The sequence below is a fragment of the Durio zibethinus genome, chromosome 4, assembly GCF_047325235.1.
Source record: "Durio zibethinus cultivar Kanyao isolate XHJ-2024 chromosome 4, ASM4732523v1, whole genome shotgun sequence".
In the NCBI taxonomy this organism is placed as follows: domain Eukaryota; kingdom Viridiplantae; phylum Streptophyta; class Magnoliopsida; order Malvales; family Malvaceae; genus Durio; species Durio zibethinus.
Window position 1 is genome coordinate 32675957 of NC_143165.1, and position 142906 is coordinate 32818862.

General features: G+C 30.9%; 6 protein-coding genes, 1 long non-coding RNA gene and 4 pseudogenes across 17 annotated transcripts; 7 read left to right on the forward strand and 4 right to left on the reverse strand.

The window, feature by feature from the left end:
- Positions 1–19539: 19539 nt before the first annotated feature.
- Positions 19540–20571, reverse strand: LOC149519340 (uncharacterized). The gene is made up of 2 exons (XR_016341716.1): positions 19860–20571; positions 19540–19725 (listed from the first exon to the last, which is right to left on the reverse strand). It is a non-coding gene; the product is annotated as an uncharacterized LOC149519340 (long non-coding RNA).
- Positions 20572–21235: 664 nt separating this feature from the next.
- LOC111288144 (large ribosomal subunit protein uL15x pseudogene) lies at positions 21236–21865 on the reverse strand (annotated as a pseudogene). Its single transcript, XR_016341715.1, has one exon. The product of XR_016341715.1 is annotated as a large ribosomal subunit protein uL15x pseudogene (transcript).
- A 1397-nt stretch (positions 21866–23262) lies between these two features.
- On the reverse strand, positions 23263–25757 carry LOC111287025 (uncharacterized). 2 transcript variants are annotated; one of them, XM_022877181.2, is made up of 4 exons: positions 25205–25754; positions 24951–25103; positions 24612–24817; positions 23263–23627 (listed from the first exon to the last, which is right to left on the reverse strand). In XM_022877181.2, the coding sequence occupies exons 1-4, from the start codon at positions 25697–25699 to the stop codon at positions 23426–23428; spliced, it is 1056 nt and encodes a 351-aa protein (XP_022732916.2). In that variant the 5' UTR covers positions 25700–25754; the 3' UTR covers positions 23263–23425. The 2 variants fall into 2 exon arrangements, with proteins under 2 accessions (XP_022732916.2, XP_089616050.1); XM_089759924.1 differs by having other exon boundaries at positions 23279–23653; positions 25205–25757.
- Positions 25758–26060: 303 nt separating this feature from the next.
- LOC111287024 (ABC transporter B family member 26, chloroplastic-like) lies at positions 26061–34679 on the forward strand. 4 transcript variants are annotated; one of them, XM_022877176.2, is made up of 18 exons: positions 26061–26739; positions 26934–27061; positions 29084–29126; positions 29644–29688; positions 29811–29933; positions 30015–30118; positions 30530–30584; positions 30678–30748; positions 30850–30952; positions 31067–31277; positions 31949–32022; positions 32787–32843; positions 32929–33003; positions 33243–33317; positions 33395–33676; positions 33808–33872; positions 33992–34052; positions 34190–34679. In XM_022877176.2, exons 1-18 carry the CDS (start codon positions 26290–26292, stop codon positions 34268–34270), a joined length of 2103 nt encoding a protein of 700 aa, XP_022732911.2. In that variant the 5' UTR covers positions 26061–26289; the 3' UTR covers positions 34271–34679. The 4 variants fall into 4 exon arrangements, with proteins under 4 accessions (XP_022732911.2, XP_022732912.2, XP_022732913.2 ...); XM_022877177.2 differs by having other exon boundaries at positions 26092–26739; positions 34128–34679; XM_022877179.2 differs by having other exon boundaries at positions 26129–26739; positions 26934–27072.
- Positions 34680–35274: 595 nt separating this feature from the next.
- LOC111289006 (uncharacterized) lies at positions 35275–44115 on the forward strand (annotated as a pseudogene). Its single transcript, XR_016341717.1, has 11 exons — positions 35275–35839; positions 35942–35975; positions 36695–37131; positions 39336–39732; positions 39809–40003; positions 40084–40280; positions 40392–40467; positions 40547–40610; positions 40761–41874; positions 41961–42017; positions 43473–44115. The product of XR_016341717.1 is annotated as an uncharacterized LOC111289006 (transcript).
- Positions 44116–44257: 142 nt separating this feature from the next.
- On the forward strand, positions 44258–49305 carry LOC111287298 (beta-arabinofuranosyltransferase RAY1-like). Of its 3 annotated transcripts, none has more exons than XM_089759926.1 (6): positions 44258–44732; positions 44847–45100; positions 45356–45608; positions 45690–46463; positions 46989–47235; positions 47620–49305. In XM_089759926.1, exons 3-6 carry the CDS (start codon positions 45384–45386, stop codon positions 48066–48068), a joined length of 1695 nt encoding a protein of 564 aa, XP_089616052.1. In that variant the 5' UTR covers positions 44258–44732; positions 44847–45100; positions 45356–45383; the 3' UTR covers positions 48069–49305. The 3 variants fall into 3 exon arrangements, with proteins under 3 accessions (XP_089616052.1, XP_089616053.1, XP_089616051.1); XM_089759927.1 differs by having other exon boundaries at positions 44258–44672; positions 44772–45100; positions 45330–45608; XM_089759925.1 differs by having other exon boundaries at positions 44258–44672; positions 44772–45100.
- On the forward strand, positions 48342–48980 carry LOC149519341 (uncharacterized). The gene has a single exon (XM_089759928.1). It carries the CDS (start codon positions 48342–48344, stop codon positions 48978–48980), a length of 639 nt encoding a protein of 212 aa, XP_089616054.1.
- Positions 49306–49515: 210 nt separating the features above from the next.
- On the reverse strand, positions 49516–76874 carry LOC111289007 (inorganic phosphate transporter 2-1, chloroplastic-like; annotated as a pseudogene).
- A 28300-nt stretch (positions 76875–105174) lies between these two features.
- Positions 105175–106929, forward strand: LOC111287486 (RAF-like serine/threonine-protein kinase PRAF). 2 transcript variants are annotated; one of them, XM_089759929.1, is made up of 4 exons: positions 105175–105447; positions 105582–106246; positions 106706–106767; positions 106875–106929. In XM_089759929.1, the coding sequence occupies exons 1-2, from the start codon at positions 105309–105311 to the stop codon at positions 106001–106003; spliced, it is 561 nt and encodes a 186-aa protein (XP_089616055.1). In that variant the 5' UTR covers positions 105175–105308; the 3' UTR covers positions 106004–106246; positions 106706–106767; positions 106875–106929. The 2 variants fall into 2 exon arrangements, with proteins under 2 accessions (XP_089616055.1, XP_022733818.1); XM_022878083.2 differs by having other exon boundaries at positions 106706–106929.
- A 1430-nt stretch (positions 106930–108359) lies between these two features.
- Positions 108360–111218, forward strand: LOC111289008 (protein DMR6-LIKE OXYGENASE 2-like; annotated as a pseudogene). Its single transcript, XR_016341890.1, has 4 exons — positions 108360–108440; positions 109479–109813; positions 109911–110165; positions 110928–111218. The product of XR_016341890.1 is annotated as a protein DMR6-LIKE OXYGENASE 2-like (transcript).
- A 13377-nt stretch (positions 111219–124595) lies between these two features.
- Positions 124596–126089, forward strand: LOC111289009 (ethylene-responsive transcription factor ESR2-like). Its single transcript, XM_022879896.2, has one exon. The coding sequence runs from the start codon at positions 124624–124626 to the stop codon at positions 125908–125910; it is 1287 nt and encodes a 428-aa protein (XP_022735631.2). The 5' UTR covers positions 124596–124623; the 3' UTR covers positions 125911–126089.
- The last annotated feature ends 16817 nt before the right edge of the window (positions 126090–142906 follow it).

The window sequence follows — 142906 nt, forward strand, 5'->3', positions numbered from 1 at the left end:
TAAAAAAAATTTTAAAATTGAGAAAAATGGGAAGAGTCACCACCAATCTTTTTTAGAGTGTGGTTGACCACCCAAAAGTTTATCTTTTTAATAAAACTATAAAAGTGAGTTTAAAGTTTATTAAAAAAGATAAATATCAGTCTACAAAAACTAGGTTGGGTTTAAGGGTTGGTTATGCATGAGGAAAGGTTAACACCCGCACAGTGCTCATAAATTGATATTAATTAATCATGCGTTATTTTTTGTGTTTGATGAAATAGTTTTGATTTAAAATTTAATAATAATTCTTTTTTATTATTTAAAAAAAATTTATCAAAATTCTTTATTTAGGAGTATTGAGAAAATCTTTAAGTTAAATAATTATTTTAAAATTCTCCAACATCTAGGTAGAACTTTAAAGATAATGCTTTTAGCTGATATTTACTATGACATCCCTTGAAAATGAAAACAACATTCTTTGCGAAAGATAATTGTTGATAATTCTTTAACATTTAGGCAGAGCACCAAGAATTATTCCCTTTGGGATGTTATCTTTATTTTATTTCATATTTTTAAATTATGTTTTTTTTAACATTTTGTGTGAAAAAGTAAATGATGGAACTATCATGTAGCAAACAAAAATTAAAGGCACAAATATGTGAAACGAGTACAAACAATAACAAATAAATGCATGTAAGCCAATAGGTGTTGTGTATGATGATGAGATGCAAATTTGAAATTGTGTTTTTAAATATAATGAGACCACCTTCAGTCTTTAATATTTAAGCAGAGTTTAGGTACGACTATTTATATTTAAGATCTCATTTTATACATTTTTTTATTAGTTTTAATCCCATTGTTAAAGTGAATTAAGAACTCGTATGAAAAACTTAATGAAATAAAATTTCTTAAATATCCCATCGTCTAGGCAGCATTCGAGAATAAATTATTTGAAGTGAGATTTTCACACATATCCTTAAGATTTTGGAATGATCTTGGGTAAAGCTTAGGTCAAGGTTTTAAAGTTTGAATGAATTTTGGATAATGATTCGAGGTTGCGTGCCAAATTTGGGGCTTAGGTTAAATTTAAGATTTTGATGAATTTTTGATTTACGATTTTGGCTTTGAGGGTTTTAAGATGTTTAAATTTTGGATTTTTAAGGTTTTGGGTTTTAGGATTTTGAAGTTTTTGGTTTAGGTTTTAAAGGTTTTGGGGTTTGGATTTTAAAGTTTTGGATTTGAAGGTTTGGAAGTTTAGAGTTTTGATTTTAGGGTTTTGGATTTTTTTGGGTTTAAAAAAAACATGAACATCTCTAAAAATCTCTAACATTTAGGCGAACTTTCGAAACAAGTTCGATTTTTATAATTTTTGAAAATTAATTAAAAATTTTCAAATATATTTTTAATGAAATTTTATTATTAATAATATCTGTTTATTGTTATTATTATTTTATTATTTATTATTTTTTTTATATTTTTTATAATTTTTCAACATCTAGGTAAAAATATTTTTAAAAGAATTCCCTTCATCATTTAGGCAGAAATTTTTTTTTTATCATTTTGTTCTTACTATCACTTTTTTAAAGTTTTTTTAGCATTTTTTATTATTATTCTCTTTTATTTTTTTAATTTTTTAATATTATTTTATTATTTTTTTAAAAAATTGAAATAATTTTTCATTCTTATTATTGTTATTGTCACTTAATTATTATTATTTTATAATTTTATAAGATTTATTTTAGTTTTTTTTAATGAAATTTAAAACGATCAAGATTTACATTTTATTTATTATTATTATTGTTATTTACTATTATTATTAATGTTAAAAAAATTAAACATTTATTCTAACAAAAAATGCTTAACTAAAAATCATATATATAAAAAAACAAATAAATAAATCAAAAACGAAAAATAAAAATTTTTTTTACTTGAATCGAATTGGTCAACAGTCCGGACAATGGTTTTGACCGATTAACCTTATCCAGGCAAGTTTTATGGCTGTTTGGGATGGTTTACAGGGTTTTGGTTGATTCAGACTAGTTCAAAATTGATATACTGATGGTTCGTCTGGAGTAGAGGTGGTCCAAACTAGTTTAGTTGGATCGATTAGTAAGGTGCAAGTCATAGGTTGGACGTACTGACCTCAGGTTGAATCAGAGTCCATGTGCGGATATTCTCTGGCATGAAATGACATCATTTTGATTTTGATTTAAAAAAAAAAACATTATAAATACCCTAAAATTTTTTTGTTCATTTTTTTTCTAGGCTCTTTCTCATTAAAAGAGAGAGCTAAAACAAAAATCCTTGGTTGACCGCCTCCATCACTGTCGTCTGCCTTGTTGTCAACCGTCGTTTTTGGTGGTCGAAAAAAAAAAATTCCCTTTGCCCTCTGATCTTATCTCTATTTGACAAAAGGATATTAATTTTCACATGCTTTCTCTTTCGTCTCTAACAAATAGTAATGGCTTTGATACTTTGTTCCTACACTTTTTTGCAACTTAAGTTAGTTGTTCATCATTAAGGTTGTTAGAATTAAGGCTTTAGAGAACAACTTGGAAACATCTTGAAACCTTTTATTATATAGACAATACTATAGAAAGAGAATTAATTACAAATTACACATTAATGCTCTCATTAAATCCCTCCCAAATCGTCTTTCATAGAATATTCCTATAATATTTCAACTCACACATGCATACATTAATACTCCCCCTCAAGCTGGAGCATATATATTAGTCATGTTTAGCTTGTTACATATATAATCAACTCGAACTCTTGAAACTGATTTCGTAAGAATATTGATTAATTGTTCCCCTGTGTGCACATGCTTCAATAATATTTTCCACTCTGTAACTCTTCCCTGATGAAATGACAATAAACTTCTATATGCTTGGTTTTTTTTCGTGAAATACTGGATTGGAAGCAATATGAATTGTCACTTGATTATCACACCATAACTTTGTAGGAGTTCGAACTGAAAGCCCAATTTCATTTAAAAATTGAACCATCCATAATACCTTTACAGCCAAAGCCATGGCTCTATACTTTGCTTTTATGCTAGACTTAACAATAACTTGCTACTTTTTGCTCTGTCAGGACACCAGATTACTCTTAAAAGAGATAGAATAACCAGATGTAGACTTTTTATCTATGGGAAAGCCTACCCAATTTGCATATGCATAGGCTCAAATACTTTTATCACTAGTAAAACTGTAAAGTATTCCATTTTAAGAAATTTTCAATAAATATCGAAAGATACACATCATTGCTCTTTAGTGAGTATTTTTGAGAGCTGCCATGAATTGACTAACCACACTCATTAGAAAAGATATATCAGGTCTCGTCATAGTTAGGTAATTCAGTTTTCCAACTAGACTCTTATAAAGTGTGAGATCATCAAGTAAAGTGCCATTTTCTAGAGAAAGCTTGATACCTAGATCTATCAATGTGTCACTTAGTTTGGCATGGAACAAGCCTGCATCTTTCAAAATATCCAGTATATACTTCCTATGAGATACAAAGATTCTCTTTTTACACCTTGCCACTTCAATACCTAGAAAATATTTCAATTGACCAAGATCTTTGGTCTTAAAGTGAGACTTAAAATACATTATCATTGCTAATGGTGATGATATCATCTACATACACTTTCAACAATATAAAGCTAGAACTTTTAGATATATAAAATACTGAATTATCATTCTCACTCTGCCAGATGTCATACTAAACAAGAGTTGCACTAAATTTGTTGAACCATGTGCGTAAAAATTGTTTCAGGCCATACAGAAACCTACGTAAATGGCACACCTTCCTAGGCTCCCATTGAGCAATAAACCCTAATGGTTGCTCCATATATACCTCATTAGCTAAGTCACCATGTAGGAAAGCATTCTTTAAATTCAATTGATGTAATACCCATTTATGTGTAGCAACAAAATTGAAAAATAGACGAATAGATATTATATTTGCCACTAGTGAAAAGGTATCAAAATAATCTACTTTGTACATTTGTGCGTATCTTTTTGTTGCTAGCCTTGCCTTCAATCTAGCCAATGAACCATTAGGATTCAATTTTGTGGTGTAAACCCACTTGCACCCAATAGCTTGCTTCATTTATGGTAAGAAAACCAAGTTTTATGTATGGTTGGCCTCTAGGGCCATCATTTTATCCTCTATAGCATTATGCCATTTTGAATCTGCAAAGGTATCACAGAGAGTACATGACATAATAATAGCATAAATTATGACAATACAAGTCTGAAATTGAGCAAAAAGTCATTTGCACAAGGGCATGTATAAAGGAAAATTTCTATAAGTTCGCATACTTTTCTATAGAGCAATTGATACATACTCAACCATAATGTCTTTAGTTGGATCCATCTATGGAAAGACTATCTCAATAGAGAAAGTTTTCACAAGTGAATTTATGTAGGTTTTTCTAATGTACATACGATCAAATTGAGTATCAAGGAATGCTTCAAAAATAGATACATTGACTTGTGTACTATGTATCTAATAGATGAGAAAATTTTATTCTTTTAATATGATAGGTGATGGATAAGATTGTAGTATTGAAGGAAAATAAATCGACTCATGAAACACGATATCTACCAAAATAATAAAGTGACCTAGGTCTAGAGAGTAACATTGATACCTTTTTTGGACATGTGAATAACTTAAGAAGATATACTTAAAAGAATGTAGGTCAAATTTGGTGCAACCTTAAAGAGTGTCACAAATAAAACATGTGTATCCAAATACCTTGAGGGAGATTAAAAATAAAGAACGATTATGAGGCAATACTTGAAAAGGAGCTTTTCCTTCAAGGATCAAATACGACAAAAAATTTATAAAATAGCATGCTATGAGAACAACATCACTCCAAAAAACCTTAAGGACCTTCATTTGAAACAAAATAGCTCTTGCCGTTTTCAATAAATGACAATTTTTCTTTTCAAAAATCCCATTTTGCTACGAGGTATCTGTACATGAGGACTAATGAACAATACCTTTTGCATTTAAGAATTGAACAAACTTTGTAGAAAAATATTCTCCCCCATTATCACTCCATTAAATTTTGATTGACTTATCGAATTAATTCTTTATTTCTACATGAAAGATAGTGAAGATAGAGAATAATTTAGAGTGGTTTTGCTACAAATACAACCAACAAATTTATAAATAATCATAAACAAATGTCACAAATTATCTATAACCAAATTTCAAAATAATATGGCAAGGTCCCCATACTTTAGAATGAATCGTAGAAAAAAGGAAACTTTTTTCTTTTATTAAATTGAGGTAGATAGGGTACTCCATGTAGTTTGACAAACTTGCACAATTCACAATCAAAACTAAAATATGATAAAATGGGGACACATCGTTCATAAAATTGACATGGATGGATAACGAAATGATAATGAAACTTATAAGCTAATGAAAATTCTCTTGAGTATGTCATTAATCTAGATTTTATCTTTTGTATGTCATCAAGCACATAAAGACCTTATTCGATCCTTCCCCTACCAATAATTTGCTTCGTCAATAGTTATTGAAAAACATAATAAGTAGGAAAAAATGAGGCATTGCAATTCAAATTCCTTATAATTTGACTAACTGAAAGTAAATTAAGAGGAGAAAAAGGGACATGTAGTATAGAATGTAAAGATAACGTGGATATAGGTTGAGTTTTGGCACTTCCCATAATATTTATAAAGAGCTAAAACGAAAATCCTTGGCCGGTCGCTTCCATCATGGTCGTTTACCTTGTTGTCAATCGTCGTTTTCAGTGGTCAAAAAATAAAAAAAATAAAAAAACTTCCTTTTGCCCTCTAAGCTTAGATCTAGGCTCATTTTGTGAAAATCAACTTCAACTGGCATAGATCAGGTGTTGAAACTTCGGTAAAAGCTTTTTTTATTTTTTTTCTGAGATTAATTTTTTTTTAAGTAGCTCTTGGCGTTAGACTTTTCCCCAAAAAGGAAGGATTATGGATTTTTTTATTGTGTTTAGGCTTTTTTAGATTTTTTAGCTTTTTAATGGGTATTGTGGGGGGTTAATGGTTAAGGCTTGTTAGGTGCTGGTGTGGTGGTTTTGAGCACAGGTTTGTAGGTATTTAAGGGTTATGAAAGTGGGTGCTAGGCATGGGTAAGGGAATAGAGGCTCTAAAGGCCAAGCCGGGTGGTATTATTGGAGTACGAAGATGTAGTCGAGGGAGGAGATGGGCGTGTTTAGAGGCATAAGGGGGTCAAGTGCTTTGGGTTAAGGATCTTTTTTTTTTAATTGGCCCCTCATTGCTGAAGCTCTATTAGTATTGATAAAGGGAAGATTAGTGCATAGAGGAATGGGTTGGAGTAATTAGGATGTAGTGTTAGGTGCACAGGGTAGGGAAGCAGGTGGTGCAGGGTATGGGTGACCAATGGGGTGGGTGGCCAGGCACCACTGCACGGCACCACTGGCACCCCTATCTTCTTTTTTTTTTTGTTGATTAATTAATTAATATTATCATCAATATTAATACTATCTAATTAATATTAAAATAAAAGTAAAAAATGAAACAAAAACAATGGGATTAGGCCCAGACAGAAAATAGAGCTTCAGCCTACGAACTTGTTAGAATCAAAAAATTTAAATCGAAATCCAAACAAATTTAGTGTCTATATAGTGGAAGTTGATTCAAGGTGGAATCGATGATGCTTTGGTGCATGTTATAGGATAGTGAAAATTGTAGTAGTATAGAGGTCATCATGCTGGGAAAGTATATTGTCAAAATGGCACGAGATAGTAAAAGTTTAGAGTGGTGCTAAATGTCGGTGGCGATAATGTGTGATGTTGCCCTTAGGTTGGCTTGATTGGTAGCAATGTTAATGCTTGAATTTTTTGTATTTTAATATATTAAGTTTCTAATTTCTTTAAATATATTTTTCTCTTTATTTAATAGTAAAATATTGAAAAAGATTGACACCAATACTATTTGCAAAGTTAAAGCATTTCTTATGTCGCTCATAATGCTTGGAATCTTTAATTTAATTGCATCTTAGTTCGAAATTTGTGTGTTAGTTATTTTGTTAAATTGTTGAAATTGAGATATTCATTTAATTATGTAATTTGCAAACCCATTTTGAAAGTTTTAAAATTTGATTATACAAATTTTTCAAAAAAAAAAAAGTCTTGACATATAAATCCACTTTAATTTTCATTGCTTTTCATTTGTTTTTGTTTTCTCTTTAATTCAAATGGGAGTTTGAAAATGAATGTTCATCAAAGATTGTTTGGGACAACAAATTATATTTTAAAAGTAACAATTAACTATTGTTTAAAAGTTGTAATATAATTAAAAATGTAAAAAAACTACTATTCATGATTACGTCTCTTTAATCTATTTGACAAAAATGTTTGTTAACAATTGATATTTAGTATGTTTCATACCCTTTGAAATTGTTAGAACTTTTGCATATTTATATAAAGCAAAGCAACAATCGGTTTTTATAAAAAAATCGACAAAAAACCAACCCATAAGTTAAACTGGTTTTAGTTTTTTCGGTTAAATAGATTAAATCGATTGATGGTTTGGTTTATTTGGTATATGCAGCCAGTTTTTCTATGTTAATATTTAAGAATCGAACTAAACAAAATACTTGAAAATTATTATTATTATTGTATATTTTAATTAATTTTATTTTTTAATTATATATTTTCATTTTTATACAAAACCTAATTTCCTTTTTGATTCTTTCTCTTTACCCTCGACTATTTGCATTCTTTATCTCCCTCAGACCCTCGTCCTTGCCATTGTGCCATTAAATCTTGATGTCGCACTCCTCAACTAATGACCACCAATAACCATCCATACTAGATCTTATCTCTATTTGTCCTTTATCCTTTCACCTCTCACCATCGACAAAAGGATATTAATTTTCACCTACTTTTTTTTTCGTCTCTAACAAATAGTAATGGCTTTGATGTTTTGTTCATACTCTTTTTTTCTACTTAAGTTAGCTGTTCATCATTAAGGTTGTTAGAATTAAGGCTTTAGAGAATAACTTGCTAATCTTTTGAAACTTTTCATTATATAGACAATACTATAGAAAGAAAATGAATTGCAAATTACACATTAATGCTCATACTAAATCCCTCCCAAACTGTCTTTTATAGAATATTCCTATAATATTCCAACTCACACATACATATATTAACATTCCTTCCAAGTTAGAGCATATATATTAGTCATGTTAAGCTTGTTACATATATTGTCAACTCAAACTCTTGAAACTGATTTCATAAGAACATCGTCTAATTGCTCCCCTGTGTACTCATGCTTTAATAATATTTTCCACTTTGCAACTTTTCCTTGGTGAAATGACAATAAGCTTCTGTATGCTTGGTTTTTTTTCATGAAATACTAGATTGGAAGCAATATGAATTGTCGCTTGATTATCACATTATAACTCTGTAGAGGTTCGAACTGAAAGCCTAATTTCATTTAAGAATTGAACTATCCAAAATACCTCTGTAGCTAAAGCCATGGCTCTATACTTTACTTCTGCACTAAAGCTAGCAATAACTTATTACTTCTTGCTCTTTTAGGACATCAAATTACTCCTAAAGGAGATAGTATAACTAGATGTAGACTTCCTATTTATGGGAGAGCCAACCCAATTTGCATATGCATAGGTTCGAATACCTTTATCACTAGTAAAACTGTAAAGTATTCCTTTTCTAGAATTTCTCAACAAATCAAAGGACGCATATCATTGCTCTTTAGTGACTATTTTGGGGAGCTACCATGAATTGACTAACCACACTCATTGAAAAAGATATATCAGGTCTTGTCATAGTCAGGTAATTTAATTTTCCAACTAATCTCCTATAAAGTGTGAGATCATCAATTAAAGTGCCATCTTTTGAAGAAAGCTTGATACTTGGATCTATCAATGTGTCACTTGGCTTGGCATAAAACAAGCCTGTATCTTTCAAAATATCCAGCATATACTTCCTCTAAGATACAAAGATTCCTTTTTTACACCTTGCCACTTCAACACCTAGAAAATATTTCAATTGACCAAGATCTTTGGTCTAAAAGTGAGACTTAAAATACATCTTAAGTCTATCAATCCCTACACTATCATTGCCAGTGATGATGATATCATCTACATACACTCTCAATAATATAAGGCTAGAGCTCTTAGATATATAAAATACTGAATAATCCTCTCACTTTGTCGTATGTTATACTGAACAAAAGTTGCACTAAATTTGTCGAACCACACATGTAAAGATTGCTTCAGGCCATATAGAGACCTACGTAAATGACACACCTTCCCAAGTCCTCTTAAGAAACAAACCCTAATGATTGCTCAATCTATACCTAATCAACTAAGTCATCATGTAGGAAAGCATTCTTCAAATCTAACCGATGTAATGCCCATTTATGTATAATGACAAAATTGAAAAATAGATGAATAGATATCATCTTTTCCATTGGTGAAAATGTATTAAAATAATCTACTCCATATGTTTATGTATATCTCTTCGTTACTAGCTTTGCCTTCAATCTAGCCAATAAACCATCAGGGTTCAATTTTTTGGTGTAAACCCACTTGCACCCAATAGCTTGCTTCTTTTTGGCAAGGAAACCAAGTTTCATGTATGGTTGGCCTCTAGGGCCATCATCTTATCCTCTAAAGCGTTACGCCATTTTAAATCTGCAAAAGCATCATGAAGAGTACACAGCACAATAATGGCATCAGTTGTGGCAATATAACTCTGAAGTTTAGGAAAAAGTCTACGAGGGTGTGTATAAAAGAAAATTTCTACAAGTTCGCACACCTTTCTATAGAGCAATTAATACATCCTTAGCCATAGTGTCTCTTGATGGATCCATCGATGGAGAGATTATCTCGATAGAGGAAGTTTTCATAGGTGAATTTATGTAGGTCTTTTTAGTGTGCATATGATCAAATCAATTATCGAGGAATGCTTAAGAAGGAGATACATTGACTGGTGTACTATGTATCTGATATATGAAAAAAATCTTATTGTTATAATATGATAGGTGATGGATGAGATTGTAGTATTTAAGGAAAATAAATCGACTCATGAAACACGACATCTACTAAAATAATAGAGTGACCTAGGTCTGGAAAGTAGCCTTGATACCTTTTTTGGACATGTGAATAACTTAGGAAGATACACTTAAGGGAACATGGGTCTAATTTAGTGCAACCTTAACGAGTGTCATGAATAAAACACATGCACCCAAACACCTTGAGAGATATTGAAAATAAAGGATGATCAGGATACAATACTTAAAAAGGAGATTTTTCTTCAAGGACTGAATATGACAAACGATTTATAAAATAGCATGCTACGAGAATAACAACAATCTAAAAAATCTTAGGGACCTTTATTTGAAACAAAATAGCTTTTACCACTACCAATAAATGATGATTCTTCCTTTTAGCAACACCATTTTGCTATGGGGTATCTGTACAAGAGGACTAATGAACAATACCTTTTGCATTTAGGAATTGAACAAACTTTGTAGAAAAACATTCTCCCCCATTATCACTCAATTAAATTTTGATAGACTTACTGAATTAATTCTTTACATGAAAGATAGTGAAGATAGAGAATAATTCAGAGTAGCTCCGTAACAAATACAATTAACAAATTTGTAAATAATAATCAACAAATGTCATAAAGTATTTATAACCAGATTTTAAAATAATATGGCAAGGCCCTCATACATCAGAATGAATCATAGCAAAAGGAAACTTTTCTCTTTTATTAAATCAAGGTCGATAGAATACTCTATGTAGTTTGACAGACTTGCACAATTCATAAGCAAAACTAAAAGATGATAAATTGGGACACATAGCTCGTAAAAGTTGACATGGATGGATGGTCGAAATGACAATGAGACTAATAAGCTGATGATAATTCTTTTGAGTATGTCATTAGTCTAAATTGTATCTTCTATATGTCATTAAGCACATAAAGACCTTATTTGATCCTTTCCTTACTAGTAGTCTGCTTCATTAACAGCTCTTAAAAAACACAATAAGTAGGAAAGAAGGAGACACTACAATTCAAATTGCTTATAATTTGACTAACTGAAAGTAAGTTAAGAGGAGAAGAAGGAACATGCTGCATAGAATGTAAAGATAACGAGGACATAAGTCGAGCCTTACCACTTCTCACAATATCTATAGAATTTCCATTAGCAACCAAAATAGGTTGTTTCCCTATCATAGGAATATATGAATAAAGAGTACCTTAGTACCTGTCATGTAATTTGAAACTTTTGAATTAATCACCCAAGTCTTAGAGCAGGTAATCAAGCATGTAGTAGATTTAAATTGTATAAAAGTTATTGTTAGAAAGGAGATCGAAGTTTGATTTTGAAACATTTGAATAAACCTGTCATACTCATCTTGGGATCCTAACAAATAGCAGTCTATAAATGCATGTGCCATGTTTGATAGATCATGGTAGTATTACTCTAACTAAACAATTTTACAATCCTTTGCTTGCCATAAATAATTTTGCGCACTTTTAATTTTATTTCTATTGCAAAAATAATCGTAATATGCAAATAAAGAAAAAAAATTATAAATGTTAAAATTTAAAATTTAAATTATTACATGTTTTTATTTTAAAAATAATTATATAAATTTTAAACTAATTGAACTAAATTTTAGATTTACACTTAATTTTATTTTATTTATTTTGGAACATTATAAGCTCTTCATACAATCTCCACCCTGAGCCTTTTTCCTCTCCGAACAAATAGGCAATAGCTTGGCTTGGTTAGCTGCCTGTTGCCTTCATTAATTGGTTTGTATCCTTGTCCTTTGTCTTCCATGGGGGAAGTTAACCATCCGCTTCTTTCCCCTCGGCAAGTCGACGAGGACAGCAACCTCCAAGAGCAGTTGCTGATTTATAAAACCTCAAACACCTCCTTCTCCTCCACCACTTTCACCGCCGGTGCCGATGACATCCCTCCGATCAACCACGTACGCGATTTCTTTAGAGAATACTTGATTGAGTCCAAGAAGCTCTGGTTCCTTGCTGGTCACGCCATCTTCACTTCCATCTGTCAATACTCCCTTGGCGCCATCACTCAAGTCTTTTCCGGCCAGGTTGGCACTCTGGCTCTTGCCGCTGTCTCCGTCGAGAACTCTGTCATCGCCGGTTTATGCTTCGGTGCCATGGTAATATTAAACACCAAAACTGTAGATTTCCATTGTTTAACAGTTCCTAATAACACTAAGTAGTAATGCTTTGATTAAATCTCAACTAGCTTAGACCGGCTTGTGGGCGAACTTGGACCGGCTTCTCTTGGAAGGCTTTTCAAAATTTGTGGGGATTTGTTAGATTGTCATTAGCTTCAGCTGTGATGCTTTGGTAAGAAACACACTAACACTATTAAATTAACGGATACTTAGTTTACTAAGAGTACATTTGGGAGTTCGATCGGTGGAAAGGCTTCCATTGCATTTGATAATGCATTTTAACGGTATCTTTCAATAAGCTTTCAAATAAAATTTAAATGTACAAAATTTGAAGGTTTAATTATTAACATAGGTTCATGATGGATTAACATAAATATTCAGCATTAATCACATCACTGCACTATATCTGAAGCTTAATGAAAATTTTTTATTACTAACTAATTAAGTATTGTTTCTATAAATAATGGCATTGAATACCTGAAGAACGCTAAATTATAAGTGGATGCATTGTCAATATGATGAGTATTAGTATTTAATTAGTAATTAAATTTTTAATTAACCACTAATTACTACTACAATTTTTGCTTAAAATTTTAAAGTCCAGATCGTTTGACAAATCTTAAAATTTGTTCGATTATTTACTAATTATAAAATCTTAATTAGTTTGATAGATATATAGCCATATGAATTTAAAGTAGGTTGTAGATCATTGATGATTATTTAAACAAAAATTTTAAATTGAATTTTGATAAGATATTTTACTTGAATTATCCTTATTTTGGAAAAAGAGAAAAAAGTTTGTAGCTATAATTAAGGATAATAAAAAATAATAATTTTTTTTTTTTTACTTTTCAAAGGAACATTATTTTGGATAACTAAAATATGCAAAGAGGACAATATTTACGAGAGTAACAAGAGGAAATTGATTATAAGCAATATATATATTTGCTTCGAAAATAAATTAGGTTCCAACATCGATCAAATTCTTTTGTTAAAAAGGAAATCTTTTGTTTTACAAAGGATTAAATATTAATTTAGTTTTTATATCATTTATGTTAGTTCGCTATTAAAAAATTAAAATTTATAATTAAATATTTAAATTTACATTCCATCAAATAGTTTATGTCAAAGGCTAATTCTGTTATACTCTGTCTTGCTTAGCCGATGATAAAAGACTAGCTGTCAGACAATTACCTAATTATCGTCATGTCATTGATGGGTCTATTGTTGCATCACTATGAAAAGAAAAAATATATAAAAATATTTTTTAATTAAAAATAAAGATTTTTTTTTATAAATTATTCAAAAAAATTTAAAATTTTAAAAAATTGAAAATTAAAAACTAAACAAAAAAATAAAATTAAAAATTTTTAAAAATATGATTTTTTTTTCTAAAAAATTTAAAATCTAGATTTTGTTAAAAAATTTTAAATGTGGAAAAATTTTCAAACATTAAAAATTCAAAAAAGTAAAAGAAAAAATTAAAAAAAAAAAAGAAGAGAAAGAGAGAAGGTAAATGGAGAGAAAAAGGAAAGTAATGATGTTAATTTTATCCAAATATGATGGGAAATTTAATTTATCTGAATAAGAATACAAATAAGTATTAAATTTTAAAAATAAAGATAGAGATAATTTTAAAATTTTTATTGCGTGCGAAATGTAGATGTAATTGTACTTTATATATATACTTATATATATTTAATAAATATATTTTTATTTAATAATATAACATTTTGTTTTAGATTAATTAGATTTAATATTTTTATTTAAAAACATATATTTATAAAAAATTATAAAAATGTGCAAAATAAAAATAAAAAAACTAAAAATTAAAATTTTATCTTTTAAAAAATTAAGGATATGAAAATTTTTGGTACCCATTAAATTTTCAAAAAATCATAAATGAAGATAAATTTAAAATATTTATTTAAATAAAAAATAAAAATATGTATAATATAAAAAATGAAGAATGAAAATAAAAAATCTTTTCCTATCTCGTATCTTATCTATTTATATTCTCAAGGGAAGGAGAAAGAGAGGCCATTGTCGATGTCGATCAGTCAATATTGGACAAATCAGGATCGATCTGTCTTGGACCAGCCTTAGGCCGGCTGATCGCTACTGGCATTGCCCCTTTCCTTCCCCTCCATTCGCTTCTCTATCTTCTTCTTTCCTCCATTCTGTAGTTTTCTTATTTTTAATATATATATTTTTAATTTTAAAATAAAATGATGTGAGATTTTTATAACGTATAATTATTTTACTAAATTTTCTTGTGGCTTTAATCATTTGACTAATGATGTTAGTTAAAAGGATATAAGTTGTGATAGAAATAAATTGTGAGTATTTATTTAATTATAAATTTTTATTTTTAAGTATCAATACAATAAAAGTGATATATTACAAAGATCAAATATATATTCATTCCTTTTCAAGCTATCTAAAAGAATTAATTAACTGTAATAAAACCACGTGATTACAGTATTTTTTTAAAAAGGTTTAAAGTATAATTTTAACACCATTTAATGTATAATTGATTATTTTTTAAATCAATTGACATATTATTAGAGTTAGTATTTTAAAATTACAAATTTAAAAAACTTTAAACATGTAATATCTTCTTCAACTATAAACGTAATAAAATTAAAAAATTTAAGGATGAATTTAAATTTTAAAATTTTTAAAAAAATCATCTAGTATACAATTCCACACCTTGTTAAGTAAAATAACTAAGTTTACCTTACAACAACTCGGCCGCTGAATTTTGCAGCATGAGCATATTGGGATGGACAATCATGGTGGCTTTCGGATGAACGAAGCTATACGGTAAAGTTACTTACAGGGGCAATAGTACTATGGAAACTAAGTACCTTAACAATAAAATACAGAATGAATTAAGGAAGATGATTATGCCCCACATTTTTATAATCTGAAAAAAAATGTGCAGTGTGAGAGTTTCCAATGAATCGGAAGCAGGGCATCCAAGAACAGTCAAATTTTCACTGGTGGTGGCTGTCATCTCTTTACGTCTGAGTGGTGTCATCATCCCGCTTGTTCTCATCATCTTTAGGAACGAATATCCATACCTACTTTCAAATGATTCTCGAGTTCAAGATCTGGTCAAGGAGCTTAGCCCACTGGCATGTGCATCGTCATCAACAATGTTCAACCTGTCCTATCAAGTAAGCAATGTAACGAAGTAGTTGTAGATATAATAATTCATATATTTTTATTATATTTATTTCATATGAAATACATAAAAAATATAAAAATTTGGTTTGTCAAATTTATATCTATATGGTAAACATAATATATATATTTTGTTTTTATCAATTTACATAAATTTTTACTAAATTTTTAAATTGATTGTTTTTGTGTTTTTTTTTTATATTATTTAAATGTCACAGTATAAGACACGAGTGAAAGCATAAATCCAAGATTATTGAATGAAAATTAAAACTCTATATATGTATAAAAAAGATTAGACATATCTATTTGGATAGTTATTGTGAAATTGCAAAATGAAATGATCTTGAAGTAACTATGATCTTTTTTTTTGCTCTTCTCTTTTTTGTAATAATTTTTCAATGGGTAATTATTGAATATAAGAAATGAAGAGAGGATCTGAACTTATAATTCAAATAATCTTAATAACTTTCCTGTTAAAAGTTTATGAGTCAAAGATTTACACAATCGTTAAATCACACAAATTCAATAAGATGTGTAAAAATTCACACTCAAATAATCACATAAAATTAATTAGACTCTCATACTTATTTTATATTATGATTAAATTCATCAATTGATTTTATTAATTTAAAATCACCGACTAATAAAACTTAGAAAAAATTTTAACAATAAGTAGTTGTGTTCTTTATCTTTTGTTCCTAAGAAACCTTTTTCCCTCAAGTATTAATTAATTATTTTCTTTTTGTTGTAGAAAAAATCGAAAACATAAGCAAATTTGAGTGCAATATCTTGAAATTTTGTTTTGTTTGTTTTTGTTTAGGGACGGAAAGCTGCTGTTGCCTATGTAAACATTAGATGTTACTATTTATTTTGGAGTTACATTGGGTCTCACATAAGGCTATGCGCTTGACATGGGTGTCGCGGTATGTATTTCCTTTTCCTCTCTTATTATGAAAAAATATTCTTGGGAAAATCTTTCTCCAATGCCATTCACTCCAATACTATTAGTTTGCTTGCTACACGAAATTATGAATGGGTTTCCTTTTTTTTTTTTAAAAAAAAAAAGCATAGATGGATTTTATTAATAAAAATAAAAGGGTATAATTACCATCTCATGTATGATACTCTGTTAGAAGCATGGCATTCGATGAAACGCAAGTTCAACTAACAGTTCAAATGCTAATTTCTTTTTCCTTTTTCTCAGGGCATTTGGTGTGGGATGCTGTGCACTATTTGCAATGATTTGCAAAACCAACTGGAACAAAGAGGTGATTTGTTTTTTAAAAGAAAGAATCGTTTTCTGGTTGAGCTCTAACATAACAAAAAGAATTGCAGGTTTCGATTGCTAACGAGAGGATAAAGAAATGGGGAGCAAACATTGACTCCCAAGAAAACAATGTGGAAAAATAATGCAGAAAACATGATATTAGAAAAGAATAAATGATCAAGTGAAGTTTTGGCCCATTGAGTGATGAGGAATTAGTTGAAGTTCATTTTAACGTATGATGAGTTACCTATGATTGGAGAAAAATATGCACGATGGCAATTACATCCATCATTTCTCTCTAAGAATATTCAAGTCAACAGAAACAATATCTATTACCTACATTTTTTTCTTCTGAGAAAGATATATTTCATAATAGTATTAGATTAAAGGATTTGAAAGATTTTAAATGAATAATCATTAACTATGTTGATGTATCCTCCATTCAACGAAATTGGCGCATTCTTTCTCTTGTTTAAAAAATTGGATTTGAATCTCTTATAGTTTATTTATTTTATACTTATATGTTATAATTAACACAAGTAACATGCATATATATAATTATATATATTGAGAAAAACTTTTGAGAATATAAGCAGCAACAGTCGCAATACCAATGATCTCTCTTTGGACTAACTTCCGTACGGTGGAATTTGGTCTCTTTATGGAGGCTATTTGCATCGTGACATGTACTTGCACAGCATCCCACAATACATTTGTCCTAGTTACCCTGTGGAGGAAGGGTCCACAACTGGATTTTAGGGCAGTTTATTTACTTTAATATAAAAATAAAAAATTTTATGGCTACTGATATGTTTAAATTGAAATATATATTTTTATAATTAATTTAATTTCATTATTATAATATTTAATATTATCTAATCTTATCGTTACAATTATTTTCAATTTCATTTTCCATCCAAATTTACTCTTAATTGTTAAAGTTCTGGTTATTAGCAACAAACTTCCTCTCCGTCCTTTATGGGTGATAAAAAAGAGCCGCTACTCTCCCCAACCAACAAGACCAGATACAGTCACACCCAAAGCAGCTTACACCTTCTCCTCCTCCTCCTCCTCCTCCTCCACCACCTTCACCGCCTTCTCCGAAGACATTCCTCTGATCACAGGCATCCGTCACTTTTCCAGAAAATGCTTTGCCGAAACCAATAAACTATGGTACCTAGCTAGCCCTGCCATTTTCACCTCCATCTGCAACTACTTCCTTGGTGCCATCACTCAAGTCTTCGCCGGCCACGTTGGCACTCTTGACCTCGCTGGCGTTTCCATTGAAAACTCCGTCATCACCGGCTTCTCCTTAAGTGTCAGGGTATACGTACCATATACTGACATCCATAACAAAAATCCCATATTTATTTGTATGGCCTTTCTTGCTTGGTTTCTGGTTACAGATATGTGCGGCTAAGGAATCATTCGGACAATCTGACATATGGAGGAAATTGGTCACTGCAACTCCCTTAAAAAATGGTGATCTTCCTGTGGAAAATTTGCAACAACTGCATCCCGGCACGCAATGAACTGCTGAAACGTAACATTTAACATTTCAGGCCTTTGTCCCTTATGCCAACAAGAAGCTGAAACCTTGGAACACCTTTTTATTCACTGTTCTTTGGGAAGAGCAGTCTGGTTTGTGTCGGAACTGACCCTAAGGATGGACTGCTTCAGGCATGATAATCTCATTGGTTGGATTAAAAAGTAGCTAAAAATTAAGGACATTCACTCAGATGAAGCATGTGGTTTTTACAGCCAAGTTGTGAGCATTCTTTGGTCCATCTGGATCCACAGAAATGAATGTATCTTCAAGAAAGTAACTCCTAATTCAATGAGGGTCCTTCAAGAACTTGGGAAACATTCAAGGATGATGACTCTAATAATAGGCAAACAAATATTCCCAGGAGTCCTACTATCTCCAAAGATAACGGTCCATATACTAGAAACACTAGCACCTGGTGTTTGTATCTAGGCATGCATAAAGATCCCAATAACAATTGGTACGGATCTAGTGCAATGTTGAAAGACTCAAATGGACTAACTTTTGTATTTTGCAGGAGCCTTGAACCTACTTCAAGTACCATGCAAAGGTTCTCCTCATGAGACAGACCGTTGGCAGAGCGAAAGAATTTAAGGCAAGAAACATTTGGTACAGGGAGGACAAAAACAAAAGGAAGAACACCTAGGACGCACAAAGGCACATTGGAGCATAGTTCCAGCTCTTGATGACATCCACAAAATGAAGGCCAATGGTTTATAACTCATGTTTACCACGGAATGGCATCCTTTAGCAAGAGAGGTGAACGAATTAAAAGGGAAGACATCTTCAGTTTGTCTTCATCCTCAGTCTCTGACTAATGAACTATGTTGCTAAACTTCTTTTCTTGTCTCTTTACCAAAAAAAGCAAAAAAAAAACCAACAACAACAAAAGTGGATGATATTACTTTAACACAATAAGCTTGGCATGGGAAGCGCGCTTGAAACCTAATGCGGTCAAGCGTTTGGAGCAGGGCAGATTGACAAGCTGGGAGTTTACATGCAAAGATCATGGATCATTCTCAACTGCATTAATCCTTCTCTTTTTATACATATTCGCGGAACAAATTTTGATGCTGATAGGCCAAACCGAGGAAATATCAACGCAGCTGGAGCTTTTGCAATGCTGATGATACCAGAGTTATTCGCTCATACCATGAATTTCCCAATGGCCAAGTTTTTGCAGTCGCAGAGCAAGATCATGGCCAATGATTTATATTTACCTTCGTGAGCATTAATTCTCATGTCAATGAGTCAATTATGGCCACCGGTTAATGAAACCTTTTGTCTATCACAATTTTATGTAATTTCTAATCTAAGTTCCTACTTGATCAGAAGCAAGCAAAATCAGTTTCAATATTCCAACTACGTACATTATCTTTTAATCGTTTATTTCTGCCTTTCTTCTAACAAAGTTACAAAAATTTGCAGCTGTAGCATTCTTGGATGGGCGACCATGGTAGCTTTTAGTGATGAACGTGGCCGTGAGTTACGTCAACAGCTCCTAATGAAACTAGCCAGAACAAAAACCATTAGAAACATTTCGGATTTAATGCCTTTCTTGTTTTATAGTGTGAGAATGTCAAATGAATTGGGGGCTGGACATCCCACAAAAGCAAAACTTGCATTGGTAGTGGCCATTGTTACCTCGGTTTATGATCAGTACATCTTGCATTTAACATTTCACCAACAAATTTTAGTAGCCATTGTGACGGAATACTCTCAAATTTCTACTCCGAACAATAATAGAACAGTGAACGGTGATGTACGGTCATTTCACCATCAAATTAAAAACCCATTGAGATGAGATTCTCTCACTCTCTATCTCCTAAAGTTCATGAATCATGATGGTGAAGAGGAAGTACCGGCGGCATCCCCTCCCCTTTCTACCCAATACACACAAAAAAAAAATATGGATTACTATGCTAAAACTAGAAATAAAATTATTAACAAGTAATATAACCAACATCAAATTTCTCTGGCTCAATACGTAAAGACAAGGCCCATCCATTTTGGGCCTATCAGAAATAAGAAAACATAGGAAAGACCACATGAGATCATAACTAACCAATTATCATAGAACAAATACTCGGTAACAAGTCAATTAATCTATTATTCACCCAAAAAAAAAAAGCCAATTAGTCTATTGATCTTTCAAAACAAACGTCATGCAAGCCTAGTAAAAGCGTTACATGCATCTTTAATGCAAAGTGCTGTAAGGGGCAGGGCAGCCTAAGTTCCTTTAAAATTGGCCATTGCCTCATGTTAGGGTTAAACCTGAATCAGGTAAATCCCCAGTCACTTTTGTGACAAAGAAAGCTTATCTGCGATATGCAGAACAGGGCACAACTATTCTCCCCCCCCCCCCCCCCAAAAAAAAAAAAAAGGTTTAATCACCACCAAATCCCAAAGTGACACTCTCTACACCAAGCGAGAAATTATCCTAATGCCTTAATGCTTTTACCATATACTGAAGGACAGCAATGTTGCTAAAAAATAAAGTGAATTCAATAAAAAAAAATCATTTCAAAAGAATTTTAATCTACCAAGCTTACATGCTTAAAATACCAACTACATAGTCGCCAAACAATTGCCCTCTTGAGATCATCCCTTACTAGATCCATTACAGATTGTCTATTCTTCAACTTTCACATCTCTGATAATCTCTTTACCATAACATCTTGAATCCACAAAGCACGTCAAATGTGCATTAGCACAAGAGATAACATACCATTCTCAGATAGTAATCCACTAATGAGTAATGACAATAAAGTAGGGCGCAAACCTTTACTCCAACTGGACATATGAATCTGATACTAATTAAATTTAATGACAGATGACTAAAGAGGCGACTTCATTTTGATCCATAACAGTAACTCGTAAGATTGGGTTTTGCAAGGAAAAATGGCTCAAGAGAACGCATCTTTTATCTCATCATTCTCCAACACAGAAGAAAGCCATGACCAGCCCCACATAAGATTCATTAAATTTTCATAGACCAAACAAATACCAATGTTAAAAAATTAGACAAAATTCAGGATATTAATATAAAATCTCATTTCAAAAATAACTCCAAACAACGGAAAGATAATAATATAGCAGAAATGTCTTTCAGATCCAAAAGAAACAAAAACACTAACCTAGGCGGTGAGCACAACAGCACCACCGGCCTCCTTAATTTTCTTCTCAGCAGTCTTCGAAACCAACTTAGCCTTAACCACGATCGGTTGATTCTCGGGCAACACACCCTTCCCCAGGACCTTAAAATACCCGAACTGCGTCACGTCGATCATCGGAGCGGCATCCTTGTTGGCCTTTGCCTTCACGTCTTGGGGGACGAGAGACCAAAGCTTGTCGATGTTGACGATGGGGCTGTAGAACTTGTTGCGGAGCTTGTGGAAGTACCTCATTCCGACTTTTCCAAAGTACCCAGGGTGGTACTTGTCGAAGAGGATCCTGTGGTGGTGCATGCCTCCGGCGTTTCCGCGACCTCCCGGGTGCTTGCGATGCTTGCCGATGCGGCCGTGACCAGCGCTCACGTGGCCGCGTTTCTTGCGGTTCTTCTTGAAGCGGGTTGTCATTTCTGATTGTTGCGGAGCGGGGGGAGGGGCTAAGGGCGGCTGAGAGACGAAGAAAATGAGAATAGGGTTCGTGGGGATTTTATTTTGGGGGAGGAAAATAGTGGGGTATGGGAAAGTTTTTTGTTTCCAGGTTTGCCCTCTAGGGTTTTGCAATTTTACGAATGTGGTGCGCATAAAGAGGAGGGTTCGACTTCGACGGCTCTTCTGGCTTTGTGCTTTTGGGTTAATGTGAGGACTGATGGGCTTCAAGGAGGTAGACTGGATTGGGCCTTAGGATTGTGAGATTGATCAGAGTTATTGAGGATCCGTCATACAGATAAGGGGCTTTTATTATTATTATTATTATTATTATTGAAAAAAAAAATTTTAATTCACGTTAAGATAAATATTTATATTAAAAAAACCTTATGCATTTTAATAAGAGGAGTAAACGAATTGAATATGAATAAAATTTATTATATTTATGATTTATTCATTTAATTAATGAATTTTGACATATTATTTATGATTATTGATTAAATTTAATAAATGAATAAAAATTAAACTTATTTAATTTGAATATTATTTTTGGTACACTTTTCGTTTAATAAATGAATAAAATAGGAATAATGTTGTTATGTTTATAATTTATTAGTTTAATTAACGAACTCCAATATATTATTTTGTGATCATATGCAAAATTTAATAAACAAATAAAAATTAAACATACTTACAAACTTTTAGTGCTTCTGTACCTTATATTTAATCATAAATCAAACATCAATCGTTCAGCCAATACTCCCATCCAAAAGTAAAGTTAACCATTGTGAAAACATTGAAGTGGCTAACATGCGTTTTAATCCGAGGTTAATTCCAATTCAAATAGTGGGAATGGAAATTGAGTCTTCTTTTGCATTGGTTAGCATGAGGCAAGAGTGACTCCTCTCTATATTGGTGCATTACTCTTATCTTATTCATCATCAGAACATCTTGGCATCATCTATACTGATGCTACCTCCAACAAACACATTTTTCAGTGTGCTAGATTTTATTTTCCCCCAAATATCAGATCAACATCCTTCTCTTGAATTAGATCTTCAACTCATATAAATTGTTTTCCATGACAACACAACATGCAATGTTGCTTGTTTAGCATTGAATTCTCCTCATGAAAAATATCAAGCCCAGGAACAAAATATCTCACCAGAGAGATCACAAGGGCTTTAAAAACAAAATGCAGTAAATGACGTTGTATTGAAAATAATTAATTCTCCGCATAATACAATCTATTTGCATTAGGGTTTTCGTTCCTCTAGGAGGTTTGTAGTCTGCCATTGCCTGGACTGAGAAAACCTCCGCTCGCAGACTACAAGCAAAGGGGTAAGAAGGTTTGTTACTTATTTACTCACAGACAACTGTCACGCCAATCCTCGGTGCATGTTCGTGGGGTAAACCATGTCTCTTCATGTTTTCGTAGTAAGCAATTAATGTTCAAACAAACAACCATACCCAACATCCTCAAATATGCTTGTAAATCATGAAGGAACAAATATCTTTGATTCATACAGACATCATTAACAAGAAACAATAAATAATTAAATGAACATATCATGGTCCAACAATCACAATTATGGAGAGCCTGTTCCGTATGATTCATTTTTGTAGAAAAATGGCAGCTCCCACCAACCCAAACCATAAAGTCAAAGCTACCCAAAACGCTCGATTCTTCTCCAGTCCAACAGGAGGTCGCCACATCAGAAAATCACCCAGAAAGCCTCTGGAGGAGGGAAGCTGATTGGTTGTCGACCCGCTTCTCTTCCGATCCTTGAACATATCACTCCATGTTGATGCATAGCTGGAAATTTTGAAATAATGCATGTTCTAGTCAAAATTTTGTCCAAATTAGCTCCAGCTTACTACCCACCGAAGTTGAAAATGGTGAACAAATATATGCAAATATTCAGAGATGGAAAATAATACTTGATTAGGCAAAAGCTGAAACTAGAACCAAGCTGGCATAAGATGTGGACACCACAAGGTGATCAAGAAGGGCTTATTCAGACATACAATCCAAATAAGAAGTAAGCTGGTCATAAGGCATGGGAAGAGCTTACTAAGAAAGTACTAATGACTTTTTAGAACTCTCTAAGAACCCGTAGCAGTCCACAAAATCATAAAATGGTTAAGAACATTCTTGCTTCCAACTTTCGTTATGTTCATGAAGCATGTAAACTATGAAGTATGGACATGGACACCATAAGTCGTGGCAAGAATCAACTACGCAAATTTCCAGACAGGAAGCTAAAAGGTACAAGATCTGGCAGCGAATAACATGAGTTTGACTTTGTATGAGAGACGATCTTTGAGGAGTGAAAGAGGGATAACATGTAGTATTTAGTATTTGGAAGAGCTGGTTGAGGCAGGAAGTAAAAAAAATAACTCCGTCTCAATTAAAAGAAAGGCTTTAAGAGATCAAAGTTAGAATACTAAAGATCAAATCACAACACCTGCAGTCCCTTTCTCTATCCTAAAAGCCTCGTTTGTACCCACAAAAAAAAATTTAGAACGCTAGAGTTGACTAGAATCCACATAATATTCTCATAATTCACGGTATCAGATGCCATTGCCCGCTAGACAGATGAGACTGGGTGTGGAATAAAAGAATATGTGCAGTTGCTAAGTCGTTAAAACAACAGAGTAACAGGCTCAGTTTAGATGCAAAAAGAGAACAACTGACAAGGACTGTTGGTCAATCAACGTAAAAGTAAGTGTCGATAATGTCTATTGCTGCGTTATTTTATGCCATATCCTTCCTTACAAAAGGCCAAAGCAAATATACCTGTCGTAACTAGAACCAATCAGCGGCATAGTAACCATCTCTTCCTCGGATATCTTGAGTTTAGGCGCTTGCAAGATGTAGCGGAGCTCAGCAGCTTGCCGTCGAATACTCACACTAGGATGCTTCTTCTCTAATTGTTGGTACAGAGCAATGCAGTCCGCATGGCGGTTATTCGCCTCATAAGCCAAAGCCAGCCATATTTGAATCTGAAATCCGCCAATAAAAAGAAAAAAAAAAACCCTCATTAGTCTTTGCCACCTTTGCCAAACATTGATTTAGATACAGAGCCTTGAAAATTCCTCGAAACAAGCGACCTTATCTTATAGGGAATCAACCAACCTCACCGCCAAATAATGTTGGCCTAGGAACGATCGTCAGAGCACCTTCAAGAAACTCAATGGCGCGTCGATACATGCCTTTTCCATAAGCCTTTTGGCCCAATTCGAACATCAATTGTGCCGTTGCTCTCCTTTCTGCCTGCTCCTTAGCCACCTGTTCTCCCATACAAAATTAAATAGAATTTCTTAGAAGGAAAACGAGGTTGAAGATTAGTTTATTTGCGCAGTAAGAACAGAAGAGAACGAAGGCAAAACCTTTTCGAGCTCTATTCGCACTCCCATCCTCTTTTCCTCTTCGGTTTCTTCATTACCTTCTACTTCACTTTCGTCTGCTTCCGCTTTACTCAGCAACTCCTCCGCTTTCTTCTCCAACTCCCTCATCTCCTCAACTTCCTTAACTCTCTTCCTCATTTCCTTCTCCCAATCGTACTCATCCTCTTCCTCCTCCAATCCGTTGCCGTTCCCGTACCCTTCGTCGTCGCTCGATCCCGCGTCGAAATCAACCGCCTTTACTTTCGAATTCGCTTTGCCACGAGCCACCGCTCGGTAAGGCCTATTCTCCCCGTCCGAGAACTCGAGTTGGCTCCTGTTGGAAAAAGAAGCGTGGAAGAAATGAGGGTCGCTCTTAGGTAAGTTCAAAACGACGTCGATGGCCAAGGGACGGGATTTTCGGTCCATTGTAACGGTCCTCGCAGACGTCACGTCTAGTAACAATGCTAAATTTCCAAAAACCACAGCCATGGCTGTCATCCCAGAGAAAGAGAGAGAGAAAAAGAGAAGGAAGGAAAGAGTGAGATTTGAAGTTTCGAGTTCACAAACCGCCGTGAGGATATTTTGAAGGCTGTTTACTAAATGACAAAATTATCCTTTATTTGGCGTTGAAAATGTCAGATACTTGAAGATAATTCGTGCAATCTACAAGGGCGATACCGTCAAGATGAATGTTAACGTGGCGCTATATTGATGAGTGTCGTGTGTGGAGACTGTTGCAGCCTACAATTTGTCTCACGGAAGCGGAAATGCTTGGTCGGTTCAAACAAGTAATCGTAATAATTGAACACTCCACGCAACGCCGTCGTTTTGTTTGGACGGATCTCACGGTGTGGAATTCAACGCAAGAAACCATCAGCTTCGCAGAAAATGTTCAAAACAAAACAAGAAAAAACTCTCTTCCAACGCCCCCGCATCCCACGTGCATTCACGCGCAGGGATTTGTGTCAATTCCCGGTGCGTTTTTAAGGACTAAATCGATGGCCCTTCTCTTCAGCACATGGGCCAGAAGCTAAAGATTTTGAACTTTTAGCTTTATCCCCAAACAATTCCCTCCATTAGTCCGTCCAATGGCTCTTCCGCTTTGCTGCAGCGCAAAGTTACGGCCTCGCTTTTGTTCTTCTTCTCATTACGAACAACAGTTTCGTTACATTAACCGCCGGAATCTCCGATTTTCCAGGAGCAGTGAAGTCTCGATTTCTTCCAAGAGGATAAGCCATCGCTTAGCTCCTTTAAAATCGTCTTCGATCAACGGTTTCTCGGTACAGAAGAATCTAGAACATTTTGAGGAAGGGAATAGCGTAGAGAATGTCCAATTGCCTGAGAGAATCCGGAAATGGGTTGATTTTCTTCGAACGGTGTTACCCGGAGGGAGTTGGTGGAGCTTCTCCGATGACGTGGAGCTTAAATTGATGGCGAAACCGGTGACTATTTGGCGGGCGCTTAGTCGAATGTGGCAGTTGATTGCTAAAGATCGTTTGGTTATTTTGGCTGCTTTCTCCTCCCTGTTTGTGGCTGCTGTAAGTCCTTTTTTCACTCCAGTTCTGTTTCTTGCTTTGTATAGTTGGATAATTTCTGCTAATTTCTCAGTTCCTAAGTTGTTTGATGAAATTAATGAATTATTATGGACCCTTTCATTAACTGTGGTTGCTGGGAAACTTTTTGTCTATTGTTTTGTAATCATATTAACTGACTGGTGAATGTATTGGCTCAGCTGTCGGAGATATCTATACCACATTACTTGACAGCATCAATATTTTCGGCACAGAGTCGTGAAATAGCAGTGTTCCACCAGAATGTACGGCTTCTGATTATGATATGCGTTACCGCAGGAATATGCAGGTCAAAATCTAGTATGGTCAAATCTCACTTGCAACTCCAAGCATGGCATTCACATCTTCTTGCATTCGTTACTAAAATAAATCTGAAATCATATTTCTTTTGGACCCTTAACTGTCTTTGGTAGCAGGAGAGAAAGAGGAAGGAAGGAAAGACAACAAAAGGAAAAACTACTTTTTTTTCCCTGACTTTTCCTTATAGGAAAGGAAAATGAATGGATTTATATCCTTCCCTTCTCTCCCAAACCAATTATTTCAAACATAAATGAAAAATACTCATTCAATTTAAATTAATAATTTTATTTATAATTTTACCTTAAGAAAGTATTTGGTATAAGGTGATATGTTAAAAACTATGATAATCTATACTCAGTAATTATATCATCTTATTTGGTAACAATTTAAAAATCTTATATGACAGTAATCTTAAATCACTAGGGTGATAAGATCATTGTTTTGAGAGATGACCTGATTCTTAAATTAAAGAAGGTGAAAGTTTTATCATTATAGGAAAATAATTTTTTATGTTATTTTCTGACTAATTTAACTTTTAAAAAATATAATTAACATTACCCTAAGCTAGCTTTTGATATTATTTTTCAAGATCTTTGCAATGATCTAATTACCGTAATAATAAGATCATCAAGGTGATTTGATTACCAATGATCTTAATTATCATATTTGATACAATATTATAAATCATTACTTCATTAGTGCTTTTAAATTACTGTGTTTGATATTATATGAAAAATAAATTATATAATATAAACTATCTGAAATAACCTTGTAAAAAAAGTGAAATATTTAATATTTATTGAATCAATAGTTTATAAAATAGTTTAAAAAAAATTATAAAGTATAAATTAATTTTGATAAAAATTATTAAATAAATTCATTATCTTTTTTCTTGTCAATATAAATTTATAACATAAAGCATTTTTAAAATAAGTGATTAAAAAATTGGGTTTTTAAAATTTTTAGTAGCCAACTTTTTTGGTAATAAGAACTATATTTTTTATGAGGATAAATTAGTTAGAAAATAATATTAAAAATTATTTTCTTATGATGATAAAATTTTTCCATCAAGTTAGGAATCAAATCACTTCCCAAGGTCATTTTATCACCCAAATAATTTAAGATTGTTATTATTTAAGATTTTTAAATTGTTATCAAATAATATAATATAATTATTAAGTGCAAATTATCATAGTTTTTAAACAGATCACCTCATATCAAACACTTTAAAATGCTGATCATTGAAAATTAAAAAAAATAATTTTTTTTAATCACTTATTTTTAAAAAGTTTTATGATATAATTTTATATTTATTAAAAAATAATGAATTTATTTAAATTTATTTTTATCAAAATTGATTTATACTTTATACTTATAATTTTCTATATAGTAATATTTAACTATTTTTTAAATTATTGATTCAATGAATATTAAATATATATTTTTTCAAGATTATTTTGAATATTTTATATTACATGATTTATTTTTTCATATAATACCAAATAAAGTGATTTAAAACCACTAATAATTTATAATATTATATAGAACATAATAATTTAAGATCATTAATAATAAAAAAATTTTAATAATCTTACTGCTATAATAATTGAATTACCATAATAATATTGAAAATAACACCAAATGCTACTTAACTTCTTTCTTTCCCACAATTTCCATCCTTTATACCAAAATACAACTAAAGAAAAGGTAACTTTACTTCCACTAGTTTTTTTCTCTTTCCTTACCTTTTTTTTATTCCCTTCATTTTCTTCCAAACATAATGTTAATGAATTGTTCCATATCCTTAAAATGATTCATCATTGCGTATGACCAAATCAATGTGGCAGCCTGTGGTTTATCTCGCTAAAACGATGGAAAAATGCAATAAATCGAGCATTTGCATGCTGCTTTCAGGAGCATGGAACTTAGTATTTTAGTGGGAGTTGAGCCTTTTTGAAGGAAAGGGTGCAGCTGCTATCTGCTGATGCTTTACTCTATTCTTGAATTTCAGTGGTCTGCGAGGATGCTGCTTTGGCATTGCAAATATGATCCTTGTGAGTTTTCTCATCATGATTTTACAATTTTATATCCTATGCCTTGTCTGATTTTAACTTTGGGGTTTTTTTAATGAGTTTGGAGGAAACATTACTCAAATTTTCTTTTCCATTTTTGAGTGTGAATTTAACGATGATGGCAAAAATAATAAAAAAAACCTTAAATTTTATAATTTTATTGAGATAAGTCTTATATTTTTATTACATTTAAATAAGGCTTTAATCTTTAATTTACACTCAAGTAAGTCTTTAATTTTTAATTTGTATTTAAATAAATTTTAAAATTTTAAAATTGTATTTAAAAAAGACCTTAATATAAATATTTTTATATTTAAAATAAAAATTTATTTGGATAAAAATCAAAATATAAGAATTTATTTACATACAACAAAACTATAAAAATTTATTTTAAAAAAGTGAAATAGTTCATAGACTTTTTTGATATTTTAGCCAACGATTATCATAAAATTGTCTTCTCAATGGAGCATTACTTTAGGACCAACTTTAATATTTGCAGGTTAAGCGAATGAGGGAAACACTGTATTCTGCTCTTCTTCTTCAGGTTCGGAATATATAAAACCTGAACTTCCTAAGATTTTTTCTACATATTAGGCATGCAGGTTATATTTCTTTAGTTTCTCTGTTGTATAAGGTAACTTATTTTTGCATCACATTTTTCTGCAGGACATATCCTTTTTTGATGGTGAAACTGTTGGTGATTTGACGAGTAGGCTTGGTTCAGATTGTCAACAAGTGTCGCGTGTGATTGCGAGCGATCTTAATCTGATTATGCGAAATGTTCTTCAGGTTTCTAACTGATCAAATAATTAAACCATTTGAGTTTGCTTTAGTTGTGGGAATCTGATTGGCATGTCATTCATCTTTTAGGGGACAGGGGCCTTGATCTACTTGGTAATTTTGTCTTGGCCACTTGGGTTATGTACATTGGTGATATGCTCTATTCTAGCAGCAGCTATGCTGGTCTATGGCCTGTAAGATTTTTTAAGTTGCCTCATTTTTTTCCTTCCTCTAAATTGAGGTAGTTTACTTAAAAGATATCCATAAAAGTTAAGTGTGATTAAATATACAATTTTAAATGGATGCATCTCAGGGCAAGAAAAGTTAATGGCTGGAAAGAGGATCTGCCGGAGGATATTAACCTTTTAATACTGCAATTTTCATTTAATAGGTTTTAGATAGTTGGAGGATCATCAGATTAACAAAAAAAATGGGTCAGGAATTTTAGAAAAAATTATGCTTTCTGTCAAACTGAGGATTTCGACTTGTACTTACTAAGATAACAAGGATTCAATGACACATACAGTTTCCTTATTCTTAATTTTCAAAGTATATTGATGGATGGACTATTCTCTAAGTGTAATTATTCTTTGAGGAAAGTGTAGGTACCAGAAAAAGGCAGCTAAACTGATCCAAGAATTCACTGCTTCTGCCAATGAGGTAGTTATTACAAACTTTAACTCTAGATTGTATTCCGTATTCTTTTTCATCGCTTACAGTAGGATGAAAGGTTTCTCACTATTTATTTCATAGGTGGCTCAAGAGACATTTTCTTTAATGAGAACTGTTCGTGTTTATGGAACAGAGAAGCAGGAGCTGAAAAGGTAATCTATGCTACTAGGATCTTTCTTCCTAATGTCTTTTGGTTTTTTAATCTTTTCCTTTCAGAACGTACCAAATAGTTTGATCTGTTTATGATTAATAGGTACAATCATTGGCTGGATAAACTGGCTGATATAAGCTTGCGACAGAGTGCTGCTTATGGAGTTTGGAATCTGAGCTTCAACACTCTTTACCACTCAACTCAGGTTTACAAAACATGTTCTTTCTCACAAGGAAGTCTAATATCTAAAATGAACGAAAATAAGAACGCTAGAAATTACTTCTTTGATTGTTGAACTTTCCTCTTTTTCTCTCCATAGGTTATTGCTGTGCTGGTTGGAGGGATGTACATTCTTGCTGGTCATATAACGGCAGAGAAACTTACAAAGTATATGCTATACAGTGAATGGCTAATCTATTCAACGTGCTGGGTTGGAGATAATGTATCATCATTGATGCAATCTGTTGGAGCAAGTGAAAAGGTCTTCCAGTTGATGGATCTAATGCCTAGTGATCAATTCATATCAAAGGGTAAGAATTTTATTAACTTTGATTTATTCTTTTTTTGTAACTTATTTTTCTGAAATGTCTTTTTGGTGACTGTTTTGTGATTCATTGCACTAAATCTTGGAGATTGCAGAATTGTAACTACAAATCAGTAAAGCATATGACAAAATTGTGAAAAGTATTCTTGTGGGAACGTTTATGTACTCTTGACCTGGTACTTATATTTAGGAGTAGATGATTTTTCCTGCAATTAGCTTCTTGGTTGAACGGATGATTTTTCTTGCTGCATCTTGCTTGGCTCAGAGATTACGGGATCTGTTGTTGCTACACAGGCATTGTTCTTTATATTTGCAGATGTTACTTTGAGTTCGATTTTGATTCACATGGGTTTTAGATAGAAAAAAGATTGAAATGATTTTGAGCTATGTTTACTCTTAGTCCTAGGAAATGGTAGATGCCATACTTGTGGGTGGGATATTGTCTGTAGAAAGAGCAGTTGTTAGTGTTCTACATCATTCTTTCCCTTAATCAAATTTAAGAGAGCCTTACTCTGGGGTGGGAGAAACATCATTTTAATTATAAATTAAATGTTCCATTCAGCAGAAATAACAACTTCTTTCTGCAGAAATTTTCTTCAATGGCATATATTATCTTTCATTTAACTTGTATTACTTAGAAATTTTGCTCTGTTACAGGAATGACATTGCAAAAGCTACTGGGGCATATAGAGTTTGTAAATGTATCTTTCCATTATCCTTCTAGAGCAATGGTATGTTTGCCGTCCTTATTTTATAAGTACTCCAAGTAACACTTATGTTTTAATAGTGTTGGTATTTTCCATAATTATGGTGGAGTAAGAATGGTGCTTGCCACTTGCAAGTGGTTGTTACAACTCTTTTCTTGTAGAGGGTTTCTTTAAGAAAAAAACTGCTCTCCCATCAAATGCCCCCTTCTGTTCCTTTCATTCCATAAAATCCAAAAAATAGATAGAGGGATTAATTATATTATGTTTTTTCTCTTACATAATTGCACACCCTTCGAAGCCCTGAAATCCTCTCCAAATGAAACCTACAAAGACAACCACAACCACCTAAGGACCAAATCTGTCTAGTCTAAGAACAATTCAGAAGGAGATAATGTACTGTGTCTGCTGTATTCTTACAAAGAAAACATCCATTTGAAAGAAAATTTCCCCTCCCTTTGGAGATTATCTATGGTTAAAGCTCTTCCTTAAGATGCTTCAGAGGCAAAGAATGCTACTTTTCTTGGGGCTTGTCTCCCATACTGTTTTCCCAGGAAGGTTTACACTTCTTTCTCTCCATTTTTCTGTTGGAGCATTTATGGCTCTGGTGCATTCGTACATTCCATGGACGGTTGCCGTATTCAAATTATTGAGACTTTTAATCCTGTTTGCTTGATTCCTGAAGTCCCAAAGACTATATGCTTAAGTTTTTGGTGCAAACATGCCCCTCTCTTGGTAAACATTGTTATTATAGCTACTTGTAAACAATTAATAGCATATCTTTTCCGCAGGTATCAGTCTTGCAGCATATAAATTTATCAATTCATCCTGGTGAAGTGGTTGCAATAGTAAGTGTTTCTTGACTCTTATGAATTTTCATCATTTACACACGGACTGTGAGGAATAATTTGTTATGTACTTATTCTTGATTAGGTTGGTCTCAGTGGTAGTGGAAAAAGCACGCTGGTGAATCTTTTGCTCCGTCTCTATGAGCCAACAAATGGTCAGGTAGAACTGTTTTGATCTTCATCCTATTCAATTACCTCCAAGCAGTCAGTGTTTGACATATGTTGCTTGAAACTTTGATCATTAATTGGTTAATATTCATTCAACACTTTCTTTTTTGTAGAGTCTAACAGCAATTGTACTGTAGCCAAGGATTTTGTATTTTCTGCATTAGTCTCAGCAGTTTTATTTCCAATACCTGTAATTTGAGTCCCATGTTCCATTTGTTCCTCTTATTGCAGATTTTAATTGATGGCATCCCTCTTAGAGAATTGGACATCAAGTGGTTGAGGGGAAAAATGGGATTTGTGGGACAGGTCTTCCATTTAGTTCCAGCATTAAAATTTAGTAAATTTGATGGATCTTTCCTCCTTAATGTATTCTTTCTGTACAGGAACCAAAGCTTTTCCGCATGGACATTAGTTCAAACATTAAATATGGGTGTACCAGAAACATAAAACAAGAGGATGTTGAATGGGCTTGCAAGCAGGCATATGCCCATGACTTCATCACATTGCTCCCTAATGGGTATAACACACTTGTCGATGATGATCTGCTCAGTGGGGGGCAAAAGCAGAGAATTGCCATTGCTAGAGCCATTCTTAGAGACCCTACAATTTTGATCCTTGATGAAGCAACCAGTGCATTGGATGCAGAGAGTGAACACAATGTTAAGGTAACTATTCTTATTAATGCCAATACCCCACTCCTTTCCTTTTTTTTCTTTTTTGCAATCAGGAGGATGATCATGGAACTCGGGAAGTCACTTGTTTCTACCCTTAACTTTTCACATGCCACCGTATCCAGGGTGTTCTTCGTGCTGTAAGAAGTGATTTATCAACAAAAAGAACCCTCATAGTAATTGCACACAGGTGAGCTTTCTGGTATCCTCTTTATGAATGACTTAACAGTGAGTGTAAAAGTCTTATCATGCTCTATCTACAGTCTTACAGTTAAAAAAAAAAAAAATCTTATCATGCTCTATCTACAGGCTTTCTACAATACAAGCTGCTGACAGAATTGTGGTGATGGATAGTGGTCAAATCGTCGAGGTTGGCTCTTTTCTTTAACTTTTGCAGGATTTTTTCCGACATTAACATTGAAACTTAGTATCTGTCTTTGTTAAGAAAGCAATATTCTTGCACTAAAAGTTGCTGCTCAAAGACATAGCTGTCATTCAAACTTGCAGATGGGCAGTCACAGTGAGCTTCTTCATAAAGATGGTCTCTATGCACAATTGACAAGAAGGCAGACTGATGCTCTAGTATGATTGTCATATAAATTGGCACGTCATAATTGATCTCCATTCAAGTCTCCGTGGAACTATATCTTGACAGATACAGTATAGGAGGTCAAAGCAATTTTTTAAAGCTGATCAACGTGTTTGTAACCAACCATCAACAAGAACTCAGTATGCGAGCAGATTCTTTGCTATTCAATTTTTATTATGCACAACTGTACAATGAAGGCATGAGTTTACACATAGAATTATAGCACTCGTGAGTGAAAGGGGAGTGACACTAGATGTAGAATGTACTGATAAATGCACCATAGATGATCCATCAACACCATGCTTATACTTTTAGCCATGTAAATTTGATAATGAGCTCTTAGAGCAATTGAGGATTTATAAAAATTCTGTTGAGATAACATTACAAGGAATTACATTTAGTTTCAAATTGTTGAAAATTTTAGACCATGTGCACAGTTTGTGAAAATATGGGGGGTGGTTAACCAGTTTAAACTAGTGTTTGGATTTGGAATTTGAGTTCTGCTAGAATGGAAGGTCAATGGTTAAGAGAAAAAAAAAACAGAAAAAGAGAAAGTTGGGGACTTGGTCACCACACCACACGGAATGAAAGACGCGTAATGTAAAATTTTCTCCCATCTTTATGTCATGGGATGGTAGTCATAATCGCATAGAGGCTTAACAGAATCGAGCTGAATGAATTCGGTTTAAGTTCTATTCAAAATTTTATTTAAATTTAATTGAATTTTAATTTTTAAATTTGAGTTGGATTTAATATAAAAATTAAGTCATTTGAATTTGTTTAATTAAGTTTGCTTATAAAATGAAAAAAGCTTAGTTGTTATTTTCAATTTCAAATTTAATTATTTGTATTCAAATTTAAATATAAATATAAATTAATAAATATATAAAAAAATTAATTTTTTAATTTAAATATAAAAATTTGATTAAATTAATAAATTATTTAAATTAAATATTATAATATTTGAATTTGATTCACTTATTATCCAAATTCAAATTTAATTTGATACGGCTCTGGGTCCAACCCAACACCTCTTCCGTGAAAGGGGAACAAAAAAAAAAAAAACCTTTTCTCATATTCTGATTTTTCCTTCATCTTGTAATTCATGGTATACTTACTGCCTCTGCTGCAAACCCTCCCTATAATCGTTGGAAATCAAAGACCTAAAACGAGAAAAATGCTATAGCCAATGGACGCATATCAGCAACAACAACCTTACCGCTACTTGAAACCACCACCCCCGGCGAATCCCCACTCCAATACCACCACCAACCATCACCGCCACCTCCCAGAGCAGGTGCACCACCAACTCAGGGATCATGGTACTCCAACCAATTCCAGTACGAGCAACATCACAACCAATGTCTCTCTACTCCACCCCCTCAACAACCGCCTTCCTAGTGGTGTCCACCTCCTCACTCCGATCATTCTGCTTATCCTCCACCCATTCCTCCTCCTTATCCTCCGCACCCCCATAACTTTAGTAACCACTTCCTTCCACCTCCTCCATCCCTAGACCGTACCTGCCTCCTGCGCAGATTCCCCGTTCTTTTTCTCACGTCAATCAGGTAATTTCCAATTTTCTAATTTTATTTCTTGTGTATAGTAAAATGCTGCTTATTTGGTTCATCAAACGACCTTTTTCTTTTAACACTATTTTCATTCTATAGGAATGGAGCAATCCAAATTTGTCTCATCACCAAGGTTGGTATCAATCACATTTTGTTGTTTCATTCCCCCTTGATATTTAGCCCTATTTTCATCGGTTTCAATAGAATTAGATCGTTATTTCCATATTTTTAGGGCTGTTCCTTTTACATGTTATATCAGGGTTTTTCTTAAGGATTCTTATCGTCTAGATTCAAAGAGTAGATTTATCAATTTGGTGCATGTTAATTTAACTACTTATACATCTGCACTTAAGTTTAAAAGTTCCACAAGCTTATATCCTTGTCATATATCTTTAATTGTAAATAAGAAAATAAGTAGATTGAATGACCTAGTTGACATATTTTGTTTAGTGGATATGTGGCATGTATACAAATATGCTTGTGGTGTTTTAACTTCACCACCGATTTATAGGATAATAATCCTCTAACTAAAATTTTTAACTTTGTAATTCAATGTTGACCTCCTTGTTTATAGTTAAATAGAACATGACCAGTCCTTAGTCCTTATTAGAATGTATTTTAGTTAGTACCGACTAAAACCTAGAGTGAGATGGCAATTTTTCTACTGATTAATTAATGATTATCCATCATGATGTAAATTGCTGATTGCAGTATGTATAATGTAAACTTCTGTTTGCTATGCTGCCTAAACGAACCATGTGACCCTGGTATTGAAAGTTAATCTGAACCTATGCTTCTCTTATTGTATGTTGGTGATGATGGATTTGGCTTGCAATAATATTCTTGTTCGAGCTAACAACAATGTGGAGGATTGGGAAGCCAAAGCTAGAGAATGGGCAAACACTAGGGCTGCCATGCAGGACCAGCTGATGCAATCACAAATTGCTTCAGTTGGCAGGCCAGAAGAACAAAATCATTTTCATGATCCATATTCACAAGTTGTTGATTCTCATATTATGGATGCTCAACAGTCACTGCCAACTTCTAGCTATCAGCAGTTCCTTGTTCCGGCAGCATCTCCTCATTGACCACCAACAACTATCCTAATGAGACATTGTCTAACAGCTCTGGATCATCTTCATATATTCCTGATGGTCATCTACCTCAAGGTGTTGGAGATGGAACTTCAGCTCCAGATCCGAATGGTGGATTTCTTTACCAAGAAAGTTTTCCTGCCGGTTCATCTGTTCATCTGCAGGAGGTATCTTATAGATATTCTTTTGTTTCAGGTAATAATTTTACTTAATAAATTGAACTTGCTTTTGAAGCTTGTGCTGAAGAACTGCTTCTATAGACCACACTTCCTACTCTATTCTATTTTTTTGAATTCTTTTTTTTTTCCTCTTTTAAGCAGGAACTTTTAAGTAGGATAAACTCATGATGTATAAGGTATGTGGCCTATCTGAAATGATTGTGTGACTGACTTGTATATATATATATATATATATATATATGTATGTATGTATGTATGTATGTATGATCTGAAAGGGTTGTTTCCTAGTTCCTTGTCCCTTTTCTTTTAAAAGTTCAGTTTCACTTTTTTTTTGAATAAAAGATGCTAGTTTCAGTTTGTTTACTGTTATGTAGTTAATTCACCTAATATTGGACCATTGCCTAATGTTATCTCTTTCTCAAAGTTGGTTTTCTTAATGAGAGTCATTCTTTTCATTAGTTTTAGTTACTTGAAGGATGTTTTGTGCTCTATATTCTTATATGTCCTTTTTATCACTTTAAATTGGCCACAAATATTTAGTTGACAAAGGAGCTGCACTAAAAGATGTACTTGGTTCTTTGATTGATTGCTTTTGAGTATGATATCACCTTTTGATGGTCAACACAATGACTTTGTCGTCAGGAAAAAAAAATAAAACTTGGCAAATGGTAATTAATTTGGAACTAATTCTCATGTATGATTTATTCTTATTGATCCATAACAGTTATGTAGATGTACCCTGTTATCCGGAGTGTTATCTTGTATCAATAATTTTCATATTGGTCCATTTTTAGACTTTTGACAACTATTAAATTAGATCAATGTATATACTAGATTATGTCAAGATATTACAATTTGCCAAGATTATACCATTTTTTAAAAGATCATTAGTATTCTTTTTTTTTTTTTTTCTCTAAAATTATCTACTAAATTTGTTGGAGATTATTCAATGACATTGAGTTTTATGGCACATGTACTGAAGTTTCATTTCTTGGCACTATCATTATGTGTTCACTGATTTAGCTAACGTAGCATGAGGGATAGCTTCTCCTCCTGCAGATTTACTAAGTAATTAGAAGTGCCTGGAAATGGAATTTATAATTGTTAACAAACTTGTAAAGACAGTACTTCTTGTTGTAGCTTGTTCTGTTCTGGAGGAAACAAGCTTATGGTTTATAAATGCATGAGAAAACTAGAAAGGCACTGATAACACTTGGAAATTTGTTGAACTACTTCTTGAGCTCTCAGATACTTTAGTGGGTTTCTTCTTTTTTTGCTGCTTAGTTTGCTATAAGTTTCCAAACTGCAGGCTTTAGATTGTGCAATATGTCTTACGAAATGAGCAGAAAATTTTGATTTAAGCTTAACAGTTGCCCAAGAGTGCATATATTTTATAGGGCAATATATCTGCGTTACATTGTGGTTGCTATATCAGATGCCGAATACTTTGATCTGATAAAATTAATGCTTAAATTTGAAAATCAAATGGGCGACTTACCTTGTGTTTGACTGTTGATAAAGTAATTGAGTTCTAATGTGAGGAAAGTAGAGAACTAGGTAGTGGGAAGTTTCTATGCAATTAATATTGCCAGTATACCTCCCAATATGAGATATTACAAAATTACAACTTTCAGGGTAAAAAGCTAAAGCTATTAGGTGAAAAATACTATATGTTCAAAATCTCCTGTTTATGGAATTTAAATATGAGGATTTGAAGGGGTTTGGAGGGATTTAATTCATCTCCAAAACAAAACTCCCTTCTCCCTGTTAAAAAAACTCAGAAACCTTTTGCCGGCTTTCACTCTACTCTCATCTACTCCTCCAGCCAAGCACACTGTTAGAGATTTTTATAAGTTGAACCTAAAGTGTCAAAAGCATTGAATTGAAATTGTTCTGACAGTTTATCAGGATTCTCAACTCTGGAAGGCTCATCATGTACTTACGAGATATTTCAACTACATATTGCTGAAAAGTATAGTCATAATGTTTTTAGGATTGAGTTATGATAATACTAAAGTTTAAGTTCTTTTCTTTTTTGGTGAAAAGATCTAAGTGAAGTTTTTTTCTCTATTAAGCTACTCTTGCCTGTGAACAAATATCTTCTATAGAGTAGATAGGAGAAGCGCAGAAATTTGGGTTTTCATTTGAATGACCGCCAAAGGGCTGCTAGGATGCCTGATTTTGTTTTGTTTGCTACTTGACTTCTCTTTTAAATGCCAGGGAAGGAAAATTCTGCTAATCAAAAGGAGCAATCATATAAGCCCTTGCCCTTGCCCTTGCCCTTGCCCTTGCCCAGTCCATCAGCTCAAAAGGCTGTGTGTCATATGTAACCTCCACTGCCTAGGTTGGTGGATCAGTGCCAAATAAGCAATCCTTCATGTATGGCAGTCAGACAGCAGATCCTGCAGCTGATCTTAGTGATCAGCCTTTAGATTTTGCATCTAGGTTTAGTAATGATCATGACTCACAGATGCAGTTCAACCATGTTGCTCATCATGAATCAATGGGAACTGTGAGAGGCATTGACCCTATTGCTGCTGCATCTTCAATTAACTCTTGGACTCCTCCATTAGCACCTGGTTCAGTTTATCCTCCAGTTCTTCTGCCAGGACCACTGGTTTTGCTCCAAGCCTTGTCAGTTTTCTGACTTATTCCCCAGGTTCTAGTATGCTAATACAATATTCATTTTTCAGCATGATCCATTGTCAGTATCTTCCCCTGTTTCTGGGCACACAGCACCTTCATTTCCAAGGTTTCCTGGTCCAAGTTTTCAGCCACCCTTTCCATCTTCCAGTGCTCCTTTTGGTCTTGCTACAGGAGCTCAACTTCATCCTGGTACAGCCTTTGCTGGTGATATGTATGGAACCATTTTTGAACGACCAAAAAAGGTAATGCATCCTTTACAGTGGTTAAATATGAAATCTTTCATGATATTATTATTGCATTCTTCTCATGGAATTTTATCCAGGGACCTGTGCCTGATTGGCTTAAAGAAGAATATCAAGGAACAAAGCCACTATAGCTAAGTCTTCTCTAGATCATTCTAGAGAGGAAACACCATCCATTGAGGATGACGCTGTTGATAAATCCTTGGCTAAAAGTGATCAAGCTGATAGCAAAAGCATTGATTCTTCTAGATCAACTGAAGAAGAGGATGATGATGAGGTTTTATCTGTTTCTGCCTTTAACTTGATATCTCAGAGTGCCTTGGATGAGTTTTCTCATAATAATTTTGATGTCCTTGAGACATGACCCCGACATTTTTATTCTATGAAGGATTATGTAGAAGCGTCTAGAACTGCCACTATTAACCAAAAAAAATAAAAAAGTACTAACTCAAGTCCTTTTAAAGGTTGCTTCTGTTTAAGCACTTGTGGTTGTTCATATTAATGTTTTTTTGTGATAGATGTAATTTTCATGCCTTTGACCAGGTCATAGATGAGCTGTTTGATGAAATTGCTACCAAAATTGTAAATGAAGATGACTCAACAGTAGGTAAGTGAATGCTGGTCTTTGAATTTTTTTTTTCTCTATATTTCTTATGTGAATACTGAAGTCTGCTAACTTCGTCTTTGATATTTTGTTTGTGGTGCCATCTTTTCTTTCAATTTAACCATTTGTATTTTGACTACTGCTGAACTGCAGTTGACGGCAACACTGTTGCTTCAAATCACAAGGTATTGCGATCTTCCTCTCCGGTTCCAACTTCTAAGGCTTCTGCAAGGGTACTAGTCCCAGGTGAAGCAAAGGAACCAAACACTGCAGGTGTTGGAGAAAAATCTAGTTCAAGCTCCCATGGCAATGTGCTGGGCCTTGCAAATTATGCCTCTGGGGATGCAGATGACAATGATGAACTTCAAAGTTCCAGGATTTCAGATTCAAGGAGTTATGCTACTGTTGTACGGTTCAGCGTTAAGAAGCTTTTGCAAGAAAATGATGCGTCAGAGAATGGCAATTCACAGGTGTTACTTGATGAACAAAGTGAAGTTGAAAAGAATTTTGGAAGTGATGTGAGGAGGTCAAAAAACAATAGTGACACTACTACTGATAACAGTGCAGATAGGAACCATGAAAAGTCATTTTCTTCCAAGGTGGTTTATGGAGATGAAATTAACTATAATAGCGGAAAACTGCAAGATGCAAATAATAGTTCTGGGATGAATGATACTTTAGGAGAATGGGTGAAAAAGATCTGATTCTGAGCTGCCTGACAAAGGCACCGGTAAAAAATCAACAAAATCTGAATCTCAAGGCAGGGAAACAAGAGTAAAATCAGATAAGAATGATCGACTTGATGGTAGAAAGAGTTCTTTTGGGAAAGACCCTGGTAGTGGTAAGGAGTTAGAGGTTAGTTGGAGCAGGGAAGATGAGAAGGGAGATGAGAATCTTCTGAGAGAGGATGAGAGGCTTCGAAAGCAAAACAAAGAAGATTGAAATGGCTCAAAAGAGAGAACAAAAGAGCATAAAACTGGGGGCAGAGCTAAAGAATCTGTTTCAAGAAAAAGATCCAACCATCCTGATGCCGAGGATGATAAGAAAGACACAAAGAGATCTCATAGAGCAAGTGCCAAAGAAGAAGTTTACAGGAAAAGATAATGGACAAAAGAAGAAGATAGATCAAGACATAAAAATAGAAGTAGCTCAAGCAGGTACAAGAGAAGACACTCCTTGTCCATTGGCATAGAGGCAGAAACAGCAAAGACAAGTCATGTGTTCATGCTAATGACTCAAGTGATGAAGCATCAGCTGGTTCTAAGAGGTTCATCATTGAGATCTAATGATTATTTATTCCTGTTGTCTTTTAATTGAGCTATGCAGCTTCTAACTTTCTGTTGTGTATCACAGGAAGTTGCATTCAAGAAAACAACACTTATCACCTTCACCTGTCAGGTCTAGAAGAAGGTAACTGTATCAGTACTTGATCAGTTTTATTCATGTTTTGCTTTTATGCAGCCTGAGCTCTTGGCAGGTTTAGTCTGTTCTATTGTAAGGGTACTTTTGGATATTCATCCTTGTGATCTTGAACTTTTGAAAAATGGATTTGTTGGTCATATGGAAATACTGTCATGGTAAATAAAATGAACTTAAATTAAAGAAACAAAGTTGACCTGTTTCAAATGCTACCCAGTACTCAACAATGTACTTTAACTTTCATGGTGTGTTTATTGTCCCATCATTTTCTTTTGAATGGGACTTCTGGTAGTTTACTTTTTTTGTCTGCAAGTTCTTTTGTTGTTTTAATGGATGGTTTCCACAAGGTTAATTTGTTGGTTTAAATTTTGATTGTTGTTGTGTTGTCAACTACACGTGTTTGCTGACTCGATAGATGGTTGGGTATTTTTCACCATATTCAATTGTCAAGCAGATATAGTATGACCTGTCGACTAAATTGTCTATGGAAGCAACACTATAAAGAGACAAAATAAAGTATTAGGCTACATTATTTACTGAGTTTTTTTTTTTTTTTCTTGAAAAGTTCATGTCTTGCCTGAAGGATAACGTGTAGACATGTGACACCAGCCTTTTAGATATATGTTGTTGTTACTGCTTGTTTGTGTGTCAAGTGTGTGTGTGTTTAAAGAAAAACATCATGGTTGCTGAGCTTTGTATATTGTGGTCTTAATATGTCATCTGTCTAATTTTACTCTGTTAATTGTCCTTTTTTTTGCATCTAACTAATATCCTTGTTTATGCTATATATGGCCACATCTCTTTCTCCCTGGCTCCTACTATCTTTTCTGTCCTTTTTTTCACATATTGTTTCATTTTTACTTTTTGTTTAATAGTGAACAATGATATGTTAATCAGCAAATTTGACTACTAATGTGAGACAAATTTCTGATATGAATGTTGTTGTCTGGTGGTGATTGTGGAGATGTTAATGTTTGATAGTAAGCAAACAAAAGGGAAACAGAAAATTATCTTTCCTTTATGTGTTATCTTGACTAATTTATGCCTTTATTTTATATGTTATCTTAACTACTTTTATAGTCACACCATTCTTGATTTTCTTTTTCCCCATCTGTATATATTTTGCATTTCTCCCATTGCAAATTATAAGGAAATTTGACAAAATTAATAATGGTGCTATGCATCAAAAGTTACAAAGCTCGGGTTGTTCTATATGATTTATTCAGCAGTCACTATCTTTTTACACTTTTCTAAGGGGTTGGCTTTTTGGACTTTCTTAGTTATTGCTTGAAGGTGGTCAGTTTCCCGTTTAAATATCACCAAAAGATAACAATTATGTAACAGGCTGGTTATTACCAAGTTTGACTCTGCACAAGGCTGAGCATTTCTCTTAAGTTATATATGTTTAACTTACCAAATCGGTATGATGTATGTTTTCATTTCTAGAAAAGTTTCACGGTCACCACATAGCAAGCATTTTCAGTGCAGGCATTCTCCCTACTCTTCTTTTGAGACTACCAGGTATGTTACCATGCAGTCGGTGGAATCAGATTACAGTGTTTTTGAGACACAACCATCATCACAACAGCATTCAACTCAGGTAAAGGGATCAGGGTTCCGAATCTTCAACTTTCTAGGTTGTCTAGTTTTATTTAATTTGCGTACTTCTTTTGCGAGCGAAGGAGGTCAAGATCAAGATCACCTGTTTGGCGATATAGATGATTGAAACGAAGTGTTTCATTTGGTTGATACACGTTTATGAGTGTATAGAAGACATTTATGTTCGGGATATTTACAGGTAGATGTTCCCTTAATCTTGAGATGTCTTGAAATCTGCTTGTCATATTGAGAGAGGTGCATGTGTCAAATGGATGCATGATGAAGAGGAGATTAAGATGGGTGCTCTAAAGCCGAGCTAAGAGGACTCGGGTTGGAAGTCTCAGGCATGATAATGACCCTTGCAAGATATTCAACGATTCCTGGGTCCTAATATATTTCTCCGTCTTGCCTAGTTTTTTATTCAATCTTTCCTGGTTTGTTGGTTCTAGATGTTGTAACATATATCATTTCATGTAATTCAGTTTTTATCCACCAGTTGTTCTCTGTGATTTCAAATTTGGCTTATTAAATGGCAAAACCAAAATCAAGGTGTTTTCTGTTTTTTACTTTTAACTTTTTTAGAACTTTTTGTGCAATTTTTCATCTGAGGAAGATGAGAGCCGTATTAACCTATGATGAACTAAATGATGCACTCTGAAGCCCGCAAAATTTTACACGAGAGCTAAATTAATTGTCCAATTGGAGTAAAAGATTTATGGGCCTACAATCGGATTTTCAAGGGAGGCAAAATTCGATTTTTTCTTTTTTTTTTTTGGCAAATGGAGGTTTGACTTTCCAATGACGCAATACCTCACATGTCCCATTGGTTTTCCCCGTGTTGGTGCCGCAACCTTTGTTGTTAGTGCTTCCCTTGTGGACTTTGTTTGTTACTCTTCCATTTCTTTGCTTCCTTTTCAGTTAAAGTTTCACTCTTCCAGTTCTTGTCCTTGTTCAGACCAAACTGATCATTCTTTATAATATCGAAAATCAAACAAAACCCATCAAAAACTTGCCTTCCATTATTCTGAAAACTTCTCTATAATGAAGGTCCATTCTTTTTCACGTCAATATTTTCCTGTTCTTACTGCATGAAATCAAGCTCTCAATGTATGGCTTTTTTTTTTGGTTTCATTTTGGTTAATACAGGCGTTGCAGATTGGATTGTGGTCAGTTTGGGTATCTGGGATTCTCCTAATTGCTCTCTCCCTTTATGCTACGCAGAGGTTACCTCTCTCCAAGAATCCAATTTTCAATCATGGAAGCTCCAGCGACCTGGGCACTCCCAAAATCACTATTTTCACAGCGCCTACTCCTTTTACAGGTTCTTTAGGGACTAAACAAAGTCTAGCTATTCTGTCATGGCTTGCTTTATCTCCCCAAATCACAGTCATTCTCTTTAGCCAACACCCTTCTGCTTCTTCTTTTGCCACTGCTTTTGGTTCCCGGGTTTTGGTCGAACCCGATATTGATTTCACGTAAGAAATTTATTTATCTTTCTTATTGGAATCTTTAGATTCTTATTTATTGGCTGCATTTTAGTTTGATCTCTCTTCTTTTTTTTTTTTTTTGGTATAAACAATGATATAAAAATGTTATAAGTTTTAACCATATTCAATGATTTTTCAGAGTTATTTTAATTGTTTTAGCTGTGAATTGGTGAGCATTTATATACTTTTAGTAACAAGCTTTTCACAATTTCCAAAGGTTTCTGCTCTGTGTTGATGATATAGGTTTCTTGGGGTTCCATTTTTTCATTCCATGGTGGCAAAGTCACGGGCATTTCCGTCTGACATATATGTTTTGATGGATACGGAAAGTATTCTCCTGCCTGACTTTGTTTCGGCATTAAATTATGCTCATGAACTTGATAATGATTGGTTCCTGTTTGCTTATCCACGAAATGTATCAAATTTCCCGTTCTATCTGGATGAGGATGGGAAATATTGGCTAAAAGAAGATGGTAAAAGGATCAGAATTCAGGAGGTATGAAGGTACAGAATCCACATTGAAAATCGATAATCTACCGGAGAGAACTTCATTTGACATCATTGTCCCTTTCATCAGTTGCAGGATACACTTGGCTCAAGTTGGCAGTGGAATTGTTGTGAAGGAAGAATGATGATAGCGTGGAACAATGGGGATCTCCCCTTACATCATGGAGTGCTTCCTCCTTTCCTATATGGAAGAGGAGTTCACAACCACTGGCTCATTGACGAGGCATTGTCCAGTGGATTAAGGTTTGTGTTTGATGCCAGTTGGGCCATCTCAATATTTGCTCTGGATGATTCAAGGCGTTGGTCTAATGGTTTAGTTAAGAGCTCCATCGTTTCTAATATTGAAAAGGGAAGTTGGGAATATGATGGCAATTCCCATCTTGCAGCATTGTATGGATCATCATCTCTTCACAAAATTCATTATTCTGGAGTGATGAAACTTTTGAAATGTGATGGTCAGTACCTTCTTATTAATACTACAGAAGATATCCTTCATCCATATGCCTACAAAAAGATGAGCTTATGGAAAGGAAGCATTGGAAAATGTTGGAGGTCAAAGAAAACTTTGCCTTGTGTTTCTGGAACGAAAAAGTCACAGAACGGAATGTCAGGTTGCTTTCTGAAAGATCGATTAGTGCCTGCAACAACTTTGAAGTTTCCCTTTTCCTTAGAGTCACTCCTTTCCATCACTGCAGACAAGAATAGGACAGTTGTGCTTGCAGTTGCTGGATATAGTTACAAGGACATGTTAATGAGTTGGGTCTGCAGATTGAGGCGCCTCAGAATTACGAACTTTTTGGTATGTGCACTTGATTATGAGACCTATCAGTTCTCCATAATGCAGGTATTTCCTCTTATTCTTCTACTTCTTTTTTAGTTTCACTTTTTTTCCTTTTTCATGTTTCAGCTTAATCCTCAGGTTATTCTTAGTTTGATATCACAACTTAGTCTTAGACCACACAAGCAGATTTTGGAATTAAATAAGAATTTATGACATGATTAACGTGGATTAAATAAAGTTGTTGCTTGAAAACTATTGCCTCTTCACAGAATCTGTTATAGATTTTGTTCTCGGTAAGGATTGACCATATAGGATGATTTAAATATCTTGTTTGTTGTGGTAGTTTGCTTGTTTCCTCTCCTGTACAATTGAATGAGTTCTTTTTATGTCCCAAAGAATATTGAGACGTAATAGCATTTCTGAGTTCTGTAATTATTATGATTTACTGCCCTTGAAATCTACTTGAGGTTCTTTTCTGAACATTCTCCCTCAAAATTTTATGGCACCTTTTGCTTTCAGAATGGTTTTGTTCTGGGATTCTGTTTTGTTCTATGATTTAGTGGAATTAAGGATTCTGTTTTGTTCTAGGGCCTGCCTGTCTTCAGTGATCCATCAGCTCCAAGTAACATTAGCTTTAATGACTGCCACTTTGGAACAAAATGCTTTCAGAGAGTAACCAAGGTGAAATCGAGAATGGTTTTAAAGATACTGAAGCTAGGATACAATGTACTTTTGAGTGATGTGGATGTATACTGGTTCAGAAATCCATTGCCATTGCTTTCCTCTTTTGATCCTGCCATTCTTGCAGTTCAGTCTGATGAATACAACCAAACAGGTGATTATTGCCATAGCACTAATACTAGACTAAGTGAATATCAAATCATTTCTGTGGTCTAGAAATATGAACTGCATGTGCATAGAGGAAAAATCATTAGGTCAGGAGTAAACAAAGTATTAGCTCAAAGTGGTTAAACTTTAGAGCAATTTTCTAATTCATACATGCTCTTCTTTTACCAAAATAAAAAAAAAAAACGTATTTGCATGTTACTTTCTGCCTATAGTGTCTGGTTTATGCAGAAAAACATATATTATCTATTTCTTTGAATTGAATACTAGATTGTGTTTTAGCATCTCTGTGAAAGGACTGTGAAAGTATTATCAACCCTTAGTCTGAATGTAAAAGACATCCTCAGTCTTATCTAGTATTGTTCCCTTGCAGGGCCTATAAACTTACCTAGACGCTTGAACTCTGGCTTTTACTTTGCTCGTTCTAATGGTCCAACTATTGCTGCTTTGGGAAAGGTAGTGAGGCACGCTGCAACTTCTGGCCTATCTGAGCAGCCAAGTTTCTATGACACATTATGTGGCAAAGGGGGTTCCACTCGTAAGGGTGATAATAGATGTGTGGAACCTGAGACAAATTTAAGCATTCATTTCTTGGACAGAAATCTTTTTCCAAATGGCGCATACTTGGGGCTATGGGAGAGAAATAATGCGACATCAGCCTGCAAGAAGCTGGGTTGTATTGTTCTTCATAACAATTGGATTAGTGGAAGAATGAAGAAGCTGCAGCGTCAGGTATTATCAGGCCTATGGGACTATGATATTAGCACAAGGATGTGCTTGATGTGCTCTGAGAATAAATTGACTAGAAATTTTGGAACCTAGTTTGTGTCATATCATCATAACTTTATGGATAACTTTGGAATTCTTGTGAAAGAGAGCAAAAGAAAATGCCATTGTTGCTTGTGTAATGCCTCGGTTTCATCAATCTTTCTGTGGGAGAATACTAAAATATAGAAGCCGGCCATAAAATACAAAAATGGCATCCAGAGTGGGTAATGCAGAAGAATACTTACCATAAAACAAAGATGGTTCTCCATATCCCATGCAACAGAATATGATGAAACCTCTGCATCAGGTGCGTTCTAATCCCCAGCTATGCTGAAGTGGTGTGCTGATTTCTTTGGATTTGTCAGACATGCCAACCATGATTCTGGATGCAAGAAAGATTTGAGAGGAGCTCCCATGTCTGTTGACTTGTCTTCACAATCAAGGGATATGGCTGTGAGGATAGTTCATGCAGGTGGGCGAGAGGAACTGTATCAACATGCTGTTCCTGTATCCCATCTGATGGAAAAATATCCAGGGATGTGTGTCGCACGTCCTGAAGTATTCAAAAATCCTCATGAGTCCTTTTTATGGCCTGAAGATAGCCTGTTGCCTGGCCAGAAGTATTACATTATCCCATCCACTACAATCCAAAAACTTAAGCGTAGACACGAGGAGAAGGTTAAGGTCAAAGGAGATGCTAAAGCCAGAGAAGATATGTCAGATGCAAGAATTACTTGGGATGTAAGTGGAGAAAACTTGGAGGAATCTGTTTATTCTGCAAAAGAATTCTATGTTACCAAGCCTTCCAAGGTATCTAAAGTTCCAAGGGAGAGACTGTCCAAATATTCACTGCGAAAAGCTGGAAGGGTAAAGAAGCCTTTTGTACCCCCTCTGCCGAGGACAAGATTGTTGCGGGAATCAGGTTGGGAACCTGGCTTAACTTCTGTACAAGAACTTTCTCCATGACCCTTTTTCTACCTGAAGGTTTTCTTTCTCTTCCTGTTCTGGTATGTGATCATGCAAAAGAGTACATCGCTCAATATGCCTGTCACTTTCTTGAGATATTTGTAGGATAAGTATAAACTTAAATAAATTGGAAACATTCAATTTTCATTTCCGTGTTGCAGTTGTTATGTTTCTGTAATAGGGGACCATTTCCTTATTTTCCATTGTCATATTCTCCCACTATCTATAGATTTATATTGAGATATCAGTCAGCTATGTTTCATGCCATGATTTGGCATCATTTTATGTTCTTAATGAGATTATTGGAAAATTTTCTTTTGCACCAGTTTGGTTCTGGTAGAGTGTTTGCTTTTTTAGTCATCCTTAAGCTCGGCATGCAGTTTTTGTCCTCCATATCCAAAATATTTAGTGATTTCCAGTTGAAGGAAATCACATCCACTGAAGAAGGGATAACAATTCTACAAATTAATTTGAGAAAAGATGAGTGATTTTGATTAATCACATGCATCAAGCCGTTTAAAGTTGTTGAATAAGTTCATAAAATTTATGACAAAACCTTGGTTAAAATCCATGTGTAGACAACCGAAAGAGGTGGTGGGATCGTCATAGCAAAGGACGTCAAAATCTCGCACGGTTTCTGCTCGAACATTATTTAGTCCCCCGGTCGCAAAGTCAATTTCCGTGACTGCTCCCACCAAAGTATGGGTTGCTGAGATTGGCAATCCCAGCTTTGATGCAAAGAGAACGACAGAAGCTGCAGCAAACTCAGCTGCAAACCCTCTGGTTGGCGTGAGTTCTGTTTTCTTCTTCTCAATCGTTGCTATCACACGATACCCCCACATCATAAGCCCTGCTACAATTCCAAATCCTCTCTATGCGAGAACATCATTTGGTATAACGATCTCACTTCCGGTGGCATCTCCTTGGAGAATCGATAATGCAGCAGCCAGAGGACCTATTGCGTCGGAAACATCATTTCCGCTGTGGGCGAATGACATGAAGCAAGATGAAAACACCTGCATGTATCCAAAGACCCCATTAACTATTTCCAGTTGGGTGCCTTTAGGCCCTGAGCCACCTGAGAGAAGCCCGAGATTTTTATTCATAGGAGTATTCGCTTGTGGCTCTGAGTGTGATGAAGTGGATTTGACCAGGAGATGACCAAGCTGGTTTTTGATAATTTCGTAAACCAGGAGTGCACCGGCTGCTCCACAGCGCAAAGCCTGAGCAAGAGCTAACGGAAAGCTCTTAATGGAAAGGCTGCAAAAGAAATCCCAGTCACACCCAGAAAAACCGCAATTTGTGCTACCGCAGCTGCTGTTTGTCTAGGATTATGAGCACTGTAAACAAACTAAGAAAACAAGAAAACAGGTTGTTAGAGCAACTGAACAAGAGGAACATCTCGATGAAGTTCAAACCTCCTCTAAATAGCTAGCTAACCCCCCTACCACTTACAATTGCACATGGTTTTTCTTTTGTTCTAGAACTTAAGGAAATTCAAACGTCCTCTTGACGCAATATAAAATTTTGGCAACATTTACCCCAGAAACGGGAAAATTTGTAATCACCAGGAAAAAACAGGAAGCTAGGCTGATTAATATTCCAATGAAAAAGAACATACCCTGCGGATTCATTTGTAAACTAGAAATGACACCACTGCTCCCATTATAGGTGAGATAACCCACGATGAAGTTACCCTTGCCAATGAGCTCCAGAAAACAGCGCAAGCTCCTCCATAAACCAGGCCAAATCCAACCATTGATCCAACTATACAGTGCGTGGTGGAAACTGGCTAACCATATGATGATGCAACCTGGGTAATACATAAGTGATACATAATGAAAGACGAGAAGGAAAAAGCGGAGAGTGCACTAGCATACAAATGTTACGAGGGCAACTGCTTTCAGAGTAAGGCCTTAAACGAAAGAGAAACTACATAGTTAAAAGGTTGCCTGTTAGGAAATGTGTAGCTACAAGTGAGTATATATATTTCATTTAGTCCAGAGCTCTTATGATCGCTGAAAACTTCTTTTTCTTACCCCCATTACCAAAGGTGATTGATTGAGTAGCTGGAGGATTCTTGAACTCATTGGAGCATGCAAGTCTTCCCAGTTTTTCTGGAGAAGTTTATGCACCCCATTATTTTACCATCTATGGAGTTTGCTATCTACCTATATGTCTATCTGTTTTGTGTTAAACACAAAAATTATGAGATCACAATCTATGTTAACATGTTAAATACAATTTTTTTTTTATTAAATTTTATATAATTTTGTTAAAATTTTAAATTATATCATTTTTTTTATAATTTTCACATCATGTCTAAAATTACCATTCCTATCCACTATTCCTTCCCGTGAGAAAAGAGAAAATAGGGAGAGAGTAGGAGGCAGCAAATTTTTAGTCGTAGGTCTCAAATAATTAACGCAATAAGATTGGTACAGGTTCAACAATTACGTAGAGGAACAGTGAAGCACATATATTCCGTAGGAGACCAGTGAAACACATATGTTACAGACGAATTCCATGGCTCCAGAGTCCAGACAAATAATGCTTAGAGCAGCAGATTACAATTTTTTATCCTATCAAAAAGGGTTAGCAGTTGAACTTCCTAGAGAATTGTTCTTCAGTATATTCTACCCGTGTCCTAGAACAAGTTCTAACCCGCCATATCTCTCTTTTTGTCCCAATTGGATGAGCAATGAGCAATTAATTTCCATAAGATTTGTTGACAAATGATAAGCACAAATGAGTTTACATTAATTGGAGTCCAATACGAATGAAAATACAACAGATAATAACGATGTCTATGCATTTTATTTGTCCTTTGAAGACCCAATATAAAAATAGTTATGCAAAATGTCTCGGCACTGTTAAAATCTCGGGCCCTTTTAAAAAAAAGTTTAATATTCACTTGAATGGAAATAAAGTAAATTTTGATAAGATTAAAAATAACGATAACAATAAAATTAATTATTATAATAATAAAATTAAATATTGTAATAATAAAATTATAATCAATGATAAAATATATATTTGAATATAAATAAAAAGGTAATAGTAAAATGAAGTATTAAAAAACATTATTAAAGATATTAAATTAAAATTTACATATAATAAAAATTTTAGATTATTTGATATTTATGAAATAATAATTAATTAAAAATTACTAAAATTATTTTATATCAAATAAAAATTTTCTTAATAAATAAATAAAAATTAATAAAAATGATAGTAATATATCTAATGATTTTTTTAATATATTGAGTTCTCAACTTTTTTATTTACCATGTTATATTTAATGACTAATATTAATTTTATATTAAGTGTTATTCATTTATTTAATTTTAGATGAATATTTTTGTTTATTATTTATTTATATTAAGTTTAAGGTTTTTAAAGAGCATTTTAAAAAAAATTAATTATTTAAGGATATAATTAGACAAAAAACAATAATGTAACAACAATTAAATGTTATTTTCTAAATTCACTGAAGTGTTTTAATCTTAAACTTCCAAGTATATGAGTAAAATTGTAATAAAAGAATATGAATAAAGATAAAAAAATCTAAAATTAGATGAGATGAGTTATCATCAATGTTGTTAATACCATATTGGACAATGTTTAAGTTTTTTTTAAAAGTGTAGTATATGCCGGTATCCGTTGTTTTGATATATTATTTGTGATTTTTTTTATTTAGTATAAATATACATGATCTTGTACATAATAATATTATTAATAAATTTCAAAACAAATATACAATATCTTCAAAAATCAAATAAATAAGTTTAAAAACATTAAAAAAATTATAAATTTTTATGATATTTTTAAATATTTAATCTAATCATATGATATTTAAATAAGTATTTTTCATACAAATATTAAGATAAAAACAAAAAGATATAAAAAATTAACCTTGGTTTTATAATTGCTAAACTTTAGAAAGGGATCACAATTATTTTCTTGAAAGAGATTAAAATACTTATAAACTTTGGTTCGAAAAAATAAAATATAAAAGAATAAAAATTATAATAAAAAATAGAGAAACTTAACTTTTAAAAATTATTTTATCAATTAATTTTATTTTTATTAGATTAAAAATAATCAAATAATAAAAGATAAATTAAAAATTATAAAATATATTTTATATTCATGTATCGATCGAAACAAGTTATTCACCGAAATTAACTGAAACTTATCGAAATTAATGAAAATAACTAATATTTTATAATATTAAATCTAATATAAAAAATTATTTTTAAATATATTATATTCGATATAATTGAAACGTACCAACTAACACAAGTGATATTAAAACGCACCACACTTCTTCCCACCAGTGGACAAATGGTCTCCCACCAATCTGGACACAATAATACCATGACTTTGTTATCCAAATAGCAGCAACTCACGGTGCAATTACACAAAATAAATAAATAAATAAATAAAAATCCTTAAACTCAACGAAACGCAGCAACGTTTTAATTCAAATGGGCTCTTAGTTGCTGGATTTTTAAGGATAACGGAAAGGAAAAGCAAATTAGAGTATACGGCCGCAAGGCAACCGAATATAAATTTGGATGCAACCGAATAATATCTGCTAAGCTTAGTAAATATTTCTCTCATCCTGGTATTTCCTGATATCTAACGGCCCAGGCTTGATTTGGATGCAACCGAATCAGTAGAGTGCGGTTGGCATCTAAATTTGTGCAGAATGCACCGAACACATATTTGGAAGTTCATGGTGCGGCATTGTTTGTGTGGTTTAACCATAGAATATTTTTGGTTCATTGGTTAATCCTTGATTTTTTATTTAAAAATTATGAAATAATTTTGTGTAAAAAATATTATTTGATATATTATTTTTTTTATTAATTTTAAATTATTTATCAATAAAATTATTATTTAACATAAAAATAATTTAATAAAATTTCAATTATGTATTTATTTTATAAATATTAAATAATTTAAAATTTTTATTATATATAATTTTTAATTTATCGTTCTTTCTTCTTACGATATATCTTATCATTATTTTTATATCTAAACATATATTTGACAATTAATTTTAATGTAATCATTACATTAATCCATCTTATTTCTACTGCCGCAATCTCTTCAAAACTGATGATAGCAATCGCAGGAATCATATAGAAACAAGAAAACTACGAAGATATTGCAAAAGTGCTGGCACATCAAGATTTAAGGTAAAATTTAATCATCAAAATTTTTTAATTTCCTCAGTATCATAAGAATACAGAGTGGAAAGCACGAGGTAGGAGGAATAGAGTGTAATTGTGGAAAGCATTTTCCTTAACAACACTGGTTGCAAGGGATGCCAACTGTTACATCCACTGGCCAAGTATAGGAATTTGAAGTACATTGCCATGTGCGCATAGAGGTGGATCTGACGAGTTATGTATTCGTATCATGTAAAATATTAAAATTTATGTATTTATATCATATTTTATACGAAAATTATGTATCATAATTCATATCAATACGAAAATATAAAATATTTTTATTTTATTTTATTAAATCTAAATATAATTATTACTAAAATTTTAAGCTGTGTATTATATTTATATCGTATTCATATCGTATCACCGTATTATGTTTTAGATTGTCAGATCTACTTAGAGGCAACAAAAACAAGTACTTTGCTAAATCTATCAATTCCTTCCAATTTTATTTCAATGAGGTTAGCAATTAAGGTAATTGTATATGGGTTTCTTTCCTTCACATTCCTACAATTTTTTTATGATCTTGCCATATTGGTATGTCTCCAACTTTAGTAATTGAATCTTATAACATGATTTAGATTAAGGAAACTTGTTATGATTAAGTCAATTGATTAATGGTCAAAGTTTGGTCAACTTAGTTGGATTCTTTGGTCACCCAAGTGAAGCACACCTAAACAACCATGTCACCTACTCTAAGAGATAGGACTTGCCCTTTACCAAAGGAAAGACTAACCCAAGGCCCGCCAAGAACTTGTTAAAGCAATCACTTCAGAATTAACTAACTGGCATCCAACTTGCCTGAGATCATTAAATGCAACATATGCTTGCCTGAGATCATTAAATGCAATTCCCATCTACTTATGTGGACCGTTCTCAAGCTTTACATAGATATCCCATCAACTCTCAATTGTCTCAATCAAGCTATCACCCTTGATCTCACACAAAAAATAGGTGAGAAACCAGGTACTAAAGGTAACATAGAACTAGACCTAACACTCATTGATTTTTCCCCTATTGAAGCTTCTTACACACATTTCACCATCTCTATCCTCTATACTTCCTAACCTTACCTTAAGCATCCCACTGACTTAAGCATCAGAGCACACTTGGGAGTAACAATTTTAGTGCCCTCTAATTGTGTTTTCTAGTTATAGGTCATTGCTGTCCTTTCTTCTAGCTAAGACATTCTAAAAACACACCAACAATTGGTGCTGTCTATGGGAAATGCCATGTCTAACCAACTACATTTCGCTGAGACTCTAACTCCCATCATTAATGCTTCTACTTAACTTGTAGCTGCTACTGAGGTAACATCTTTTTTACTAATTCCATCTCAAATTCCATCACCAAGTTTACCTACTTATAGTTTTCCATTCACCGACTATCCACTTTCTTTAAATTCTTAGAAAACATAGCCTTTAGGCTTTTATCAAAATTTAATAGGAGTTTTATCTCTGATTGTAACACTGATACCATCATTGGTCCACATTATAGCACCTAGACCTTCAAACCATATTCCTCAACTACCCACAACATAGATGCCTTATCTGCACAACCCATTAATGCCAGTTTATGGCCAAACATTCTCCTTGTAACTTCCACTATACATGTCTTACTTCCAGTACCATAGATACCAACATATCAACCTACTAGGCAACTTTTCCTAGATTTTTACCGAGCTTTTATGGCTCAAATACAACTCTTAAATGTCCAAGTGGCCACTCAACAAAACTAATCCAATAGTACTAGCATGTCACAATAGCCCTTCAATAATGACACCACCCCAAAGAAAGCTTAGCATCTTTTTTAAGAGAACCACTACAACCACTTCAATACTTAACCCACCCTGAAGAAACCTAGCCCCAAACCATATATGATAGTACCCACCACTATGATCGTACCACACAAAACCTGATGCTAAACAGAACATGTGCAAACCCTAACCTAGAAAATAAGCTAATCGTACAAGTTGCTATCCTACGTAAGGAACTAGATAAGATCAAAAAAAGAAAAAAATAAAGATTTCCAATGGCTTAAAGATGATCACAACCTTCTCACCCGTACTATCAGACATGTTAACATTCATTTCTTCCTTAAACTACCAAATGACACTTATAATAGGACCATTAACTTAGAAGATCACCTGAACCACTTTAAAACATATATGAACCTACACAACACTTTTGATACAATGAAATGCAGGGTTTTCCCTACGACCTTATATGGAAAGGCCAAGACATGGTTATATTCTATGGCTCCTACCACCATATATAGTTTTGATGCCCTTAATAGGCAGTTCTTGGCACATTTACTAAGCAGTAGGGCTATCGTATGCTCCTCTGTGAGTTTGGTAGTCATAAAATCGAAACTTAAAGAAACTTTATGGCATTACTTGAAAATGTTCAATACCACTACTTTAGAGATTAAAGATCTTAACGTTGAATGAGCGATCTAGGCCTTTACCTCTGGGGTGAGGTATGACCACCTAAGATATTCTTTGATAAAAAAAAAACCAAAATAATTGTACCAGTCTGTGCAAGGGTCTAGAAGTTTCCTAAAGCTGAAGAGATTAGGGTCGTTGATAGGGTTGAATGACATGAACAATGTTAAAAACATCTGTGAAGAGATAATAGGTGGACTGGTGCACAAAGCCAATAGTTTCATGACAATCGTTAGGCCCATAACCAATAAGAAAAAAGTGATAAGCATAATAACAACAGCAATAATAGAAACTTTTAAACATAGTCCAACTAATATCAAAACCAAAGTAGAACCTTAAATTCCATTACAGAGCGTCTAGCCTAATACTCCACCCAAAGAAACAATCAAGGTAGACCCTCATTCAATCTCTCAAAAAAATAACCCTCACAAAAAGGACATTGCAGCTACCTTTCAACTAAAAGCATTCTACTGATAAGTGTGTAGCTCTTGAAAATGCGATTGAAAGGTTGGAAGAGCATGATGAACACCTAACCAACCCTTTAAGGCAATAACCCTTCACCCGGCTAAAACCACAAAGTAATAAACAACCAGCAAGGTGATGGTTTACCCCATCAAATAGAAAAGGCTCATTAGGAGAAAGTTGCAAGTAAGTGCCTAATTTAGGCCATTATTCATGTTATTATGAGGGCCACTGAAGATTAGATAAATAGTAAATCTAGGCACAAATCACATTTGCTCAGTGTAATGGCAATTGATGTTGCACCTAGGAGATAGAGAGTTGAGGACTAACAAAAGCAATTTTCAGAAGATGATATTGACATCTTGGTAGACAATGGCAACAACCCAATAGTTGTCACAGCAATAATAGCCAACTATCAAGTGCAATGAATATTAGTTAATTGTGGTAGTACGGTGGACTTAATTCAGTATCGAGCCTTTAAGCAAATGTGACTTATGAATGGAGATTTGAAGCCATTAGGCCTATATTTGGGTTTATTGATCAATCTATCATAGTGAATTGGTCTATCACTTTGCCAATTACAATAGAGAATGATGAACACGTATTGACAATACTAGCAGACTTTCTAATGGTTAATTAGCCTTTCACTTACAATGTAATTTTTAGCAAGCCATTGATGAAAAAAATCAAAATGATGATTGCTACCTATCGGGTTAGGGTACATGAAAATAAAATAGGTGATGGCTCACTAGTGCCACATTTTAAGCCTTTAAGTTACCCAGAAAGAAGACCAAAACACCAACCTATTTCCATCTCCACTTATAGAAGACCCTAAAACACATTATTCACCATTAATCTATGTTATAAACCCATTTTTAGCCCAAACTTTGAGCATTGACAACCTGGATGCACAAAATGAGACCAGAGAACATAAGGCTCACATTGTCAAGCAAACCATACCAGTCCAACTTTACTTCTCAAACCTAGTTCTCACCATTTAAGTAGGTTCTTTTTTAAATGCTAAGGTAAAGGGTATGCTTCATAAATTTTTGTAAAAGAATGCTAATGTTTTTACATGGTTTGCAGCAGATATTGGTGGTATTAATGAATATATTATTACTCATCATATGAATGTTTATCCAGCTACCAAACTGGTTAAGTAAAAAAAGATAAAGTTTACCCTTAAGCGATTCCAAGTAGTGAGAGAAGAAGTGGACTAACTATTGGTAGCTGGATATATCAAGGAAATTAAGTATCCTAATTAGCTTGTCAATGTAGTTTTGGTGAAAAAAATGAATAGTAAATGAAGAATGTGTGTAGACTTTAACAATCTAAACAAGGTATGCCTTAAGTATAGCTTTCCTCTACTTTTAGTGGATATATTAGTGGACTTTTCTATGGGTCATAAATACTTAAGTTTTATGGATGCCTTCTTAAGGTAAAACCAGATCAAATTGGTAAGGGCAGATTAAGCAAAAATGCCCTTCATCACTAAGGATGGTCTATTTTACGATACAATGATGCCTTTTTAGTTAAAAAATACAAAGGTCATCTACCAGATGTTGGTGAATATGATTTTTAAAGAGCAAGTTGGGCGATCTCTAAAGGTGTATGTAGATAATATGCTAAGGAAAAGCCTTTTATTAGAACAAAACATATAGGACCTAACGAAAGCCTTTGCCATCTTAAGAAAATACAACATGAAGTTAAACCCTAACAAGCTTACATTTGGCATGGGGGCAGGGAAGTTTTTAGGTTTTATGATTTCTAACATAGGCACAGAGGCAAACCTGAGAAAGTGATAAGAAGCTTGGACATAAATCTTCCACATACTACTAGAGAGACACAAAGATTAACAGAGCGAGTGGTAACCCTTAATAGGTTCGTGTCCAGGTTGGTAGATAAGTGTTTGCCATTTATCAAGGTTCTTTAAAGTGTTGCTAGATTCAAATAGGATGAACATTGCTAGTAAGGCTTCGAAGAACTCAAATAGTATCTCTAAACATCACTTCTACTTGCCAGCCCTATCTTTAGTGAACTTTTGCATGTATAACTGATAGCTTCTGATGAAACAATGGCAGCAATATTAGTAAATGAGGTCAACGAAAATCAATTACTAGTATATTATACTAGTAGGGCCTTACAGAATGGAGTCTTCAAAAGAAAATTCCATCTTATCAAACATTTTGGGACTCTACCTCCTTATTCATAAACATGTAAAATTGGAAGAAGATCTATAAAATTGGGATAATCACCATTTCTTCCAACACCTTTCCTATTCCCCCATATTCAGAAATAAGGTTGTAGATTGGCCAATGATGATTTTTTTTTACTCGTTAAAATGTCACTAAGGACTTCAGCGAGTAGGTAGTCATTATATTAAGGGACGACGATCAATTTCTTGGTTTGCCTTCTTTATTAAAATTTTAGGGTGCTTGATCAACTTAAAGACACATATGTCATCAACATCAAAACTAAAACCCTAAAAATCTTATAAAATAACATAAACCCTTGAAAACTCTAAATGAATTTGAAAAAGCCTAGAAACTCGTGTTTGACATAATTTGGTCCACTACAACAATGAAAATGACCAACATCAAGTGAAACAATGGACTCTATCTTGTGTCTAGTTACTTTTCTGGTCCCCCTTAGTTTTTTCTTCCTTATTTGGGTTATTGGTGTTAGTGCCCAGAATCGTAGACTTATTTTTCTCATCAAAACTCTCAACAATAACATTTTTTTAAGGGTCATTTCTCTTTTTACCATAAGTTCACACTAAGATAAAATAGAATACAAAAATAAAAATACTTTTTTAAAGGTAGCAAACAAAAGTGAAAAACTGAAGAATTTTAGATCTCTTACTTATGCTCAACCAAATGAAGGATATAAAATAGCACCTTTTGAAACAGCACATTTTCAGGCCATTGCCATTAGTTCATGGACAAAATGTACATTAACTCCTTTAAATATCTCCTCACCTACCCTTAAAATTAATTAGCCTTAAAAGCCTTCTTAACCATCCCCCAAAAAATGTATAAAAATTAAATCCTTCTAAAAAGTTTTTCATTTATCTCTAAAAAATGGTGTATTTTAAAAAAATGCACCCACTAAATGTATTCGATAGCCTTTCATAGAAAGTGTGACATATAGCCTGTCTAGTCACCTCTCTTAGAAACATGGGCATGTTTATCATCACATTGCCCCACCAAACACATCCTGACCATTTATGCTCCACAAATAAATACAAAACTTTCATAAAAAATTTTTCCCAAGTCCCCACTTATTGTAACTCTACCAAACTACTGGCTTGCCCAAAGAAAATCACTGTTTCTTAGCATGACAAGTTAGTAATCGAGTTTGCTAAAAATATCTACCTTCCATCAAAGGGACATCTTAGCACAACTACATGCCAAAGACGTTTATCTTACCTTCAGTGGAAATGTCACCATGCCAAGCCACCATGACCACTTGCCAAAGAAAAATTTTTTTCTCATTTTTTTTCTTTTCTTTTAAGGCTTTGGATAATAGTCTGAGGGCAGTCACTTTATAACCTATTTCAAACCTAGAAGTAATTGTTACACCTAAGTCAACTAATCAATGATCTAAACTTGATCAATACAATTGGGTTCTTGAGTCGTCTAAGCAAAGTATGCCTAAAAACCCACGTCATCTGCTCTTAAGAGATGGCTTATATTTCACAAAAAAAAAAGACTCGCCCAAGACCTCATAATAACTTGTTAAGGTAGTCACTTCAGAACTGACCAACTAGCATCCAATTTGCCTGAGGTCATGCCTACTTGAGATTATTAAATTATAATTTCCATCTACTTATGTAGACCCTGCTTAAGCTTTACATAGAAACATCAACTATCAACTATTTTAGTCAAGCCATCGCCCTTAATCTCACATTAAAGTTAGGTCAGAAGCCAGGTACTGAAAGTAACACAAAACTAGACCTCCCATTTTCTAACTTTTCTTTCATTGAAGCTTTCCACACATATTTCATCATCTTATCTCTTTACTTCCTAACTTTATGTTAAGCATCCCATTAACTTTCAGTTAAGACATCTTAAAAACACCATCAACAAAATAATAAAAAAAAATTCTATCAAAATTATGAGATTTAGAATAGATGAAGCTCAAGAAAAGCACCTGTAACCAAGTACCAATAGTTGCTAGAGAAGAAAGCAATCTTGTAAAAGGCATATTATCTTTCCCCTAAAACACGTTAGCAATAAAAATTCATTTCTACATTGTATTGGTTGCATGAGTTCCTATCAATAATGCTCTAAAGAACTCCAAAATCACTATTATCAACATAGCCTGAGGTAGGGTAAATGCATGTAATTCCACTGAAGTTCCCATGGCATTAGCCATATCATTGGCACCAATATTCCAAGACAAGTAAAATCTAAATAAAAGTGTTGCGTATGATAAAAACTTGGTATTTAAGCTAACTCCTTGACCCAAAGACTTTATAAAAAATGGAACACATAATGTTGTAAAAGTTATGCATATAGTTATAGTAAAAGTAGTTTTTGAATATATGTGAAATGTTTGAGCTATTCAAGGCAAGTTATCTTCATTAGTTTTAAAATCCTCTTAATGTATTTCAACTTGGATTCCTTGACCTTTTTGCTTTTTCTCACCTTCTACCTATAAAAAAACAAACATACTTACAAAAAAGTATGTGAGTTTAGATTTTGTTAAGCTTAAATAAAGCCTAATTGGAACTTAGAAAGTAGCTCAACAAAAGATTCTCTTTCATGGATAGTTGATTAGTTTCATTGTAATGATGTTTGTGAACATGGGAATGATGATTCTGTAAAAGTAATGCTTCTGGGCAAGTGGTGTTTATGGCAAAAGGTAAATAAAAAAATGGAGTCGTATCTTATAGAATAAAGTAAAAGCAGAGATGATGAATTAGGAAAAGAGAATATGAAGAGAACTATTGAGATGAATTATTGTTGACCATGGAATTTGAAAGAGAAAAAAAAATAGATGGTGGTGAAGGAAGAAGAATGGAGGAATGTGCATTTTTAGTTTTGGGGTTTAGGTGTATTTTTCTTTTAGGTGGAAAGAAATGTGCAGGATTAGATTTAGTTATGAGTGGTGAGGAATGGCTTCTTCAAGTGTCTATCCACTCCATACAGAGTATACACCCCCAGAATTTTACATTCAAAAAAATTAAGAGGAAAAAAAGATATATACAAAGTGAAGATAATTACATCATCCATAATATTTGGCTTTTCTCTTTTTTTTTTTTATCAAAACCTAAATAAGAAAAACTTCATTACAATTAAATTCAGAACTTAATTCAGTTTATTCATGAAATCATCTTTAAAGTATGATATTCAATAAATTTAAAATTTAAATCTTAATACCTATAATATCTTTTTTATTTTCAAACTGTAATTTTTTTTGTAAATAAAAAAATTAGGTGACAATTGTGTGATGTAGAAGTCAAAAATGGTAATTGGACTTTGCTAATTACATAATTGTTGAAATTAACTTGGACAGATTATCATAGCATTTGATTAAACATGTTGCTATCAGAGATAAAAATTTCATGTGATAATTGTTGTCACTATAGGAAGAAATGTTCATTGGATGGATAGACAATAATATTGATTTTGATAAGATTAAAAATTATAAGTAGGCATTTGGTTGGGGAGAATCTCAGATTTTTCCTTGGAATATTGCTGTTGGGCAATCAAATTCTCACGTTTGATTATAAGGTATCAATTCTTGGGGATAATATTAGATTTTCAATAGTACCCAAAGTCTAGGAATCAAAAACCTACCTCTTCTTGTGATTTTTTAAGATTTTGGGAGAAAAGTTACTTTTGTCCCATACTTGACCTAAATAAAAAATTATTTATATCTTTTTTACCTTTTTAGAAATTAATGTATGATCAATTTTTTGTTTTTTTTTCAAACATCAAATATTCTATTTGTTGAAAACAAATGCAATAATTGTGATAACTTTTTTCTTAAATTTTTTTAAAAATGAGTGCTAATTTTTTTTCCAACTAAAATACTACATTACTACATTTTTAGATGCAGTTAATCGTTATTATTTACTACATTTATTTAAACATTAATGCAGTATTTGATTTGTACCTATTTATATTATCGCAAAAAATAATTTTTTATAATATACTTAATTATTATGTTAATTTAAACATTAATGAAATGATTGATTCGTACTTGTCATATATTGTCGCATCATTTTTTTAACCTACTTAATTACTGCATTAATTTAAACATTAACATAGCATGGGATTTGTGTTGAATTTTTTAAGATTTAAATAATTTATTATAACATACTAAATTATTGTTTTAATGTAAAAATGAACGCAGTTTTTGATTAATACACTTAATTACTGGGTTAATTTCAACATTAATGTAGTATTTGCTTGCAATTCTTTTTTTTTTTTTACAAATAAAAAAAATTTATAGCACACACGATTACTACGTTAATGTAAAAAATTAACGCAGTATTTGATTAAGGCATTCAATTATTGTGTTAATTTCAACATATACGCAATATTTGCTTGTAATTTTTTTTTTATTGTTAAGTAAAAAACTTTTTTATAACGCACTCAATTACTACATTATTTTAAACATTAAGGCAATATTTGATCTGTTCTTGTTTTTTATAGTTACAATAAATAGATTTTTATAATGCACTAAATTACTGTGTTACTTTGAATGGTAATGTAGGAATTGATAACTTGTAAAATATTAGCAATTTTTAACACAATATTTGTTTTTAATTCTATATTTATATTGAAATAAACGCAATAATTGACAAGTAATTTATTTTTATTATTGTTCCACTATAATACTGCAATAGGATGATAAAATGTAGTAATTGATTTTATTTATAGCATTTTTTATTGCAAACGCAGTAATTAAGAATTTCCTCTCAAAAATAAAGTTTCTAACATTACAAATAATTATATGTCTAATCAAATAAAAGTTTAATTTTATTAAGAATCAATTACTGTGTTTATTGACATAAGGAACACATTATTTGAAGTCATTAACTTTGTTCAATAACAAAGACTACTATAATTTTTTCAAACAACATCAAAAGATCTTTAGCATCAACTTTTCTGTTTCAACCAACATCGGCACAATTTTCGATTTCATTTTCGTTCTATTCAATTTATCTTCTATTTATCAACAAATGGTGTGTCTACTTATTCTAACTACATCATGATCTATTATTCATTATTAGTTTGATTGAAATGTGTACTTGTTTTATTTGTTTACATCTCGTTTATATCTTGATTAAAAATATGTAGATCTATCATATGTATTGTTCACTTTTTTTTTAGTATTTAATCTACATATGTTATGTTGTTACAATTTTTTTATTTTTTTAATCATATTTGTGGATTGGTTTTTAGTTTTCATGTAAGAATTGCTCATATTTACTGTTAACATATGTTTTCAGCATTAACCTTTACTAATTTAATCTATACAATTATGGCTCCATTATCAATAAGACAGAAGATGCAAATGATAATATGTTTATCTTGCACATGAACTAGTTAGGTAAACCTAGTAATTTAGACACGACACAATGATACGATACAAAAACAACACAAAAAAAATTGTACATGTGTTTTTAAAAAATATTTCATATTTATTCATGTCAATACGAATTTTGATATGACACAATTCGTGTCTTATACGTGTTAACACGTCTAAATACATGTAAGACACAAAAAAATGTTTAGATAAAATGTGCCACATGGATACATGTTTTACATGTGACATGACACTAAAAATATATCTAATTTAATCTTGTCATATGAGTACATGTTTAACATATTTAATACATTTTTTATATTTATTATAATTTAATATAAACATATAAAGATTATTTTAAACATTTAATTATGTTACTCATATAATAATTAATATAAAATATAATTTTATATTAATAATATAAATTGAATATAAATATTAATACTAGTCATATAAATTATTAATTTATTCTTTAATCTTTAGTAGTTCATCATTTTGAATTTGATACTAAAAACTAATATAGTTATTAATATTTATTAAAATTTAAATATATATATATATATATTAAATTGGTATCAAATTTTTCTATTCTTTTTAATATGCAAGTAATATACCAAGATTATTAAGTTGTAAATGATGGATAGTTTATAGTTATTTATTATTTTAGTCGTGTTTTTGTATATATTAGTTTTAATCATATCTATTCGTATATATCCATGTTAGTCTTGTCTATTCGTGTTTATTCGTGTTATTCATGTTTATTTATGTCGTGTTTAAACGAATTAATTAACATATGTTAATCATGTTGTGTCGCATATAATATGAATAATAAACATGTTGTATTCATGTTTAGGTTTTAAACACATTTTACAATTTGTGTATTATTTGTATTTTAATAATTCGTGTCATTATATATGTCAAACATGATACAAGACACAACACGAAAATACAAATTACCATGTCTATAGCTAGGTACTATGTTAAACTTGTTAATTATTATTGTAGAATATGCAATAAATCATAAAAAAAGACATAGAATATCTTATACTAATAGTTGTTATGATAGGTTATAGATTAAAGAGTTGAACTTAAATATAATAGTTTTTTAGAGCGATAAACAGTGTGTAGATAATTATAGAATGGATAAGAGTACTTTTATAAAATTATGTTATTTGCTTCAATCACATGAAAGATTATAGGCATCTATAAATATGTCAATAGAAAAAATAGTTAGTAACTTCCTCCACATCATTGTCCATCATACAAAAAATAAGGCCATGAATGTCAAGTTACGAGATTTGGAAAGACAATTAGTAAGCAATTTCATACTGTATTGAATTTTGTTTTGACACTCTACTCTTTGTTGTTTAAAAAACCCAAATCAATTCAAAAAAATTTAATAGATAATAGATGAAAATGATTCAAAGGTTGTTTGGATATCTCAGATGGAACATACATAAAGGTGAATGTAGATTCAGTTGATAAGCCTAGATATAGGACAAGAAAAAATGAAATTGCTACCAACATGCTTGGTGTTTGCATGTCAAAATGCAATTCATATATGTTCTACTTGGCTAGGAAGGTTCTACATCAAATGGCAGAGTGCTAAGAGATGTCATACAGGTAGAAATGAGTTAAAGATCTCACAAGATATTAGCTTGAATATTTTGGTTTTAGTTTTGCATTAAACACATATTTTTAATTAATGTTGTGACACTAGAATATGTTATTACTATTTGTGTGATACCGGATACACAAATGGAGAAGATTTTTTTAACATCTTATAGAGATCAAAAATACCATCTGAATGATTGAAGGCCAAGACACCAACTGACACACCCTAAAAATGCTGCAGTATGAAACATTATCAAGTATGAAATTGTATCAAGAGATGTTTGGGTATATTGAAAGCTAAATGGGTAATTTTATGGGAGAAGTCATTTTATCTAATAAAAACACATTGTAAAATCATTTTTCCTTTCCTTGTTGCCTTATCTATAATTTTATTAGGTATGAGATGACAATCAACCCAGTTGAAATTAATGTTGTTGAAAAAAGTAATAGCCAACCACATGGATCTGAATATAATTTAATTGAACATGTTAAGCTAAATGATGCTTGGATTCAGTTTAGAAACAATATGACAAATGAGGTGTTCACCAATTGGTTGCAAATTCAGGGTTAAAGACATTTTAGTTTTTTTTTTCTTTATGTTGTATTGGTTAAGTTTATGTTTGTACGCTATGATATAGTGTACAGTGTGTTTTATGCATTTTTATAATATATTATCCTGAATTTTTTCTTGATGAGTGTATGATTTTGTTGATTATTATTTTTTATAATATTTGTTTTGTTTTTAGTGTCATTTGGTTTACTTATGGACTAATTATATATTCATCTTTTTTGGTTTATCAATTGATATGTATTTTCTTGCATGAATGCCTAACCATATAATTAGGATAGCAAAATATTTTCATCGATGCCACTTCTACAACACCTCAAAGAAATATTTAAAAAAAAAACACACAACTCATCAGAAGGTAACCATTCATGAACAAAAAAAGAAGGATGCATATCTTGTCCAATGCCTACATTATTTGGTAGATGATCCTAGATGAAAAGTTAATAATGAACATTCAGAATGAGATATCTAGGACGTATTGAAAAGATGTTAGAATCACTAATTCCCTAATCTAACCTTAAAGTCAACCCACACATCGAGTCTAGAGTTAAGCTACTAAAAAGGCAATATTATATGATTTGTAATATGTAACTAGTTAGCGGATTTGAATGAAATGATGTGAAAAAATGTATCATTATTGAAAAGTTAATTTTTAATAACTGGGTTCAGGTAAGTAGTTTCCAATATCATATAAGTTACTTTAATGTTGATTTCTATTTAAAATATTTGATACGTATTTGTTTTATCTTTTATATAAAGTTATCGACATACTATAGGGCTAAGAAACAAATATTTTTCTCACTTTAATAATTTTGTTACTATAATTAGAACAGACAGAGCAACTGGTCAGAGGGTTAAAATAGTAGTTGATTCAATTGAATCATTAAATGTTTGTGTAAATGTTGGTTTAGGTGCTAATTTTAGCTCTCCAAATATTGAGCCCCATTATGCATATAAGAGGGAAAAAGTAGTAAAGATGAAGAAATAAATTCAACTGCTCCAATAAATTGGTCCATTAGTAGAAAGTATTCAGGTAAGAAGCGTTTTATAAACGATGACGAAATATCTGATTTGCTTGAAGCTATAAGCAATATAGGACATGCATATTGTGATATTGTAAACGAAATCAAGGGCATTACATCTTTTTTCAAGAAAGAAGCCGAGAGTAGTGATAAAAAAAACATCACTTTTCAATGAAATAATGAAAATTGACTGTTTGTTCACTGATAAAATGCTCTTTATTGGTGAGTACATAACGAAAGATAGTTAAAAAGTTAATTTCTTTTTTACACTTCTAGATGTATTTAGAAAGGATTACATACGAAAGCAGTTATATAAATGTAATGCTTATCACCAATCCTTTGACTTTCTTTCTCCTTGACACATGTAAATTATTTGTAATCGTTACAACATTCATATGTTATGTATTGTTGATTTACATTTTTTAAATTGATGTATATAGTTTTCAACTTAAATTGAATTTGGATTTGGATACGAATGGAACATAGATTGAGTTGTATAATGACATGCAACATATATGGATAAGATAATTTTATTTTTTGTATTTAGGGAACAAATTTGGACTTGTGTTAAAGTCTACAATTTATACTTTATCAACAAATTTGTATTATGTACAACAAATATTTTGTTCTATACATAAATGGCATCACTTCTCACTAGCTGTCCTTAATTGTCACTATGTAAATATTGATACGTACTTATACCAGTCATGAAGGATTTTATTAATTTCATCTTGCATGAAATTTGCCTTTGTAGCCTACTATGAAAAGGAAAAAGAATGAATAATCGTCAATCAATTTGCATTTCATATTTATGAAAAATATAAACAAGTATCAATAGTTTTTGTATATGCTAATCTTATGGTATTCTAATAAGATTATTAATAATAATTTTTCTCATGGAATGGAGGACATAAAATCTAGATTCTATCATTCCTAGTTGAAAAGGATCTTGTAAAGTAATTTTTGGTTAGTTAAAATACTACTTTTAAATAAATAAAGAAAATAATATATTTTACACTTATTGAAAATGTAACCTAATTAATTTTTTTGTTTTTATCAATAGCACCTAATCTTTTGAACTACACAAAAAAAAAAAATTCATAAACGTATATTACACTCAAAAAAATTGTAGAGTACTTCACATAACAAATATGAATACCTTTTTATTAAATTGACAAGTTTGGATTTAGGCTTTGACCCTGCTTATCCTGAGTCAAAAAAGTTAATCGTAAATGTTGCTAACTTAATGACAAGTAGCTGCCAATGATCCCTGTAAATCATAATCATATATGAAACGTTAGAATATAAAGCAAGTAACAAATATAAAATCCTTATATAAAACATAATCAAGTATTTAACAAAGTAATTAACATACGTTAGATTATAAGGCACTAGAAAGTACTTAGACTATTTTTGCATTGCTTGAGCCAATAAACGAGCACTAACAATTACAGTGTTAGCACCGTAACTATTACAATTTGAGTCAATGGATCTGTACATATCAATCATTTGTCTTTTCCTCACACCTCTATAAAAGATATTGCATGATGAAAACAACATTCAATTATCATTCCCTTATACAAAAAATATTATAATATATTCATAATAAATATTTAAATAAATATATAAAGCTAACCTCATGTAGGCAATAATTTCAAAAGCTGATATCTCTTTCATCTCAGAAAATCTAAGAATCTTCTCTTGCTCAAGATATGATGTCAACATTCAATTATCATTCCCTTATACAAAAAATATTATAATATATTCATAATAAATATTTAAATAAATATATAAAGCTAACCTCATGTAGGTAATAATTTCAAAAGCTGATATCTCTTTCATCTCACAAAATCTAAGAATCTTCTCTTGCTCAAGATATGATGTCGAGGGATAATCAAATAGTCCATTTTTTATATCAACGAGAATAATCGAACCTTCTAATAAATGCTAACGTGCATAATTAGATAATGCAAACATACTAGATGCCGCAAATAAGATGATATGAGGTTAAAAAACCTATTACAATAAAAAAAATTCAAAGTTTCAAACAATCAAACACAAATATCTAATAAACAATTCTAATAACAAAAAACACAAGAACAATCATTACTGGAAAAGAAGTTTATCTAACACTTGATCTACGAATTCATTTCCCAGAATGTTAGTAAAAAACTAAACTAAGATTGTGTTAGTTCGCATTGATGCCAACTATGCCTCAAATGCAGCAATACATTACTGTTGCTCATTAAATTATTGTTGTTGCTGCTCTATTATGGCTGTAAAATCTTTTGTCTTGAAGGTGTGGGTTTAGGTTGAGTTTTGAAATATTTTTGTGTAGAAACATCCTCGCTGTAAACACTTATGAGGTAAATTGAGTCATTTTTATTTTTATTATTTATTTATTATTTTTTGTTATTCTGAATTTTATTATTATTTTATATATATATTTATTTATTCTAGAAAACAATGAAAAAAACAAAATAAAAAATTTTATCGTGGATTTGGGGAAGGTTTGCGGGTTTGGAATTGGACTAAAAGACTGCTTTTGAATCCCAATAAAAAAGGGAATCAAAATTGATCAGAAATTCTTTTGATCAATGCCTATAAATAGAGGCTTAAACACAAAAAAAGATCATTAAAAAAACATAGATCACATAGAAACAGAAGTAAAAAAAAATCAGAAGTAGAAAACACAACCAACAAAAAGTTACGAAAAATTTTTTTAAAGATTTTTAGGTTTAGGAGAAAAAAGAAAAAAAAATTTGAAAACTTCTCAGATTTCGATGAAATTTTTTAGTTTTCGGTGAATTTTTCAGTGTCGGTTAAATTTTTCGATGACTTTTTTGGTGCTAGTTGAATTTTTTGGTGAGGTTTCCCATAATCTGATGAATATTTCGGTATCGATTAAATTTTTCGACGACCGTCTGGTGAACCAACCCTGATTCCTGGGAAGTTTTTCAAAATTTGGTGAAGATTCAACCAAAATTCATCCGATTCTATAAAGAAAGGAAGAGATAAGAAAGGAAAGAGAGAGAAGGGGAAAGCTTAAACTTGGGCTTTTATAGCCTTGCCAAATTTTGTGTTTGAAATCCTAGAAGATTCGCGCGTTTCTGTTTAGGCCAACTCGACTTGAATGTTAACCCGTTTAACCAACCCGTATTCTAGTCAGCTTTTAGTTGAGCCGATTTCCTCCTGAGCTGTGCCTTTGAACCTTTGCTATGCTTATAGCCGAGTCGAGTTTCAGCCGCCAACTGAGCTATTTTTTATTTTTCCTTGGTTTTTTTATTTTATTTAGTATTTTGCTTAGTTTTTTTTTCTTTTTTTCATGATTAAATTTAGAAAAAGTATAAAATATAAAATAAAATATTTTGAGAATAAATATTAATTATCCAATGATGAAATTTATAGAAATTTCAAATGATAAATTTTTATAAAATTTTTATGTGAGAAATTTATCCCCAATGGTGGAATAATTTACATAATATTTCAATAACAATAATTAATATTTATTTTCAAACAAACAAAATTAAAAATTAAAAAAACATAAAAATATAAAAATCTTTGGAATTAAATACAAATTACCCAATGATGAGATTTTTAAAAATTTTAAATGGTAAATTCCTAAAAAATCTCTAGGTGAGAAATTTCCTCTAAATTTGGCCCAAATGGTGAAATAATTTAGATGAAATTTTAATATAAATAATTGTATTCTTTTTCAAATAAAATTTGGTTGAAAATATGTGATAATTATCCAAGGATGAGATTCTTAAAAATTTCAAATGGTAAATTCCTAAGAAATCTCTATGTGAGAAATTTTCTCTAAATTTGGCCCAAATGTTGAAATAATTTAGATGAAATTTCAATAAAAATAAATGTCATATTATTTTCTTTCCAAGAAAAAAATTAAAAGAAATTTCTAAATAGGCCAAAATGGTGAAAAAATTTAGAAATTCAAAACAATAAAATATTTTTAATTTAGCCCAAATGGTGGAAAAATTAGATATATTTTCAACCAAAAAATAAAATTAAAAAATTTTTTTTCGATGATGAAGCCTCTTCAAGGAAATAAACGGGATCCTTAAATACTCTTGAGGTGAGAAAATATTTTTAAGAGTTCTATCAGATTGATGGAATAATCTTATAAATTATTTTCAATATTTCAACATTAAAACCATTAGAACCAAGACCATAAGATAAATTTAAAATAATATGGTACCATCCTTTGGATGGACAAGTGAGGGTGCTATAACCTTTCTCACATGTAATCGAACTCCCGAACCCTGTTCTGGTTAGAAGACTGAACCTATTCTTTTAGAGATCCTTAGTCAAGCTTAAGAGCTCCTTAAAAAGATAAATTCCTTAGGTGGCCAATCACACCTAGTTAAAAAAGATTGGTAATGACTCCATCCATTTTTTAAGTCTAGCTATAGATTTATAGATTTATATGTTATGATAGTTTGACGACTCCACTGGGGACAGCCATAGAGAGTCAAGGCATAAACTTTTAAATTTGTCCTATTCTTTGATTTAATGGTTTTAAATTATAATTATTTGTTTACTAACATTTTTTTGCTTTTTTATTTATTATTTGATTTATGAGGTTGACAACTATATGTTCCTTTAAACACACTATCACATGCATTTGCATTACATGAGCTCTATACCTGAGCTTTATCCCTTTTAGGAGAGAGTAAAGTACTTATGCTCTCATGAGATGATAATCTCCATAATGGCTAGCGAAATACTTCCACTTAAATTGAATCTCTTTCATTTGTAGCTTGTGATGAGTGAGGATTGAAATGCCTTACTAGTCTGTAATGAAAAATGATGGAAGAAACAATTTGGAAAGCTTTAGTGATCAAAATCACCTAAGCCTGCATATAGTTCACCCCTAAGAGGCTAGCCTTAAGATAAAACCATTCCTATCCATCAATAGATCTAACCCAAAATTAGGACATAAAAAGGAATAACTTGCTTATCTAACCAGTTTGCTTGTTTTTATGCATCTGTAACATTTCCATAGCATTCTATCCATCATTTTCATTATCATTTCATACATCATATTTTTAACATTATCATTTGCATCATTCTCATATAGGAAATATTTGCCAGATATCATGTATTGATAAATCAGATCTTATACTTACATCCATGGAAAACCAAATGCAACCAAAGTCTAAATCAGTTTATTGTGAGTCTACCCATCAATTGAAAATCAAGTTAGAAGAGGGTAAAAAAAATTAAAAAAATTGTTTGCCTGAAGGGTTTATCTCATCATTGCCCAAGAAAGTTCATCTCGAGCTATAACAAAATGATCTAGTCGACTTAAGTAGTATCTGAAAATGCATGAGTAGGACAAGGCAAAAGGCATTTGGGAATAGATATGGAGACATAGCTTTGTTGCTCAAGGTAGATGTGGACAATAATCTGATTAGGGCCATTATCCAGTTTTGGGATCTTTTTTATTAATGTTTCGTCTTCAATGAAGCAAACATAATACCCACAATAGAAGAGTATATGATTTTACTTCGCTTTGATTTGCCAAACCTAGACAAGATTTATTGGTCCAATAAGGTGGGCTATCGTAAAAAGCTGGCCTAAATGTTTGGACTTAGCTTACCTCAAGTAGATGCATGTGTCAAGATAAAAGGTAAAAATAAGGCTATCCCATGAACTTTTCTGTGAGACTTCATCCAAGGGCATATTGATGATGATCAGGGATTAGTGGGTATGGCTATAGCTTTATATGGACTAGTGATCTTCCCAAAAATCATCAGATATGTTGATATTGCAAGGATAGATTTCGTTGATCAGTTAGCATACCAAGTTAATGTAGCACCAACTATTTTGGCAGAAACCATTTGTTCTCTAAACTTTTACCACAGAAATGGTAAAAGTTGATTCAATGGGTGCCTACAGTTGCTTTATGTATGGATAAAAGTCACATTGAATGTAAAGAAAGCCAGTTACGTAAACCATATCTACGTTCTAGTGCCTCAATCAAATAATTTTATTATAGCATATGGCTTTAAGCAAAGTAAAAAAAAGAATGGGTTTCCTATTTTCAAGCCCTTAATAGTCAAGGGATAATCTGGATAGCACTTTGGATGCGTCATGACACAGTGTTGTATAATTATGAGTGTTAATCATGGGTGTTCTTACTAGGTCTATGGGGTGCTGTTACTTATGCCCCAACTTTGGTGAGAAGATAATCTGGATGTGAGCAATTCATTCCAGAAACCTATGGACTTAACTAGTGAAAAATTTTTTCACTGATAAAAGGGCATATAGAATGATTGAAAAGATAAAAAAAGCATGGAAGCAAACCATCCGAGTTAACTAAGGGAAGCTTACTTATGATGTCACCTCAAAATATAGTGTGTGGCATGTAAGGAGGGGTAAAGACATCCTACTTCCTAAAGAATAGTTACTAGTCACTCTCCAAAGCCCATTCTTCAAAATCTTTTGCTTAAAGTGAAAACAGCTAAGAGAAAGCTCCAAACTGAAAGAGACGAAATGGAATAAAAAAATAAGTGATTGAAGTTACAAATGGAATAGAGTTTAAAGCTTCAAGAGCTGAAAATCCAAAAGCTCACAGAATAAAAAAAGACCAATGTAAAGCCTTATTTAATGATTTAGACATGATACATTCATCAGTCACACCTGAGCTGACTCGACTTTTAAAAGAAAATGAATTATTGAAGGTAAGAGTGGAAAAAAGATAAAAGGCTACTGCTATGGCACACAGACATAGTCAGATGCTACAATAGGTAGTGGATTAATGCACAGCATAAGTAAAAGCCTTGTCTGATGAATACAGAAGGTAAGCTAAGCAGAGTGAACTATAAAAAAACATGTGCACAAAAAAAACAAATGTATCTAAGGCATTTGTTTGATTAGTTATGTGTTGGCACGGATAAAACATCAAAAATAAAAGAAAAAGTGAAAGGTTTGAAGGCTGTGGGGCAACCAGTGGGAGCTCAAAGGCGATAATTGCTTAATTTTCTAGAGGAGGCACAAAATCATTACCAGCAAGCTAGGGAATTTGTTATGAGGCATTAAAAAAAAAAGATGATGTTTAGGACTTTAGAATATTGCTTTGGCTTTACTAGGATGTAATTTTGAAATTTTATGAAATAAAGTTTCAAATAGAGATTTTTTTTACCAATAATGGTGATGTTGCAAATATTAGTACATTTCATGCATACATTTGCATATCTAAACATAGTGCACATAGTTTCTAATAATAATACAATTAAGGTACTCACGGTTTAAATATAGCTCCACCTAGCAAAACCCTCACTCATCGATATAACATAAGGGCCAGAGCTAGACAAATGGAGCAAAAGAACTCTCATCGCTTTGAAAAGATAGAAAAAGCCTAGGAAAAGCTAAAAAATAAGCTGAGTAAGATTTTGGATGCTCTAAACAAACAAAATAAGGGGAAAAGAGTAAAAGAAAATACTAGCCATCATGATCATCCGTCATAAGAGGTGGTTGACCCTCTATATCCATCTGGTTTTGGTCCACCTCAACCCCAGTCTTCACAAAAGGTTCCACCACAACAATTCACATATCCTACATATCCTAAAATTGCATCAACCTCTAACCCAGGGCATTACCATAGCTATGAGAATCTTGTCTTTACTGAAAAGACAGTAGAACCAATCCAAGTTTCAAATTTGGATGAGTTAAAAGAAAAAAAAAAGAAAAGGCAAAAGTGGTTGAATCTCAAGAATACTCAAAGATCAGTATGCTAGAACAAAAGTTACGAGCTATGAAAAGAATTAGTTTTTATGGTTCTATTGATGCTGTTGGGCTTTGTCTGGTTCTAGATGTGATCATTCCCTAAGTTTAAAGTATCGAAGTTTAAGAAATACGATGGTACAAAATGTTCGAAAACTCACATTACCATGTACTGTCAAAAAATAGCAGCCCATGCTCATAATGAAAAGCTTATGCATGTTTTTTAAGAAAGCCTTACAGGTTCTGCTATGTGGTATGTCCAGGTGGATAAAACTTGCATCTGTTCTTGGAGTGATATGGCTCATGATTTTATCAGTCAATACCAACATATCATGAATTTGACCTCTGATCATTTATCTTTGTAAAATATGAAAAAAAAGACAAATGAGACATTCAAAGAATACGCCCAGAGATTGAAAGATATAACTTCTCAGGTGTAACCTCCTTTAACTGAAAAAAAAAACTATAGTGTTATTTGTCAGCACTTTGAAATCTCTCTATTATGAAAAGATGATAGGGAATGCAACAAATAATTTCATCGACATGGTGATTTCTGGCAAAATTATTGAAAGTGCCATCAAGAATGACAAGTTAGAATGAGAGAAAACATCTACTAAAAGAGCCCCAAAGAAGAAAAAGACTGAAGCTCAGGCTGTGAGCTTTGATAGATAATAGTTCAAGGGTTATCAGCCCTACACACCATAGGGTTACTCTCAAAATTATTTCACTGTGAATAATGCTTACCAATACTAGCCAAATCGCAGCCACTCTACCCCAAACCTATCAATCCCCTTTTAGACCTCAGATTGTCACATATGGCCCTGACGCTCAACCTTCCCCTCGACCTCAAATCCATCTGGCTAGTCCTACAGGTGGTTCACGAAAGCAACGAACTACTCGTGAAAAACTTGTATTCGATCCAATTCTCATGACATATACGAAATTGTATCGAGAGCTTTACAATAATCATGTAATTGCTCCTAACCGAGTAGAGCCACCCAAGCCCTCATACCCCAAATGGTATGATCCCACAACCCATTGTGACTATCACTATGGGATTGCCGATCATTCCACCAAGAATTGCACTATCTTGAAGTATAAAGTACAATTATTGATCAACAATGGATCAAGCGCCAACCCGTTTGACTAACCCATGTTCCAATCAGCCTTCAGTCGAGTCAATTTCCTCTTAAGCCATGCCTTCGAACCATTGTTGTGCCTATAGTCGAGCTGAGTTTCAGCCGCCAGTCGAGCCATCTTTTTTATTTTTCTTTGGTATTTTTTGATTTTATTTAGTATTTTTCTTAGTATTTTTAGTATTTTTTTTCTTTTTCTTTCATGATTAAATTTAGAAAAAAATATATAAAATATAAAATAAAATATTTTTAGAATAAATATTAATTATCCAATGATGGAATTTATAGAAATTTCAAATGATAAATTTCTATAAAATTTCTAGGTGAGAAATTTTTGTCTAAATTTGTCACAAATGGTGGAATAATTTAGATAATATTTCAATAACAATAATTAATATTTATTTTCAAACAAAAAAAATTAAAAATTAAAAAAACATAAAAATATAAAAATATAAAAATCTTTGAAATTAAATACAAATTACCCAATGATAAGATTCTTAGAAATTTCAAATGGTAAGTTCCTAAGAAACCTCTAGATGAGAAATTTCCTCTAAATTTGGTCCAAATGGTGGAATAATTTAGATGAAATTTTAATACAAATAATTATATTCTTTTTCAAGTAAAATTTGGTTAAATATATGTGATAATTATCCAAGGATGAGATTCTTAAGAATTTCAAATGGTAAATTCCTAAGAAATCTCTAGGTAAGAAATTTTCTCTAAATTTGACCCAAACTGTGGAATAATTTAGATGAAATTTCAATAAAAATAATTGTCATATTATTTTCTTTCCAAGAAAAAAAATTAAAAAGAATTTCTAAATAGGCCTAAATGGTGAAAAAATTTAAAAATTCAAAACAATAAAATATTTCTAATTTGACCCAAATAGTGGAATAATTGATATATTTTCAACAAAAAAATAAAACTAACAAAATTTTTTTTCAATGACGGAGCCTCTTTAAGGAAACAAGTGGGATCTTTAAATACTCTTAAGGTGAGAAAATATCTTTAAGAGTTCTACCAGATTGATGGAAGAATATTATAAATTATTTTTAATATTTTAACATTAAAACCATTAGAACCAAGACCATAGGGTAAATTTAAAATAATATGGTACCATCCTTTGGATGGGCATGTGGGGGTGCTATAACCTTCTTCACATGTAACCGAACTCCCGAATCTTGTTCTGGTTAGAAGATCGAACATATTCTTTAGGGACTCTTAGTCAAGCTTAAGAGCTCCCTAAAAAGATAGATTCCTTAGATGGCTAATCACACCTAATTAAAAACGATTGGTGACGACTCCATCCATTTGTTAAGTCTAGCTATAGATTTTTGGATCTATATGTTATGACACTCACCATTACCAGTGAGAATTTCACTGACTTTGGCTTTCAAAGTAATGTCTTCCTAAAACACAAAATGCAACGTTAATAAATACGATATATTAAGATTCATAAATGTCTAACTAGCAATCGAGATATTAATATGAAATGAACATACTATTTCTTTAGCCATTTGTTCAGTTGCTTCATTCTCATAGGTTTCAAATTTTGACATATAAACAATACACATTCAAATTAAAAAGTTTGTATTTGAATATTTAAACTTATCACAACCAAATCCCATAGATGCTCGTTTGAATCATTTGGAACCTTCTTCCAACTTTGGTAGTTAATGGATATTGTTTGTCAGATAAGAGCTCCAATATGGCTAGCCATCTTTGCTGCACCATCTAACACAGTCTACCCATTTGCATTGAAGTCAATATGTATTTTTTTTCCCATTCCTTCAACTAACTTACCACTTCCCCTTAACTTTTCTTTTTTTAAAAAAAAAAAAGATGTGTCAACATGTTTGAGAGAGGATGGCATGTGTTTCTTGGAAGCCATAATGTCAACAAATCTATACAAAGTTAAAAATAGAATTATATTAACATATCACCAAGCAAAATTATGAACAAGAATATCATAATGTTTGATTTAACTCATAAAAAATATGCACTATATAGATAGAAATTAATAGCTAATGAGTTACCCAACTTTATCCGCAAAAACAATACATATTTATAGATAACAACTTAGTTTCTATCATGCTTAATCATATATAAAGAGCACTACCATGCTATATCTACTATTCATAATGAAAAATCAGAGTTGAAAATGATAGAAGGTGGATATTTCTTCCATTGGATGGAAACGTTAAAGTAAAGTCTCATCAACTATCATGCATTTACCATAAGATGCCAAATTTTTTTAGCACTATAATATCAACAATTTCTCAAATATTGTTTTTCAGAAATGAAATTAGTGTCCATACAATAATCATGCAAATACAAACATTAGATCCGTCAAATTTTATCCTTTCATATAATCATTTGATAAATTTTTTTTTTACTTCTTATAAATAATTTCATAAAATTTTACAATCATTTTATTAAATATTATAATTATTTGAAGAAATCAACAAAAATTGTTATAATCACTTGAAGCTGGAATTTTAATTCCTAAATTTTTTAATTAATTTTTAGTCACTTAACTTATGAAATAAGTGATCAACTGATGGTAAACATTGCAATCAAATAAAAAAAAGGTAAATAAAAGAAATAAAGAAGGAAACAACAAGGGTAAATGAAATAGTAAACCAAATTTCTACAATGAAAATATGAGAAATAGTTAAAAAAAAAAAAGTAAAATAGCACATTTTTACCTCAAACAATGGCATATGATGACAACAGTGTTGATAATGGTGAGGCCAGCGATGACTTAGTGAGGGTAATGAGAACGTGGTGCAGATGACGGTGATGGTGGTTAGGGTAGATTGGGGTTTCTCATATGGGTTTTGGGGTAAATACTCTATAAATAAGGTGAATAGAATAGTGGGTAGGGTTTTTGTTGTTTTTACTAATTACAAAGTTCAATTATTGTGTTTGTTTGCTAACAAACACAATATTGGTAATTGTAATTTTTCAAATAATCAATTACTGCGATGATATTTTTATAATGCAATAATTGATCATTGTATATGCTGTTAAAATAATCAAATACTGCGTTACTCTGGTGTATAACACAATAATTGATGCTTGTATTTATTTCAAATTAGCAAATACTATGTTGCTATGTTTTATAACATAGTATTTGATTCAAAAAATAATTTAGTGAGTTGAATGTTATATAACGCAGTAAGATACATTGTATCTTAATACAAGGTATTTTATTTTCCTCATACATTATATCCTATTTGATTCAAAAAGTTTTATAATGTGTAATATGCTAAAATTCGTGATAGAATTTATTTGATTCAAAAAATTATGATACAATTTGTCAATATATATTGTATTTTATTTGCTTTAGAAAGGCTTATGCTGCTAAGATACATTATATTATGTATATCATCATACAGCATAAGATATTATATTTTATACTTGTATGTATATATATGGTTTTTTTTTAATAATGAAAAAAAATTTTAAATAAAATTATCAGTTATTGCATTTATAACCAATTCAAAGCAGTAATTGATATTTTTATTTTTCTTAGGACTTAATCAAATACTGCGTTGATTTGTTTCATAACGCAAAAATTAATACTTCTATTTTATTCAAAAATTCAATTATTGCGTTGTTATTTGTGTAATGCAATATGAAAATAAATGTATTTGTTTTGAAATTTCTAAAAATTACTGCATTGATCATGAAAATTTGAAGTTTTTTTTTCATACAATCAAATATTGTGTTAGATTATTTTTATAAGGCAACAATTAATACTTATATTTTGTTCACAAAATTGATAACTGTGTTGCTTTCTTTCATAACGCAATAATTGATCATGGAAAATTGTTTTAAAATAATCAAACATTGCGTTGCGTAGTTGTATAACACAATATTTCATTTTTTTTTGTTTTGAAACATTCAATTATTGTGTTGCATTGGTATATAACACAGTAATTGATAATTATAAATACCTTTTTAAAGCAATCCAATTATTGCATTGCTTTGTTTAATAACACAATAATTGATTATTAAACTGCATTATTTGTCAATTATTTTATTGAAAAATTGTTGTATTCGTTATGTAGGGAAGGACATTGCAATAAAAATTACAAGATTAAGTAATCTTAGATTCCCCCAATTAAACACAAAATTCGAAAAATGAGATACTATGAAAAATCATACTTTCCTTCGAATTAACACTTTCCTAGATATCACATTTTCTCCCAGAATTTAAAATTTTGTGAATCAAATGCCACCTAAGGGTAAAATTAAGATTAAAAATTGTAATAGTAAAATGTGTTTGGATATAAAGATAGTGATAATAATGAGATAAAATGTAAGAGAAATTATTTGATATACTGACAATCAAGTTTTTTTAACTCCATAAGCAAGATTAAGATGGTGCTATATATCTCACTTTTTTAAAATTAGTTTTTTTAATATACACTAAGTGACATGTGTTGCCATTTTAATCTTACTTGTAAAGTTAAAAATTTTCATTGTCAACGAATTAGATAATTTTTCGAAGTATAATGAGAATAAAAAATGACTATTAAAGATATTAAATTAAAACCGGTAAATAATATAATTTCTATTGTATATTTGATATTTGTGAAATTAATGAAAATTAAAAATTACTAATATTATTTTATATCAAATACTATTTTTTTCATAAATTAAAAATTACTAATTATTTACATCTTTTCAAATATTTATGTCAAACTAATGATTTTCCTTTTATAGTTTTATGGACACATCTCAATTAATAATAAAGTTTAAAATGTTCATTTCAATGCAAATATAATGATATAATTTTTCTTATTTTATTGTATTCTATTTTATTTTTTATTTGATGAAAGAAAGATTTAAACTCAATAAGGGATACGTACACTTATCATTGAATCATTCAATTAAATGATTAAATACAATTATTTTTATTTTTATAATCATGATTACTGTATATGTCATCTTATCTCAAGTTTAGATATTTAAAGAATTTTTAGGAAAAAAAATCCTTTGATGGATGCAATGAATTGATAATGAAGAAAGCAATAACATAGGCCATATGTTATTTTAAAAATTCTTGACTCGTAGATATTACTAAAGACTTTTTTTTTTATTAAATTCTCATTAATATGTGCTAATAAATATACTCATTTAAGTAAAAAAAAAATTGCATCCACCACATTGCCCGTGGTCTTTTTCCCAACAGAGAAATAGAGGTTGGGAAACGAATGAGCAACCCATGGTACAACACTATCCAACCCATAATGAATCACGCCAACATAGCTTATATTGTTGTAGTGATGACTTACGCTTGGCACGACCCTTATCAAAGTTCTAGGTTAGATCATGAATTCTTAGCCCATTAGGTTGGCATGACATACGCGCACGCGCGCATACATTTACGTGTGTGTCTATATATATATATATATATATATATATATATATATTATATGAGCCACGAAATGACATGTGATAATGATTTAGCGTTAACATTCTTTTTTGTTTTAGGGTTTTAAGTTATGAACTTTAACATATTAAGCCCAACCACATAAACAAATGGTTAATTTTATATCTTTTTATTATCTTTTTTCATAATTAAAAATTAGTAATTAAAAGAAAAAAAAAAAGAAAATTATATATATATATATTTTATATATTAGACTGTGCTTGGCTCCATCCAATCTATTTAACTGAATGGTCTTCGGTTACAGGTTGTGCTTAGGTTGTCCAGCTAAGAAATATGGATGGTGCCGACACAACATATATTTTTTCTATTTTGGGTCAGGCTGACCCAACATAGCATTGTGGCCAATAATGTAGCTTGTAGGCGGACTCAACACATCTATTTCGCCATCCTGCATCATTCGAAAAAACAAATAGTGCACAACATGGGAGGAAAACAATTCAATGGTTTGGGCTTAAGAATGTGTTTGTAGCTGAATTTAAAGTAAGCTCACATGGAGGTCCAGATTATAAAGCCCAAGAACCCTGGTTGGCTGGCACACCAGCTTATGCTGACGGTTAGCGTCTATAGATCTGGTTTCCTGTAGCGGCTTTGGCTGCCAATCTAATTCAGAACAGCTGGCAAAACCACATACTACCCAGTCATCAAAGCCATTATCATGTTCGATTTCTCTTTGAATTGAAAATTCTTTTTTTCCTAATTTTTTGGACCAAATACGGATGGCTGAGAAAAAATTCTTGTTCATGTTAAGTTAAAAAGCCTCAATCAAATTATACTAATCAAAGTAAAATCAAATAATTAATCAATCACAAAAAATAATAATTTAATGTGATTCAACTCAATTAATCTACATCCACGGATGAAAAAATAAGATTTACTAATTATAAAAAATTATAAACATACAATCAAATCATATCAATCATTCAGTAATGAATACTTATAAATCTTTTTAATCTCTTCTAATCTTATGGAATATTCTCAATTCAAACATACACATACCTATGTACACTCATACACCATACCTATGTAGACCATCTCAATCTTCTATAATCCACTCTAACATACACACGCATAGTTATATGAACCTTCTCAGTTTCTTATAATTTACTCTAACATACACACCTATAAAGATGTTAATCTCATCTACTTATATAGGTTGTCTATCTCATAAAATTTTACGTCTTTCTTAATTCTTTTTTTTTGTACCTAATTTTATAGAGATTTCATCTATTTATAAACATATAAACTTGCCTATTAAGAATCTATTTTCTCTTAAAATTCTTCCTCTACAAGTCAAACTTTTCTATTAAGAATCATTTTTCTTTTAGAATTTTTCTTCTACAAATCGTTTTGTCCATTAACGAATATCTAGTTAATCTCAAATAAATCTTTTATGAGATTTAAGTCACTATTTCTAACAATCTCTACCTTGACTCAAATTTCATCATATCATTTATATTCATGCTAGACATGCTTGGTTCCACCTGCAATAAAAGTCTTATAATCATTTTTTTTTTGTGTTTTCACGTTTCACGTAAATCGATCTATCAAAGCATGAACTTGAACTCTTCACTTGAATTGAGCTCTTCTAAACTTACCTTTTTTCATATCTCAAACCTCTAGCTCTTCTCATGTCTTGAACCTTTAGCTCTGATATACTATTAGGTTAAAAAGCCTCATTCAAAGCACATCAACAGAAACAAAATCAAATAATTAATCAATCACACAAAAGATAACAATTGAACATAGTTCGACCCAACTGACTTACGTCTATGGATGAGAAACATGAGCCACTAATTTTAGAGAATTACAAACATCTAACCAAATCATATCAATCACTCAATAATCAATATCCATATACCTTCTCAATCTCCTCTAGTCCTATGAAGTATTAGTGCTTCATTTGATATTTGTTTGTAATTCTCTACAACTGATGAATTTTATTTCTTATCCGTGGATATAAGTCAGTTAGATTGAATCACATTAAATTATTGTCTCTTGTGTGTTTGCTTGATCATTTGGTTATGCTTTCGCTTTGTTGGATGCTTAATTGGATTAGAGACTTTTATGTCTAACGAGTAAGATCAGAGTTGTCATGATCCTAACAAGTGGTATTAGAGCATGGTTCGAGTCATGAGAAGAGATAAGTTCAGAAAAGCTTGACTCAAGGAAGAAGTTCAAATTCATGTTTTTAAGATCAATTTGCGTGAAGCGTAAAGACATATAAGAAAAGATGATTATGATAGTTTCATTACAAGTAGAGCCAAACATGATTAACATGAAGATTGATGATTGGTGAAATTTGAGCTAAGGTAAAGATTGTTTGAAATAATGATTAAAATCCCATAAGAGATTTGTTAAATATTACTTGATAAACAAAAAGATTTACAGAAGAAAAATTCTAAGAGGAAATAGATTCTTAATAAGCAAATTTGATTTGCAGAAGCATAATTCTAAGAGGAAAGAGATTCTTAATAGGTAAGTTTATATGTTTATAAATAGTTGAAGTCTTTATAAAGTTAAGTATGAGAAAAAATATGTAAGAGAATTATAAAATTTTATGAGATAGATATCTCATAAGATTACTGAAGATTTATATTTTATGAGTGTGTATGTTTGAATGTTTGAGTAAACTAGAGAAGATTAAGATGGTCTATATAGGTATAGTGCATGAGTGCACATGGGTATGTGTATGTTTGAATTAAAAATATTTTATAAGACTAAAAATAATTGTGAGTGCTTGATTTGATATTTATTTATAATTTTTTACAATTAATGACTCTTATTTCTCTTTTATGGATATAAATCGATTGATCAAATTATTTTAAATTATTATCTTTTATGTATTTACTTTATCGTTATATTATGCTTCTACTGTATTGGATGTTTAATTGGATTGGAAATTTTTATGCCAATAGTTCACGCCTAACTCTATCCAACTTGGGCCCACCATTACTAAACTGGCAGTAGCAGCCAGCCATTGTCATAGTGTTTGGTTGTTTCACCTTTTTTTTTCTCAGTTGTTATCATATAAAGGCCAAACGTGTAAGGGTTTTAATTAAAAAGGTCATTTGCTTGCCTGATTCTTGAGCATCCGCCGTATTAAAAACTATTCTGATCCGTAATTGTGCCAGTTCAACAAACTGCTTCAGTGAGAAGAAAGTAGAGAATAAATACGCTATATGGTGCACCTTGATTTCCTAATTTGTTGTAAGGCGACATTTCAAAAGATCGTCGGAACATAAAACTCATCTAAAGTCTTTTAAAAAAAGTCGAGGCTTGAAGATTTCAACATGTACAAAAGTCTTCGTTTCATTGATTTTTTTGTTGTTTTGTTCACGTTTTCCAACCTTCGATTTCCCCAAAACCAAAAACAAAATCAAAAGTCCATTTGAATGCAACAAGGAACCTTGGCAGATTGTTGGCAGATTCTTGGTCTCTGTCATACGTTCCCGAAAATAGAGGGGCTTTGGTCCCCCTCATTGCAAGTTTTATATAATCTAAAAGAGATGTTCTTTCAAGCTTTCAACAATCAAGAAGGCGGTCCACTCAGCCCACTTGTCCCACAATTTTAACGACTTTTTATTGTCCATTCCCACATCATAGGGAGAGTGCCATGCCCACCCTTTCACACTCCTTATCCAATGAAATTATGCCACATCAGAAAATTGACATGGGCCTCTGCCAAAAATTCCACCACATTCGTAGCGGTATTATGCAAGTGGTCCTCCTGGATGGCCCCACTTTTTGCAGCCAGTCAATCCATTCCATTCCATCCCTTTGGCAAGAGGGTCAGAACTCAGAACTGCAACTTTAAGTAGGACCCTGTCCACCCCCAAATGACCGAAAGACGCAGCAAGCCAGGGCAATGGGCATCTCCAAATATTGAGATGCATTTCCCTTGGCCTCGGATTGTTAGGTATAGTGAATATAATCTTTATGGAAAATGTTATTTTCAGGTATGATATGCATGCATGAAGATGTTACAACGGTTACAATCAAATTACAACAATTCTTTCAGATTCCATCACGTTCGTAATGAAGGAACCCCAATGCGTTAGATGCTTGCCCTCCGTATCGGCCTGTTCGAACTCCTTTCCTCCGAATTTACTTATATTCCTTCTTGATTTAGATTCTTAACTTTCGATTTTGTTGTTTGCATCCTTAAAACAATGTTATAAATAATTGCGAGAAGAAAACCACTTATATTAATATAACTATTATATAAAGTAGAGATTCATTTACATTATTGTAAATATTATATATATTTTATTTTTGGATCAAATTTAAATTTATCATACATACATTTAATCATTTTGATTTATAGTAAAAAAAATATATATAATATTTACATTAGTGTTAGTGTATCCCACCTCATATATATAAATATATATATTTGCTGATAAAATATTATTGTTAATAAAATAATATTATTTAATTGCATTGATAATTTATTTTAGTTTTATTAGATATTTTTACCTAATAAAATATTTCTACTTATAAGTGTTTAGGCTAAATATAAAACAAATTATTTTATTTAATTAAATTTATTTTTTATTATAATCAATTGGACCCTATACAAATTTTTTTTTAATAATTAATGCTCTTTTTCCAACTGAAATTGAATTGCCATGAGACACAAATAACATGAAATAATTATTAGGAATAATAATGGAGTGGATATTTGTTATTTTTCAAGTATCCTTATCCGAATTCATTTAATATTCATAATATCTGAATTCATTTAAATTTAGTATCACTATCTAAATCCAAACTTATTTAAATAAATACTATCCATTTAAATATTTGAATCTGTTAAAATATCTGTTTATTAAATTTTTTGGTAAAATATAAAATAAATAAGAATTTAATTTAAATTACAAGTTCACTCTTAATTAATAACAAATAAAGATTATTTATTAAGGTTTGAAACCTTCCACAAGTATAAAATTTTATAAATTTTATAATATAAACAAGCAATAGGTTTGAATACCTGTTACTATTTATTAAAATTTAAACAAATTCGGATCTTTGATATTCAAGATATACTATCTATATCTTATCTGAATTTGTTAAGGATAATAAATCTCTAATCCAATATAAACGGATTAAATACTAAGACATATCTATTTATTTACTATCCAATATCATTTTTAATAATTATTAGCATATTGAGACATGTGTTTAAATAAAAAAAAATGTTTTTTCTTTAATTTCTTATTTATCCCTCAACAACTATTTTTAAAGGGAAATTATTTCATATATTATTAATAGAGTTTTTAGATTCTACAAGTAGGATTAGAAAAATTATACATATTTCTTTAGATATATTTAAAATTTTAAAAAAATTAATTTAAAATAAAAAATGAAGCATATATCATTTTTTAAAATCATTTTTAAAATTAAAAATTTACACTAATAATATATCAAAAATTAACTCCTTTTAAAATTTTGATACCTAACTAGAAAATTCCACCTTACAATATTCATTTCATTTCATTCATGCCATGTGAATTTTATCCCGGGTTATGTTCAAATAAGGATTCATTTGAAAATTAAATGTAAATATTTGATTGATAAATTAATTTATTACAATAAAAATATAAAAGTTTATTTGATAGATTTAATTATAAAAAAATTCATTTTATTTTAATAAAGTTTTTATTGACCAATCATTCACCACACTTTACATAGATTATTCAATTAAAAGCTTACGTAGGATGTAGAACTTAATCAATTCGTATAATTATTTTAAAAAATTTACATAAAATAAATTTAAAATATAAATCCTAACACCTACTATCATTTTTTTACCTTTAAATTACAACTTTATATATATATATATATATAATCATTAACTGATATATGTCTTCCATTTTGAACCTTTATCATTAGATATAATTAAAAATTTATTAATAAACATCAAAATAATCGGAATAAAACAAAACAAAAATAGATGCAAAATAAGAGGTACATTGAACTGATTTCTAATTTTAAATATAGATTTGATTCTTTTTTGACCCAATGCAAAGTTTAGGCAACTTAATTAAATGTTTGGTGCCATGATTTGTCCTCCAAAAATAAAAGGCTAAACTTTTTCCTTTTTCAACACTTTCCACTTTTTCTCTCATTTTTCCTTTATGCTACATTTATTTTTCGCTACGAGTACTAAAAAAATTGGAGGGCCTGTAAAATTACTAATTAGAAGGTAAAGGCAGATTCATAATAAATAGATATAATAATTTGTATATTCATATATTTTTATTTTAAATATATAATAAATATAAAATAATTATAACATAATTTATATTCATACGTTAAATATAAAATATATTTTTTATTTTTATTAAATTTATATTTATAAATTACTATCACTTTTATATATTTTTTATATCATATCTAAAATTATTATAATTATGATAAACAGTGACGGATTAAAAATTTCAAGTTAGGGGCCAAATTAAATAACAATTTTAATCTGAAAATTTTTACTTAACATATAATATGTTATTATTTTATCAAAAGTTATAAAAATTTTAAGTAAAATATTGCATTTCATAATATAACCATAAATAAGATACATAAAAAATTTAAGTATCGAAATAAAAAATATATATAACTATTTAAAATAAAAAAAAACTCAAATAATTTTATTTAAAATTATGCAGGACAATCTTTCATAAAAAAAAAAAATTATTAGATTGAAATTTTTTAATAAATTTTCTCTCAATATAGTTAACAAGATTAAGATTTTTTTTAATAAATATTGATAAAATTTTCAGAATTAAAATTAAAAAAATACTTATAATTTATTATTAATGACTTCAAAATTAAAAAAAAAAAAAAAAAAAAAAAAAAAAAAAAAACAGAAATGCAGCGGTTAATGATCTTATAACGGATGAAGTTTTAATTACCCTTTGTACCGTCATTGTAATTGTTTTTCTAAGAAGACAGAATACACCTTTTGCAATAACTATAACTATCTGGTACTGGATTCCAGTTTTTAAGAAATTAGATTTGGTGTTGGGTTCAAGTGTTTAGGGAATAAATTTTGTGTTTCTTTTTGTTCTATTAATCTCTTTTTTTTTTGTTAAATTTTTTTGAATAATTTTGACTTTTTAATATGGGTCATATTTAATAAATATATTTATTTTCTTAATGTTTTAATGAGAATTAAACTATAAATATTAATATTTTTTATAAATTAATTCGAAATTGAGAATTGAATTTTTTATCTTAAAATATTTTTTGAAAGTACAAGTATAAATTATAATTATAATTAAATATTATATAATTGAACAAATAAATTAATTAAGAAATTAGAGTATAATTAAATAAATCTAACATAAAATTAAAACAAATTTACGTATAATAAAATTTGAATTTAAAATCTCAAATTTTGAAATATTTATAATAAAAAAAAAAATTTTTTAAGGTGACATTTTTAATTTAAAAAAAAAAAAACTTATAAATTATATATATTATATCAATATGTATCAGAGGACTTAAAAAATCTTTGGGGGACATGGCCACTCTGGTTTTCATGTGGCTCCGCCACTGACGATAAAAGAATTAAACACCTAGAAGAATCATGTGAGAGCTGTGGGTGAATGTCGGCAAAAGTCAAGTGTCCATGAAGTGCACCAAAACCTGGGCCACACCAAATGGTTAGGTGCATATGATGCACACAGTATGTTTTCCACCACAAATTTTGTCCTCAGGTGGTGCTAAATGTATCATTATTTTTTCTTTTCACGTCCTAAATTTCTTTTAAAATTTTTTAAAGTGAAATTAATTAATTTTCTTTCCCATAATTTTCTGAAACTTTATAATTTTTTGAAAATAAATTTTTGAAAAATCATATAAATTTTTAAAAAAGAATTTAAAAATCATAAATCTTTATAGAAATTTGCTTTTTTAAAAATTTATTTTCAAAAAAAATGTATGATTTTTTAAAACTTTATTTTCTAAATTTTATATAAAAAATAATTAAATAATTTTACTTAAAAAATTTAAAAATAAAATAAAATAAAATAAAAAACTAGAATGCATTTAGCAGCATTATTTGTCATCCGGTCACCGTCTTAATCCCAATTTGGTGTCTCAAGATTCCAAAATTACGAGTCAAGAAACCTTTGAAAGATTGTAGATTAATTTTGGCCCTTTTTTTTTTTGTTGACACGTGTGACCACACAAGCTTTTGAAGAAAACCCTCAAAACGACAGCCGACATGGGCTCTTTTCAATGGATCAATGTCAGGCATTGCCAACTTGGTGTGGTTGCGTGTTAAAAGCGAGGTCTCTGAGTCACTCATCCAATTTACAAGTGGCAAATGGGGCCCATGCCATGTCTAAACAGAATGCAGGGTCTGGATTCTAACAGCCTATCCTGTCCCAAAGAATACTACAAAGACAAAGTCAAATTTTGAAGTGTTAATTTGGTGGAATAATTTGAGCGGAAAAAAATAACATAAAATTGCTAACATTCATGTAAAATATATAATTCTTTTATTTGTATTTATTTATTTTATATCAAACATATTTAAAGTATGAAAATTATTATTTTACATTTTATGTTCATACATGAAATATAAAATATATTTTTTATTTTTATTAAAATTTTAAATTAAATTATTTTTATATTATATTATTATATTATATTTAAATTAGCATATTTATATCCCAAGACAAGTTTTTGTGCATTAGTAAAAAAAATATATATATATATATTGTCACTTGTTTTTATGATGGAGCCTACTAATGCCCAAATTGCAATATGAAAGGGCGAAGTCTGTGTGGGGATGAACGGAAGAAAGGAGAGTACATGATTCTCTCATAAAAAAGGATAAGGAGATGAAGGTGGATATGCTCAGCATCTTTCGAAAATTGCACAAAACTGATAAATGTATGTGTAGCATTTCGGAGTTACAGGATATGCAGCTAGCTTCTTTAGCTATAGCGGCACGATAGGACCCCATATGGCTCGCCCATGGACTTTTCAATTTGTCTGCATAATTGCATGACATGATCATTGAAAATGACAAGTGGAGTAATAGAGAGGAAATTAATTTTTAGCTTAAATCTCCCCCTTCTAGTAGTCAAATGATCTCCAAATTGCACTCCTTGGATTTTAGTATATATATTTAAATCTTAACTTGTCTCTACTCACCATCTCTATCGCTCACATTTTCCTTTTGAACTGAACTAGTGTTTGACAAAGTACAACAATGTGGCTGTGTTTGATAGATAGAATTAAGATTTAGGTAACTTAAACGAATATATAAAAGATTTAGTAAGCTAATGCTTGAAAATAATCATGGCATTCCTTCACTTAAAAATAATAATTAGTTGTGTTGTCAATAATAATAATAATAATAATAATAATAATAATAATAATAATAGTGTGATTCTTGATAAAATATTAAAAATTTAATTTTAATTATTTTAATTTTAATTTTAATTTCATGTACCAAAAAAATATTATCACATAGAACTAACAAAGAATCATGTTAATAATGTTCTAATTAAACACACCCATTACTATTAAGGTGTTATTTCAATTTTTTTTTTTTACATTCAATGAAATAATTAATTACAAAAAATAATAATGTATTGAATATGTTAAAAAAATATAATATTCCTTTACTTGATAACTTGCTATTCAAATTAATTATCTAAAGTCAATAGCAAACAAAAATACTAATTAATCCTCCGTATCAAATACATCTTGTTTGGAAAATTAGTTAATCTATGCTTATGTGAAAATGATACCAGCTGAAATTCTGCCATGACTGCATGAAAAGTGTTGTTGATCAGAATTTCCATCTATGAGCTGATAGCGTCAATAATAATTTAAAAAATAAAGAAATTGAATTTCCTTGATAATTACTTTGGAGAATTAATGATACATCTATCGTACTAATTAATTTTGCTGGCTGCTGGAATTCATTTGGTGATGATACACATATGTAATTGTTTTTAGTGCGTAAAGACAGCATGCCAGGCGCTTTCCATATCCTGCAAATTAAATAAAAACCTTTGCCATCTTTCCCCAAGTGGATGGCTTCTCCTTTACGTCGTAAAGAATTTAAGTATGAATCGGTTATTTGATGAGATCATTTTAAATGAATGATTTTTAATTATTTATTTTAAATTATTATATATGATACATTTTATTTTATTTTAAAAAATTAAAAAATTTATTTATTTTAAAATTTTTTTATAAAATAAAATTTACTATCTTTACACTTCTATCGAACCTCATGAGATAAAAGAGTATCTTCTTGAAATTTGTCATTGTATTATAGATTAATAATGAATTTTTGTTATCATAATTCAATTTTATTGAATTTTATCACTGTAATTTAATTTTCTCAAATTTTTAACATATAATAACAAATTTCATTAAAAATTTTCATTTGTATTAATAAAATATTTCATGGAATTTTACAATTTCATTATGCTTTGTTCAACGAAATTGAAAGTAGAGTGAAAATTTTTGTCATTTTCATTAAAAGTGTTATCTTACCTTTTATTTAAAAAAATTAATATAATAATAAAATTTTATATATGAATTATAATATATGGACAAATTTCACCTTGACCAAACAAATACATGAGCTTTTATGGGGTACACTTATATACAAAAGGTTAAAATTCGTTGTAACTTTCTCGGAAATAGTGTAGATGTTTTGGAAAATAATTAAGAAAATTTGAGGGTTTTTTTCACATTTTAAAATTTTTTTTGAATATTAAAATATTTTGATTTTTTATTGTATGATTATTTAATTATATATATTAAAAAATATATTTTAAATATTTAACAATGATATAATTATATTTTTTTAGAATATAAGAATTCGTCATAGACCATTATAAATAATATAATAAAATCCTAAATTTATCAGTGGGTAGTCTTAGTGAACTACGTGTCGCAATTCTTTGTTTAAAAGGGTAGACCGCAGCAGTAACAGGACCACAACGCAGCAATCCAAATAAAATGAAATGTAATATGTACAGTTAAGTGGGCTCTGTCACAGATATTTGCAAAATCCAATTATATCCTGACATCTGTTAAGGCAAGGGGGACGTGGGCGAACAGCGCCCAAGCATCTGAGTCTTCCTCTACAAACAAAATGGTTTTCTGATTATTATGTGATTGAATATGACTGCAAATATGTGTGTGTTTTTTTTTTTAATTTCTGTTAAGAAGAGAAAATTTGTGTTTTATTACTGACCACAGTTGTGAAAATATCAGCTGGCAGGTAATTGAAAATGAACTTTTAAAAATATATTTGTTTGTGATGAGTTTTAATGTGAGGATATTTTTAAAAAAATAAAAAATAGGAAGAAAATGGTCAGATATAAAAGTTGGGAGGGTTTTTGTGTTTATTTTTTGACGTACAAATAAAAAATGAGGATGAGAAAGATCGGAAAAAAAGAAAGAAAAAAGATATAAGACAATATGAAACCTATGATAATACAATATAGATGTTTATATTTATAAGTGAAAAATAATTAATTAATAAAGAATAATAATAACATGATTGAGTTGATATGATACTGAATATGTCATATCAGATCAACATAAAATTTTTAAATTACCTCTAACTATTTATCAGAGACTCTTAATGAAGAAAAAAATCATTATACCCTTCAAAGCTTACATCACTAAATGCCCCAAACTATATTCTTATAGTTTTTTTTTTTTTTAACCTTAAAAAACTCATTAATTATTGTAAAGCTCAAATTTTTGTTATCAATGGAATATCATAGGCTCCCTCCATCCATGGTTATTTTTAGTTTGTTTTAATCTTGATTTTGTGGAATAAAATGCATAGCTTGTCATTTGGAGTTTAGACAATTAATCAAATTAAAAGTTTTCAAACAAAAAGTTAAAGAGTGAAAAGAAGAGGAAATAGAGAGGGAAAAAAGGAGAAGTTGCTTTCATACACTAAAAAATTGCAATCACACAACAAGAAAATTTTACCTAGTAAAAATTCATTTTATTACTCTTTTATGTTAAGCATTTGGACAAATCTTAGAAAATATTTGTAAATTTATTTAAGACTCATAATTTTAAAATTTATTCTAATATCATTGAACTAATAGCTAGCTGATAAACTATTCTTATTTTTTATATACAAGGATTTTTTTTTATGTCTATATACAAGAATTTCAACCTTACTATTTGATCTTGTCAAAATAAAGTAGACATATTTAAGGGTTGTGTTACCCGTTCAAACCCGAAGGTATACTCAAATTTTGAGAGGGCTTGAATAAAATATTAAAACTCGTTAAACTAGTTTGAATATAATTTTTAAATTCATTTAAATTTTGTTATGAACCTTAGACAAAAAAATTTAAAACCCAAGCTCGGTCTAATCCGAATTCACATGTATATAAGTTAAAAATGAAAATTATATATTTTATTAAACTTAATTTTTAATTTTTTATAATTTTAATTTATATATAATTATAATTATAATTATATATATGTGAATTAAATATAATTCTATTAAACTTAATTTAATCAATTTTTTTATTTTTTATTATATAAATTAAATTTAATTAGTGAGTTTGGAATTTATTTATTAATTTGGTTCAAATTTGAAAAAATTTTAAAATTCAAAATTTTAGACTGAATCAAACCTGAGCAAGTATATAAATTATTAATACTAAATATAAATATGACATGAACCCGACCAGCCCTTAAATACCTCTAGAATAAAATAGAAATATAAAAAATATTTTTGGTTGCAAAAGTTAGTTAAAATATTAATTATCATAAGAGTTTAGCAACTAGTCAGTGCAAACTACGATTAAGATTATTCATCATCTTTCATCAAGTGGAGCTCAGTTGACTTAAGCATCACCGCAAGATTCATTTTTAGAAGTGGAGAGATCTTTCTCGTAAGATCTACAAGAATTTGATAATTAATAACATTATTAATTTTAAGTGTTTATTTATAATATCAATTTTTGAATTTTAATTTTAGAATTAAAATATTAATATTTTATCAATAAATTATATGATTGTTTATTAATATTTATCTTTTAATTTAGATAAGTACAATAAATTAGACATGATAATTTGGATATATATTTTAATTTAAATAATTATAATAAATTAGATTTGATAATTTAAAATACAATATGATAATAGATACAAAATAATATAAAAATACGAAAGTAATATAATTTAATATTTTAATAAAATTATATGAATTTGATAAAAATAAAAAATATATATATTTCATACTTAATGTATTCATGTGTATTATAATACTAAAATTTTCGTATTATACATAATTAAAATAAAATAAACAAATCAAAATACAAAAAGTTATAATATCTACAATAAATTTAAAAAATGTGAAAGGAGTACGGCTAGGATAAGTAAAAAAAATAGACTAGCAAAGTTTCAGAATTAAGAATTAACCAAAAAAATGACTGTTTGAACCTTGAAGAAAAGAGCAATAGATTTTTTTTTAAGTGAAATTTAAGAGTAAATAGATTGTTTAATCTTTTAGATCAAAATAAAATATGCTTAGTCTTTGATGGATCACATAGTAACAAGTCCATTGTTCACTTGGACTAATCATCAAGCAGAGGGTTACTTAGCAAGGAAGCTAGATAGGATGCTTATTAATGACCTTTGGCATGCTAGGTATGCCCATTCATATGTGGAATTTCTAGCTTCCAAGATGTAGGATTATTGTGCTGTATTAGTAAGCACTAGAAAAGATTGCCACTCCTTTCCTAAACCTTTCAAGTTAATAAATTTCTAGTCTTTGAATCGTGAGTTTATGAAGATAGTGGAAAACTCTTGGAAAGTGCTTGTAATAGACAATCCATTATCCAGATTGTATAAAAAATTAAAAAGATTAAAAGTGGAGTTAACAAAGTTCAACAGATTGAGTTATGGGAATTTGAATGGGAAAGAACAAGAAAAAAGAAAATAGCTAGATCAGCTCAAATGGATTTGCTGGCTAATCCTCAAAATATTGAACTGATCCAATAGAAAGATAAATAGCATTAGAACTAAGGCAGTTGATGGAAGTAGAGGAAAGCTATTATAAGTAAAAATCAAGGGTAAATTGGATCTAAAAAGGCGATCAAAACACCTGATTTTTTCATAAGATAGTTGTAGTAAAGCAAAAAAAAAAGTACTATTAAAGTACTTGCAAATAATAATGAAATAGGTTGGAGAATTGTGCTCAAATATCCAAGAATGCTATAACATACTTCAAGAGATAATTGGAATGGCAAACTAGGCTATCACTAGGTATACACAAAAACTACTAGTTGAGCTCCACGTTTCAATATTACTTAGGGGTGAGCAGTCGGTCGGTTCGATCAGTTTGATTTGAAAAAATTAATAATTGAATTAATTGACTTTTATTCTATCAGTAATTGAAACAACCAACAAAATTTTAAATAATCAATTTAATCGAACTAACCAAAAATCAGTTCGATTCAGTTAGTTCGATTAAATAACTGAATTTTATCATTATTTTTTTTCTTCTTTTGAATAATTATTTAGCTACAAATTTAATCCAATAAAACTTAAATTCACATAGTATTCAAACTAAATCACTAAAGAATTTAATAATTTTCACAATATTTTATAAGAAAAAAGACAAATAAATACTCATCTAAACTTGTTTAATCAAAATAAATTAAACAATAAGTTTTAAAAAGTATTATTCTAATATATATCAAATAACAAACAAAGCCATCAATACATAATAATTATCATTTCAGCAAATAAACAAATTTTCAAAGGTCAACAAGCCAACTTAAAAAAGGAAATCAAGCAAATATAGTTCTCATAACTTTGGTGCAAAACATAAAAGACATTTTAAGTTGGTAAATTGAGCTAACAGATCATACAAAACATAAAATAAGCTAAAGACACTCCAAGTTGGCAAATGGATATAAAAGTTCATAAAAAACATAAAACAAGCTAATTAAAGAATATTTCAAGTTCTAACAGCATTCTTCATACATAAACCCTATATCTTTGGTGCACATCCTTCATTGTTCCCTGAGATGTTAAAAAGATCAAAACCTTAATTAGTTGTCAAAGAATAAAATAAATATTTTTTAAATGTAAATATTCATAAAAATTAATAATGAAATTACCTCAAAAGGTCCATGCACATTTTTCTTAATCAATTATTGGATCTAAGGCAATTTTTGACAAATCTAAAAATATATAAAAAAAATAACAAAAGTAAGCTTTAAACAAATAAAAAAAATAAAAAATAATAATACTTAAAAAATAAATGATGGTATAAATAAAATGTTACCCAAATCCATTTTGTCAAACTGTGTCAAATCATCTTCAGGTTGAAATGAATTAAGATTAAAAGATCTACGTAACCAATCTTGAACACAAATAAAGGCTTACATAATTTTAAGAGTTAAAGAGCTCTTACATGCATCAAGCACATGACTACCAACGTTAAAAGTAGATTCAAAAATAACTGTGGATATAAGAATCACCAATACATCACGAGCTAGATGGGAAAGGATAGGAAACCTATGGTTATTAAGTTTTCACCAAGTTAAAACATCAAAGTCATCACTATTATCATCATCAAGCTCTTCACTCAAATATTTAGCTAATTCTGATTTATGTTCATCTTTGCCATGTTCAATCTTATACCTCTTATACTTGGACTTAAAGTTTTGCTTTTTTTTGGTCATTCCATTTCCACTTTCATCATCAGTGAGCTGTGACATTTGGTTCACGTGACTACTTTCACCAACTTGCTCAAACTGAGGTTCTAACATTCTTTTGTATTTATTAAACAAGTCTTCTATTACTTGTTACATTTTTTTAATCATCAATGAAGCTTCATTAGAAGAATACACTTTCATGAAGTAATATTCAACAAAAGGAAGCTTTTTTAAAACATCAAGAAGAGAAGCAATATAAACCAACATATTCATCTTCTTTATATTTCTCCAATACTTATCATATTTATCTTTCATTCTCTTTGTCACTGCATTCAACTCTACATTAAAATTTAATTGCCATTCTCGCAAAGTGGAATAAACATCACATATATCATTAAAAAAAGTATTAGATATGACGTAAGAAGTACCTAAAACTTTCACGATGAGATTATAAAATTATTGCAAGAAAAGGTAAAACTTTCTAACAATTGCCCAATCATTTTGATCGGGCACCCCATTTCCCATTAAAAGCTCACTTTTGTAATAAGGATCAACATCATCAAATGCATCAAATGCCCTTTCAAACTTTTGAGCTGTATCCAATATCAAATAAGTAGAATTCCATCTAATGCTAACATCCAAACATAATAAGCTTTTACTTTGAATATGTTCATTCACAACACACTCTTTAAACTTAGCTAATCTAGAAAGTGATTGTCTCACATATCTTATTGCCTCTCTAACACGAGCAATTGTTTCATTCATTTCCTTCAATCCATCACAAATAATAAGATTAACAATATGTGTAATGCATCTCAAATAAAGATATTTGTCTCCCAAAATACTAGTTTTAACATTTTTAAATTTCTTTCTCAAATATGCAATTGCAACATCATTAGAACTAGCATTATCAACTGTAACAGTAAAAGTCTTATCAATTACCCAATCATGTAAACATTTTTCAATCGTCTTACCAATAGCTTCACCTTTGTGACTAGAAATGGGATAAAAATTTAATACCTTTTTGTTTAGTTTTCAATTTTTGTCTATGAAATAAGCCGTAAGACACATATAATTGATCCTTTGTAATGAGGTCCATATGTTAGTGGTAAGAGATACTCTTGTGGAAGATAATTCATGAATTGCTTCAAATGAGTCTTTTCATCAATATAAAGTTAATAACAATCCGTAGCAACTGTCCATCGTGATGGTACATGAAATCTACGACATGCAATTGACATACAATACCTAAATCCTTCCGACTCCACAAATCTAAATGACAACTCATTTAGAATGATCATTTTAACTACCTCTTTTCTAACAGCATCTTGATTAAATTTTCATGTGCCTAAACATTTTGCTCCTCTTGATAGCAACACCAATTTTTTTTTAGTACCATCATCCCCACTAACATGAGGAAGCTTTCTACAAGAATTCATGTGATTTTTTAAAACAATGGTTCCATTCTTTTTAGAATCAACAAAAAATTCTCTATCACAATAATTACTCCTAACTTTAAAATTACCTTCCTTATTAACAAATTTAATAAAGCGGTTCCATACCTCTGACCATGGCTTAGATGTTCGTCTCTTCACTTTAGAATTTACAGTTTCACTTTTTGTTACTTCATTATGTATAAGAAGTTGAGAGGCTAATTGTGTTTGATTAGGTGTAGAATCCAAAGTCATATCATTTATTTCATTTGACATCTTAAAAAGAAATGATCAAATTATATCTAAACAATAAAAAATAAATAATTAAATTATATTCAAATAATAAATAAAAATAAAATTATATTCTAATAATGAAACAATAATAAGTAGTGGTCACACAATTATTAAACACATTGGATATTCAAATAATGAAATAGTCTATTGATCAAACTATATATTAGTTGCTTGTTTTATCAATGAACAATTTAAATATCTAGCATAGTTTAGGCTAATTTGTTTTAGCTTTTAATTTAAGTATCTAGCACAATTTAGATTAATTAATTGCTTGCTTTAGCTTTAATGATAACTCAATATTCAATGTCTAAGGCCAAAAAGTATAGGTAAGAAATAGGAAGTCAGGAACTCTTTATTATGTCTAACAACTCAGAATTCAATGTCTTTGGATGTTACTAGTAATTTGTAGGAATTATAATTTTAACCATTCAAATTTTGATTTAACTGATTCATAAGCTTTACATTAATCATTAATTGTTGTAAATTGCGATAGTTGCATTTATGTCACTAAAAAATTCAACATTTCAATTCATTTATAAAAAAATGAAAGATTATTAATTTCAATGTTTTAAATTTAAATTATAATAACTTTAAATATAAATAAAAAGTAATTTTTTTAAAATTATGTCAAAATTAAAAATGTATGAAAAATGAAAATATATTTTGGGGAATTTAAGGAGCACAGCATTTTTTTGGGTAATAAAGGAGAAGATGGCTAAGAGTTTATTTTATGCTTTGATGACAAGCACTACTGGGAACTATGATTCTTAAGAGATCTCATTCAGAAGAAGAAAGAACACCCAAACCAATGAAGGAATATGAGACTATTTGAGGTTTGCCAAAGGTGTCGAAAAGCCCAGTAAAAGAAATTAGGCTTCTATTTCATTTTGTCAAAGGTGCTGAAAAGCCTAGCAAAGAAAACGGGGCTTCTATTTCATTTAATTTGACCTTTTGTGGGCACACCTTAGGGGTTGGGTTGGCATCTCTTACTGTTATGCTTTTTCTCAATGGCTTATATGGATTTGCATGCTTCGGATGTTGATCTAGCTTAGACGAAACAGGAAGAATAAAGCCTTAAATAAAGACACGTATGAAAATACTTTTACCTACTCCTCACTAGCTTCAAGAAGCAAGAAGAAATTTATCCCATCTTGGCAATTATTATAGTATCACGGTAAAGGAAAAAATAAAAGTTATCAGGATTCAAGAACTTACGATGGCTGTAAGTCTTGTACTGTAAAGGAATATCTCTATAACTGTCTAATCTTATGCAGATCTTGTGCAGCAAATTAGAGAGAGCAAGAGACTAAAAAGGAAGTAGTCGAGTAAAAGACTGAGAGGGAGACAAAGAGCAGAAATGGGTCACGGTGTGGGTGGGGTGGGTTAGAAAAAGTGAATTAAATTTAGGATTTTTTTTAGAGAAATATACATATTTACCCTTAGTTATTATAAGATCAGTTAATTCAGTTATTAATTTTGAAAATTGATAACCAATCAATTTAACCAATTTAATTGATCTCAAAATCGACTATAACTAAAAATCGATTAGACCAAACCGAAATGACCATATTTCATTAATTTTGGTCGGTTAAATCCGTTGGAACTGATATATGCTCACTCTTAATATTACCTGAAGAAAAAGATACTATTATCAGATCCATTTTGAGGGATGAAGTAAAAAATGTCATGTTTTCAATTAAGAGTGATAAAACACCAAGCCCAAATGGGTTCACAGCCCATTTCTTTAAGCAAGCACAGTCTATTATTGGAAAAGATGTGATTAATGCTATACTACACTACTTTGACATAAGGAAAATGCATATTGCCTTTAATTCAACAATTGTAACACTGGTATTTAAGAATATAAGCCCCAGTAGTATAAAAGATTATAGGCTAATTTCTTATTGCACAATAATGTACAAGTTGTCATACAAATTCTAGCAAATAGGCTTAAGAAGCTTCTACCATGCATCATCAGTGAAAGCCAAAGTGCATTTATAAAGATAAGCGTTGGGTAAAAAACCTCAATCCAATCAAGCCAGCGAAAGTAAAATTAAATAATTAATCAATTACACAAAAAATAATAATTTAAAGTGATTTGATCCAACTGATCTACTTTCACGGATGAAAAATAAGATCCACTAGTTATAGAGAACTATAAACATACATCAAATTAATCTCACTCAACAATCAATAACCATAGGCCCCTCAATCTCTTCTAATCCTATGGAGTATTCTTAACCTAAATAAATACAAACTCATATACATTCATGCACTTATATCTATATGAACCATCTCAGTCTCCTCTGGTCCACTTCTACATATACACCTGTACTTATGTTGACCCTTTCAATCTCTTATAGTCCACTCCAACATACACACTCATAAGACACTAATCTCTGCTAGTCTTATAGGGTATCTATCTTATAAAATCTTATAACTCTTTTATATTTTTTTCTCATACCTAACCCTATAGAGACTTTATCTATTTATAAGTATATAAACTTCCCTATTAAAAATCTTTTTTCTCTTAAAATTCTTCTTTTACAAGTCTTCTTATCCATCAAACAATATCTAATCAATTCCAAACAAATTTTTTATGGGATTTGAGTCACTATTTCTAATAATCTTCACCTTAGCTCAAATTTTATCAAATCATCTGTCTTCATACTCGATAGCTTGGCTCTACCTGTAATGAAAATCTTGTAACAATCTTTTCTATGTGTCTTCACATTTCATACAAACCGATCAATTAAAGCTTAAACTCGAACTCTTTCTTGAATCGAGCTGCTCTAAGCTTGTCTCTCTTCATGTCTTGAACCATGTTCTAATATCACTTATTAGGGATCACCACAGCTCTAATACTACTTATTAGGCTAAAAGGCTTCTAATCAATCAAGCTAGCAAAAGTAAAATCAAACAATTAATCAATCACATAAAAAATAACAATTTAATGTGGTTTAGTCCAAGTAACTTACGTCTACGAATGAAAAATAAGATCCACTAGTTGTAAAAAATTACAAACATACATCAAATCAATCTCACTCAATAATCAATACCCATAAGCCATCTTAATCTTCTCTAGTCCTATAGAGTATTCTTAACCCAAATAAATATAAACCTATATACACTAATGCATCCATATCTATATGGATTATCTCAGTCTCCTCTAGTCCACTTCAACATACATACCTATATTTATGTGGACCCTTTTATTCTCTTGTAGTCTACTTTAATATACAGACTCATAAAGACGTTAATCTCTGCTAGTCTTATGGGTGTTTATCCTATAAAATCTTATAACTCTTTTACATCTTGTTCTCATACCTAATCCTATAGAGACTTCACCTATTTATAAGTATAAAAATTTGCCTATTAAGAATCCCTTTCCTTTTAAAATTCTTTTTTTGTGAGTCTTTTTATCCATCAAGCATTATCCAACAAATTTCAAATAAATCTCTTATGGGATTTGAGTCACTATTCCCAATAATAAAGAGTATTATGGATAATATGTTCATGGTACAAAAGATGGGTAAGGAGAATGGCAAATCAAAATTGTCTTTAAGACGCTCTATTAAAATTGATTTGTAAAAAGCGTTTGACACAATTGACTGGAGTTTCATCAAAGTTGTCCTGGTAGCCATTAGGTTGCCTTCATAATTTGTAGAATGGATCATAGGATGCAATGCAACCTCTATGTTCTCAATTTCATTCAATGGAAGGTTAATTGGTTATTTTCAAGGAGCTAAGGGAATAAGACAAAGGGATCCCCTCTTTCTTACTTGTTTGCATTGGCCATGAACATACTGTCGAAAATGTTAAATGCTGCAGCAAAACAAGGACTCTTTACCTATTACCCTAAGTGCAAAAATATTAGGTTAACACATTTGTGTTTTGCTAATAGCCTATTGATATTTGTAAATGGAAACAAAGATTCCATCATCGAAATCAAGAAGGTGATGCAAGTGTTTTATTCATTCTCTGGATTACAGCTCAACTGTGAAAAAAGTAAGCTATATGCCTCGAGAGTGAGTAGAAAAGAAGTGTAGGTAATTCAGCAAGCAACAGGGTTTAGGATAAGCTTATTGCTAGTAATGTATTTGGGAGTGCTGTTGGTAACAATAAGACTTACAGAGAAAGATTGTGCCCCACTGCTAGGAAAGATTATAGCAAGAATTAAAGGATTGGCTGTTAAGCATTTATCCTGTGTTGAAAAGCTACAATTAATTAAGTCAGTATTGTTTAACTTGCAAAACTATTGGTGCAGACACGTTGTATTACCAAAGCATGTGATCAAGAAGATTAATCAGCAATGCTCAAGCTTCTTTTGGAAAGGAAATGAAGAATCAACTAAAGGAGTAAGGATTAGCTGGGAGGCAATTTGCTACCCAAAGTCAGAAGGTAGGTTGGGGCCAAAGAATTCTTTAGTATGGGACAAAGCTTGCTTACTGAGGAATATATGGTCTCTACTATCCAAAGTTGAATCATTATGGATAGCATGGATTAAAGCATAGTAGTTGGAGTTGGAAGAAGCTGCTTCAGTTAAGGCATGTTGCTCGACAGTTCATAAAACAAGATAATGGTATTGAGATGTGGCCATTTCCTAGGAATTGTTACTCAGTAGCAACAATGTGAGATGAGTTGAGGCCTAAGCAGGGGAAGGTTGAATGGTATAAGCTTATTTGATTCCAATACCATGTACCAAAACACTCCTTAATCGCTTGGATGACTATTCTAAATCGATTGCCAACAAGAGATAGATTGAAAGCATGGGGAATGGAGGTGGATGAACAATGCTACTTGTGCCAACAGGGAAGAGAATCCATGGATCACTTGTTTTTAGAATGAGGGTTTACAAAAATTAGCTGGCAAGGAATATTATAGAAATCCAAGATTAGAAGAGTGGGAGACTGGGCTGCTGAATTACATTGGGCAGTTAGTAAAATGAAAGGGGAAGCATTAATCTTGGTCATCTTGCGTATTGCATGGAGTGCCTGTATCTGTCAGATACGGAGAGAAAAGAACTACATATTGTATAAGAAGAAAAAGAAAACAAAGGAGCAAATGATTGATTGGGTTAAAAATGCTATCAAAAACTGGCTAGATGGCCTGCATTCAGTGGCTGTTAACCGGTTAAATGAATTATGTGCTGCTTGAAACATAAATACCAATATACTGAATATAATGTAGATAATAAAGATTAATAGATTACATTATAAGAAATAATTGCAAAGGTTATTCAATATATCAAAATGGTAATCGTACTAAAACAAAAATTTGCTATCATTAGATAAATAAAAAAAATTATACATTCAAAATAATACCCGTTAAAATTTATCAAATAAACTCTAACTCCAAGTCTTTAGAATGAAGTAAAGGATTCTTCACAGTTGGGCCTACCGCTTCTTTGTGAAGGGCAAACAGTTGAACATTGAAACTTTTACCTTAGGATTGGAATCTCTTGAAGTAAACAGAGTGGGGCCTTTCTACTTTTCTCCTCCCAACCTAAATAAACTCTATAAATAAGGGTTCGAGACCTCTAAACCTAGGCTTGAAGACGCCACTACAAAAGCATCTTCCAAGACCCCCTCCTTCTTCCTCTTGTCCGAAAAAGCTAACGTAACTCTTTTCTCCTCAACTCTCAAAGACTGGACCTCTCATCTTTCGTACGCAAAAAAAGCATGGTCGGACCTAACCACATCATCAAATTCCTCTGTAGTTACGGCGGAAAAATCCTCCCTCGTTACCCTGACGGTAAACTCCGTTATCACGGTGGTGAAACCCGTGTCCTCGCCGTTGATCGCTCCATTTCCTTCTCCGGTCAGTACCATTTTTATTCTTTCATCTACCAATTTTTTTCTCTATATATCTTTGCGCTTATTTTTTGAAGTAATATAGTTTAAGTTGGTCAAAAGTTATTCTTTACAAAAAGTAGTATATATTATATGGTACAGAGCTGTCGTTGAAGATGGGAGAGATGTGTGGGACAGCGGTGAGTCTACGTTGCCAGTTGCCAACAGAGGATCTAGACGCGCTCGTTTCGATCACTTCCGATGAGGATCTCGCGAATCTCATCGAGGAATATGATCGCGTAGCGTCGCCACCATCTTCGTTAAAGATCAGAGCTTTCCTTTCGCTGCCAAAATCCACCAAAAAACCAATTTCTCCTCCTTCATCATCGGCTTCGTGTTCAAAGTTATCATTTTCATCCGCTCCCAGGTTCTCCTGCATACGTCAGATCTCGAGGGCTTCCGTCGTCTTCCCTCCTTGCTCTGAGAAATCTGGGGGGAAGAATATCCCTTACTATGGTTACCATGTTCACCATGGCAAACCTATTCATATTTACCCTATTCATAACGGGAATCACTGGCAATAGCAGCAGTCCAAAAGAAATGAAGGATCATAATTTATTGGCCCTGTCATGATCCTGTTTGAATTGGCGAAGAACAAGTAAAAGAATACCACCCATAGAAGAGAAAAAAACAATGCTATATTATGTATTTGGAACTGTAATCGTTTAAGGAGTACTGCTTTTGATGATGCGTGGCCATTAATGAATTTTCCACTGAAGTTTCGTTCTGGATCACCCCCCCAAAAACCCAAATCTTGTTTTCTAATGGTGATTTTTTTTCTTTTCTGTAATGTTCATTGGCCAGTTGCATTCACTTGATTGGTTTACAGCTCCCCCAATTATTTTTCTTCAATTTTGGGGCTGTTAGGGATAATTCTCCGTTCTGTTAAAGCGCCATTAGTTTGCACGCAATCAGTTAACAGCAGATGTTTGCGTGCCACGTTCCTTTCCATTATCCTCAACATCTTCTTGTCTTTGGTTTAACATGTGTTCGCTCGCGTGTGACGCTTTCACCGGCAATATCCTCATCCGTCTTCTCCGTCACCCTTTTTTTTTTTTTTATCTGTTCAGACCTCGTAATTCCTTTTTGGCACTTTCGTTTTCCTGGTTTTGCTTTTGATTTTCCGCGTAACTTTTCTGGGTTTTTTTTTCATTATATTTATATTTTTTGTGCTTTAACGTTTGATAGTGTTTGATTGTAATGCCATAACTCTGATGATTTTGCAGGTTATTAATGAAACGCCGAGCAGCCTTTGAATGATCCGAGGTAGCAATGGGCGGAATGTAGTGTAAGTTGCGCTTTTACCGTATTCCCCTTCTTGGTTTCTTATTACTTTCTTCATTATCAGTTAGTGTACTTTTTCTGTCTAAAATTTTCTGTACTTGTTTATTGTAGTTTTTATACAATATTTTCGTGCCCAGAATAATAAGGAAACCCCATTTGTATTTCATGTTTGTGTTTTTATTACAAGATTGTACTAAATTTCATGTTTTATTTATTTTATGTTAAACATATATAAATTATGAAAATTATTATATTATAATTCATATTAATATATCAAATATAAAATTTATTTTTTATTTTTATTAAATTTATAAATAATTTTTATCAAAATTTTAAACTGTAATAATTTTTTATTTTTTATTATTTTTATATAATATTGTATCTAAAATTATCATATATATTTTTATTACAAAGATTTAATTCAAAATCAACAAGTAATATTCAAATATGGTGTTTGTAACTTAGTTGAATATGTAAGATACGTTTAATCTATAAGATGATGATGATGAATCATTTGAATTCAAGCTCATGTCATTTTCTGTATTTCTGTATCTTTACCACCTTCCGACGCATTGACAGATAAAGCAACTATTTCCTGTACTAGATAAATAATCGTTTGGCTGGTAATATCTATCAAAAGCAAAATATTGAATAACACACTTCAACCCTACTAGTACAAATTTCTTAGATTTGAGCTATTTTTCTAGCTGCTCGACGATCACTAACTCCAAATACAGGGCTTTGATTACCACATAGGATAAGTCCAAACTTATTAAAACCATTAGTGATGAACGGAGATTATTCTGGTTTCTGAATCTTGTAGTACTAAATACTGTATGGTAAGATTTTGATGATTTGGGTGTCCGATTGTATCTTCTGTTCAATGATTTGATATTTTGTTCCCGTTGATCTTGATGCTAAATTATGGGCCATAGCTAACTCCTGAACAGTGATTTTCAGTTTTTACCAGATTCGATGTATTAATTGCAAGGGGGCAAAGCAGCCAGCGCAGCAATGCTTGTGTCAACTACCAAACAAAATCCCAAGTAGCAATAGCAATAGGGGACCATTGGAAGAACCTGATGAGTCATTACCGAAACGCGTTGAATATGCATGGAGGGGTCGAAAGCCATGAAATCGTCCCATTTAATAGCTGGTATATATAAACTGACGAAGGTCCGTCTCAACGATATAATAATAGGTAAGAGTAATTTCGTTAAAATAAAGCCAAAAAAGAGAAAATTGAGAATATGAAATCAGAAAACAAAAGAAAATGAGTTCCCCTTAATCCAAGACAAAGAACAGGAAGAACAAAGGGCTGCTAACTATACAAGTCCATGATTTTTGGTTCTCCACTCACGTATCATTCAAAAAGGAAGATTCCCTTTGCTGTCCCATGCAATTTTGGAGATATATGAAGGATTCATTTGCAATATTAAAATTGAATTAAGGTTATCCTACCCCACCATGTGCGATCTTTTCATTTTTTCTTTTTCCTATTGTTTTTCCTCCTAACATGAACATGATTAAAAAGAAAAACTATACTAAAATGGATGCCACCGAGACAGCATGAATTTGGCAAGTCTATTTTTGACAATGAGTGCTGTGACTGTGAGGTCACCATTGATGATATCGGAGTTGAAACCTTTGATTGGTGATAATGAGCAAGAGGCCAGGGTGTGGCTGAAAGCCAGGCACTGATGGTGAAGCTTGAGTGGCATTGTGGCTTTAACTGTTTAGGGAACCTTTCGAGTATGGACAAGATAAGGATGCTTGATCTGAATTATTGGAGAGTGGAGAAGAACATTGCAGGCAATTACTTAAAAATCAAAATGAGAAATACAGAGAAGATTATTTATAAAAATGGGGATGGAGACAGAGATAAATATTTGCCTAAGAAAAAAGTTTGTTTTCTTTTTTTTTTTTTTAACTTTAATGAAAAATAAAAAAAAGGAAAATATCAAATTTATCCTGTATCTAGTTATCTATGAATGAAAATAAAATATTTTATTTAAACTAAAAATATTTTGTCAAGAATTTTATTATTTTTTATCTTTTAATATATAAATAATACTTTATTTCTAATTCCAAGAAAGGATAACAGCAATAATTAAATAAAAAAAATAGTTAAAGTCTTTCCTAAAAATTACTAAGAATGCCACCATTTGTTTACTATATATTTTATATTTATGAAAAAAAATTATAAATATTTTTAGATTTTGATGTTTTTCTAATTTACATATAAAAATATTGTTGTATTTATAAAAGTTCTGTTAGATTAAAATAAATATAATTTACAAATAAAATCCAATTATTTGTAAAAGTACTGTTTTGGTATAATATATTGAATACTGTTTTTAGAAAGGATAAAAAATAAAAAATAGTCAATAAAAAATAGCACTTTAATAAATATCAACAATACTTTTATATGTAAAGTGTAAAAATATAAAAATATAAAAATACTTATAATTTTATAAATACCAACAATACTTTAATCTCCTTCAAAATAATTACTGTTAGGATTTCAATAGTCAAATTAATAATTTTTAAAATTACTTTAATACGTTCTTGAATTAACATATAACTATTTGGTAAAATAAAATAGAATATAACTAAATTAAAATAAAATTTAATTTGATAATAATTAAAGATAATTCTAAATTTATTAAATTGTCACAATTTTATAGTTAAAAAATATTAGATAAAAAATATTAGTTAATATCCAAAGGTTGTGAGGAATATGGCTTCTTTCAGATCACCAATCATGGAAAATCCCAAGAATTATGTGACAGAATGATGGCTGTTATCCCTGACTTCTTTGAATTGCCACCCGAAGGAAAGGCACCATTCTTTACAACTGATCACACCAAGCAGGTAAAACTTTTCAGTTACTTCGTCAAAGATGGAAAGCCAAAACAAGGTTTCGATGTGGAGTGAATGCTTTTCTCACCCTTGGCATTCCTTGGATGATATCCTCCATCTTTTACCAGAAAATCCAACCCAATACCGGTTAATTTGTCTTCTGCTGTGTCTCCTAACTTTTATATATGGTACTCTCTCTCTCTCTCTCTCTCTCTCTCTCTCTCTCTCTATATATATATATATATATATATATATATATGCTTCCTTCTAGTTGTAATCTTGAAGGGCTGGGGTTGGAAAAGGATTGTCTCAAAAAGAAGCTTGGTGAGAAGTCTATTTTTCAAGCACAGGGAAACTACTATCCACCATGTCCAAACCCTGCTTACATTGGGGCTAAACGTTCATACTGATCTTAATGCACTCACAATTGTTAGGCCAACAGAAGGAGTGACTGGACTCCAAGTGATCAAAAATGGAAAAAGGGTAGCAGTTGAATCTATCCCCAACGCATTTGTCATTAACCTGGGCGATCAGATTCAGGTAATTCATATGTTTCACGAATTCAGGGGTAAATTTTATCATTTTTTTATCCTTTTCATAATCCTTCAGTATCAATAGAATTTGGACCAAAATTGTCAGGTGAGCCTTTGATGGACATAAACATGGTAAATTCTGTCCAAATTCTAGCAGTATATCGACAAATAAATTATTCAAAAGGTAACAAATAGAACAAAAAAATGAGTGTTTTTTTTTTCCTAAGATTTCACATGAAAATGAAACAGTGAGAAAAATCATTAACTATTGATGCAATTTACTTCAAAATTTTCATATTATGATATGCTTAAATCTAGACAAAATCTGTGATAGTTCCATGCCACGGGCAAAGTTCTTGGATTCCCTTCTACCTTCTACTACCTAACAGTCTAAACCTAAAGACAGTCTAGGACGATAGAAGTATAGAATTTGTTAGCAACTCTAATAAACTATTTCTCCCAAATAATTAAATTTGCTTGCATTCTTCTCGGTATTAAAAAAAATTATATACATTTAGTTTCCAAATCTTTGGACTCTAGTTTTCATTTTCTGTCCCAGCGGCTGAGATTTTGTTTATATTTTTTTATAAAAAAGCAGCAGCTTCGAAATTGGGAAAAGGATTATTAATATTGAAATTTCAATTTCAAATTTGCTGGATATCATCTTGTAAGAATATTTGTATGAAGGAACTGAATTAAGATTCGGAATATGAAATTTTGTTTATACGTAACAATCACCAAAAGATTTATGATGTGTGGATGCATTCAGGTTCTGAGTAATGGAAGGTACAAGAGCGTGCACCAGAGGGCCGTGACTTATAAAACCCAAAACGAGTATCAGTGGCAACGTTGTATGATCCGAGCAGAGATACGCTTTTATTGGTCCCATTCAGGATTTGATTGACCAGCAACATCCTCCGGTATATAAGGAATATCAGTACTCAGAGTTCCTTGAAGAATTCTTCAAGCAAGAAGGAACAAGGCGGATGGTGACTGAGATTTTTGAGTTGAAACATTATTAAAGAATAGAAGCTTAGAACTATCCTGTTGTTTATTGTTATATTGAGTATGTGTTCTGAAACTAGTATTATATCATCCAAATCTTTAACTCCTAAATTATCATTATTGCAGTGATTTTAACTTATGTACATGGTCCAACAGAAATCTGAGTTGAGCCCAAAATTCCTCTTTCAATTTGATCCTAGTCTATTGGGCCTAAATCAGTTGGACTTCATGGCCTAAGTCCGTTTTCTTTAAGCCTTCTGGATTCATGGCCTGTTAAGGATTTAGATTTCCCCTCTTTGAATGGAGCAGGCTACCATGATATTTGAATGTAATCCAGTGGAATCGAAATGATATAATGTTAGAGTTGAGTTCAGCATGACTCGAAAAATTAATTTTCAGCTCTTGATTTGAGCTTGATTGAACTTAATCGTCATGATCGAGTTTGGTTTGTAATTTAATTGAATTATTCGTGTTTTAATTTATAAAAATAAAAATAAAAATATTAAATATTATAATTTTGTTATATTTTTATATATTAAATTATTTATAAAAAAAACTTGATTAAACTAAAAAAATTTTTTAATTAAATATTAAATTATTTAAATTCAACTAAATATGTTATTCAAATAACTCAATCTTAAATTTAGCTCAACATTAATAAGTTATATTTAATTTTTTAAAATCAAATCCAAATAATTCATGATTAATTTCACTTTGTTTAAACCCAAAGGACATCAAATTTTGAGATGAACAATCAAATTAATTTAAATTTTGAAAAATTGAAGTTTGTAAAGTAAAAAAAAAAAAAAAAAAAGCATATGACAAAGCCTATAAAACAATGAAAATCCTGAAAATCTCGAACCCCGTTTCATCAGCATATTATCAAATAAAAAAAGAAGTTTTCGAACCAACATAAAGGAAAGCTTTCAAATCAACAAGTCACTTTCCTGGCCGTCGGATTCACCTATTTGATGCTTCCATTTTTATACTAAAAGAACCAAACCAAGTACCAAGCACTTGAAAGGACCACCTCTGATTTTCTGTCTCTAAATCATAATCGTTATATGGGCAGAATATCCGTAACTTAACACGTGTCAATTATTGAGTGGCAGCAGATGCTTTCATCTTCCATAAACAATTCTCTGCGATAAAAAATCTCAGCCGTCTATTTTTGAACCAGCATATCATCTGATCTGCCGGCGTTTCTCGTCTACGTTACTTTCACCCACATTTGGCAACTTTTTATTATAATTATATGTTGACAATCATAATTTTAGAATGCGTTTGGTCGCGAAAAATTTATAAATTTTTAAAAAATTTTGATGATAGATATTCGTTTTTGTGTTTAGTTCAAAGTAATTTGATTATAAAATAAATATTAAAATTTTAATAATATTTAAAATCTTGAAATTAAAATTTTATCTTTTTTTATAATATTTAAATATTTTTGGGAGAAAAATTATCTTATTTTTTAATTTGATCTAAAAAAATGTGTCATACATCTATTATCTTTTTAAAAACAATTTAAAAAATCAATTTTAATTTTTTTAAAAAATTTATTTTATTTTTAATTTAATTTTAACATATGATAATTAAAATATTTGTAGGATGAAATGGCTTAATTCATATTAATTAAAGCATTTACTGAGAATACCTTAATTAATATCAATTAAAATATTTCATCCAGCAAATGTCTTATTTGATATCCAATTAAGCATATTTCTATAAACGTCTTAGCTGATATTTTCTTCAAAAGCATCAAATAAGACATTTTTTTAAATAAACGTTTTATTTGAACCATTCAAAAAGGGTATTTTTTTTTACAAATATTTTATTTGATAGATAATTTTTCATAATCTTTACAAAAGTAAATAAGACGTTTCTTTAAATAAATACTTTATTTGATTTTTTTAATATATTTAAAAATGCAAATAAAATGTTCAACTCTTCCAAACACCATAATTGATTTTTTCTAAATTTTAATATAATAATTATGACTTGATATATAGTTAAACACCATAATTGAATATATTTAATAAAAAAATTAAAATATTTTTTTTGTTAAAGATATCATTTATCCGTTTTATTAGAACAAAATGAAAAATTACTTACAATTTATCAAAAATTATGATAATTATAAATGAATTAATAAATTAAAATTCTCTTAACTAAATAAATGAATTTAATTACGAAATATCATAAAAATCAAATAAAATTTTGAATATCATTTTTGTTTTTTAAAATTTAAAATTTCACTAATCAAATGCTATCTTCTAATATAAATTACTTAGAATTAATTCATATTTTTGTAAATAATTAAGAAATATATAATTGATTATTTGATTTATTCATATACAAAAATTGCAAATTATAGATTTTCATCAAAATTTTATATAGTTGACTGCTTGATTAAACAATATACTTATATAAGATATATACTCCTTAAATTCTCTGACGCAGCCTAGCCTCTCCCTTTCTAGGACATCGTGTTCCCTTCTGATGTAGCATGATGTTTTTGTTCATTATGCAAGCCAAAAAAAAAAAAAAAAAGAAAAGAAAAGAAAAGAAAAATGCTGCGGCAGAACCTGCATCAAGTTTAATGCATGCAGAGAGCAAAGAAGTAACTAGCTACAATCATTATTGCCTAAATTTCATGTGTAGCTCATTATAATGACAAGAGTTATAATTGTATGGCCTTTATAGTCCCTGCACAGAGATAAATATGATGGGTTCTCAGCGCTCCTCAATCAAAAGAAATTTTTTGGATACTTAAAATTTGAATTTAAATAAAAAAGCAAATAGCAGTATGATACTTAAAATCCGATAAGATCATATTTAATGTATACTATAATAGATAAAATATGATCATAATTATTATATATTTTATTTTATATTTAAAAAAAAATAAAATTACAAAGAGAATTATTTTTTTAATTTAGATGATTTAATTTATTTAAAATAAAAAATTATTTTAATTTATAAAATTAAAATTATATATTTTATTATATTTTAAAAAATTATATCAATAATTTAAATTATATAAATTTTTATAAAAAATAATTTTAATCAGTAAATAAAATTATTTTATTTTAATTTATATATATTTATCAATTACAAAATAAAATAATATTATTTAATATAATTTTATCTTATCTTATCATAATTTTATATATCAAATATATTTAAAAATATAATCTATACATATTTAGTTATGGTGGCTTAGACCGCACTGTTCAAAAAGATTTCTACTAACGTCATTATTGCATACATCAGAAACTCGAGTTCTCACAAAAGCTAAATTAATTAGAATAATTCCTGTCGAGATTTTCTTTTTGTTATAGTGCTTCCTAGAGTTCATTTACCACCAGACATAATATATGGTACGTAGCATTCCAAACAAAACGCAACATGATAGGGTTATTGCCCAATGAAGATCATCATCCCAACTTCTAAAAGTCTTGTTAACAGGAGATGTTTGAAGCACCCTCAGCCAAATCCATCTAAAGAAATCACAAGCAAAAAAGTGGTGATCCCTTCATTTAATTATACCAATGGGGGCAATAAATATTATAAGTCTTATTTAGTTTTGAGTTTTTAATTTTAATTTTTATTTGATCAGTTTTAATAAAAAGAATTTAAATATTTAATTTAATCTTATTCATAACATATACTTGTCGGTTTGTTAAATATTAAGGGTTAATTTAATATTGTTGTTATTTTTGGAAAAAATTTGGAATAAAAAAAGTATGTTTAAAAAGTGTGATAAAAAATATAATTAAAAATTTTAAGAATTTAATATTAATGTGAAAAAGTGTTGAATAATTGAAATGTGAAAATAATAAGATATTAAAAATATAAAATAATATAATAATTTTTCACGCCAAAAGCACATTTACACCAGAAAAATACTTTAAATAATACACTTAATTAAATTGGTCACCTAAGTTTTATAATTTTTTTTTTTTTAATTTTATGAGTTAGAGTCACTTTGCCAATTAATTAATTATTCAATAAGGCAAGAAAAAAAAATAAAGCAGATGATTGAGAATATTAAGATGAAGAGAGGAATTAATTTATAATGGCGTAAAAGGTGCAGAGATGAGGAAATGAATGACAGGTCATATACAATGTTAGCATGGCATGGCATGCATGCATTATGCATGCAAGCAGCGTGATCAGGTTTAGGCTGTAGATATGTTTAGGATTTTAGGAAGTTGGGGGTTGGGGGGATTTGGCTTTTGGATCAGGTTTTTGTTAAGGTGTTGATTATTTTTCCGCAAGCTGAGTTTAGTACGCAGACTTTTTGGTGAAAGGAGACTGCAGGTGGTAAGGAGATACTCAAAAAAAAAAAAAAAAAGGGTTTAGAGAGTGGGATGACAGCTTGTTCAGCGCTCAGGAGACGTCCGAGACAACTCTGAGTTAGCAGTGCCTCAAGTACGTACCTTGTCAAGCTGTGATCCTAATTGATTATATTTTATAAATTTTAATTAATTAAAATAATCTAGGTTTAAGTTTACTTCATATCTTTTGTTCAGATCATCATATTTTTTTAATCGACTTTTTATTGTTAATTTATACTCCCTAGTTTAAAGTTCGCGGAATGTTTGAGGGGAGGGGTTGAGTAGTGTATAATTACATCCATCTGTCCGAATTCCAACTTAGCTCAATCTAATTTGTCAGTAACAGAGACTTGAAAGACTTGGATGCAGACCCTTTCATCTGCAACAGCAACTGCCATAAGCCCACTTGATTAATTTACTTAAATATTCTAGCTAGCGAGCTGACGTGCATCCTCATAATCGGGTAAATGTATGTTGTATATAACTAAAACTAGACTTTGTTGCCAGTCTTCTAGTAAAGTTGTTCTTCCCTGGAGCTATGAAGTGAGGGGGTTTTATTTTACACTTTAGAATGGCAATGGCACGTGATATAGTTACGTCACAACATTTATCCAGGCCTAACCAATTGTTGGCGTCTCAAACTCAAAGTGGGTGATGAGGTTGCGATATTGGAAGCCAAGCCAACGATGAGGCGCTATAGCTATATATATATATACGGATGTGAACGATTAATTAAACGAGAGAATTTCTTGTCACCATAAAAAATGTCTGTGTCTAGATTTTTAAAGGGAAATGACGACTTGCCACGTAAGATTCAGAAGAATTTTCGACCTCAAGAGCCAGGGATCAATAAAAGCACCTAGCAAATTGGAGCACTTTTCACTTTCCATTACGACTGCATCCGGACCAGTTTGGATTTGCTCCGTGCAATGATATATTTCTTGCACCCGGCCACAATATATAGCTTCATCTCCATATCCTCCGTGCATGGTGATTTTTTTTGGGTTTTTTCTTTTAATAAAGAAAATAATTTGAACTCGTCTAGAGAGAAGCGATAATATTGCAAGAATGTCTAGCTTAAATTGAAAAATTTTAATTTATATTTTCTCAAGAGAGAAATTATTCCATAAACACTTTTTACTCATGTTAGTTATAAATCTAATAAATGATGATATAAATTGATTTTTAAAAAAATTATGTGATTATCATGAATGGATTACTTCCCTAATTGGACATTTCAGTAATTAGCATTATGATAATTTTTATTTTTATTTAAAGGTTTCTATTTTTTTTAGTTCGTTTCAATTTAGTCACTCAAGACAAAAGAAAAGAAAATGATAGTCGTACTTGAACCATGCGTTATGTTAGAAAATTGTACAAATGAGTCAAAGAATTGTAATGATATAGCCAGCTAGCTAGCTTGATTGGATAAACATTAGTTAGAGGCATGAAGGTTAGTATTAATGGTACAATAGATGAAGATAGTTGTGGTGTTTACCTGTTTGGCGTAGCGTTCCCCAGAAGGGTTGATTTTATTACTTACTTTGTGCCAGGCAAAACATAAGTGTGTAGTATATATGCTAACAAAAGACAAGCAGCCCTTTTAAAGGCAAAGCAACATTCCAGTATTCTGAGTGATGATGAGTTCTACTACTGCAATCGCTGTCCATGAATGTCCTCTCAGACCTCTCTAGTCTCCGTCCAATTTTCACCATGCCATGGGCATGCTCTATCTATCCCTCTGTCTCTCTCACCAAATCTACACATGCACACCGCAGCTGAGAGACAGATATGGACACCACTCACATCTGCCTTAGCACTTTTTTTGACATTCTGAAAAGGTATCGGATCTCAGAGATTAGATGCCTCAAAATAACCGTGAAAGAAATGCAAGGAAGGAGTTATTTAGGATGATCCCTTTTTTTTTATTAATTTTCACATTGCCACAGAATTACAGGGCTAGAGCTCCCCCTTTTCTGAATTCCATGAGGGAGAGTGCGCGTGTGTGCTGCGCTAGCTGAATAGACAATTTGGTTATGGTTTGAAAAAAGAGAAAGGGGGGGGGGGGGGGTGTGAGGCATTGGGACCCTACAGGGCAATTTTGATACTGGTCTCATCGAAAGATTTTCTAGCTAGCTCGGCAAACAGTGCGAGAGACGAGTGGGGAAGCAGCAAATTTAACACGCTTAAATCAAAACTTTGATATGTTGTTAAAAGGACCTTTGGCTGTGACTGGCCGCTTTCACTACATAATAATTGTCAGATTTTGTCATAAGAATTAAAGGTTGTTTTGCAGTGATAATTGACATGCGCTGCACGTGATCCAGACAACAAGAGCAGAGTATTTCGCGATGTTTAATTATATTGCATGGCTAGGTTTTTACTAGACCTGTAGCGTTGCCCGAGCTTTTTTGGATCTCGAAAAGGAGCGTGTGATCAGGGAGAAAGAGAGGAGCATGGTTTGTTCTTGACTTGGTTAGGGTTTAAACTTTGAAATTTTTTTTGGCCGGAAACTTTGAAGTTATGTCGATCAGAATGTTTTTAATTACTCGAGCTAGCTTTTTATTGTTTGCATCTCTTTATCCCATTAAGAAAGTTATTTTTTCTTTTAGAATAAGAAAGATAAATGTAACTCTTTTCTATATATGAATATTATTGTAAGAGTTTATGTTCATAATTAATGTAAGAACAAAAGTACTATATTTTAGTGGGATCGAACATGAATCTTTTTATTAGAATTAAATTCTAGTATATCAAAATAAGTTAATATCAAACCAAGATTAATCAAATATGAATTTGATCGTCTTAAATCCAAATACATATGTTACTCCGAAATAGTAGTTAGCTCTTGAGATGTATATAGTTAATTGACATATTAAGCTATAGGCTACATTTAGTCATTGAGATATTATATTTATTTTTTATTTGATATTATCAGTAATTAAATTATAATAAATAAAATTAAAAATTTAATACTTTGTTAACAAATAATATGACTGTCAATATATATTTATGTTTTCTTTTCTTTAGCTAGGGTATTATATCTATATATTCTAAAATTGAGAATGATTTACACTAGAAAATTGATATTGACGTGGTGATACCTTTTCAATGATACAGCTGCATAATGGTTATTTATGTCACGAAAATAGAAAAATAGAAGAACCCTTCTTTAATTTTCTTTATATATATATATATATATTTTTTTTCATCTCAATTCGTTTTGCCGGAAGAGAGAAGGGTTAGATCATTCCCTTAAAAGAAAACAGGAAAAAAAAAAAAAAAAGGAGAAATCCGTATTCGACCAACTCCTAGAAAACAACTTCAGAATTAATGGACAAAAAAAACATAGGCGTGACAAGGACCCACCAATGTGTGGTATGGTTTTGTCTCTCATTAGGTGAAGATCTTAATTTTCTGGAAAAGAGAATTGAATCGGGATATGCTCATTGTACGAGCAAAAGATATCGGTATTTGCAGTCCGGCAGGGCAGGACAGGACGCCAGGGCGCCAGGGCGGGGGCAGCCGACGTCCATCATTGCCTTATCCTAAACATATACCGTCCTTACCTATGATCAGAAGTGACTGTCGTTGGCTTCTTTAATTTAGCATTATAGCAAACAGTTAAATTAAGCTTTGTAATAACTACAAAATTAGCATTTTGGCAATATATTTCTTCAACGGACCTGCTGAATAACACGTTGCATAAATTATTCAAGTTAAAGTTTAGATTAAAAACACTTGAAATGCTGAAGAACTATAAAAATATAACAAGGGTAATAAATGTGGGAATTTAAATTCCATGGTAGCGCGTAAGGGTCTGTGGGTACATTTCTCTCATCTGCTGGCTGTACAAAGCTGGTTGCTCTATTGATTCTATTTCCTCTGACAGAAAATCTCTTCCTGTCGCTAAAAATCTTGTTTCTAAGTTTTTTTTTCTGGTTGGCGTCTCCGCCCTTTTGTAAAGAACTGTATTATTTCAGCATCACACTTTCTTAAATATGACAGCTACATCAAGTGACAAATAATTTCAACGAGCCATTAATGGTTGAAATTGCTAATCCGATATCACAATTCTTTACCAAAATCAAATACCTCCTACTAGCAGAATTGCAGGGCATAAAGTGTATACTTTAGACTGTTGTTTTACGGCGTGAAAGCCTTGATATCCGGATTATAAGAAAAAAACAAAAGAGAGAAATGACAAGATTAGAAAGAAAACAAATCAGGTTCCATGAAATTTGCATACCGAGGGTATTTGTTTTTTTGTGGCGGGACAGTGCATTGAGAAGTCCTATAATTGAAAGGGATTTTTTTTATTGGAGACTCTTTTAATGAAAAAAAGAATTTAATGCCATAAAAAAGACAGATTTTTATTGAAAGATGCCGTAATTTAGAGAAGATATTAGTAAATAAAAGGGTTTGAATTTTAAATATGTTAGATAATTATAAATTAATTAAATTAAAATTTGAGTTTAAATTTAAAAAATTAAAAATAATACAACTGCATGAATATTTTACTTTAATTTTTTTATCATGATCATTCGATGATTATCTATTTTAAATGGGAATAAAAAGGAGATAGGGATGGGTGAAAAGTGAGATATTGGCACAAAAAGAGTTTTCCAAAAAAGGAAAAGTGGAAGTTGGGTTACATCGAAGAAGATCATGTTTAAGGCAAGTCATGCAATCTAAGATTTAGCTGCTCCCTTTCCGCAGTCTGAAGGGTGTTCACCGCCACAAAAGCTGACAAATCTAATATATATACTAGATAAAAATTAAAAACTACAATTTTTTTTTACAAAAGATGTTATTGTTTGAGAAAAAAATTTCAAAATTTAAGATTTTAATTTTAAATTTATTAAATATTATATCTTAAAAATTATTTATATGAATCAATTTAATTCTAGAACAAGCTCATATGAGGGTGCGATCATATCAAAATAAAACTGTAATCTTTTTCATGCTTTGGACTTGTTTATAACAACTATTATATCTAAACAATACATACAAAAGAATGTACTTGGTGAACAATTGAGGTTCAAGTTTAAAGAAGGCAATTTGGCTGACAAATATGATATGATCTATAGCATTTCTCTTCATATTAAACAAAGGAGTTCATGAAAAAAAAAAAAAAAAGAATATAAAATAGGTGAGAAATTAATTGAAAGTTGAAACTCAAAGATGAGGTTAGGGCAGGGAAGGGAGTTGAATGAAGGAGAAATGCGATACTGGACAGCTTCCTACCTTTTTCTGACTCAAGAGGATCAAATTACAACGCAACTTTTAGTCTCCATCTACCGACAGAAGCTCTCGTTCCTTAAAGACCCTACTAGACCCCTACGTGAGACAAGTCCATGTGACCCCATAAATCCTTGGTTTTGAAACCCTAACCCCATCCCCATTCCTTCAAAAATCTAATATCTGCAAAGATATGTCAACGGAAAGCCATTCTCAAAAAGGAGAAAAGAAAATAACAAAGACCAAAGCTGGAGGAACAACTTCTGAGAGCCGCCAGTGTAATCATTCTGAATGATAATCACAAGAACCAGAGAAAAAGTTCTTCAACTCCAGACTTCTAAAAGAAAATTAAACAACAATATAAGTAACCTCTATCTTCTTGCCCAAGAATCTGGATTCTTTATTACATGTTAAGCGGATATACGTAGATGCAGACCCTTAAACAGAAACAAAAAGAGAGGGAAAAGCTCTAAAAAGAAACATATAATTTCTACAACATCATTGAAATCTTCAATCCACATCATTCAAAACGACAACCCCATATCCGTTCGCTTTTTTTTTTTTTTTTTTTCCACTCATTCATTTCGCACGGAAATAGCCGAAGGCAATTACTCTGCTGTAATAGAGCCTTGAGCTGGCTAAGGCAGGTGTCCAATTATATTTTCCTTTCTTTAAAACATTTTTTAATGTTGATAGAAAGCTAAATTTGTTAATATCATATTAGATAATATTTTTATTTTTTTAAAATGTAATATATATTAGAATCAGTTGTTTTAACATTTTATTTAAAAATTTTTAATTTAATATAAATATATTTATAAATATATATATGAATTTGTACATTATAATACTATTAATAATTTATAAAATAAATACAAAATATCTTAAAAAATCAAATAAATAAATTTAAAATTATAAAAAATAATATCATAAATTTTTTATAATATTTTTATTTAATATCATTATATGATATTTAAATAAATATTTTTTATATAAATATTGAAGAAAAATAAAGAGATGAAAAACTAATTTTAATTTCATAATAGTTAAATTTTAGAATGAGAGCATAATTGCTTTATTAAAAGATACTGAAATACTTATCAATTTTGATTTGAAAAAAATAAAGTATAAAAAAAATTAATTATAATAAAAAATAGAAAAACTCAAATTTTAAGATTTATATTATTAATTTATTTTATTTTTATTGAGTTAAAAATGGTCTAAAAATAAAAAATAAATTAAAAATTATAAAATATATTTTATATTCATGCACTTATTGAAATAAGTTAATCTATTAAAATTAATCAAAATTAACAAAAATAATAGATTTTATTCAATACTAAATTTGATATAAAAAATTATTTTTAAATATATTATATTTTGATATAATTAAAATATATAAATCAATACGATAAGTATCGAAATAAAATTAATAATTATGGAAAAAGTATACATAGATATTTATTACTAACACTTTTGGATAATTTGATACAAATTTTTGGTTTTAACATACTCGTACTAAAACAAAAAACGAAAAGAGAGACTTAATAGTGAAATATTTCGATCAATATTTAAAACAAAATGCTTTTGGTTCGATGAAAATGGACTTAAAATTAAAGAGAGAGATAATAACGTCTTGAAAAGAAAAGTCTTCAACGCAAGAGGGTGGTCCGTAATACGTACCAATGTAGGAAGGTACCTCGAGATAGATGATGCATTTTTCAAGGAAAAAAAGCATTAGTAGTTCTGTTCCTCCGCATGCATCATGTTATCCGTTACGAATTGAAGACGATTTTAAAATATAAATTTTTACATTATTTTTAATTTATTAGATTTTTTTATGAAATAAAATTATAAAAGTTAATAAATTAAAATGAATAATATTTTATAAGTTATTATAAATTTATCTAAATTTGAAAAAAAATAAAAAAATTAATAATATTAAGATAAATTTTATTTTGATTTTTAATTGTTAAAACTTTTAATTGACTCTTTAATTATCAACTATTTTAGGTTATCCGTATGCCAAACCATTTAATTTGATTATAATTGTCAAGAAATGTCACGTGGATGACTCGTGCCATGCTGACTGTTGACATATTAAAAAGAGAACATATCCTTTAAAAAGGTTTTTTGTTTTTTTTCTCCCCTCTTATAATGAAAGCTTTCATCTTTCTTTTTCTTTCTTACAATTTTTTTTTTTTTTTTTAATATTGAAGTTGCAATCTCAGTTCCTCGACCAGAAATTGATTGAAAAATTTTTGCTTAAAGACAACCAAATCTAATGAAAGCCGTGGATGGATTTAGGATTGTGATCTAGTGGTTATGGTTGTGATTTTTCCTTGGATTTAGGTTGGTGTTTGGCAGTGATGATATCGACAAAATCTAAGGTATATTAAAGGTTTTTTTTATTTTTTTTCGAAATTACTTTTTTTAAAGTCTTACTCAATCACGTGCCATGTAAACTGATAACACATATAACATTCGTATCTTTCACGTGATATAAAATGATATTTATAACAAAAAAATAAAAATGATATATATTTTGATAATTAGGATCCAATTATATATTTTTTTTATAATTGAAGAACCAATTAATTTTTTTAAATTTAAAAACAAATAAAATTTGATACAAAATTTAAGGATATTGATGCTGTTATATTGAAATAGAAAATAATAATAGTACTTCTATTAAGTAATAAAATAAAATCCCTTTTTTAAAATTAATCAGTAATTATTATTAATAAATTAAACAAAAATATTACATTTGTAACAAATTAATATTCAATAAAAGAATTACAACGTTCTAATTTCCTAAAACCAAACGCTATCTAACTACCTAAGTCTCTCTAATTTAAAACCCTATTTTTGGAATTTTGTGTTTGTACAAAAAAAAAAAAAGGATGGAGAAAATGTTTGTTACAGTTACATTTTCAATCGTGTTTCAGCACTTATCATTTTAAAAAATCACGTCACCCTACTTTTTGGGTAAATCATATTATGAAAAAATAAAAAAACATTCTTTTGTTTTTGTTTTTGTGAGGCTTTTTTTTTAGTTTAGACGTTTTGTCATTTATGATTCATATGTCCAAAACTAAGTTTTAAATCAAAATCTAAATCTGGTGTCATTTTAACCAAATCTTTTTCAATTTTAAATACAATAATTTACTTTATAGTTGCCTCTTGAAACACTAAAGTAGTAATGTTGTTCTTATATAACTGATTGAATCGAACACCCATTTATAAACACAAAATTTGGACTTAGACATGTTAGTTATGTTTTATTTTTTCTTTAATTATGAAATAATTAAATTAAAAGTATTATCAATATTATATTTTTAAAAATAAAAAAATTGTTTTATATATATTTTTGTGCTTGCTTTTATGTACTTTGCTTATATTTTGATTAAGTAATTTACTAATTTATGCTTTGGAACTTTAAATTTAGATTTTTTTTAAAAATTTGGACTTAGACATGTTAATTATGCTCATTTTATTTTTATTATTATGAAAAAAATAAATTAAAATCATTATATAAAAAAATAGTAAGATGATATATTTTGTAAAAATTAATATAATATAAGAATATTTTAATTTTATGAAATATTTCAGAACAAATTAACACGTGTGCAAAAGTCAGCTTAAAGTGGGCAGTTATGAGTAGAGCGTGACGTTATAAAATAGCAAGTGTTAGAGTGCGGCTGGCGTCCCCTAAAATGGGTCAGTTTCTATCGCTCTCACCCTACCTTCTATTCATTTATTTTCTATAAATATAGGCGGATTATACTGAGCTCCACTACAATCCATATTGCCGGTGCTAAGCCCCAGACCCTGAGCCCTGACCCCAGAAACCCTCACAGAAAGGAGTCTTTTAACCAAATGGAAGAAGCATTTAGGAGACTAAATGGCATCACTCATGTGCCTGAGCCTGACCAACGGGATTTCATCACCGACAATATTAAGAATTGCCCCCCCTTAACCACAATCACCACCGCCGTTACCGCCACGACAGCCACCGTCACAACAACAACAAACAAAAGGTTAATCAAAGAAAATGGTGGCCCTGGTGGGACCATTAGGTACCGTGGGGTCCGCCGCAGGCCATGGGGTCGTTACGCTGCTGAGATACGAGACCCACAGTCTAAGGAGAGGCGGTGGCTTGGCACTTTCGACACGGCCGAGGAGGCTGCTTGCGCCTATGACTGTGCAGCTCGAGCTATGCGTGGCATCAAGGCTCGAACCAATTTTGTTTACCCTGCGACTGAGTCTCACTCCACCAATGACCATTTTCTCCCTCCGTTCAACTTCTCTAATCCAGCACAGCCATCCGTAAGGGATCTTAACAGCACTCGTCATCAGTTTGGGCACTCTTCAAGTCGGCCATCCTTTGCTAAATCCCACGTGGGGAACTTCTCTGGTGGGTCTGTGCCTCAAAGAAATGCTTCTTTGAACATGCTTTTATTACGTGACATCTTGAATTCGTCTTCAAATTCATCTCTCCAGGCGCCTCCTCAGTCTCTGGTTGATCAGTTTCCATTCATCAATGGAACATCTTCTGCTTCTTCTTCTTCATTATCTTGTACTTTCTCAACTCCAAGCGTTTTGCCTCGTGGTACTTGGTTGAATTCCTCAACCAACGCTATACGGACAAACGACAACATCACTGGTTCTTTCTTTGGCTCTACTATGACCCTTCCTCTCAAGGAAAACAATTCAAGTCATACCACAGGCGTGGCTGCCATGTCAAATTGTCAAGCTGATGATATGGAATTCTTTCCGCAGGAGCCTTCTGATTCTGGCTTGTTGCAGGACATAATTCAAGGGTTCTTGCCAAAACCCATCTCAAAGAAATCAGATGATTGTAGTAGAATCCCAAACTGCTCTCAATATTCCATCCTTTCTCCTGTAACTGAAATGTCATTCGGTCAGTCCCTGAATGGGTTGAAGGAGAATAAAAACGAGCATGTAGGTTTTTATATTGATTATCATCAGGGTGTTCCTCAGCAGTTTGAGAGTTTCAATGGGATTACAGGTTCTCAAGTGGTGCCATACGCTAATGAGATACCAGTGAACCATCTACAGCTGGGTCAAGACTGCATGTTGGATGATATCTTTCAGTACCCAGATTTCATGGATGCCTCAGCAGCTAGCGTTCAAAATGCTTAAGCCCATCGCAATGCATGTTGAAACCCCAGCATGAGGTGAAAATCAACAGACAAAGTTGTGGGTCTCTTTTGTCAACAAAACTAGATGTTGAATTTAGGGTTTTTGCTGTCAACTTCAAGTCATTGGGTACTTTAATGGAGATTAAAATCACCGTTTTACTAATTAGATATGATAATCATATTTACTAGTTACTGCTAGTTTTATAACATGTGTAATCCTTCCAACAACTACGTAATCTTCCTTTTTTTTTTTTTTTTCATTTACATATAAATAATGTTACAAACTGTCCTGAATTATAATGAAATAAAATATAATATTACGAATAATTTTTGAATTATAATAAAATATTTAATATAATATTTAAATTTAAAAAGTTTTTAATATGTATTTAAATTATAAATTTATTAATTAATATGATATTAATTTTTAATATGATATTAATTTAAATTATGATATGTAAAAAAAAATAATTCTTCAATGACATAAATTAATAAATTTATTATTCAAATATCATATTAAATATTTTATAATAATTTATAATATTAACTCACACACACGTGTATATATATATATATATATATATATATATATATATATATATGTCTTCTGCTTTGGCATTGGAAACAATAAAAAAGAAAAAAAAAAGTAAACGTTTCCTCTTTAGTGGAAGCAAGTTCTGCATCACGATGTTTTTCAATCTGGTTGATAGCTTAATTTTCGTTGACCTCGGAACTCAATAGTCAGTATTTGTCCTGCGTTTGGGTTCTGCGTTGTCGTTTTAACAATAAAAAGGCATTGGTTAAGGAGATGAGTGGTTATTGTTTTCTTTTGTTTCCTTCTATGAGTTTCGCAAACCGAAGCATGAAAATCAAAAGTATAAAACTAAAATGGGCTAATGGAAGCCTTGCTTTTTTTTTTTTCTTGTAAGTTGTGTGTCCGGTGAAGAACAATCTCTGGAATAATAAGACAAAGGAAAGTCCGCGGGGTCATGATCCTGCTCTTCTACTACGAACGATTCATGTTCCGTTTGTACCGAGCTCTGACGTGAGTATGTTTCCGAAAGGGTAGGAAATTAAAAAAGAGTAGTTAGAAATAAAGGCAAGGTATGTGTAAGCATTTTAACGCACAAGTAAAAATCAAAATAAAAGATATAGGAAGAAAAAAGAAAAAATGGCTTCTCCTGATGATGATGTCTGAATGTCTATATTTATAAATGAGAGGCAAATGACCAATGAAAGACAATAATGACTTAATCTAATTGATGTGACATTAAATATGTCAAATCAAATTGATGCAAATGTATAAATTATTCATGACTGTTTACTAAGAGCTCTTAATGATAAAAAATATTATTTTACCTTTGGACCACTAAATAACTTTAACATTTTATCTCCTTATTAAGTAGTTTGAGTATCAGGGTGTGTGATTAGTTTGTTTCGTATAGGTCGACTAGATTAAAGGAAACCACGTGGAATCAGACCTCTTATAGCCAAAGTCAGCGTGAAGGTTAGCAAAGACAATTTGCCTTTTATTATAACCCAAGGTGATGTGACCTAAGTCAACCAGGTGTGAATCTGACCTCGTACATGCACTTTGGGTTGAATGCATAGTTTTTTTGGAAGTTGCCAAAGTGTCATTTATTCGGGATGATCCAAAATCATGATTAGAGTTTATTTGGTTGAATTGAGATTTAAATATATTTTTTTTCAAAAGTTTGAATTTGGATCTTTGTTTTGAATTTTGGGGACCATCGATTCACCAAGCAAGTTCAACTTGAGGAACCGTCTGATCTGGCTAGTCTGACCAGGTTGAATGGTTGAGGACACATTAAAAGAGGAAAGAAGTAGTTTGGGTAGCAAAATCCAGAATAGGAAAAACAAAAAGTCATCTTTTAATGGAGCTCTAACACTTGGTGCAATCTGGGCTATCAATCTGATATGAGGCACGACTATATAAAGGGATGTTGGGTCTTTCATTTGTCACCTTTTTGCTTTTTGCTCACTACGACGTCGTTTGGTGCAGGTATAAAAGCTAAGCCCCTCAACTTTTATTCAGATGCCTTCGGTCCTTTCTTTTTAGTTGAATTTTCTGTACATTCTCTAAAAAAACCAAGAACAAGCCACCGAAAACTAGGCAACTTGTCGATTTCTAAAAAAAGTCATTAGAATTCAATCAAAAAATTCAAACTCCACTAGAAAATTCAATAAAAAATTCAAATATTCAACCCAAACCAAGATTTTTCAAAAAATTTCCAGATTCTTCAAAAATTTTTCAAAAATTCAACCTTGATCTAAGAAACTCAAAATCTCAATCCAAATACTTCAGACCAAAAACCAGAAATCCAAACTCTTCTCAATCACCAGAACCTTGAATCCAGAAACTTCAAAACCTAGAATCCTTAAACTTAGAAATTCAAAACCCAGAGATTTCCTCCTTAAAAATCATCTAGTCTTTTCTCTAGAAATTCATTCCTCCTTTCTCTAAAAATTAACTTGTGCCTTTATCTGCAATATTGTGTCCAATTTATAGCCAGTATTCAGTAGAAATTTTAGGGTTCAAACAAAATCAATCCAGGCTTGAATCTTGAGATTGGATTATACCCGAACAAAACCAATCTAGGCTTGAATCCTATGATTGAATTTTATCAAACGTAAATTAGGCTTGAGTTTTGCAAGTTGGTTTGATTGATCCATTTTTAAATTAAAAGCAAATTCGATTTCCTTTCCATTTTGCTAACACAGATTAATAAAAATGGAAATAACAATATAATATAATATAATATAATAATAGTAATAGTAATAGTATCAATAACAATAAAAATAATAATAATACTAACAACAAAAATAATAATAGTAGTAGTAATAATAATAATACACATAAAAATTAACATCAGTTACCCCGAACACAAATGAGTGTTTACAATTACCTTTTGAGTTACATAAATAATATCATATTTTGAAAATATAACTTGCCATCTTGTTATTTTCCCTATTAATGAAGGCTTCTCAAAGACATACTTGATGGGATCCAAATTTGTTATGAGCTAGGTAATGTGATAAAGCATGTATTGTCTAAGCCTTTGAGTTGTCTAGGCCAGCACACAATATATCTTTTCCAATGGTGAATACTTGGACTTATAATCAATGAACTTTGTGCTTAAGTAGTATATCGCTCTTTCTTTCTTGTTGGTTTCATCTCTTTGCCCCAGTACACATCCTATTGAATTTTCATGTATTGTCAAATACAAAATTAGAGGCTTTCCTAAAACTAGTGATACCAACACATATGGATTTGACAAATAGTCTTTGATTTTATCAAAAACTTCTTGACATTCATCGTTCCATTCTCATGGATCATGTTTTTTAAAAAGCTTGAAAATGGGATTGCACTTGTAAGTGAGTTGAGAAATGAAATGAGTAATATAGTTCAATCTTCTCAAAAAATCTCATAATTTTTTTGAAGTATGAGGAGGAAATAATTTCTAAATGGCATGCATCTTATCCGGATCCACTTCAATTCATCTTTCACTAACCATAAAGTTTAACAGTTTTTCCAATTTAGCATCGAATGTACACTTGGTAGGATTCAATTTTAGTTGAAATTTTCTCAACCTATCAAACAACTTTTTGAGATTGAATACATGATCCTCTCTTTCATGAAACTCTATAATCATATCACCACATATACTTTTATCTTTTTATATATCATGTCATGAAAAAGAGTTACCATTGCTTTTTGGTAAGTAGCACCAGCATTTTTTAATCCAAATAGCATAATTTTATAGCAGAATGTGCTTCACTTGGTTACAAACGTTGTTTTCTCCATATCATCTCGAGCCATCTTAATTTGATTGTAGCCAGAAAAACTAACTATAAAGGAAATATGGAATGCCGAGCTATGTTATCCATTAAAGTATCGATATAGGGCAAAGAAAAGTGATTCTTAAGACTTGCCTTAGTCAAATCTCGATAATTAACATATATTCTAACTTTTTCATCTTTCTTGGAAACTAGCACTATGTTGACTATCCAATCGGGTTAGTTTTCCACTTTTAAAAATCTAATATCAAATTGCTTCTTCACTTTCTCTTTTATTTTCAATAGCATTTCTGGTTACATACGCCTTAATTTTTGTTGTACTGGCTTGTATTTCGATTTCTAAGGTAATTTGTACTTTATAATATCAGTATTGAGTCCTGGGATATATTAATAAGACTATGCAAACACATCTGCAAATTTTTAGAGCAATTCTTCTATCCTTTGCCTATCTGCTGGTAGAAAGGATACACCAACCTTAACTTTTCTTTTATTTTCATCATTTCTCAAATTTATTAATTTAGTAACCTCTTGATGGAGCTCAATTAGCCTATCTTCGTGTTCTATTAGTTTCAACAAATCAGGAGACATATTGTAATCATCTGAATCCTCTTCATTATCAAGTTCATCAACATAAATTAGTTTTCGAATTCAAATCTAAGATTATTGTCATGATTATCTTCATATTCATTATTTGGAAACTTGCAAATGGGTGAGATCACGAGAGTATTGGCATACAACACTGGTATAGCAAACAAATAAAAATGAAATAATAAAGGAAAATGAAAATAATATAAGAAATATGTATGCATTTTTTAAGTTTTTTATTAAAAGGACAAACTTAAAACACAATAAAAAAGATCTCTTAATTTTTATGGAATAAATAATTAGGGATTTAAAGTTTCACAACTCATTACTTTTCAAAAAGTTGTAAAGATAACAAGCAGCTTTATGACTTTTCAATTTTTTAACTCAAAATCTGGAGGACAATGGTGCATAAATAGATTTTCATCTTGGCTTTTCTTTTCTTCCTTATCTATCACCTGAATGGCTTGCTCTGAAAAAGCTTTCAAAAATTCTCTATTTGGGATTTTAAGTAAAATTGGATAAATATATTTTCACGATCGAAAAGAATCATAAAGATAAGAAATGACCGTTGGTCTAATTTTGGCTTATATCCTTTGAGATTAGCCATTCTTTTTTCTTTTTTTGTATTCATCATTTTAATTATGTCCCCTCTTGTTGGCTTATATCCCAAGCCGAATATATTTTTCTTATCATATATTATCGATGGCTCTATGATTCCTTACAGATTCTTCTCAAGTCTGGTTCTAGGTTACCATCCAATTTTGGTAAGTTATTTATGACCATCTGAGTAGTAAAAGATAAGTGCAGTGAATATAGTTTAGACCTTTTAACCACATATGATGCATCGACAATCTTAAAAAATCTATAAAAGCATTCCAAAGCTTCATTTCAAAAGATATATTGCTAGTGGCTTCATGATTCCTAGCAGATTCTTCTCAAGTTTGATTTTAGGTTACCATTTCATTTTTGATAAGTTGCTTAATGACTATTTAAGTAATAGAAAACAAGTGAGATAAATACAATTTAGACCTTTCAGTCATATATGTAGCATTGGTAATCTCAAAAGATCTATAAGAGTAGTCTAAAGCTTTATCTATAGCTTTTATATAAGAGGTATTCATAGGTTGAGTTATTAGTAAATCTTCTTATCTTACTATACATGTTAGCTTTCTATTAACAATGAAATTAACTTTTTAGTGTAGCAAAGATGGAACAGTACTTGCTATATGCATCCATGACCTATCCAACAAGTAGTTATATAAGGGCGAGATATCCATAACTTAAAATTTCACATTAAAAGTGCAATGGTCAATCTTCATTGGCATTTCTATGTCTCCTAACACCTTTGTTATGTTTCATCGAAAGCCCGAACAACCATTTGACTAGGCTTTATGTAAGATACATCAATACGTAATCTTGCCAACATAATTATAGGCATGACATTAATTGAAAAAACATTGTCAATTAGAACCTTAGCTACTATATTACTCTTGCACTTAACAATAATTTGAAAAGCCTTGGTACTTTTTCGACCTTTTGGAAGAATACTTTTATCACTGAAAAAAATATAGTTTGAGACCACCAGATTACTAACAAGCTATTCATATACTTAGTAGATATATTATGGGATACACATGCTTGATTCAACACCTTTAGTCAAGCATTGTGGTGGGATTTTGAACTTAGCAAGAGTGACAATAGTGAAATTCTAGCTGACATCTTATTCAACTCTTCTAGCACATTATACGTATTATGTTTTATCAACTTTAAAAATTTACATGTTTTGTTTTCAGTTACTAGCTTTTGGTGTTCTTTATTAGGGACTACTACAGGGCTACCTGAGTTCCCTTTTCCTCTTCGACTTAGCTTTTTTTTTCCTAGTTTTCTTCAGTATTTTTTGAGTGTAACATTGCCCACTCCAGGTTATACCTCATATGCTTATTATGTTTGTAGTATCCGAGTTGATCATAGTATCAAAATCATATTTTCATAGTATTACTTTATCATTTTGATATGAAAAAGGGCTAGGGACTTTAATAGTTACTACTAGTCAAGAGACATGCATTTCTAGCATTAGGATTGGCTTCTCATCATAATATATGGTCATAGGTCTCTGCATGAATTTTATCGATGCATCAATGGTAGCCATTTCAGCTTTTGTCAAATCTTATTTTTCTTTATAGAATTCTATCTGACCTATGTCCATCAATTTTTATATCTTCTGACGAAATTGATTACAATTCTTAATAGAATGGCCCATAACACCCATATGATAATCATAATTCTCAGTTGATTTAATCATCCCATGGTAATTGTAAGGCTTTGTTGGTTTCAACATATCTATTTTAACTAAAGCTTCAAAAATTTTAGCCATCTAAGTTTTTACTTTATCCATCTTTTTTTCAATGTAGCATTCCTGGCCATCAATTACATCATTTATTATTGGTCTAGTATGATGTGGTAGAGGATTTTCATTAACATTTAAGGTCCCTCGTTGGTTGGTGTCAAAGTTTAACACTTATTCTTTGATTAACTCTTGCACCTTCCACTTTAAAGCAATACAGTTCTTCGTAGAATGGACTATATTTCTATAAAAACAATCACAATATGCATTAAGATCATACCTTTTAGTATACATAAATTTTAATGGTTCTCAAAGAACGGGTGCTGGCAAATGATTTTTTACAAGCTAAGGGAATAAGTCGATGGATGTCATAAGAATAGGGTCAAAAGTAGTTTTTTCTTGGGTTTTTTTAAAGGCGTTTGGACCACTACCTTGGTTGAGTCTCCATTTTGGTCTAATGGGTGTAGCAAGATTATTATACATATAGGTAGGTGTTTAAAAGGATGGCTAAAAAGGGGGTAGATAAGCTGATTGTTGAACTAGTTGATATGGATTAAGGATGGATGTCACATTGTTTATAGAAAAGTAATGTGTTTGCTACATTGGTGCGAGGTATAAGGTAAATCTCTTGATCTATTGCCCCACATAATTCACAGTTTGTGCTTCACTTTTTTTTAGGCGCTTCACTTTTTTTGTACCACTTGTCTCTATTGTGTCTAACTTACCATTTTTTATGGTGTTTTCAATCATCTCACATGAGATTACCATGTTTGCAAAATTCTTGATTATATTTCTTATTAGCCTTTCATAATATGGTGCTTTCAGGGAATTGACAAACAGAACAATTGTTTTTTTTTTAGTAAAAAAAAGTTATACTTGTGCAGCCACATCTTTCACCTTTGCACATATTCTTTGAAGCTTTCAATTACTTTTTTTTAATCCCTGTAAAGACAAGAAATCTAGAGTTAGATCTATAACATGCTGGTATTAAGGAAATAATGCCTTCATAAGCTCTTTCTTATAATGGATATGAGTCTTATCTAATTGAACGTAACATCTAGTTGTGAAATTCGTAAGGCTATTCTAGAATATGCATTAATAGCTTTTCATTATAAGCATGCGTAACCTTTTTTTGACAATACATGGTCACATGAGTTATCAGGCATTTTGTACCATCATACATTTCAAAGTTAGGAACTTTTAATTTAGGTAGGATAACCACGTTCGGATCCAAACAAAGCTCAGCTGTGTCTATAGAGCCATAAAAATCCATTCTTTCTATAGCTCTAAGTTTTTTTCTAGCAATTTCATCTTTTGTTGTGAACTTGAGTCATCTACTATATTAGGTGCTTTCATTCTTTGCCTTTTTATCTCTTTAGGATCATCCAAATATGGCACCTGAATTGGATTCGAAGATTTCATTCTTAAGGTAAGAATAACTTGCCTTTAAAATTGAGTAGGTCCAACTATTATAGGCATACTAGGATAAACATACAGGTACCTTCCAATAAATGGCTTTGCTTTTGGTTGTACTCCTTGATAGGTTTGAGGTCAATTTGGAGTAAAACTTGATGGATATGGGGGATTTTTATCATCTTGTTATTAGTGACATTATTAAGCAACTTTTTTTGTAACCACTTTCTATCTTTTATCCATTTTTCTCACCATTTCTATAATCGTATTAAGCTGTTCTTTTATCTCATTTTGTGCTTTTTTGATCTTATCCATCCGACTGACTTATTCTTTTTCCATGGCTCTAACTCATGAGTGAGTATTGTGGTGGACAAGTTGACTTGAAGTTTTAGAAGATCAAGCTATCCTTGAACCTTTGTTACCACAATTTCAAAATTAGGTGTTGTATTATTATTTTTTTGGTGCCATAAAAAATGACGTCTAGATGTATGTTCTATGTGCAAAAAAAATCATCCCATTGTTTTGGAAAAGTTTTAACAAGAAACCAAAACATGCTTGTAAAACTAAGTGGCTTGCATGAATGTATAATGAGATACTTGCCACATAGCAAATGTTAACAAAAGGATTCTCTATTAACGATTGTCTTATATAAGACTTGAAATTACATTTATGAAGAGTTTTAGCATCTATAGTTTCCAAAGGAAATCCTTGATCTGTTGATGCTAGTCTTGCACCTCATCTAAGAAGTTTCGTAGATGCTGTTGTTGTTTTCCTATTGGATGCATTCTTGATTTTAGTTCTTTCACCTTTTCCTCTATTTCTGTCACTTTACAAATGACTTTACTGATTTGTTCAAATAGATGTTTCAAATGCTCTTGTTTTGTCAAGAACGCTAGTCTCCATCTTTTACCCGTATCCCTAAACTGAGCATATACTTGAAGCTGCCTACATTCATTAACCAAATTTTCCATCAACATTTGTTAGGAATATAACTATTCTCCTAATTCATTAATAGAAGCATGGAGCGAATCATTCTTTCCTCTATCTTTGTAACATTCCCTTTTTTACTTTTGTTTCTTGATTTGTGACCGTCTGATTTCTTTTTAAAAATACCCTAGCTCAGTAATAGTAAATGAAAGTGTATGGCTTGAATCTTCAAACATTTCTTTCCACCTATCTTGCGCCTAACCAATCTTTTGGATCTCACTGTTTCATCTCTTTAAATCATCTTTTAATTTCCCCATCTCTTGACAAAATCTTTTATTCTCACTTTTTAATTCATCCCTTTCTTTTTAGAGTTTCTATTTAGCAATTTCCACATCTAGCAAAGGATCTTGTGGCGTAGGTTCAACTGGGCCATCAAAAAATTCATCTGAAAAGAGATAGTGTCTTTGGCTCGCCTAGTGTGCCAAACAAAATACTATGGAGTGATATCATCTGTGCATCTCTTTTTGTGCACCCAAACAGTTTGCTTCTAGACTTTGGTGATATCTCCATCTTATTTAGAGTACCTATATCAATATATGAAAATTTTAATTGGCTAAGCCCATGTGTTATCGGGATAAATTGTTCATAGCCCAATTGCCTTTGCACCATTATCGGTGTATAATTGATAGTACCCCACAAACCTAAAAGAAGGAACCAAGATTAATTCTTGGAATTGAATAACACTAAGTCATATGGTATCCACGGTACTCTCCAAACAACATCTTGACTTGTAAACTTGCATAAAGTTAAGATTCCTTCATTTTTTAACTTTGGCTCCGTTCATTTACTTTCATAAAACTCTTCGATAGGTATGCTGGTGATAAAGTAAGGTTTACGAAATTTAGCCTCTTTGCATTCAAATTTTCATCCAAATATACAACAATTGTAAACATTCGATGAAATGCCCATCACCTTTCCACCGACAATGACTCAAAGACAAAGACCTAGACCTAACAATTCAATTTTCATGTCATATTTTCTATCTTGTTTGACACGTGTAATAACATGAATTATTAAAATACAAGCATGACATGAATTATAAAACGTGTTTAAATCTCAAGCATGAATATGGCGCGTTTAATATATGTATTACACATAATACGACATAAATAAATATGATAAGCACGGATATTCATAAATAGACACAACCAGCACGGATATTCATAAATAGACACAACCAACACGGATATACCAAATAGACCAACTAACATGAATACAAAAACATGACTAAAATAATAAATAACTATAAACTATCCATCATTTGCAACTTAATAAATTTGGCATATTAATATTATAAAAAAGCACTTACATATTAAAAAATAAAAAATTTAATACTCATTCAATGTGTATTTAATATATATGTTTAAATTTTAATTTATATTACATAAGTATATTAATTTTTAGTATTAAATTCAAAAAGATAAACTATTAAAGTTTAAAGAATAAAATAATAATGTATGGGAATAATATTAATATTTATATTGTATTTATATTATTAATATAAAAAATAATTTTATAATAATTATTAAGTAAGTATCATAAATAATTATTTAAAATATATTTAAATGATATTAAATAGCTAATTAAGTATCATAATTAAAAGATTAAAAATTAAAATAATCTTTATATGTTTATATTAAATTAAAATAAATATAAAAAATATGTTAAACATGTATTCGTATGATAAGATTAAATTAAACATGTTATTTATATCGTCATATGTTTAGATGTGTCAATGACACAAATTATGTCATCAAAATTTGTATTGACACGAATAACACAAAACACATTTTTTTAAAATACATATACGATTTTTTCATGTCTTTTTCAGGTTGTATCGCCATCTAGTATTTGAAATTGCCAGGTTTACAAAGATTGAATGGTTTTAACTAAAATTACCTGTGCCACATTTATTTGATGTTCCACTTGGTTAAAGAAATCTACCATCGCAGCTTCGATGTGTCCTAAGAATTTAGGAAATATCACCATCCTATAAAAAGCTAGAGCCATCATGCTTATTCCTTGATCATCTTCCAAGCACTCAAAAAGGTGATCTCGTGAAAAATTCCAAGGATATAAGTACCTTCACTTTTTAACTTCACACATTTGTCAACCTCTTGTATACTAATCCCCATTATGCTGGTGAGCTTTTTGTGATATTATGACTTTTTATTATTCCAATAGATCTTATCTAGGTTTAAATGGCTGAGTAAAGCAAAATCAAATACTCCTCAATTATTGGTACCATATTCATTTTGTTAAAAACGAAGCATCAATGTGAGGGATCCCAAAATTGCATTATGGCTCAAACCAAATTACTGTTGACAACCACTGAAAGGAGTAATGCCAAATCCCATACTTCTTGCGAAAAGCCTCTTATCTTGTTTCACTCTAATGCTCTTAAATGCTAGTTAACTAGGTGAAATCATTTTGTCTAAAATCGAGATGGATCTTTTCAGGAAGAGTCGACACATGATCTCTTGGCAAACAATCTCTTCTTTGCGTTGGGTGTCTTTGGATCTGACTTTTAAACTTTAGAAGTCTCATATTGTGTAGGTGTAGTCCTGGCTTATAATAAACTCTCAATGGAAGCAAGTGAAATCACCTTATTGACAATTGCTATGTAGCAAATACCTCCATACATGAAGATAAATAGATGTAAATGCATGAAAATGAAATGGATTAAACAAAACAATGCAAATTATAATGTCAAATTTTATTATTAAGGGGTGCGCCTTCATGTGTCCTAGTTTAGGTCTTAGCTCTACACAATAGATTGGCATGACTCTATCTTAAAACGAGTTCCTTAGGTTTTTTATATATTGGGCTTGGATATTAAACAGGCTAAAAGGCTCTTAGATTGTTCCTGATTATCATCCATGTTAGACTAGTAAGGCTCCAATCCTTACGCATTATAGGTTACAAATAGAAATGGTTCAATTTGAATAGAATTATTTCGTTAGCCTGTGTAGAGGTTATTATCTCACGAAAGCAATAGGTACTCTACTTCTTTTTAAGAAGGATTAAGCTCGGGTCAAGAGCTTATGCATGTATATGCACATGTAATATGTCTGAAAAAACATGTAATCATTTTGGTTCCAAATTAAACATTGGATTTTTTCCATAACAAATATAAGTATAAAAGAAAATAATAACATTAGTAAAATAAGATAATTAGAAAGATTAAACAAAAAAAATAACAAACTAAACCATCAAATAAATCTTAAGGCAACACAAAGTTACTTATTGGCTTAACTTTTTTAGCATGAATCCCTAGTGGAGTCACTAAGCTATCATAACATATCAGTCTGGAGACTCGATCGCTAGACATTAAATATCAAGAGTTGCCACAAATCTTTTTGTTGAGGTAAAATTGGGCACCAAGCTAAAATTACCCATTTTAAAGAAATCCTAAGTTCAATTAAGAATTCGTAAAAAGGATAAGATTTGGTCTACGTTGTAGAGCTAAGTTGGGGAGTATAGTTATGGGTGAGGAAAAATTAACACCCCGACAGAGCCTGCTCGAAAATGGTACCAAATAACTTTGTGTTACACTAAATTGGTCTTTAATTAAATGATCTTTTGTTTTGTTTTGTTTTTTAATTTAATTTAATTATTTAAATATAAAAAAATTTCATAAGATTTTTTCATCATTCTAGTAAAACTTTTAGAAAAATTTCCTAACCTCAAGAGTATTCAAGAAATTCGTTTGTTTTCTTGAAGAGGCTCTATCATTGGATTGATAAAAAATTTATAATTTTATTAAAACTTAAAAAAAAAAAACCTTTTTGTAATTTTATTAAATATTTTTATTCCAAAATTTCCATAATTCTAGTAAAATTTAGAAATATTTTATTCTTCAAAAATTTCTTCTAAGGATCACTCGTTCGTAATCTTTAGAATTTTAGGAAGACTTTTTGTTATTATTAAAAATGGTTTAAATCATAAATTATCTATAATTCTAGAATAATTTAGATTGAAATATTTTTATTTTATTATATCTTTTAGAAAATTACTTATTCGTAATTTTTTTTAGAATCCTAGTATTTGTTCTTATTTATTTTGATTTATTGAAATTTTATAAAATTATTATTATTATTATTATTATTATTATTATTATTATTATTATTTACTCAGGAATAAATATAAATCGTTGGTGTGAAAATTTTCTTCAAAAATTTTCAACTATATGATAAAATTTGGTTAAATTTCCACACATAAGAATTTTAGAAACACTTTTTCATATTTCTTATAATTCCATGATTTAGGCTATTTTCATTATTCCCAAGCTTAATTTTTTGTTTTGTTATTATTTTTTCGTGACCTTTGTTGTTTATTTTATTATTTTATAGTTTTTCTGAATTTTTCATCATTATGATAGAATTTAGAAATAATTTTCTATAAAAAATTGCTCTTTTTTTAGATTTTTTATTATTGTTTTTTGCTATTTATTTATTATTTATCATTTGTTTTATTTTTTATTTTAGAATTTTCTTTTAGATTCACCATCATTCTAGTCAAATTAAAAAAAACTTCTTTTATAAGTTGCATATTTGTAACTATTTGAAAATTTATTATTATTATTATTTTAAAAAATATTTATTTCTTTTTTATTTTTTCTTTTGATTATTATTTTTTAAAATTTCTCAAAATTTGTTAAATTTTATGACAAAATTATTATTATGTAAATAAATTTTTAATTAAATTTTCTTTGTCATTAAAAAAATTCTATATTCTAACGAATTTAAATTTTAAATATGCATATATTCAATATAAATTAAATTAAAATTAAAAAATAAAAAATTAATAAAACTTACTCAATAAGGCCAATCAAAGGCTGGTCAACGATTCACCATGGGTTGGATCGATTCAGATAGTTGTTGAGGTGGTTCAAGCAATTTTTTGTGATCTAGTCCGGTTTATAGCGGTTTAAGGATGATTCAAGAAGTTTTTAATGGTCTGGTCCAGTTCAGATCTAATTCAACTGGATGATCCCAGGTCAGAGGAAGGGTGTGGGTCGGTTTGTAGGAATCCTAGGTTAAATCTGGGCCCACGCCCGAATCTCTAGGTCCCAAACGTCGTCATTTTACAAAATTTTTCTACATATACCAAACTTTATTTAAACCATTTCAACCATTTTCTTCAAAAAAAAAAAAAAAAAAACCTGTCAGACCTAAAAAATTTTCTCCCAAACCCCTACAAGAAAATGGTCGGCCTTTGCTACCATCGCCTTCAGGTAGCTGCTTTTGTTGTCTTACAGCTACCGTCGTCGATCGTCAGTGAGCAATAAAAATCTCTAAAAATTCTTTTTATCTTTTTTTACCCCAATCTAACCTTTTTTTCTTCCAAAATTCTCCCAAATCTCCTAAATCAACCTTTAAACTTTTGGCCAAAAAGATTTTTTTATTTTTTACTTTTTTTATTAACACTTGTTTCTTGACATTGGGTCCCCGTTCTAGGGGTTGTGGCTATTTGTTTATTTTTTATTTTTGTAAGCTTTTTTTTTACATAAACTTTTTTTTTTATTTGCAGAAACTTTTTTTTTGTGGGTTTGGTTAGGTTCAGTGATTCGGGGTCGATCCGGCTCGGTTTGATTCGGTTTAGCTGGACTGATCAGAGGTTAAATCAGAAGCGGGTCGTTGGGTCGGATACACGGATCCCGGGTTGAGTTGTGGGCTAAGGCATAGATCTTTCGGCTCAAAACGACGTTGTTTTGACCTTTTAATGAAATGACATCGTTTTGGCTTTCAGTTTTCTATAAAAGCCAAAATTTTTTTTTATCATTTTCTTTTCTCCCCCTTCTCTCTTTAGACCAATTGGCCGGTCACCGTCCGTCACTCGATCAGTCATCAAAAAATACTTAAAAAACATCAAAACATTTTCCTCAATCCCTTCTCACCGAATCCAACCTCATTTCAATTGAAAACAACCCCGATTGAAGTAGATCGGGGTTTAAAGTTCAGTCTCTCATTTTTTTTTAACTAAAACTAACTATTTTTTTTTTGTTTTTGTAGGTTTTGCTTGGCGCTGGGTTCTTCATCGAATCAGTGAGGATTGTGATTTTTGTTTGAATATTTTTTTTCAAGTAGGAAGATTTTTCTTTATTCTAGAAACTTTTTTTTACAGGATCTCCTCTTTTTTTCTTTTGGTTTAGCACAGAGCTTTATTTATAGAGCTCCAACCATGCCCCGTGCCTAGCTTAGCAAAAAGAGGGGTGCCGTACCAACTCTCTTTTTGCCTCCTTATTCTATATTGTCTAGTCTCGGCCCTATGCTTGAACAGATGGCACAGGGCCTAGCATCCTAGCATGGGCGGGTGGTGTCGGTGGTGCCTCTCTCTACTTCTCTCTACCTACCACACCTTCCTCTTTAAGATCCTTCCGCTCTTAAACATAGAGTTTTTTCTTTACCTTTTCCTTTCTTTTTTTTTTTTAAGCAAATGGTATTAGAGCTTTGTAACTAAATATCTTGTATTTTGTTTTCAAATTGTAATATAATGATCATTTATAGTGTTTATTATATTGTACGTTTTTTTATCTTTGATCTTTTATTTTCTAATAATTGTTTTATGTTTTGAAGTTCATATATTTGTTTTTCTAGTTTCTTATGGCTGGTATTGTTGCTTTGATAGCTGTTTTAACTAGCTTTTGTGAGACCTTTATGAAAAACAAACGGTTTTAAGTACTTAAAACATGGAACAATTAGAATAAGATAATTGTATTTACTAAGATAAACCTTATAATCATAGTTTACACATAGAACCTTTTTTAGAATTACAACCACAATCTATTTGTCTTTCTATAAATGGTTTAGTAGATCTATTTGCATCTTTTTTCCAAAATTTTTTTGTAAAAATTGATAATATTAGTAGTAAAATAGAACAAAAATCACAAATAAATGATTTTGGATCTTTATTTTATGGTAATACTATTATGACTCTCAAAGATGATAAACTTTCATCTTCAAAATATTCTGAATTCTCTAAACAAGATATTTTAGATTTTCAGTCATACAAAAGTCTGATTGAACATTTTGAACAAAACATGGAAAAATTAGAAACATCCCAAACAAAGATTGAATATCTTTAAAAAATTGATGAACTTTATGAAACACATAATGAAATCTTTAAAAATTTCAATTATCATTACATGTTCAACTATGATACAACAAATGATAGTAGTGATGAAAGCATTAATGATAATTTTGATAATATCTTAGTTACTAACCCAGTAGTTAAATAAGAAACAGAGTTTGAAATTTTTGAAAAAACAGAAGAAATAAAAGATGAAAAACTTCGTCCACAAATAATAGATCGTGGTAGAAGAGAAATAGGTGAAGTTTTTAACCCAGAAATTGATGATCTATTAAGATTTCCATATATGTCTAACCTAGACATTATGGAACAACATCTACCTCACTTAACAAAAGATGAGATAAAATAAACAAAACCAAGGCAAACAACCTAAAGTTCTAATAATAACAACATTGAATCTCTAAACAAGAGAAATGTTGGTTTAAGAGGAACATTTTTAGATTTATCAAAAGCCTCAATTTTAGATTAAGGAAAAATCATGAATGATTAGGCATAATCTATATCCATTGTAATAACCCACTACAAAGACTCTTGGAATAAAGGAAAATTCTTAAATTATTTTATGGTAATTGGCAATGAGATGTTTTATAATTTCTATGAAAATGGAAAAATTTTGAATTAGGAAAAATCCAAAAAGGGAATCTTCTTAATCAAATTATAACAATCATAGATTTACTTAAAGGTCTAACCCAGATATTAAAAAATGAGTTCTGTGAAAATATGGAAGAAGCTGATCCAAATAGTGAAGCTCAATAAA

Excerpts from the sequence above, each read along its gene's own strand:
- LOC111287025 (XM_022877181.2), bottom strand. The coding sequence starts at position 25,699 with ATGACAGCCATGGCTGTGGTTTTTGGAAATTTAGCATTGTTACTAGAC. Across the intron at positions 24,818-24,950 it reads CAACATTATTTGGCGGTGAG|ATTCAAATATGGCTGGCTTT; the intron begins GTTGGTTGATTC and ends GGCGGATTTCAG. Across the intron at positions 23,628-24,611 it reads ATTGGTTCTAGTTACGACAG|CTATGCATCAACATGGAGTG; the intron begins GTATATTTGCTT and ends CAAAATTTCCAG.
- LOC111287024 (XM_022877176.2), top strand. The coding sequence starts at position 26,290 with ATGGCTCTTCCGCTTTGCTGCAGCGCAAAGTTACGGCCTCGCTTTTGT. Across the intron at positions 29,127-29,643 it reads GCATTGCAAATATGATCCTT|GTTAAGCGAATGAGGGAAAC; the intron begins GTGAGTTTTCTC and ends TAATATTTGCAG. Across the intron at positions 30,585-30,677 it reads TCACTGCTTCTGCCAATGAG|GTGGCTCAAGAGACATTTTC; the intron begins GTAGTTATTACA and ends TTTATTTCATAG.
- LOC111287298 (XM_089759925.1), top strand. Across the intron at positions 45,609-45,689 it reads AAAGGATCAGAATTCAGGAG|TTGCAGGATACACTTGGCTC; the intron begins GTATGAAGGTAC and ends CCCTTTCATCAG. Across the intron at positions 46,464-46,988 it reads ATCAGTTCTCCATAATGCAG|GGCCTGCCTGTCTTCAGTGA; the intron begins GTATTTCCTCTT and ends GTTTTGTTCTAG.
- LOC149519341 (XM_089759928.1), top strand. The coding sequence starts at position 48,342 with ATGCTGAAGTGGTGTGCTGATTTCTTTGGATTTGTCAGACATGCCAAC.
- LOC111287486 (XM_022878083.2), top strand. The coding sequence starts at position 105,309 with ATGGTCGGACCTAACCACATCATCAAATTCCTCTGTAGTTACGGCGGA. Across the intron at positions 105,448-105,581 it reads TCGCTCCATTTCCTTCTCCG|AGCTGTCGTTGAAGATGGGA; the intron begins GTCAGTACCATT and ends TATATGGTACAG.
- LOC111289009 (XM_022879896.2), top strand. The coding sequence starts at position 124,624 with ATGGAAGAAGCATTTAGGAGACTAAATGGCATCACTCATGTGCCTGAG.